Raw genomic sequence first — 140335 nt, 5'->3', positions numbered from 1 at the left:
ATGAATATATGAGAAATCTATAGCTGGGGACAAGGTGGATACCTTATAGTGTTCTCAGGTGGTACTAGACACCTGTACAAAAGCAGTTGAACTGAGACCTCTATGATGGTAACAAAGCACATTCACGTTACCAAGTTCTTTTCTAGTTGTGTCAGCTAATGGCTTGCATCCCAATGGTCATTATTATATAAAGTATTTTGCATAAAGGTTTGCTGAATGTTGTCAGGATTAGAATTTCAAAATAAACATTGCTTTTTAGCTGAATAATTAATTGTTTGTTTTAATTTGTCTTTTCTCCTCTTCTTTATTCCTAGTGGTATCGTTAACATTTTTTCTGTGCCTATACAAAACCTGGAAGGTAGTGGGAGAGGTGCTAGCGTTCCTCTCTCAGTGTGCAGTCACATGAATTCCCAGTGTGCTCATTGCTCAGAAATGGCAGGCATGGCAGAGGCTTACACACAAGACCAAGATGGAAATAAATGGAAAACTTAACATAGCTATAAATAGGCAGAGCTATTATTTAAGCTTCCACATATAGGAATTAGCTGCCTTAAGGAGGATCTTCAATACGAAAATTCTCTAAAGAGGATAACCGGAGAGGCCCCACATAATCTTATTTACATTGGCCAAGCGACAAAAGCCAGTAGTTTGCCGTTTAAAGGGTATTGGAAAGGACCCCCCAAAAGAACCATAACATCCTTTTCAAATCTGATGAACATGAGGAGTTAAATCAGTTGAGATTATCAAAGATAATATGGACAACCCCATCTCTATGGGGAGAGAATGTTTTTCACAGTAATACCTACTGAATCTTACAGTAAGACCTAGTGATGCAAGACTGAAGCTAGAAAAAATGCTATGGGAAATGAGGTACAAAGCTTCAATTGTGAAGCTGGTTAACAACTGGAAGACCTTAGTGAGGGCTCTGTTGGATTGTCCACCACCTGAAGTCTTTATATCAAGGCTGAATCCATTTTATTTCTTCTTGATATTCCCGGACCTCATACAGAAATCACAGGGAGAAATTCTGTGGTCTGTATTTTGCAGAAGGTGTCAAAATGGACCCTTTTGACCTTAAAACCTATGAAAAAAATCAGCCATGCTCTGTAGTAAGAAGGCATTCCATGACATGTCAGAATGTATGAATGAAGAAACTTGATTAACTTAGCCCAAGAAAGAACATATCACTTTACTTTCTTACAAAAGGAAATATCAGACGTGCTTGCCTACTAATATGTAAAGGAAATAACAGACTGTCAGTCTGTTGCTGGATGGCAGAAGATCAGGCGCTGTGTTTATACAGCACCTAGCACAAAAGGAGGCTAACCTCTAAAAAGGTAGATACCGTGGTAGAAAACTAATGGTTTAAATAAAGGAAAACATGCTCCTTGGGATTACTGCTGAAGTACAGCTACAGAGGAGGTTCCTGAGGCCTTTCGTCTTCAGGTCGGCACAAAAGGGAAGGATGGGTCGAGGTTCTCAAAGCTATGGGAGCACTTCACAAGAACACTAACTGCTAACTTTCAACATCAAATTCTATATATTTGATATGTATTTGACTGATACTTTCAGTCTTTGACATTTTGAAGACCATGGGCAAGTTTAGCCACTGGTTTCTGCAGAAGTAGGATTTGACTCTTCAGATATGTGTAGAAATGGAACCCTGAGCTTGATGCTGTTTTCTTAGCCACTCACTTAAGACCAGTGACTTCAGGTTCAGTAGAAAGGTTTCCTGGATAAAACAGGTAAGAATCTGGTCCCATGCTTTCAGTTCAATTTTGTGATGATCATAGCAGAAATAAAAGATGTACCTTTTTCTGGGAGATGACAAAGATTAAGAAAACAACCCCCTTCAAAACAAACAATGTAATTACAATGGCAGAAAAAGGCATGTGAATAAAGCAAACCGGATCCTCCAAGTGAAAATGCGATGACACTGTAACACTACTGTTCCTTCACCAGGCTCACCCAGACTGACGTTCAAATTAATCAGGCAGGGTTGCGCTTAGAGGGATTAGTTCACTGAAGGCATCTGACCCCAGGTCAGAAACTGAATGATAAACTGCATGGCTCCAGGCACTTGCCTCAGGGCTGAGCATCAACCTGCATGGATACACCCTGCTGAAATGCACCCAGATGATCTGGTTCATCAGGTCAAAATGATCCCAGCTTCCCACCCCACCCTGTGTCCCACCTGGCTCGTACATAAGCGAGGCTCACTATTCCTCCAGGCTCCCTGCGGCTGCTAGTTGGTCCTCTGACAGGCTCCGCTTCACACAAGGCAGCAAAGTAAACACAAATCTGGCATTTTCAGAAAATCTCACAAGTCAACATGAAAATCCACACTGACGTCAGCAGATGCAGGCTTAGGTTGGTGCTTCGCGCTTTACTTGTTCACCCATCCTTGTAGGTGGCAAAGCAGGACAGCCCGACATGGACACATCCATCAGGTGCTGACACCGGTGCGGAGACAGCAACACAGAGCTCAGCATCAGCCCTCGGGTTTGGCAGGCCTCAGTTTGCCTCCAAACCAAACATGAAGCCGAGGAACAAACCCGCCAGGGATCTGTGGAGCTTGGTGCTGGGGGAAGGCGACCTCCTTCAAGGCTCTGAAAGCCTGGACACGCTGCCTCTGGTGAGAGAAGACTCCTCCCAGGAGATTCCTGAGGGAGAAACACCTCAGGAGAAGTTCAGGACCTGACCACTTACAAAAACAAGGTTCATCTGTCTTACTTCTTATCACGGAAGTCCATTTTTACCAATAATTGAAACCCATTATGACATATTTCCTAACTAAAACCAACCAGAGAGCAGAGCCTTTTTCCTGCCTAGCATCCCCTTCCATTTTCCCTGCAGCGGGCCAATCCACCTCCTTTAAATAGAAATAATGAGAGGACAGTTGGATCCAGTGGTGAGTTTCCTCACTGTGCACAGCAGAAGTATTATCTCTTCACTAAAGCTACCTTGGGCTGTTCAGGATGGAAATCGTAGTTGGGATAAAGATATGCTCCGGCTCCACCTTGCACTTGCCTCGGGGCAGGCCAGGCTCTCCTGTCCCTCCTCCCCTTGCCTTCCTCATCCCTCAGAGAAGTCTCTCTGGCTGCCTTGTCTGCTCCCACACCTGATCCAAATCCTCGCCCTCCTCCCCTGACGTTATGCCAGATCCCACATCCAGTGCCAATGTCCTCCTGTCCCCTTATGCAACCATGCGGGAGGAGCTGTGGTCTGGCTGCAGGCATGCCAGGCTGGAAGTCTCTCTGCGAAGCGAACTCAGCTTGAGCTGAATGCTGCAGCAATATCTCATGTGAAATCTCATCTCCACATGTCATGGTCATGTGTGGCCATCTCTGTGAAGGTAGCTCTGGTTTTTTTGAGAAACACCTGCCCAGGTGTTGTACAAAGGAGCTGGCTGCTCTTACCTGCACTGAGACACACAGCTCAGGGAAGCCAGTGTGGTGGCTCCCCCAGCAAGACTTTCTCATGCAGGTTCAGACAGTGACCAGGTGTGAAACCAGGACCTGAGAGGAGCACTTAATGGAGAAAAAACTTACCCCATTCAGGCTTCACACAAAGAAGAGCAGTCACATAAGTAACTGGCACAGACTGACTCTGCTGATGGTCCCTGGAAATGCCAACACACCCAGTTTGTCAGCGGAAAATGCCCAAAGCACTTTTGCCTGAAATTGTCTTATGAGTAAAAAGCAAAAAGAAGCACAGTGGGGCCATGTATTAGCAAATGGATGGGATATAAGGAAGTTAGCTTAACTATGACACTGGAACACGAGAAGGCACCCTTTTACACAATATTACAAAGAAATTTCAACAAGGTATACAATCTATGCCAACCAGCATCACCCCAGAAGCTGTCATTACAGCTGGTACTGGCTACCTGGCAAGGAGCGCTGTGAGACATTCATTTTTGCTAATAATTAAAAGCTCACTCCTGCCAGCTGCTGAGCATTCCCATTTTCTGTCCCTTTCAGCTGAAGACAAGGAAAGTCATATCTGCATGAGAAGAAGCTTTGGCAGGATGAGAGGCTTTGAAGGCCAAAATGTTCCTCATAAATCATGTTAAACATTTACACGTTAAAAAAATAATCCAGAACTAAAAGACTTTGAAAAAACAACAGCTCTGTCTACTAATATGTAAATTTCCTCATTTTCTTGCTTCTCTCCTGATCTGGGTTTTAAAAATATGGTGGATTGTGGAAAGCCATTCTAGCCCTGCATAATGAAAATTCAGTCTGTGGAACGGATGAATCGTGGCTGAGCTGTTAAATACAGGATGTCCAACCTCTACTGCTGCAACAAATGAACTTTTTGGCATAAATTGGACAAAACAAAAAATGTTGCCCATGAGTAGAAGGAGGTATCTTGATTAAACGCCTGGAGGAGAAAGCTTATTTCTGTGTCATGCATGTTCTTGTCAAGAGCATTCTGGAATATCTGAGACAATCAGTGGATTCCTAATTTTGAAATTATCATGTCAAACTCAGAATACAGAAATAGTAATAGGATGGTAAGATTGTGTTAGGGCCATCTACTATACAGAGCACCCCATGGCATTCAAATCAACATATACTTTTTATAAACTCTGAGAACACATTTGATCTGTGGACAGTTGGGACATTTGAAGGTTTGTCAATAGCCCAGGATTTTTTTGTTCTGCAATTGAGAAACCAGTTTTTTCACAGTCATTCAAAGCAGAGAGTACTGTGAGATAAACAGGCTTTTGAACATTCCTGCTACTTCTTCCATGTACAGATGGAGGAATACCATTGACAGGGATATGGTGAACATCAGCCAAACCCCTGCAAGACCTAGATTTCGCAGATGATATCTGAATCATTGACCAGACATGATGGCGAGTGACTGCAAGCACTGACAACAGGAGGAAACTGAAACAAGCAAATTTACAAAGCAGGAAGCCGATTAAGGCAGTGAAGATAAAGAGGATACCGAATAATGTAGCAAAACACACAGACTGCAAAAGTAGGGTCATTCAGGCTGGAAAATTTGTGAGTTGGTCCAATGACATAAAAAGAGATAATGGTACTGGGACTGGAGGAGAATCTGCAGCTTTTACTGTTTCAAAGTGGTATGGAAATAAACCTCAGCTGTGAACACAAATGTAAAGAGAATTTTACTGAACACGTCAAAGGCATTGGGGACCACAAAGGAACTGATGAGAATACTCCTAAACATTGCTATCCCTCCACCTTTTAGTCATTAATGAATGATTGGATGGATAACAAATGAGAGCACAGTATAGTATGAGAGATACATTAAAGCTACTATTAAAGAAAGTGTAAATGGATTAGTCACTGTCTCAGGGAATCCAGTATCAGAGCTAGCAGGCAAGCCCTGGAGTGGAGTCCACAGGGAACAGAGAAAAATGGAAGACCATAAAGGTTTGTGCTAAAGAAGATATATCTAGCTCGGGTAGACATCAAACTATACTCTAAGAAAAAGATGAGTTAAGATCATCTCAGAGGCCCTAGGTGTCTCTTAGATAAGTAATATTAACAGGAGACTTGCTCCAGCATGTCTTTACATAGATAAGTCTCTGTGAATTACACTGGAAAATGGAGCTCTGTTGAACAGAAGGTTTACAGGTGTTCTCACAAGGGTGATGCTTAACTGTGCATTTACAATACACTGGCTACTTAACAGTTTTCTGGTTGTAATATACAGCGACTGTAATAGATGACGTTAGAAAAAGGGCATTTATTTTTTTCTCTGTACTGCTACTCTGCTGATGGCTGCTGATGTCCAAAGCAATCACTGGGATGAAGACAGATTTCAGCTTTTTCTTACCCTGGCACAGCAATGACCTTGCCCTCCTCTCCCCCCTTCTCTCCTCTCACTGCAGATCATTCCTGTTTCTCACTCTGTTCCGCAACACCCAAAACATTTCTTTTTCTCAGCCACTTATTTTCCCTTCACCTTAGCCACCAGCTTCCCTACTGCCTTTACATAAATTTTATAGTGACAAAGAAGCAAGGGACCACAAGGCTGACGAAGTTATATGGAGGAGAGGAACAGACCCAAGAGGGGAACACACACAAGGAGCTGTATCTTCACACATGCTTTTTGAAAAGGATGTGGAAAATAAGTCACTGTCCTTTATGGAGGGACCAAGCTTCCCTCCTAGCAACCTACAGCAGAAATTGTTCTCAGAGGAGAAGCCACAGAAATATTTGTATTCCACATTGGCAGTTAGCTAGTAATGTTGTGGCGAGCTAACCAAAACATCAAAAGAAACTATATAGAGCACAGACATAGCTTTCATGTCAAGAACCTTGCAGAGTGATTGCACCATGCCTAGTGCTTATCAGTCCAGGAATAAATTATCCGTCTAACCAAAACACAATCTTTTATCATGCAGACTATTGGAACCAGACTGATTTGGAATTATTGACATTTAGAAACTCATTTTCAAAGACAGGCATCAGCCAACAAATGGGGAATGTCTAAGCAAAGAGGTTATTGTAATGTACAAAATAAATAATGCACACACTGAATTATTAATTAATTAATGGTGTCATAAACAAATTTTTACTAACTACCCTTTCAAAAAGTGTGAACTCATCTGAATAAAAGTAACAGTCAACTCAAGCTAAACTGAAGTGAAAATTTTTCTGGATATGAAAGGAGAGAAGTAAAAAATCTTAAAAGAACATTTTTGCTAAACTTTCCACCTCTGGGTTCACCTGGGACTGGAACTATCAAAACACCAATGAAAAAGATAGTATCTCCAGAGTAATGATGTATCAAAACACTTCACAAAGTTCTTAACATAGATGGATAAACCCACAAATTCCTCAAAGTCATCTCCAAATACAGCTCCTAGTTACCCTAATATTAATTCATCTGTAATTGCCAGCGACTTCATTCATGACTTACCGACAGTTTCTGCCTCAAGAAACTTTGCCAGTAAATTAGTTGCAAAAGTAGCAGTGACACAAATGTTTGTTCATGCAGACTTTTTGCCTTTAAACACACCACCATTACAACATATTTCCATAAGATATACAGTTATCTTACCGCAGAGCTGCATACAGATAGTTAGGCTACCTCCTTCTGTCCTAAGCTCAAGATCCCAACAATTCCCAACCCAGTCTCAAAGAGAAATATCCTTCCATTCCATTTTTGGAATCACAGTCTTTGGCTGCAAATGCTTCAGAGAACTCTTGCTTTATTATATAGACCAACACAGCAGACAGGCATAATGTTAAAAGGCCTGAAGTGAAGTAAACCCAACCATTTCTTGACCGTGCTAAAAGCAAGCTCGACACATGAAGACTTACCTGCTCTCCACATTTCCTTGGCTGCTTCCTAAATATTTTCTGAGGAATAGTGTCTGGTGGAAAATAGTTTCCTCATCCCACGAAACTACAAAATTTCGAAGTCTTTCCTATCCTGAGTTGGAAGTAGCCCAAGAATTTTTGAAGGACTTCACAAAAACCAGGATACCCCACTAGCCAAAAGCCTGGTCTGAAGGGTTCAGCACGGATTGCCCTCTCCCTGGGCTAGCAAGCCAGCCATTTGTTCCACCTGCCCCAAGGTGAGGGGAACCACTACTAAAAAAAGAAACAATTTTTTTTGTAAAATGAACAATTTTCTATAGCAAGTGTAGGAGCTTTCACAGAAACCACTGAAAAACACATTCCTTATCACAGAGAAAACACTTGGGAAGGAAAATGGCAAGCGTTGTTCCTTTGGCCTGGAGCTGGCAGGGGTGTATCCAGACTTGGGCTCTTTTCTCATCCCAGTGGAGAGCTCTAATCACCCCACTGCTGGCTGCTGGCAGGAAAGGAATTAACGGGATGTTATGACCAAATAGCCTATTTTGTCCTTATAAGCCCTCCTCTTTCTCTCTCTTTCTTCAAAGAAAAATGAAGAAAAAGAAAGGGAAAAGGAAAAAAAAAAAAGGAAAGGGGAAAATATTTGTTCAATATGTACACGTGCTAGTGAAAAACCTGAGCCTGATCAGTGCAGGCAATATCTGATGAAAAGCATTTGGTTGCAAAATTCATGACCAGCTCTGGTTAAAAACTGCTATTCAGAGGTAGCTTTAACCACCACAGCTTTTGCTGGGCTTCTCTGTGTTTGCTTTTCCATATTCCCTGCTAAATTTACACAAGAGTTCAAGGTTTTCTGCTCCTGTGCGTGCACCCTTTGCCAGCCTTGTTTCTATGACATATTCAGGAAGCTACCTGGTGACCTTTACAGTCCGATTGCAGTACCTGCCACAGCCTGGGGTGAGCCACAGCCTCCCTCCCTTCAAAGGCTGCCTCTCTCCTCCTGACCCTTGTCCTGGCTGTAGGAGAGAAGACGGGAACGCACTGCCGTTGTGAATGGGGTGCGGGCTGTTGCCAAGTGACTGCCTATCTCATGAAGCAATGCAGAACTGCTGGGGCTGCCTGACCCTCTGGGACAATTTCTGACGCTTGGCCCATGGCACGCAGCTCCAGGGCGGATGTGATTTCTTGGCTTTGCCCCAGCACACCCTTCCTGCCAATTTTTCCACATTTGCATTCTGCTGGTGCTCCCAATAGAAAAGGCGCTGCTCCCATAAACACCAGCCACACCTGCCAGTGGGTCACAGCGGCCCGATTCACAGCACAAACCTCCCGAAACTTCAGCCCCACTGCACCTTCTGCAACTGGCTTGGGGTGTCCTGCATGGTGCTCTCTCCCAGGGGGATAAGAATTGAGCTGTTTCTACTTCAGCCCCCTGTTCCCATTACCCTTCTCCCTGTGGCCCCTTGCAAAAGCCTGCATTTCTAGAAAAAAACCCTCTGAAAAAGCAATTTTAAAGGCTATGTTGGTCACTGCCCTAAACATAAAGGGGACAGCAGAGGAAGGAAAAACTAATTTACAGATTCTTGGTAACAAAAAACTTTGTAGAGCCTACAACTAAAATATTAGCGAAAGATCATCAGCAAATAACATTTATCTGGATGAACAGGAAGCTCTGCAGAGAAAAAAAAAAAAAGGGAAAATTAGAGTGTAGTGAGATCAGACAACTAGAGTGAGGTGAAATCCACAGCAGGATCAGGTGGTTGGCAATGGCTAAATTAAGAAGACATAGCTGAATAAACACAGTATTTTAGGCTTGATTTTCATTAGTAGGTACAAACAGGCATGCATAGAAAGTAATCCAAACTCATTGTGCACCAGCTGCTATGAGGGAGTGCAGCAAAGACAGCTCAGGCTCTGGTACAAACTGTACACAGCCCTAAGACACGGTCTATCCCCGAGCCACTTCTGGCTGCGCTTTTTCACATGCTAAAGGCAATGCAATTGCATATGCTCTTGCTTTTCTTTCTCTTTTTATTTTTGTTGGGGTTTTTTTTCTGTTTGTTCTTTCTTTTATTTACCTTCTCAGTCTGTAATTAAAAAAAATGGATGGCATTGCTTAGTACAATGTAATTAGACTAAAAGAGGGAAACTGAATTTACTAGGAGGAAATCCTGCTTTTGCTCTAATGCTTCCTGCCTGTTCTGGATATTAGGTTTAAAAAGATCAGAGAGAGAGTACCTGTTCCATCATCAGCACATTTTTTTCCTTAAAATCCCTGCACATCAAATTTATGCATTTATTTTCCTAATCAGCACTGGTATTTACTCATAGCCTTACAGACTGCTACCTAACGGCATCAAAAAGCAAATTGCAGCACATCATGTACACGTTTTAGCCATTTCAGATCTTCCGCAGGAGGTTTGCCCCAACTGCCTATACTAATTTCTAAGCTGTCGTGCTTCATTAGCCCATCTTTTACTTGTACAAGCTTTCTTCCCTCAGTCCTCCTCACATTTCACAGCACACAGATGCTATAGGTGAGGTATTCAGCTCGTCTTCAGCTCTTTTACCTATTGCATAGGGGTCACCTGGATGAAGAGGCTCAAAACAGGTGAAGCAAGGATGCACTGGGGTTAGGAACAGAGGGAGCAGTTTTTCAGCATCTTTCATAGAAATGGGTTGCACTGGGGTGCAGCTTGCAGCTGGCCAGCTGCGCTGCTCCAGTGACCCATGGAGTCTTGTGATGTATCCATCTCGCACACCAATGATAGGAGCTTAAACAGATACTCCTATGCTGGTTTATGTATGGATAGCAATGCAGAGCAGGACCACCGAGCTCTGCTCCAGCTGCGAAGTCCTCCAGAAACAGGCGGTTAGCCTGGGGGAAGCCAAGCCACGAGGTTACGTTAGGCCATGTTTCCTTTTCCATTCCCATGAACAGCCCGAGAAGTTTTGTTCATGTCATCCTCTCCCTGGAGTCTGCCTGGTCCCTTATACAGACACAGCACAGGATCTTGCCACACTTGTTCTCAGCAGATCAAGCTCAGGTCTGGTGGTCTGCCTTTTCCAGAGGTGTTTCCTGCCTCACCCCAACAGGCGCTTTGCTCTGCACAGAAAGCTATGGACAGGGCAAATCCTGTCACCCGTGCAGCCTGTGTGTGCTGTGCTGCAAGGTGGTTTCTCTCCAGGATACACAAGCAGTGACACAGGAGAATAATTGAGGAAACCATATTGCTTAAATCAATTTAAGTCATGTCTCAGCGGTGCCCAGCAGCTCTCACATGTTGATGCTTTCCCCAAGGCACCCCTCTGGCATTAACAGCTTTACTCTCCTCCCAGTCTGCCGCTGCTGCTCACACCAAAGGTGAAGCTACAGAATTTTGCTGGGCACTGCTCGTTAAAGCTGAGGTCCCACCGCCCCTTGTCCTTGCCTTGTCTTTCTCACACATCTCAGCAGGGCACAGTGACCCCTGCACTGGGCGAAGGGTGTTTGCTGTCCAGGAGCACCTTGCCCTGCCTCTCACTACTTGTTGGTGCTGCATATATTTCTCTTGTTGCATGGGAAAAAGCATTAGCATCAGGGTCCTTGGTTGCCTTTTTTTTTTTTTTGGTAGAAATACATTAATTTGAACAAAGGAAGTTAATCACCTTTCACTGAAACTAAGCAATGACTGCAGTGCAGATCTAGCAGCAATATAGATATGGGGTCATTTAGTTTTAGGTCTCACTCTTGGAAGAACAGCTAAATATTCCATCTTTCTAAAGGTTAAAATACATGTTTAATCGTGCTCCATTTAAAGCGTATATTTTAGACATCTAATATATAGCCAAAAGCGAAAAGTACTTTTTAAAGACTTTGGTTGCATGCAGATTGCTGCTTATTCATATGTCCTAGCACCACCCACCCTAAACCCAACCTGGTAATAATTTTTAATTTTTTCTGCTACTACAGTTCAGCTTCTCACTCCTGGCCCAGTGCCATTGTGCTCTGCACTTTGACTAGGAGCTTATACCCAGGAAAGGCAGGGCTATTTAGGGGCTAGAGTGGCTGAGCGGGGCTAAGGGCTCTCCAATGTCTGTCTCGCTTGTGCCTCTGCTTTTGCAGAGCGGGATGAGCCCAGACAGGAACATTTAAACTCGCTGTGTTTCCACTACTGTGGGATACATATGGAAAATGGGGTTAGCCTCTCTAAAGCGCTTGAAAATCTGCAGATGAAAAGCTCTATAGAAGAGCAGAGAAATGGAATAATGCTTTCTAACTAGTTTTTTTCCAACAGTAAGACATAAAATTGCTGGGATGTTAATTTGGGGTGGTAAATGAAAATTGTAACATTTTCTCTAGATAAGATTTTTTTAATAGCCAAATTACAACACCCAATATTAAATCAGATTTTATATTGAAAAATTATGAGAGTAATAAGAGTTCAATGTGACACAAACATCTGATACATTTCAACTTAAACAAAACCATCTGCATTTTCAGACCTTTTTCTCTGTGTGTATCTACAAACTCACCAGTGACCCAGCAGCAGCGCCATGTGTCAGCGATATGAATGAGGTTCAGCCCCCAAAAACCTGGCTCAGAAGAAAATTGTGGGGTCAAATATTGTCCTCACCTCTGGGAGTCTGACATCCAACGTGGTCTGATGTCTCAGAACAAGGTACAACAGCACGTTTGAATTAGGAAAAAGCAAGAAAAAAGAGATTTCCCAGGTCTCTTGCATGTTTTCTTTGTGAAAAGCACATTTAGCTGCTCTGCTAACAGTCAGGTTGGTGATCATTTGCACTGTGTTACATTGAGTGGATCCTGTGAGCTACTGGGCTGTCACTGACTATGGACAGAGATTTGTTTTGTGTGTAGAAGATGGGTGGCTCAGAGACTTGCCTGAAGGTTTGCTCTGCAAAGAGTGTCAAAAAGGCTGCTCTCTTTCTGTATTCAGATGATCTGCAAGGTGAAGAAACTACTTTAGAATTAACATCACCTTTGTTTTTTTTTAACTAAGGTCCTTCTGGCTGGTGTGCTTGCTAGTCAATTGGAGACAGAAATCAGCGCAGCCATGAGAAGGTGTCTTTGATGGGCAGGTCAGTAAAAGTGTTCAGGGTAACCAGTGTGGTATACAAGGGATAAAAGCAAGTGTGTCTAACTTTCATTCAGCTCCAATTTTGTAGCTGCCTATCTGGACAGTTGAACAACCTGAGCCTGAAAGTCATCAGATGTGTTAGCTCTGATTAAAGCCATCACCTCTCATTGTAACTTTTGCCTCCCTAGGTAAGGCAGGGTTGCAGAGATGGGCAATGCCCATAGAAGGGTCTGCAAAGACTTCCCAGAGTGTGAGATTTGTCTCATGTCTCCTGAGAGTGGGGTAAAGTCTCTGTTTCTCTGATTTAAAGCAAAAATGACAGTTATCCATGTTTCTATCAGGCTGCTCTGTGCAAGGATTACAGGATAGGGAATACTAACACAAACTTGAAGCAGAAGCATTACATTTTCCTCTTTCAATCCAAATTATGCCTTTCCATAACTTTATCTGTAGCCACAGCCACCTCTGTAGCCAAGGCCGGAATAATCCTTTAACAATGATTAATAGAGTCCATGTAGCAGAACTATCAAAATCAGGAACTGTTACTTTAAATCAAACCTCTGTTGAATTTTTCCTGGAGGTGTCGTTCTTACTCTCTTGCTTCAAGTGAAAGGTGAAAAGTCTTTTTTTAAACTTTCCTTTATTACTAAAAATAAAACTAGCACAGATGAACTTTAAAGTGTATGTAATTGAGTCTCATGTGATCAGAGGATCCAGTGTTGACAGGGTCTCTCTTTCCTGATGTAAGTTAAGTGGTGATGGTCTCAGCCAGTGCTAGTGGAGAGCACGCTATTGTATGCAAATAGCATAATTCTGCTTTTAATTTGTAACATTGGTGGATCACCTCTAAGAAACAAACTCAGCTAATTTTAGGTTAGTATTTGTAATATAGCAGTTTAGATCTGTCAGCACACTGAGGTAAAATTTAATGTAAAAAAGTCACAGAATTTCATGACAAATCCCAGTATAGAAGCTGGAAGCCTTAGGTCAGGATCTAAGGTGGAAACCATATTTAAGACTTATTAAAACATTTTCCAGAGCTGCGCTGGCCTGAGATATGGCATAGGAGCAAGCCTGCAGCTGTTTGCTTGTAACACATACAGAAATTGTATTTCTTGTGAGGCGTGTTGGTGTTTTCTCATTTCGTAGTGGTTGTGTTTTGCTGACTGCAAATAAAGTAAATTATTTTTCTGTGATAAAGGCCACCCTTTGGTCCCAGCTGCAGCCCACATTCACTGTGAAGTGTAAGGTACTTGCTCCTTGATCTTGCTCCTACACTTTACCGCAGTGGCCTAACATTGCTAGGAGCTACATGGCTGTGCTACATGGCATGCTGTCTTGTATCACCCATCACACAGTGCCACCGGCACTGCAGAGAGCCGGTGGAGACCTGCAGGTACGGGTGTGACTGGCTCCAGGGCCTGCCCCGAGCCTCTGCTGCACGTACAGCCTGGTTCATACTTCATCTAAATATGCCAGCCTGGCTGAAACAAGCCCCAGGAGGCAGGTGACGAGGAGTGCAGCTGCTCTTTTACCCCAAGGATTGCACTGATAGAGCTAGGTGAGGCTCTAGAACCGCTGCAGAAAAGGTCTTTTGCCTTTCTGTCTGCATTGCCATGAAAGGAGGAGAAAAGTATTTTTCAACTTCCCAGCAAAACTGTAGCTAGAAACAAAGGAAGGATTTTGAGTCACTCAGCAACAATGATAGGTATCAGATAAGGACATAAAGCAAAAATCGTTCTGCTTGTTGTCTGCATTCTCTGACAGTTAATTCATTGTTTTTAGACATTTTCAAAGTTGTTTCATGAACTAAGACTTCCATGCTCCTACTAACTACAGTACATACAGAGTTTCCATCAAAACCTTTTCAAAACAAAAAAATGTTTTTATAATAAACGGAAACTTTTTTCTTCCCTAAATCATCCAAGGATCATTCCTTGGACAAATCTCATGGCTTCCACTTCCTCTTGGAGCTGTTGGCAGAGAAGCGCCTCTCAACACAAATCGTCTGAAACAACATTACCATCTAGTGGAGAACTTGATTCACCACTGATGTGAATTAATGCAGAAATACACACTTTGTGACTCTCTTGCACAAATGCAGAATTAGGAAGTGAATTTAAATATTTATTTTGAAAATCAAAGCTTGAAGTTAGCTAACTGCTGTAACTGAAGAGTAAAAGAGTCTTTGAGTCATACTGTAGGTCAGTAATACTAAAACTGTGGTAAGTGCAGGAAACCAAAACAAGACTCTCTAGATAAGTTTTAGTTCCCTAAGATTTTCGGAAGGAAACATTGTTTGATATTCACTCTGGCAAAGCAGCTAAATCTCTATCTGGGAAAGAGAAAACAAAATGCAATTACTCTCTACATACAAATTACGTACAAATTAGAGCCTGAATTTAACCAGTACAAATAAACCCGTACTCTCATCTTTCAGGTTGGTGTAAATGGAAATCTTGAGGCAGACTCAGCCACATGACTTCTTCCGGAAACATTAGGTCCCACCAGCTGTCTTTCACATGTTCATCCTCTCACGTGCAGGCGGTTTGATGTCTGTGGCACTGAACACTGTGCAGCACTTTTATGTGTGCAGGACAGATGCCGACCATCAGTCGGCCAGCAGTGGCAGGACAGGACTGCTGGTGACAGGGCTGTCGCTTCCTCCGCCTCCACCCTGCCCTTTCTACTGTTTCTCTCTGATGCTCGATTTGTTTATCAGGTTTCTCTAATGTGCGCTACCAGTTGCTTCCCCTGACAGCCCTTGGCACAACAGCCAGCATTTCAGTGGGGCCTCCCTAGTGAAGCACAGAGCATGCAGGATGCACAGCAACCCTCCTAAAGCTGTCTGGTCTCATCTAAATTGCCCTTGCCCTTCCATGCTTTTTTCCCAATTGCCACATTTACTTCAGCGTTGTAGCTGAAACCAGTTTGTGGTTCTGTACTTGGCTAGCTCATCAATCCCTGTGGCCAAACCCCCTCTGATTTAGGTAAAAGTGAACTGTTATGAAAACACACAACCCTCTGGGGGACAATGACTATACAGAACTCAAAAGTCGAAGTAGAAAGTTTGATAGAAAAATCAAGGTCAGTGAAGGCTTTTAAATCCACCCAAGATTAGGGCCACATTTGCATCTGTAGTAGGTGTCTGCCTAGAACAACATGCACGTGTGTGAAAAGCTATACCAATAACGTGATTCAGCGTCTCTACTCTCCTGGTTTTCCTGTACACCTGATATCATTCAGAAAAACTACATCTGGTGGAAGTTGATGTCTGGAGGAGATGGAAACATTCTACACAGCACAGCACTCAGCAGCTTGCATAATACCGAACACCAGCATTACAGCACCTCCTTCGCTTAGGGTCACAATCGCTGCTTTGCTTTGGAGATTATAGGCTTAGGTCTTAAACTCCAAGGGTAATAAACACGTAAAAAAACCCAGTCCAGCAACAACAAAGGAACCCCTCCCACAGAGGCAGTTTGTTATCTGAAGTAGGGATAATAAGGGTACCATCCTGTTCCTGTTGGAATCAATGATTAAATACCTCCCTGGGGATAATTTGGGTCTTTTAATATCAGGCACTAAAAGAAAAGTAAAATGAAGCAACAACAACAAAAAAGTAGTTTAAATCGCTGCCAAAAGTTTTCTGGGTTTTCTTTTTAAAATCAAATTTCTTCTCTTCCTGGTAAGATGAAGCAGGGTGATACTTCATGATGTTGGTGTTTCTTCCCTTACATAGACAGAACATGCTAGATCTGAGAGACAGAAAGTCCTTAAAACTTGCAATTAAGAAGATAGTTACCATCTGCCCAGTGTAAGTCTATATTGTAATCAGTTCGATTTTTGTAATGGGTCTGGGTATGACAGCTGTTTAGTTTTTAAACCTCCTTCAGTAACAGCAATGTCTATATAGCCAGGTTAATTGCCTGGAGCTTTAAAATTCTTCCGCAAAAGACGGTTGGAGAGAGCAGGAAAAAGCTCGCTCCCTCTCAGTACAGTCAGAAAATAGTTAGGACAAATGGCCTAACAAATTAGAGCAAGAGAATGATCCTGGGCTTATTTTGTGGCACATGCAGCACATCTTTGCACAATTCCATCTGACCTCCAGTGCAACTCGTAACTGCTTTTTTGCCTCCAAGTGTGGTAGCTAGCAAGGACCTTAGTATATGCTGAAGGTTCAGGGGCTTGGTAAATTAACACAACTAGCAGCTCTTGAGCTGCTTGCATTCAAAAGTTGCTCCTACCTTTAAAATGTTCAGTTAATGAGCCAGTCCCAGCCCAGTGCCTTGCCCACACATGTAGCAGTGGGGGCAGGAAACAGGGGAAGCTGGGTGATCATGATGTATGTACTTCCAGACTGGAAATTTCAGTGAATCTTGCAAACTTCCATAGGAGGATGAGAAATGCAGATACAGAAGTTTTTTCCCCACAGATGATCTTTTAGAACAGGGGTCCTCAAACTTTTTAAACAGGGGACCGGTGCGCAGATGAAGTGGCAGGCAGCCATCTGCGGCTGCTTGGTTTCACCCCCAACCCGCAGCACGTGTGTGTGTGTGTGTGTGTCTGTAAATACCGGGAGCTGGATTGAGGACCCTGGGGGGCCATATCTGGCCCACGGGCCGTAGTTTGAGGACCCCTGTTTTAGAAGATATGAGCTTAGGAAGGCTTCTGAGTTGTCTTGATTGTTGCAGTGGTATGCAGTCCTATGGAAATCAAATGTTCTAATGCAGTGAAAAGTTACACAATTAGGAATGATGAATCTGTGCCACACCTACAGAATAAATGTCTGGATGATGGAAAATGGCCATGACTGAAAAAGCCTTAGGAGCCACAGTCATTGCTACCAAATATAACATGAGTTCCCAGGGTGTGCTGGGACAAGATCTAACGTCACCTACAAACACCGAAATGGAGGACTAACCCGGGGCATGCAGAAGACAACCAATGGAGCATCACATTCAATTTCTGTGCCCGTCTTCCAACAACTATGAAAATGGAAAGTGGTACAGAAACCCACGACATAAATGGTCAAGGTCTGGAAAAATTCTTTACAGTGCTTGCATGCTCATTGTACCTTAGTCAAGAAGCCTTGAAGTTGACCTGATAACACTCAAAGTATGTCTCCATGGATTGGCGTAGGCTAATACAAGTGAGCTCCTTCTGTATTGCAAGATTGCTGAGCATCGGTTAACTGCAAACTGGGAATCACGTAACTGTAGCCATCAGGACTGCACTGAGCCCAAACTAATAAACTGGGCTAGGAAACAGAGCAATAAGGCGTGGGTTCTGGGTGAAATGAACTACTCCATTTGGTAGGTTCAGTATATCTGAGATCACTGACAGCTGTTTTTTAGATCTACCTCTAGAGAAGTGTGGAGGAGTAGCCAAGGATCAGGAACTGAAGGGAAGAACTGGATTTGAAACCAGACATCGGGAATGGGACACGGCCTAACATATATCCTTCAGTCGCTGATTGAGAAAAAAAGATCCTGGCATGCAAAAAAGCCTTCAGACTGTCTATGCCCTTGGTTTCCTTAGTACAGGTGAGAGGGCTGGCAATACCAGCAACTGCTGGGCAGAAACCATACTCAGTAACAAAGGCAATGCAGAAGAAAATATAAAATCTTTTAAGAACTCTTTGTTCCAGTGGTTAATCTGCCTGATCACAAAAAGATGCCTGTTGGCTGTAATTTTCAGCCTTTCGTTCTTGTCTGACCTTCTCTCCTAGATCAAGCTGTCATGGAAACTGGAAGAATCCTCATCTCCTGATGCCTGCTGGATCAATTCTGATTGTTTTTCAGAAGATATGCTCCACCAAAATGCACAGGATTGGAGTCAGTACAGAACAGGCCCCACAAACTGAAGCAAGTACCTTAGTCCCCAGTCATGGAAGTTTCCTCTTGACTGGTCATCATGACATAGTGGTTAAGTGACAGACAACACAGCTTGCACATGTTTTACCTTGTGTCTGTGTTACGTGCATGTCCCAACCTCATGTTGCAAGACAGAGTAGCTGGTGGGAGGGGAATACAGAAAGGGCTTTCAAGGGAAAGTATACTTTAACTTTTTCTCTGAGATCACACTACAGTGACTAAAAATTCCTGAAATTTGTAGGCCACAGCAGTAAGACACCGCATGTTGTTTGCTGGGATCTCTTTGGAGGTCATACAAAGGGTTTGGGTAAACCCCCACTGTCAGCTCTTTGCTTCTGAAACTCTCATTTCCTCCTTCTCTCACATACACTCATGTTCCTTTAATCACAGAACTTCCTACTTCTTTTTTAAGCAGAAGCTGACAATGGAAGTTTTATCCTTTGTTGAGGCATGAAGTTTTTAAAAAGGAGAAACAAGAATTTACTGTACTTGGGACGCATACTCAGCAAATAATAATCAGTGCAGTTTCATTCAAATGTCCAAATATATATTCCTTAATTTGTCCACAAGTTTAAGCAATTGTTACCTTAATCTGAACCTATTTAGTAATGTCTTGTAAACATCTGCTCCAGTTAAAATAGTACTCTTTTCTGGAACTGAGATGCTTGAAACAAATTATGAGAGAAACAAAGTGTTGCTTTTTAAAATTAAATAAATGCTAGTAATTTTGGATGCTTAAAGATCTTTGGAGGGTAGAACATGCTGTTTATTCATGCTTGATTTAGGCTAACACAGGCTTATTTTTCCTACCCCATACAGAGTTTGGCAGCTACCAGAGTATGGATAATGGCTTCCTATGGCACCTTTCACACTAGCCAGCCTACCTAAACTAGCACATAGTGACATTAAAGTCAGCAGTAATATATGACTCTGTCACACAATCCCATTAAATCCTGCAGGAGCTGAGTGAGCCATCTGCAGTTTCTGCAGATATAATTTCTGTATAGGTAGGGCAAAACACATACACACCTTCTGTCTCACCATTCTTTTTATTGTATTCCTTGCAAAGACAGAGCATTAAAGCAATCTTTCTACCCTACTGATGTAGTTTAGCAGCTTAGTGTCAAGCAACGAAGTTAAGGTCACAAATTCGACAGTCTAACAATAAAATCCAAATTTTGTGAATAAATACCTTTTTCTTGTTGTTAAAGGTAAGGTAGGCGGCAGGTATCACCAAGAAAACTTTCAAGTAGGGGCCTTATGACAACAGACCAGCATCATGGACTGTCTTCAATTCAGCTCCAGCGAGGTTACATACTGTGAAAGTGCCCATGGGTGGAAGTTGCTACTTAATTGTTATTTGACTGTTGTTTCTAGGTACTATTGAAACTGAAGCTTGTTCTCAGCACCATGAAGATATACGACACTGTATTCCAGAGACATGCCAGAGGCTGTTGGAGGATATTTCTGTATTAAAAAGTCTTCCTTTATTTTGCAGTCTAGCAGGAAGCCACCTTTCCTGACCAGATGACTAGGTTATGTGACCCGGTCTTATCTGACTTTCTCCACTGTTTGGAAAGAACAGCACATTTTCTTCATCAGAGAAACATTGCTTGCACTGAGGCCTGCCTCTATGAACTCGACCAGGAACTGCAAAAAACCATGAAAGTTTTCTGAGGCTTATCCAGATTATTTCACTATGACTAGATTTGTACTGCCTCTCAGTTCAATGGATATTTGCACTCATACCTCTTTATGGTATGCTAGACGTCCGACTGCAGGTCTTGAAAATATCATGGCTTTATCATGGCTGGCCCTATGTATTCTCTTCTTGACAGTACATCTCTTTCCATTTTTAATAAGCATCTTAGTTTTTCCTTCTCTCAAAATGATCCTAATGTTTATTAACAACTTTCTTGACAAGTTTACTGTACAGAATGCTCTCTAAGGGCTCCATAATTATTCCTTACTTGCATACTGTTAATTATATTGCTACTTTGCCAATTGCAAGGTTCACTGCTCCTTTGTATCTGCCTGTTACCTCGGTCTCTAAGCACTGAAAGCATCATTTGAGATTCCTTACCAAAACATACTAGACATAATTGAGGTAGCAGGCCATTAAATACATTAAATTAAATACAACCACATTTCAGGTTTTGTTTAGTTTGCTTTGGGATCAGATTTTTTGTGATATGCTCTAGGAGAAAACTGCAAGTGATGAGTTGGGGAGACATACATGTACCATTAATCCCATCAAGAATCTGGCTTTATGAGCTCAAGGTCCCAATCAGTGGCCAACTCTTCAAGCTACTCAGCTCATCTTAACTAATATGAGGAAGAAACGCACTCTTTGAGTCAACTGTTGCCTTGGCAACTCCAAATCTTTGACACTGCAAGAGTACCTGCCCTGTCTACGGAGCCAACAACATTCTAAATATCAGATGCTGGAAACAAGGAAAAAGACTATAGGAGTGTTCCAAGTATTCATCCATTCTATAACAGCTTACATGAAAAAAAATATCTGAGAAAACAGAACTTTGAAACTTCTTAAACACTAGTTAAACAGTCAAAAAAAATTTTCAAGAGGAGTAGGGCAAATCAAGTTGTAGCAAGACTTTTCTTCCTGAGGACCATCTTAATTAGACTGACTTGTGAGTAACTAGCGAGAATTAGAAACTCGCTGCCCTGTTAGTAACAGAAGAACAGACAGATACAAAAGATAATTATCATATTCTGCTTTTAGCTGGAAAATGAAAAATGTATTTATATCTCCTTTGTAGACAAGCAGTCTAGTGTGAAATGTTAACAAAAGGAAAGGTATTACAGAAGAGTGCTACGCAGTGACAGAAAGAAATAGGCATCTAGTTGAATCTGGGACCAATATGACCATTGTCAGAACATCTTTGTTGGCCATTTTACACCTAATCAAAAGCAAAATCCTGCTTCCATCTCTTTCTGTAGCAGCAATTTCTACTTGTGAAATATAACACTTTAGAAATATCAAGAAAATTTCATAAAATCTCTTTGGGGTTCTGAAATGTCACACGAGAAAAGCCAGGGATGGGGTGCTACTGCAAGCTTCTCCAGAACCCCTGCTTTAATCATCTCTGTTCTCTCTGTAAGAGGAGTTTCATCATCTTTTAGGATCTATAGCCCCAAAGCTTTTCTAACACCATGGAAATATATGATACAATTGGACAGAAGAAAAAAATAAATTTATACAAAGGAGTAAGTAGAGTCTATATAATAAAGTACTTACTGAGTTGCTTTGGGTTATGCTGAAAAGGCCTACTTTGTGGCACTGCATTCTAGCAGCCTCAGGTTTGTTTAGATGGAAGGAACACTTTCTGGCAACTGCATGAGCAAATGAGTACCCAGTGATCCACCCTAATTTAGGTTATGTAAAACTTAGTGGGTGTAAGCCACACATGTGCCTTCCAAAGGCAATGCCTGCATTGCACTCCTGACGGTTACCTTGGCTGCCAGCATTCTTCTCCCTCCCACACAGGTGCTGTAGTAAAAGCTCTGTTAAAGAAAAATTACTTCACATCACAAGGGTGTGACACTATAAATACTGTGCAATGATCTAAGGTGCCTCAAGCAATCATGGCATTCATCCAGCTGTAGTCAAAATGTATTCTTTTTGGTGTCAACACTGTATGCAAACATGGTGCACCACTTGAAGGAGAAAAGAACTTGAGCACGGTATTGTGAAATAGACGGGAGACTAGTAAGGGCCCTTTCACACTGCGTGACCGACCATTGTGTTGGAGGTCCCCAGCAAGCTCTAAGACAAGTGGCTCGCTTGCTTAGTGAAGAGCAGTGGCATGCAGAGACACCTGAACAAGCTCTGACCAGCCCAGCACTGGAATCAGAAGCAACACAGACATGTAACTGTAGTTGTGCTATGGGGCTGTGCTGGGGAGCAGCAACGGTAGGCACTGCTCAGGAGCTGAGCGTGACAGGCAGGCAGGCAAGGGGGGGGCAACGTACTGACAAGGGGGCTGTCTCACAATGCCCCAAAAAGACAAGCAAGGCAGGTCAGCAGCCCAGGTCACCAGACAAGGCTGTGGTGGTGAGGCAGGAAGCCAAGTCTGTAGGCTGGGATCAGCAAGGGTACGCGGCGAGATGCAAGTGTGGCTGCAACATAGCTGAGGCAGGGACCAAGCACGAGACCTTCAGCTTAAATGCAGTGCCTAAGAGATGGTGGCAGGGTGGGGAGCAGCTGGCTTCTTCCGTTTTTTTGTTGAATGGCTGCAAGCTAGCAGGTATTGAGGCCAGAAGCTGTTGGAGGCCGGAAGTGCCTCAAAGCTAGAGGTCTGCATTATCTAACTTGCATTATCTAATTAAGCAGCCAGACCTTCAGGAGAGAGGGCAACGCACTGAGTACTTTATCCCAGCTGACTTGGCTAAGAAGAGGTGCTGTACTCTGCCGTGTTGACACACCAGGCTGCTTTATTACGGTGGAATTAACAGCAACTATTGTGGTAGAGTTGAATTCAGCTCCTTGCTCCACTGAATGGTGGAGCAAGATCCCAAAGGAGAAAAAGCACTAGCTACGTTGTCCTCTCTGCTCTGTGTAGATTACTGTCCTTCATACATGGTCCTACTAGCTGCAGTTTCATGACTTTGTCTTAAGTAATAGTAATGCTTATCCAAGATGACTATGTTTGAAAAAAAAATAATCCCAAGAATATTGGTTGACTTGTGATGCTATACTACAATCCTTGCTACTCAGGACTGCTGGCAGTGCACTTACTCCAGTGTATCAGGTAAGAGCTGGAGGTTGTTAGGTACCTGCAGAGGAGGTACCTGGTAAGGAGACAGTATGTTTTAGTAGGACTGAGAGAGTTACTGTTGGGAGGGAAGTATAGCTGTCAGCAAAGGACATGGTTCCAGCAACTGCACTTCCCATTTTACATTGTTTCGGCAGAACATCACAGGACTATGTTACAGACCTTCTGGAACAATCTTTCAGACAACCAGCAAGACAGTTCGACCACAACTTAGAAGATCTGGATTTCAGTGTCAGCAACCTGTGAGAAACTGACAGATTTGGTGCAAGTCATTGAACTCCTTTGTGACTCAATTCTCACACTGAACAAAGGAAGACCTACGACAGTGCCTTTATGAAAGTGCTCTGACCTTCCCACATGACAGGCACTGTATCACCATTCTCAGATTCTGTATTAAGCAATGATCTCTGGAAATAAACAATAGGGCAAAATATAGAAGTACTTCAAACAGCCAGAAGCACAGGGAGTCACAAGCACCTACCACAAACTACCACTTGCACTAGTTGGGAAAAAACCAGAACCAGGTGACCGCAGCACACCGCAGCAGGTCCTCCAGCTATGCCACGCTGTTCACTGCTACGGTTTTAGAGGGACTTCTTTTTTCTTCTTGCATATGCCAACATTAGTTCTTCCCACATTTTAGGCTAAACTCTCTGGACTACTGCATCGGTGTCATTCACTAGCATGCTCACACTGCACGCTTCGCTACCTTTGTCACACACCTTTGGAAGCCTAGGTTGCACATACAAGTGAACTCCTTCCTTCCTTCCTTCTTAACTGTTTTTTCTTTCCTTCAAAAGCTAAGCATCACTCTTGGGGATTTTCATCTGTAGAGGTGAGATGGAGAAAACATTGATTATTTCAACTTGGATTTTCCAGGAGCGGTTCATTTGGGATTCCAGCTGAGGGCCAGTGTATGGATTTGCAGGGGTTTTTTTAGAACATTCTCTGAATCAGAAATTACCACTCATGGGGAATACAATTGCTGGTACTCAGACAACAGAAGATCTCATTTTACACATCCTTAAGGATGTTCAGCTACAGTGTAGTTGGAGAAGGATGCAAGTATCTGGAACTAGCTTTGGGCTTTATTACTTCTTTCTTATACTTCTGAAGGAAAAAGCCCCAAGCTATTCCAAAGCTGGGAACTGGGTAAGCGATATTACCTTCCTACACAGTCTTCCACTTGAACTGGAGAGGTCTGGTGACAAAAATCAGCACAGGATGGGAAAAGACACACTGAAGCAACACACCACATTATCCGCTTCAGTGTAAGCAGCAGAAAGACTTAAATCAACTATTTCATTCATGTTCAAAGCCCAGACCAGTGGATGGTATGATGCCATGCCCCACTTTGCCAGGCATTTACATATTTAACAAAAAGGTATTAATTTGCATATGTATAAATGGAAAATTCATTTGTACCCACAGAAAATTCAACTCTCCGGTACAATGAAAGTTAACGTCTGTAGAGTCACAAAAGCAAAACGTTGCTTGCCACCTATTTACCACATTTGTGCATTCTGAGAAGAGTGACTTCAGTTCTAATCTAAGTCACTCCTGGAATTACACAAATTCTCAATAAAAGGCTTTGAACTAGAAGTAGTCCTCCACTCACACTGGCAGAGAAGCAGAATGTCACAAAAAAGAGTGCATTTCTGGAGTCATGTGGAACATACTTCACTTTAGTCAACATAGGCAGATGCAGGTCCCAATATCACAAGTGGATCCTCAGCATGTTTAGAAGAGTCTGAGGACTAAAAGTTTTCATTAATAACCACTGTAGATGGTACTGTACTTTCAGGGAAAGTCTCATCTTACATGGTTCTGAACTGTCACCCCCACCAACTATGTTTTTGTTTTTAAATGTCAAAAAACGTACAAACATAGATGTAGGCATAATTATTATTATTTTTATTGCTGTTGTTAAAAAGCCAGGGCATGAATTATGGGACTATGCTGTAAAAATGCAACATTACTGAGTGCCTTAACAGTATGAGGTCCATTATGACAACACGAAGCATGAACTTCAATATGGACTTGCAAATAAAAAAACAAGCCTAAGAGATAAATATATTAATAATAATTCATTTATCTGGAATTTCAATACTAAGTGAAGACAGAGTAGATTTGCAAGAACCAGATATATTTAAGACATGACAGAGTCAAACAAAGCTTCTAGATTGAAAAGTAAATTATCTTTTTCTTTTTGACCTACACAGAGGTATTTGTTCTGCACAGTAGATGAATGTTACAGCTCTCCTATTAAACTACAACCACAATGTGTCAGGGGGATTACATGAGAAAAGGAAAAAGCAAAACAAAACCTTTTTTACGTTGCCAGTCAGAGGAAAAGATGTGTGCTTTGAAATTTTAAAAACATCAATTTAAGAAAAAAAAAAAAAATCACAACTCCTGGGTGAATCTCTACTATCACAAAACACTGATGCCTATTAACTCTGTGCTTGGGGACTGAACAAAACCGTGGCATTGTTCCTAATTCTGAAGCAAACCCAAACAACTGGCTATCCATGGAGATTATTGCACTTGTAGAAGTGGTGCTTTAACTGGCCTGAAAACTACTTTCACTGTATTAAGGAAAGTGTGAATTTTATTTTTTTTTTTCACATGTGTAATCTCACTGGAAAGATGCAGTGTAAAAAGAATTGTGTCCTAATTCAAACTGCCATACCCTTTCTGAAACAGTTTAAACATACCTGGAACAACATGAAGCTCTTGAAATGCCTCTATTACTTCAGAAAAAGTCTTAAGGAATAACACTTCCCAGAGAATGGGTGAGTGCAGAGTATCAAATAAAGGGAAAAAATATGACAGTTGCCATTAATTTCCCAGCAAAAGGATGTCTTACATCACACAGCAGATCAGAAATAAATAAGATGAAACGTGAAGTGTCTGAATACAAATCCTTGGATGATGTTGCAAGAATCACCAAATCTTCATGTGGTGAATGCAAAGGCTTCACCAAATCAATGTCAGTGTATTTTGTTAAGCATAATGCAGTTACTATATACAGTATGTTTATCAGATAATGTCATCTAACAATAGACTAAATGGTTGTTAAACAAAAAAAGTACTATAACAATGTACTTACAAAAAGAGATGGCAACCCCCCAGTTATGCATAGTTACATATGATGAAGTCCAGCTCTCTGAAGTCCAATAGATTGACATCTTCAAGCATCAGGAAGCAGTTTTCTGAAGCGTAAACATAATTAACAGAACCCAGTCAAGCCGTAGGGGAGTTCCACTGTCAAAGATATCTTGAGCCCTATCACACAACTCTCTGTAGGTGTTACCACCACAGAGCTGCAACAGGGCTGTCATCCATTTAAAGGTTTTATGCTGCCGTATGTCTTCAAAGGACCTTCTAAAGGGCATGCTATTTTACATGAGGGTGATCTACACACAAAAAAGATAAGTGACAAACACAAAGCACTTAGGTTTAGAAGCACTTATGGAAGAATCCATGACATCTTTACAGTGTATTGTGTATGACTGCACGCACTACTAAGTTTCCCCTGCTTATTATTATGTGGCATCTTACTGTTCAAAGTACTTCTACATACTAAGAAGAAAGAGCCTTCTCCCCAAGAAACCAGCTTCTCTGATATGGGAAGCCACCATGCCCATATCATGCTTTGCTACATACAGTAAGGCATGTACAATGAAGGTGACAATGTCAAATCCCCATGGATTATGACAAAAAGACCCAGTTCTTCCCTTTGTTTATTGCTCAGGTTCTCTGCTCCATTACAGCTGTGAATGTAAGTCAGCATCCATGTGTTCTTGTCTAGTAAGTACAGGCTTTCCATCTCTATCAACACCGATCTTTTTCTGCATCTCTTCCACTGCTTTCAGCAAAGCTGCTCGCTCCTGCTCAAGACTGAGAATGGACTGCTTCAATTTGCCTTCATTGGTCAATAAAAGCTCTACTGTGGCTTCAAGGTTTTGAATCTTTCCATTAGCCACCTTCCAAAGTAAAAAGAGGACGGGGAGGAAGGAAGGAAGGGAAAAAAAGGAAATTCATTAATAACTTACAACCAACTTTAAATTATTGCTTAAGATACATCAATACATATAAAATACTTGCAAAATGATGAAAAATTGCAAAGGTAAATGCAAGTATGAATGTTACTAGATCTGTGTATTTTAGACTAGAACTATGGTTTTGCCAGTAACCAGAAACTTCCCTCTTAACCTGATTGCTTTGATTAAACTCAGAATATAATGCAAAGCAATGAAATTAGAAAGTTATTAAGCCTACAAACTATGTACCAAAGAACTGTAGGTTAAGGTAAACTTCTGTACGGGTCAGCTGGGAGACATTTTTGGCCAGCCATTTGTTAAATTCCACTTTTGCTTTGCAAAGCAAAGACAACCCAGCCTGTTAGCTGTATCCTCATTTCATCTTGACATTGAGTCCAACAAATGCCAGATTTGAAGGCAAAGGGAGAGGAGGGGGTTTTGTGCAATATGCAACTGGACAATACATCTCAAAAAATTCCCAAAATTCTCCTTTGAAAGGCTGCACATATGGGCATTCTACTTTGTGGCCAAGTATTAGAACCTTCAAACTCATCACATGAGATCTGTAGCTGAGGTACTGTGACAAAAGCAGAGATCTGTTTGGAAATTTCAGCAACGGATAACATTTGAAGATAACAGCACTGGATGGTCTTGGCTTTCAGGGAAGTATTTGCTTTTCTGATGAGCTCACTGCCCTTCATGTAATTATGGCGGCTTAAAAAGTTCAGTCTTTTGGGTCAAAATATTGACAAACTACGCCCACATTGTTTGGTGATGCATTTTCCATCCATCAGCAATGGGTCACCTTTCAACATAGGAAATGAAGGCTGATGAAGCCCACCTCCAAGACAAAGGCATTGCTCCAACACCACAGACAGTTAAGTTCCTCACTATGATGTTAGGTGCTGACTTGCCAGCACTCAGGTGGAGAGGAACTTTGCAAAAAACTGCATAGGGCTGCAGAATATTTAGGGGCAGGAGTGGGTGAAAAATCCCTTGATGCAGGTATCTATACCACATCACATCTTGAGTCTCATCCCACAAATCCCTCTCCTCCATGCTATATTCAACAATTTCCTTGCCTATGTGCCTGAAGCTTTATCAAATATCTTGCAGAGGAGTAGCTCTTCTGATTTCTCTAAGGCTCATCTTAGAACGCGAAACGGGTTCAGATCTTCACAGGATCAGAATTTGCAGCTTAAGCAAATTTTTGTTAGGAGAGGCAATCTAAGTCTGCATGGTTAGCCAGCTTGAGTCATGATACAGGACCAATGGCTGAGAAACCTGAACTCCTTCTCTCACCTACTATGCTACAAAGTGTATGTCTTTAACAATAATTAAGAGGCTTGAAATGTCTGCTTCTTACCCTTGAATTCCCTTTCTCTACCAAACTAAATGCACGGTCAAAAATTTTATAACAAATGTCCTCCTGTTATAAAGCAGTCAGAAAGGTGAGAAGAGTTAAGCACAGAATACCCCCTACAGAGATCAGTTGTAGTGCCTCTGAAAAAGCTGCAGACTGAACAGGCACTGACCATACATTAGAAATTACTATTTCACATGTTGTCTAAGCAATCTGGGTAACAGTTTTAAAAAAAACACAAACACCACCTTGTAAGAAAGAGCGTGTCTACATTTCAAAGTCACTGGACCAAATGCCAGTCTCGCCTGTGCCTTGGTGTAGGACAGTCTCTTCTGAAAACGTGGATAAATTGGAATGTTAATTAAATATGAAATATAAATTGTACCTGCAGTTCTTCCAGGAGATCAAAGTTTTGTTTGCGCAAGCTACTGTTTGCTTTTTCTAATTTATCCAGTCTCTGATTGTCATTTAAAGATGAATCTATAAGCTCATCCTGAAGCACATGGTATTCAACTTCATAAGCTTGCAACTGCTTGGCAATATCCATTTCAAACACCTGTTGCATATGAAGACATTATTAGGTGCCACGCATATTAAAAACATAGCTCATTCAATGCTTTAAAATCTATGGATCTAGACTTAGACATCTAATCACTGTATACAAATAAAGGACTTAATTTTTGGCACTCACATTTCCTGCTCTGGAAATAGCAAGACTGAGGCAGCAAAGTGCAATACATTGGCACTGGTTGTGCTTAAAAACTTCGCTACCGATTTGCTGCCTGACTTCAGCAAAATCACTTACACTAAAGTTTTCAAGAAGCGTACACTTCGTAGGATATTCCTCTTTTTAGATTTCAAATTTAATGCATCTCAGTTTGGCATAAACCCTCCTAGACATACTTGGAATTAGATGTCACTTTAGAAAAGTGTGGTCTAAGCCCATGTGCCCAAGGCTAAGTAGAATGAAAGCTTTAAATGAAAACCAGTAAACATTGCTAGGTTTATTTATGAATCTATGGTACTCCTAGAGACTGAAAGAAAATGAAATAATCCATCTTTACGCTAATACACTTAATGGAAACATTATGCAATGTCAAAGCAGATTTCTATTATTTTTAACTATGAATCAACAAAATGAGTGCTCAGTCTTGTACATGAATATTAAGAAAACCTTTTATTTAAAAAACAAATAAATAAATTGAGGTGCACAGAGTGACCCAAAGGAGAAAAACCTGCTATTGTGTTTTCCTTTTTCTAAATTTTGGCAAACATGTGCCTTCAAATTGTTCAGGAAGTATGACTCTAACATCCCTGAGCTAGTTATCTACTCTGAAAGCAGTGAAGAAGGTAGTAAATTAAAAGGACAAGTGTGCCAATCACAGAACACAGTAGAAACAGAAGTTGATTTAAAAACTAATCTGGAAAATAGCCCAAGAATAGAAGTTCAAGGGTTATAAACCCTTGTACTTTATTCCTTTCAGAAATGAGTCAAATATCAAATCCTATCTTAATACCCATTGAAATAACAGGAATTATTTCCTATTTTATCTGCTTTGTCTACAAAATTTTAACTGTTGGTTATAGTTACAGAAAACATCAGTTTATGAAATGTTTCTGACCACTGTTAAATATGCTATAAGAAATTCTCTCATAGTTGTATAGCAGCAGCAACACATCTACTGAGCATCTAAGTACAGAAGGTTACAATACAATTTTAATTTGAGTTTGGTTACACACAGGGAACTTTCATTTTCTATAGATTGGAGCATCTCTGGAGAACACACACTGCTGGAATTTCAATAAAACAATGGGTGTAATTCAGCAGGGCAGAATGCTAGCTCCTCTCATGACCTCTGCCACTTCTAGCCTCTGTATTCTTGAGAAGGGAGGGAAATCCCTACCGTCATACCCAGAGTATCAAATGTGAAAGGGGGGAAACATGAGGCAAATCAAAAGCTTGACTTGAAAACCATCTAACTGAAGGCACGTTAGGGCATGTAAGCCAAAGGCCACATTGCAGAAGGTGTGAGGAGGATGGAGATTAGCCCAGGAGCTGTGTGCGGACTGCAGGGCTGGTCAAACAGCTGCTCTCTTCAAAGGCAGCCCTGATCAAAGCAGGGGAACTGCTCCCTCCTCAACTCAATTTTACCCGCCCACTTTAAATTCAGAGCAGTCAGAGCTGCCTAAACAGTGTACCCTCTCCCTCCTCGTCAAAGCCAATGCTTTTCTGCAGGTTGCCTAAACACTGCCAGTCTCTGCAGAGCTGTGCATTCCAGGTTTTCAGCCTGGCAGATAACACATGATCCCCCCGGCCACCTAGACATCACTTGCTTTCCTTCCCCTCACACAGGCTTTCTAGTGCTCCCCTCTCTCCTTCAGTAGCAAGCATGATTTTCTGATCCTAATTGGAGTGCACGTCCCCTGGAAGCTTTGCTACCAGGGATCGGATGGGAGCCCCTCACAAGCACTCTGCAGTGTACTGCACTGCTGGTCTGCTTTCTTTACCAAGCCCAGGCTTTGCAGATCTGCACAGTACAGCCCCTGTGTTTTGGACCACTAAAGGCCTTCAGAAAAACAGGCTAAACCCCATCTTCTATTTGCCTGCTGCAAATCAGATGTCAAGTGTAACAGCTAGGGTTTCTAAATAGGCAAGCCTTAACTGCAATAATATGTGATATTTTTCAAATTCCATAGTTATTCCCTGGAGTCTTCTGCTAGCTTAGCAATGCTGCATAATTTTTCTTGTCTGCCGTTTAAAAAAAGTACATCAAGGACACGCAGTTTTTGCTCTCTAGAGTCACTGCTCACTGCAAGAGACTGCACTGCCCCATGCACTCCTGGCAGAAATACAAAGGCACTGTTGTAACACACTGAACCAGCACCATGAAAGCCAGTACAGACAAAGTCAACATAGGGAAGCTTCTAATTTCATTAAATAAGGTCAACATTTGTGAGGCTCTTATAAGTCAATTTTTGCTTCTGAAATGAGACTTGGAGAGCAAGATTCTTTGGAGACAAGAAAACTCAGAAGGCTTATTTTGTGGAATGCACTGCATATGGGCTGTAATATTGCTGCCGGTAACAAAGTGTTACACACATCGAAAAAACCAAAAGTAAACTCATTTTCATTAAAGGCTTCATAACCAACACGTAGATGTACGAATGCAGGGGTACCACACAAGTCATATGCTTCCCAGAGTTTTCAACATCTTCAGAACTACAATAACAGAATTCTCAGCCTGAAGTAACAAAATACATTGTTATGGTTTTTTTCTGTCAAGAACTTGTTAATAAGAGCATTCCTTTGCATACTACTTATACATTCAGGTTATTTCATACCTGACTAATGGTCTTTTCCATCTGTACCAAACCCAAGTTGGGAAGAGTGCTTTTAATAAAGTCAACAATAGTTTCTAGGTTCTCATGCTGCAGAATCAAGGGCTTATGGCTTCCCAAAAGGCTTAAAGCCACTTTAAATATAGCCTCTGAACCTTGAAGAAAGAGCATATCTGTGAAAACAAAGAAAAAAAGAGTACATCAAGTAAGCACATCTTTTAACAAGAATATTAAAATAGTAAAATGTCCAAGGACAACAACTCATAGACGCAATCTGGAGGCTAGATATACTGTGCCAGACACCTGCTTTTGTTACTGTGGCTATGACTTCACAAATTTTGTAGGATCACAATTAGCAGTGTGAACAGCACACTTGACTAACACAATCAATGATTCATTTGTTTAGTGATTTTTCACCAAAAAAATCCAATTCAAATATAAGGTACACAGTAAACCAGGTAGTCAAGTTTGTCAGTGTTGTCACTTTTTGGGCATGTAATAGTAGTGTGGGCTTTTTTCTTTTGAGATGTTAACAGGAATCTGAATTTGATTAGAATTCTTATCCCAATGCCATTTAAAAACCCTAACACAAACTACACATAAGACACAACCAAAGACCTGAAGTTCTTTTCTTATCTGGTGGAGAAAGCTACAAAGTCTCAGTTAATACAACACTGAGTATAAGGCTAGATGGGCACTTTCCAGCAGCCTCAAGTTTCACGTGCATGTGTTTATTTTTAGTATACATCTCAACCACTTATGTTAATATTCTACTAACTACATTAATAACCACCCTGAAATCTTAGTAATACAGCTTAAGTGTTAACATTACAGGTGGCCCTGCAATGCCAGCACCTGGCATACATTCAAGCACAGTGAAACCACAGTATATAGTGACCTTTCAATGCAACGTCCTTTCTTTTCTTTTCCTTTACAAATTGCCTATGCCTTTACAGAGGACAGAAATAGAAGACTGAAACGAAATCATCAGACAAGAAACCCATCTTCACAAATCCATCTGTCCACAGTACAAACAGCAATGCCCTGCATTTGACTTTCCTGATACTGTAACTCAGAATCTGCTCCTGGTTTTACTGAGGGACTCGCTACAGGCAAAAGCATCTAACATACAAAACAACACTGACAAAAGTGGAAAAGGAAGAGAAGATACTGTGGTTTTATTCCACACTTCCTAAAGATGTTTTTATTTTTAAAGTGCTTCTTGTCTTGTTCTTTCCCTCCTTTGTATTCAAAGCTGTGAATGAAGGCACAATCACTTACAAAGTAGCACAATGACATCAAATAAGTAGTATGTGTTAATGATTACAAAAAAAAGAAAGGAGAATAAAGAGAAAGAGAGAAAAAAAAAAACCCACCACACAGCAAGGGAAGCAACTACTACCACAGGTATCTGTGATGTAGCAAAGAACATACAAAAACACTGGCTAACTGCCTTTTTTAGTAAAAGCAACCTCTCCTTCCAAATTTGTATCAGAAAGAAATTCCCCCTTGTGCTCTTTTGCTTGTAATGTTGAAGCTGCAACTCATTTCACTTCTCACTCTTTCTCTCTGAGAAAGAAAAGCATAAGTAATAACTAACCATAAATCTTGCACTTCGCTGCCATTTGTCCTAAAAGTGGTGTAAAATTTTTAAACTTTGATTCAATGTGAAGTCCAAAGGCAGGAATGATTGAAAAGTGGTAACAGCAGGCGTCTGCCTCAATTCTCTATTGAAACTGAAAACTGTGGGAAAATGTTTTATAGGGAAAGCTCTATATTAGGACAGGGGATGCTGAAGAACAGTTAGGAAACACAAAGTGGAAAAAACACAGCTGAAAATAATGCAGATTTATGATTCTGCACCTGCCCCATAAAGACACGTAGATTAACTCAAGGTGACCTGTAAGTTGTTAATGAATGCCTTTATGAGCTGAGCGGGTAATACATAGATGAAATCCCTCTCTCATTTAAAAGAGCAAGTACTTAACAAAGACCTGTTTGTTACTCACTCCCCACACTTCCCGTTAAGTTGGCTGCCAGCCAACAACAGTACAGTGAAGTTACCCAAATTAATGTTAGCCTGATTGGCAGCCTACAGGATTAAAAACCCCCAACTTTTATCTACAATCTTGAAACAAAATAAACATTATTCTACCAAGTCTCCTCCATTAATAGGTAAACAGGGGTATTAAAGAACACATCTTTGTTAACACTGTACTTTCATTAGGTCCTGCTCAGGAGAAGCGTTGAAAGTTTGGGCAGATAATTAAACAGTGAAAAGGACTTTTGCTATTTGACTCATAAAACAGCCTTTGGCTCCACCTTTTTCTAAGCCTACTTCTTTTACATATTGCTTATAAGATACTTGCTAAACGTACACTCTATGGAAATCTAAAGAAGTGGTCTGTAACAATTATTAAATAGCAGTGGGGCTTCACGTTTCAGACGTTCAGGGATACCACGTTAGACAATGGCAGTGCAATCTTACAGTCTTAGTAACCTATAGATGAGTTACTCCAACATTAAAAGGCAATAATCTTTCATCCCAAAAGTTCTAGTAAGTGAGCGATGAAAACTTACACTATGCTCTGCAAAAGTGCATGAACACACAGGTCAGAACTGATCAGATCCTAACTTGCCATGCTGCTAATGACACCTGCTATCAAAGTGACAGCTCTAGCCTTTTTTAGCTTTATAGTTGTGTTTCAGAGTCTTTTGCATGGGTGAAGATGAGGTTTTGCTTTCTAATGTAAAAGAATGTCCAATGTTCTCGACTTAATGTCAACCAATGTTCCAGTAAATACTTACTAAATATTTGAAACATTAAAAACTGCAAATGTTGGTCATACTGGACTTCCTCCATAAAAACCATTAGAGATTTTAAAGAAGTGACAGTTTCAGTCATACATGATTTTCTGTTCTTGACCCAAAATCATACCTGTGAAAATCATGTATCTGTGCCTTCTATTCTAATGTAAAATCTTTGCTTGCTAAAGCCCTACAATCCTCCAATGACAGATAACATGCTAATCTGTGTATTAGGGCAGAAATCCAAACATACTGGATACACAAGGCACTTTTATACCCTCACTGCAGTCAATTGTCCAATTCAAAGACCCTTTTTATCAAGTACAATACTATGAATGATTCAGAATAATCCAAAGATGATTATAAACTCAGTGTATGAAACTCATATACAGCACAACTTAATTCCTACAGTTTATTACTGACAGCTAGATACTTACCATGTATGTTAGCCTACTTTGAACTGTTCCAGAAAAAAAATTAAAAATGCTGTTTTCCCTGGACTTAAAATGCTAATCACAGGACATGTAGTGCTACTTAGCTATACACCATCCTGTTCACCATGATTTCTTCTAGCACTAATTTTAGCATGTCCTTAAGCAGAAACAGGCCTGGATTCTTGTTGGCTCTTGGAATCTATATTCATTATTTCTTATTGTTTCACTACATCTCTTAAGTGAGACTGACTGAGAAAAATAGTTCCTCATTAGAAGAGAAGATTTAGGTGGAAAGCTCCAATCCACCCTGCTCATCATGGACAACTCAGTACCATATAATGAAATGCAAAACCAGAGAAGTGAAAAGGAAATTAAGCATCTTCTGATATACTGAACAATTAACCTATGAAATATACATCCATAAGATAGCATCAAGGTAAATTCTTAATTGGAAATTAATGAAAAAAAGATAACTTCGCTTCTGTAGATTCCAAAAATAGGTAACAGAAATTACTTTAGAGCCTAAACTCCATATGCTTCCAAACATTTTCAGAAAGTCAGTTTATCAGTCAGGCTAAAATCATAAGGATAAGAAAAACTAGTTTAAAAGCCCAGTGTTTCTGCAGGGTAAACCCACGGTTAAACTGCAAGGGCCATCTCTGGGTGTATGCGTTACAAATAAAACTCTCAAAAAAATTTTCCACTGACTCTGTTGGAGACGATTATGGAGTAAATGGACATATTTCTCAGATTATGCCTTTGTTACATCTCTTTTCAGCTTGAAACTAACTAATTGTTGGTGTTGAATGACATTGTCATAGCACCATGCCTTCATGGCATCAAATTTTACATCCTCTCTACAAGTGGTTACAGGGTAGGAAAAGGTAACAATGAGGATGAAAAGACAGGACAGTTTGGGACTGCCATATGCTTTCCTCTTTCTTTCCATTTTACTGTAAATACTACATGCTCCATAAGACGACATCTGTTGTTGTTCTGTTCATCAATAGGAAGTAAAATATTTCTCCTGGGTGCCTGAAGCAGACTGGATAATAATGCTGTTCCTAATACCAGCATGCCAAACATAAACCCTCAAAAATAACAGATACAAGTTTTATGAAGAATTACCGAAGACTCTGGCTACAAATCCAAGGGGAAACTGGGAGGCAAACATGGTAAGAAACCAGGGAGCAGCATAGAGGCTGGGGCCAATTTCATGTTCCTCTAGGTGGTTATAGAGATCCCGATGGTAGTCATGAAGAAGTCGAGACAGTTGATACATCTGGATCTGCATGGAATAACAACAAAGAGACTAAAGATCACAGTAGCAAAGCTCATCTTCACACTTCACACTTACAGAAACAGTGAAAGATATTTGTCAGTTGATGTTTGGACGGAATTGTGTGAAGAAAAGAAATAATCAAAAGCCACCTAAAAGACCCAGGATGGGTCACCTGTGGGCTTATGACAGGCTCATTTGCAGGGTTATTTGAACCTCATACAACATGTAACAGAATTGTTCCTATTTATGGTTTTCACAGTTTTCCCAGTAGACTTTTAATTTGAAACTAGTGCATTAAAGGTGATGTGTTCTTTTCCCAGATTATCCTTCCCCATTTTGAGAAATGAATTTAAGTTCAAGTCTAGATTTTGACAATGCTATCTATATTGCATTATTATGATTTAACATTAGCATCCTTTAATTATAAAAGCTGAAATCATACCTGTAAAATTGTCATGTCAGGACGATATTGTTTTCTCAGGCCTATGTCAAACATGAGAAACTTCAGCATTTTAAAAGCGTCTTCTTCACTCATATGAAGTAGTAAAACTCCTGCTACAAAACTAAGGCCCTGGCAATATCCTACTTCCTGGTCGAGAAGCGAATAAGCCTTCAAAATATTGTAGAGTGACAGCTGCCCAGCTCCCAGCTGTGCTGAGAAGTATGGATGTGTTGGAAACGTGCGCCCTGTGAAAATAGCTGAAGTCAGCGACTTAAACTAAAAAATAAACAAAACCCAAACCCCCTCACTTTGCCATGTTATCAAGCTAAACAGTCTTTCAGAAAGGTAGATTCTTTTGAAAGGTAGATTCTGATTCAACCACAGGAAGACCGTAAGAACATTAACAATAGAAAACAACTGACTTTTAGACTCTACTAGTGTTTTGTTATAGTAGTTGCAAAATGAACTTAGAAATTGTCAGGGGGATGGAGACGGTTGTTTGGAACAGCTGAGTAACTGGTTCTTAAGACTAGCCTTTGATCAGTTTGTTAAAGGGCTTATAGGGACTGGTTGCCTGTAATGGTAGGTTGACAAGTCACCCAGTCCCCTTCTCATGAGTAAGAAGTTTTAGCTTTTAGACAACTATTAGGACGCAGGCAGACTCAGAACATCTAAGCTCTATGGGTTGGGCCCCCTTCCCTTTCTCTTTTCTTCTTGTATTTTTTCCCCCAGTAAATGTGTCTCTTGTCACCTCCCTCTTTGCCTTGGTCCTTCCCAGTCTTATGGGTCCTTCCTCCTTTCCTGCAACAAGAAGCTCAGATTCTTCCATGAGCTGATGCCACTAGCCTGGCAGAAAAATCTCCTTTTACATGGGGTTAGCTGTTCTGCCCTGTTACTCAGCTGTGTCAGCTCCAGGAGGCAGCCCATGAGCACCAGCACAAGTGAGAAGTGCTTGGAGAGTGGGAGTCGGTTACCAGAGCAAAACTTCCTCTTGGCAGCAATGGGCTTTGGATCTATTCGTCAAGCATCTTTAAATCCCAGCCTAAGGTAAACTATGCTAATTGTAAAGCCATAGAAACACAACTGAGCCATTTCCAGTTCTTCAGTTCTGGAATGAGATCATGACTTCCACCCCAGACTGGCTTATCTGCAAACTTTCACATGGAGCTGGGACCCATATGTCCTTAAACCAAACCAGTCCAGCTAGGTGACTTACACAATTAGTTTGACCTACAATATTTAGCCAGTGAGTAAAAAGCCAATTTGTATTTTTTTTCTGCAGCTCTTACAATATCGAGAATTGTGTAGCTATGTCTGTGTTATGATACATGCTATATATATATTACATGAGAGCCAACAGACTGCACTTTGTGAGCTCTTGAGCATCTGGATACTTCCTCAGAGAACACCAGGGGACTCCTGGGACCCTGAGGGTACTGCCGCTGGCAGGTAAGGATGATGTAGTTCTGGCAGCTTCCAACCAATGCTTGACAGCTGCCCTTGATGGCAGGGTGCCTATATAGCCTTTGTTCTAGCTGATCTCTGATTAGGGAGGGCCATTAGTGACCTAGATGATGGGGCAGGGTACACCCTCGGCAAGTTTGCATATGATACAAAACTGGGAGGAATGGCAGGTACACCAGAGGGTCATGCTGCCATTCAGAGGGACCTTGACAGGCTGGAGAAATGGGCTAACAGGAACTTCATGAGGGAAGTGCAAAAATCCCGCATCTGGGGAGGAACAACTCCATGCACCAGTATCTGATGGGGGTGTCGCCCAGCAGCTGGAAAGTAGTTTTGCAGGACCTGGGGGTCCTGGTGGTCACCAATGTGCAAAGTGCTCTTGCAGCAAAGGCGGCTAATGGTATCCTGGGCTGCATTAGGAGGAGCACTGCCAGCAGGCTAAGGGAGGTGATCCTATGCCTCTGCTCAGCACTGGTGAGGCCACATCTGGAGTACTGCATCCAGTTCTGGGCTTCCCAGTACAAGGGAGACAAGGACATAATGGAGAGAATCCAGCAAAGGGACAACTAAGATGACAAAGGGACTGAAGCATCTCTCCTCTGAAGAAAGGCTGAGAGATGTGGGACTGTTCAGCTTGGAGAAGAAAAGGCTCAGGGGGATCTTATCAATGTCCACAAATATCCAGTGGAAAGGAATGAAGAAGAGGGAGCCACACTCTTCTCACTAGTACCCACCAACAGGATAGGATGATGGGCACAAATTGAAATACAGAAAATTCCACCTAACATAAGAAAAAAAATCTTTTTATTGTAAGGGTGGCCAGACACTGGCACAGGCTGCCCGCAAAGGTTGTGGAGTCTCCATCTACAGAAATATTCAAAACCTGAGCGAACATGGTCCTGGGCAGCCTGCTTTAGATGACCTTGCCTTAAACAGGTTGGGTTGGACTAGATGATCTCAAAAGCTCCCTTCCAACTTCAGCCACTCTGTGATTCTGGGAACAGAGACATTACAGGCCTCACTTTTACAAATTTTTTTCCCCAAAAAAATTTTCCAAAAGGGATTATTTTCATTTCTAGGAAGAAAACCCTCCCCCTATCAGATTTCCCCTGTGAAATACCGCAAAGAAGAAGAAACATGAATACTACTTTTGTTCTAGTATCAAGTGGAGCTTGTTTTCTGGTTGCCCACTTGTTAAATACTACCCCACCCTTTAGCTCCTGGAATGCTGCTGTGCTGCCAGATAATATCAGAGCTCCTGCTTCAAGAAGACAAACCCTGGGGCAGAGTCCTGCTATCTGGTAGGTGCTCTAGCCTGTCACCCCCAGATACTGGCATTCAGTTCCTGAGCAGGTCTCCCCTGGCCAGGCTGTCACAGAGTTGAACGTTACAGAAGAAATACTTCTAGCTTCCTAGGAGAGGGAGCTTGTGCTCCTTTGCAAAGGAATCCTCTTGCCTGAATAACAAGTTATTACAGTATGGTCTAAGGACAGACCTGTACTGCCTCACTTACACAAGGCTCCTTTCATGGAAGTCATGAAAAAAAGTTACAAGCTGAGCAAGAATAAAAAAGCAAAGAAGTTCTAAAAAACAGTAAATGGAGAAGACACAGAACTGCTAAACTCACAAGCTGATTTGTTTCTGAGTGCCCTGAATTTTGGCTTTTACTATGTAGGCACAAACAACACCTGACCCTGCCGAAAAGAGACTCTGAATGAACTGTGGTACCTCAACAGCACCAGAATGAGAAAGCAAGTACTTACTACTTCATTTTTGAGATGTAATAAAACAAAACATAACTTTCTACTGTGTCCAGCAAACACTCCGTGATGAGTACAGTGGTTTCCTACACTGACAGCATCTTGAAGTCAGTTTACCCTACCTTATTGAGAAAGGAAATCAATTTACTGAACATGACTTTGGTGTTCAGGACCTGAAATTCCCAGTGACTGCAGTCGTTGTCCAAGTGGGGCCACAGAAGGAAATACACAAAACAGCCTTCAGGGAATTGTGATTTTGTTCTTGCCCCATAATGAAATAGCACTGTGACATGTAAACTGGGCCAGGAAAGTGGCTGCTGTACCTCACCCTCTGCATCCAGATGCACACTGCTGTCCTCATTCTCAGGAAGCACTATTCACAGCTGAAGATGCATTGATTCAACTAAGTGTGAGCAATACTACCACAGCTTTGGCTCACACCGTGTTAGCAAGACCTCTTTAGCTTAACCCGGGAAAGCTTTTTTAAATATTATAACCACATGTTGCAAGAACATTAGTTTTTCTCTCAAGGGAGAAGTGCACGCTTTCAGAAGGATTCGTAAAGATTTAAGAGACAACACTTCTGATAGCCTGAAGGAACACAGGTCAGAACATGCAAATTCCTTCTAGCTGCCTATCCAGTTACGCGGTCTTGATACTGTGCAGCACTACTCTATTCCAGTGGGAATCAATAGGAAACTAGGAAGTCTTCAGAATCCTAGTTTCATCTTACTGATATAATAGGGTCCAATCCTTCCCTCAGCTAATGGGCTAACAAATGGCTCTCCGGCTAAAACAACACATTGCCTGAAAACCACCATGACGTTAGCAATTTGCCAACACATGCAGTCATTTCATGCATGTGCACTTCAAGCGGAGCACACAGCTAAGATGGGAAAGCATAGATGTGCAGAACCAGGCAGAAAACATGAACAGCTTGCTGAGCTAGCAAGCACCAGTCTGCTGTGTGAGCCAACCAAACTCAGACTGACTGTGCTCCCTACTGTCCAGGAGCTGTCCCACCCCTTTCCCCTCTGCTGAATGTGTTCAGTTCACTAATCCAGTACAGATTATTCACCCCTTACTGAGGCACTTCAGTGTGACAGAATCCCAGTGTTCACTGCTGGGGTATCAACACCAAGTATGCTGACTTGAGTAACAAGTACCTGTTAGCAAATGATCTCTGGTTGCACATAAATGTCTCTCTCAAAAACAAAAGACTGCTTCTGGTGCTGCATGATCCAGGGGAATTCCTAGGATTGGTGTGACAGTGTCTGGAAGGAAACAATTTACCTACATTGCAACTGGCTATTCCTAGCTGGAATTAAGGCTCCTTGGAGAGTTGCTTTCCCAGCACCAAGCTGAAACCTGGCAAGCCTGTCAAGTAGGGGAAAGTGAAGCCATTGGCCATCACCCTCCTCACCTCAGCTCACACTAGTTCCTGCAGAAACATGCCTGTTCTGCCAGATTCTTGTTTTCTATGCACTGCCTTGACTCACTTTATCAAGTGTTACAAAAAGAAGAAAAAATTCTCATTTACCATATAAAGCTTACATCATCATCCTAACTTGGCAAATCTCGCAGTGCAGTACCCGCTGAAGAGAGCCTGCACATTGAGTTATTAAGACATAGGTGTGCCCTGGAGAGCTCTGGGTATAGATGATCCCTCTGCAGGCAATTCTTCCATGTGGAAGAGAGCTGGTACAGCCTTTTTCCTTTGCAATGAAAAATACTCAAATAGTGTTTGAGTAGTTGGAAAGAGCAGAAGTATGATGGGACAACCATACTACTTCTTTACTGAAAAGACGTAATTGAAAATAATACAAAAGGTATTAACTACTGAGATCAAACCAAGTACAGATTTTCACATAGATTTTTATCATTCTATCACATGACTGGTTACTTGCAGTGCGTAACTTCCCCTCATAATTTTTTTATGGCAAATTAATTAAATCAAACTTAGTGATTACAGACTTCTTAAATTGCCTCACACAACTCCTCAGACCCAAACCACAAGCCCCACAACACAAGCCTGTCGCAAGTTATATAATACTCTAGAAGACTTTATTTTTTTTGGCCTTCATTAGCAAAGAGCATAATGAACACAGAGTTCAGTGTGGGATTATTCTATACACAAGAGCTGGGATCCTCTTGGAAAAGCATCAGCTCCTGGTTTCTCAGACAATAAATGAAATTAAAATATCCAAGGGAGCATAAAACAGTATCTTCAAAAATATCCACAACTCTATAAGCATGAGGATAATCTGTAGATTATCCGTTAAACCTTCCAATTCATCCATATACCAGTGAGGTGTTACAAACTTGCACCAGATGGTTTACATCCAAAAATAAATACTTTTGCCAGGGCAAAGGTTAGACATGTGGATATCTGACTCAAAAATCAAATGGCATAATTTTTTGAGGTATATGAACACTGCTCTTTTACAATATCTGGAGGGATCTCTTCTGCTCCTACCCTAAAACAACCATTTCATTCCACTTAGATTTCCCTTCTCATGTTTCCTTCTAATACTAGCAAAAAAATTTTGAGCTTTGAACAATAAATGTGAAGGAAAATGGAGAACTCTAATCAAGAAGACCAAAAGCCTGCCTGAAGTCCATCTACAAGTCACTTCAAACTTAAGAGCCTTGGTTCCTAACCTCTCTCTACTAAACTCAATGGACTATAGTGTATGTCTCTCCACAGATCAATTCACTGTCCCTAAATCAGGAGCCAGCTCAGGCAACGTGAATAACCTGCCTTAAAAACAGTTGGGATTTTTTGTTATTAGAAGAAGATTATTTTGTTATTGTTCTCATCCAAGTAAAAAATACCAACTGCTAGCAATTATCCATTAAAAAAGAAAAATAGCAAAAAGCAAAACTGCATTATTTCAAGTAAAAGTGCTTAACAGAGGCAGCAAACACTGGACATCAGGAATGAATAGCACACAATTCAACAGTCTGCACTTAAATATTGACTTCCTTTCTTGATAATTTGTATTCCATGGGCCTGTGGAGTCCACTGTCAATATCTGAAATACAGATGCATTACAGTCACATCTAGCTAACTTATCACCACATGTTGCAAAGGCCCTCTGTGCTTGAAATGCAGATTTTGCATTTTCCTAATGATTTCAAGTAACAGATTTACATTTACACCAGATTAAAAGCAGTTCTTACCAACAACCTATTACTAAATGGTGAGGCTTTTTGTATGTTATTTTCTTTTATTTAATTCTCTTCCAGAGATCATGAAACCCTTACTTTAATTTCAGACCACTACTTTACTTACCTAGGTCAATAAGTATTGCATGTTGTTGAGAAGTTAGTTGTTTTAGGAGTTCCTTATAAGGTATGTCCTTTGATTGTTGTTTACTTGGAAACTGATGTTTAAGATGGTATTGCTCTGCTAGAAATTTCCAGATCTCCCCACGGTGGTGACGTGGTACTCCTGAGAGAAGAAGGTCATTAAAAAAGTAATTTGTACTCATACTGAGGGTTCAGCTATAGCTGAGCTAACAGGATTGAGGAACTGAAGATCCTTATCTGCTAGATATGCAAACAGATCCCTATCTGCTATCTCCAGTAGACCACAGAAGCAGATCAAACTACAGTGCTTATACTTCCTCAACCAATAAAATATATCAGCATCCTAACAGGAGAGATTTAAGGTAGAAACTTAGAGGGGGAGCTGCCTAAGTCTAAAAGGTTACCGCTTCCATCCAGTTTGAGAAGTACTATAGAAGAGGCAGCAAAAACTGCCATACTAGTCTCTGAAAAGTTACATATTCATCTCCCATTTTTCAATGTAAAGTACACAATAAAGCACCGTGATAGAACTAATTAACATCTTTCACTAATATGGCACTGACACTGTTGTTAGGAGCAAGTTTTAAGAAAGCAGGATGCACACATACAAAAAGTATAAACAAGCACAAATGAGATGTGATCTAAAGACTACAAAGGAAGGCAGATTAATCAGAAAGCAAGTATTGTATTTCTAGTTTTGCTATTGGTTTGCTGAATGACTGGTACCTGTAAAAAAATTTTAAAGCTTCAATTTCTTTCCCTATAAAAAGGGATGATGCTACTTAACTATTTCACATAGGTGACAATAGCCTTCATTTCTACCTATATGCAAAGCTCTGAAAGTTACAGAAAAGTTACTGTTACACGCATACTTTATTCAGCACAAGACCAACACTATTAAATCATCTACACAAGAAATCAATACACTGTTCTTTGGGAAAGTATTCTGTCTAATCCATAATATACTGGAACTAGATATTACAGTTTGAAGTAACTTATGGCTTAAAGTTTTTTGGACTCCTTTTTTCTTTTTGTATATATGTAACCTACGGATAGCAACAATAAGACAAATCAAAATTGACTCAAGCATACAACTTACACAGAAAGCTAACAAAACATAGTAATTTCACTGCCTTCTCTCATATAAGCACAAAAGCATATGAATTTATCTCTGCAATACTTATTTTTAAAACACTATCATAACCCAGAGACAACTGCTTGAAAATGAAATGCTAGTAAAAATGTATAATATTTGAATCCACATCACAAGTGTACTTAGAGAGCATTTCTGCAAATTACTTTAGGGAACTTAAACCCAATTATTGAAAATCCTCCAACATGAAACAGTGAGGGAAAGTGCTGTTTCAGATACCAAATGAGTCAGGTTTTCCTCCTCAGATACACATCTAAAATCCCATTAACTTCAGTGAGGTTGAATGTGTCACATAGGGTAGAACTGGCTTAACAGTGCACATTTACAGCTGCAAATTTACGAAGTAATTAAAATTTCCCTTTAAGGAAGTAGTCCGCTATTAAGTTTATCTCTGTATGCTGCATCGTACATGTAAAATAAAGTATTTCATTTACTATTTTCTAAATTAAAGATGCACTATATTTAAACATCTTCTACAGTGAACATTACAGGTCAACACTACATATTTGTTATCCTAATTTAAGCCTCATGCTTATTGAAACCTTCATTTCTTACCTGTTTGCCTTGCTTACTCAAGTTATTTTTAATGGTTTTGGTCTAAACTACAACTTGCTAAGCTCAATTTAAATGCATTTTTCATTTCTGTATATGCATGAAATCTGACATCACTTCACTTTTAGAATGTTGACACAACTGGGCTGTAGAGAACCAAGCATAATAGCCGCATCAAGCCTAGGGATAATTTCCCTATCAACTGGCTACATGTATGCGCTTCTTACCAGAAATCCACTAAGCAGGGCTTTATTTATTTATTTACTTATTTTGCATCACTCCAAGTTTTTATTTTGAACTCTTAACACAGGCCAGCACCCCTAGACTATGAAGAGAAACCAAGTTTTTCTCATGCTCAAATATTGACCGGGCAGAGACATTTACCTACATGAATGGAAGGAAACCCGTTTGAGCTTTCCTTACTCTGCAGAGGTTTGTGCTTAGGGCATTTGATATTGTTAGAAAACTAGACTTACCTAGTCATCTTAAATGGATAATTTGGTTTAACTTGCTTGATTAATTGCATAGAGGCAGGTGCAATATTGTAAATATTAAACTTGTTCTAGTGAATTCTTGACACTTCCTTTACATACTGGAAATGTTTGTATAGAACTATAAAAAGCTCCTTGTAGTAGCCATCTTCACCATCGGCTACATACAGCACCTGGCATAAGGTCTTCAGGTCCAACCATGGCACAAATAACATTAATAAACCTGGTTTCTTAGAATATTTAAAAAACTTCTTTAGGCTGTATTTTGATGCAGTGGAGAGAGGAGCTGGCTGCTCAGCCCTGCAGTTATGAGGAAGACTGTACGTGGTGTCTGCAGGTGCGATGCATCGTTTAACTCAGAAAAAAGGCAGTTGTACAGAGATATCCATGTATATTCTTTGTATACACACATACTGCCCAGGCTGGAAGATAGAATTTCCAGATAATTGTGTAGACAGTTACTTCAGTTATTTACAGAGTCATTTCTTTGGCATTATCCAGGCTTCTTCTTTAATTATATCTTTTAATTTATAAAATCAGATTGCAACAATTATAATACATTGAGGTACTGTACAACTTTCCTGCAAGGACAAATGTTATTAAAAAATGAATACCAAGTACTGGAACTCCTGTAATACAACTGCACCTACCACTGAAAGGGACTATTACTTGCATACGCATAACCATGAAGATACTGAACACTGTTGCTTGTTTAGTCATCAACCTGAGTAACAGCTCTAGTGAGAATCTGGTTATAAGGAGGAGTTAAGAGGTCACCCTATCCGTTTTCTAACACAACTTACATGCATTTCAACAACTCAAAATATCAAACTGTGCTTACCTTGCCCAACAGCAGAGTGTATTTTTTCCACATCAAATTTAATCTTTGACCTTCCAGGTGTACTCAACATTTTTTCCCAAATCAAAGTTACATCTTTTAAGCATGGTGTGATTTCTTCATAGTCAAGTTTCAGACGTCTGTTCTGCAAATTGTTCTCTGAAGCTAGGAAGTAATATCATGAATGCACAGGTTAATACAGTTTGCTGTTTGTAAAATGGATTATTTTAACTTAGAACTTCATTATGCAATCCACCTAAAATTAAATTCTATTAATTCTGAAACATTCTGTGTCTAAATTTTTGTGATTGTGGGGTGGTTTTCTGTTGCCTTTTTTTTAAAAAAAGTGATGACTAATGAAATAAACACAAGATTTTCCTAACAGGATTCTTCAATTTCCCAGCTCTTAAAAAAAATAGTGCAAAAAACCTACACCAAAACAATATCGTAATCTATTTCTTATACATGCAGCTCCATAATAGTAATGACAAAGTTAAAAAATTACTTTAAAGGTGAGCATTCATATGTCCATTTTTCTAGACTACATATACTTCCCTTTGAAAGTTCAAGTATAGAAAATTTCAGGACCCTGAACACAAATAGGACTATAAACACTATATATATTATATATATGAGGGTCTCTTAAAGTCTCCACTGAAGAAATCAGAACAAGGGTCAATGAATAAGTCAGTCTTAAATAAGACACTTTAGATCATCAGAGCTCCTGGAGCAGAGATGTATTGTCGTATTGGTGACTTTCTCAGACTACAATTTATAAGAATAGTGTACTGTATCTTTGTATGTTATCTACAAGGGATTTGTAAAAAAATTATCAATAGCTGGGAAGGTATCAAAGAACCATGGCAAAAAGGAAAATGAATTCTGTAACTGAGTGTTAATTCACAAGTTTGGAAGTGGCATGAGAATTTCAAAGGGACTCCTGGCAAAGCTTTTAAGTGTTGTTTCTAAGGGGCCTTTTTAGTACTAGAATGTACCTGGAAGAAAGGGTTTATTAATGGCATTCATGTAAACTAAAAAATAAAGCACCTTTTGTGATAGTGGATGAATTTGTGCAGGTCGTAAGACTGAAAAAACAGAAGAGGTCTTTCAGCTGAGGTGGAGAAAAAAGATGCAGTGCAGATGAGATAGAAAGATGTCAGTCATCCATTCCTAAAAGGCAGGAAATGCTGAAAAAAAGTGCTGTAAGGAAACTGAGATGAAGCTAAAAAGAGAGCACTAAGGAATGACACAGACTATGGTAAGTCTGTGGAGCATTTAACAAAATGGGTATTTCAATTTATTAGCTGGGTTGTAATGTGGCTGAGGACTCAATGCACCTAGTTTCAGAACAAGAGTCCTGGGATATGGTCAGCGGCTCTCTACTTGCAAAGATAAGCAGAGCACAGGTTCAAAAGACATAAATGACTGAAAAGGTTCTATTGTATTAAACAGAACTTTAAAAATGATTCTCAATAACACCCACTGAGAAAATTACAAATAACACAATTTGGAACCATGTTTATGAAATAGTGTATCAGGAAGTGACCATGATTTTTAATTAAGTTGCCACGATGTATTCACAGAACTTCACTGTTGTAGCTGTTGTAAGCTGCTTTACTGTAATGCTAACAAGATACTCTCATTTTGAGGACATTCTGCCATACATCATAAGACTACTGCTACTTTTGATGATTTCACAGTATGAACTCACAAAATCACACTCCTGTGTGTTACAGTCTTGAGGCAATCTATGTTAAAAGGATGTAATCTTCCACTACTTTAATCCTCCATTGTTTGTGTGTTCAACTTGTTTATATAAATTTACTAACGAGTTAAAAAGCACCTGAGTTTACATGGCCCATAATGACACTAAGATAACCAACACACTAAGCTCATCTTGTTCTGAGATCTGTATCTGCAATTAAGGTTTTTTAGATTATCAGATTCTGAGAGTCACAAAGGGTTATCTAGTCCTGTGCTGCCACTGGCTAAAACAAGATTTTAGATTTTAAAAATGGAAAAAAGAAAACACTGTTTATATTTGGGAAGTGCCCACCTGACCTCCTTATCCTGTAGTTGCTTTCACATGTGAACAATTTCATTCAGTGAGGTTATTTATGTGATTATGCTGTTACCTAAGTGTTTGCAAGGTCCAGACCTCATAGTATTTCATTTTGACATTTTTCTGTTTTTGACTTTTCACTTCAAAGTAGTGTATTTCATTTTAAAGCACGACTTTGGCTGCTGGGTAATGACACATGCTTTACCCATCCTGATACAGACAGCTGCACTTCAAGTTTGCTCTTTAAAGTGCTTTTTTATTCCTCGTTTCTGGTTGCTTTTGATTTTTCCCTGTAGATTATATTCAGTGTTTAAGTATAGACCTACGTAAATACAAACACTGATGGTTTTATTATAGCTGTGTGCCCACACTGAAAGCGGATCCGTGTAGCTAAGCCAGGGGTCCTCAAACTTTTTAAGCAGGGGGCCGGTGCGCGGATGAAGGGGCAGGCAGTCATCTGCGGCTGCTTGGTTTCCCCCCCCAGCCCCCAGCGGGGGGGTCTGTAAATACCGGGGGCCGGACTGAGGACCCTGGGGGCCGTATCCAGCCCGCGGGCCGTAGTTTGAGGACCCCTGATCTAAGCTCTTTGTCAACTTCTTCACATTTTCTTCAGGTCAAATACAACATATTTACATATTGGAATATCAAAAAAAACCTTAAAAACCAGGTGCCATTGTATGAGGATAACTTAAAAATGACATTGAAGGTTCAACTTGTATGAAAACAAATTCAGAGAAATCTTTCAGTATTCCATCCTCTGCAAACAAGTGTCTTCTGGTGCTTGGCAACTTTTCAGTCTTTTCAGACTTTTCTGCTTTATTCCGTTGTCCTATGCCATGTGCAAAAATGTGACACTAGGAGTGACATGCAAGGACTAAGAAGAGAATATGGCTTTATCAACAAACTTATTTAGATATTGACACTACCCGATTCTCAATATCACACTTAAGCATTATCAGTAAAGATGCAACATACTGTACATTTAATTTTAATATTTTGTTCAGTATTAAACAGTAGTACTCTAAGAATTATTACTACATGTAAAATACTTATTTTCACTTCCCAGTGACAAAAGCATCAGAAAATGTAGCATTACATTACAAGCTGTGCTCACTGCAGCACAGCCGTCCGTTTTTTCAAGTATTGTCTCACCGTCTGAGCTCTGCATGCAGCAGCTACCTAGGACAACTTCCTTACTGCACAGTGCATGCTGCCCAGCCTGGGTATTCAGTCATGCCAACGCTCGTCTCATTCACTCACTAACTAGCTTTAGACATGCTCATCTTAGTGAATTTGTGACGGTTTTGCAATTGTTTTTTGTGGGGAGACAAAACTGGAGCACCTGATTAAACTTGTTATAACTTTTATTGATATTAATGTCCTGCAGTTGCCAAAAACTTGGTTTCAGGCTGCAGATGCAGGTAACTTGAATACAAGAGAATTTTAAAAAAAAAATAATGAATCAGGAATGTAAATATACAAAACAGAGAAAATTTATTTCTAAATGCTATGTCCCATAAAAATTCCAAGTTACAGAACAATTTGACAGAAGCTCATTTTTGACAGCACTGCTCTAAGCTGAAGGGATTGTATAAATTATTGCTCTTGGCACCTCTTTCTCCATATGGTCTTGGCCCCTTAGCCAAGGGCATTGTATATTTGGTATCCATCACCATATTTCATGTTACTGGATTAGCGAGTACATTTGCTGGGAATGTGCCTGTCACCTGTGGAGTTCTTGGGAAATTCAGGTATCAGGTGTTCTTCGGATATCAGGGTTGAAATAGGAGAACTATCCTACTAGGAGTAAATAGCCTAAAGGTGGGTTAAGTGTTCTGGGAGGCCATATCTGATGTCTGAGGGAGGCGTTTTCTCCTTCCAGTTAGGAGTCTTAGCCCAAGTTTAAAGAAGGATTTTGTGTTTGGTAAACTGACCTTTTCACACAGCTGGGACCTTTCTCTACACAGTTCTTCCTGGAAGACAATCCTTCCTCAAGTTTACACAAAGGCAAAGAATTGCCATTTTCATGCCAGGTACCTCACCCCTTGAGGGTCCAAGTGCCTACTCCCTTCCCGAACATCCAAAATCAGCCAGGTAAGCATTTCCATCCTCATCATTCATATCTTCAAAGGAGCAGCTCTCAAGGGCAATCACTTGTGATTCTGTATGCAGCTGCTACAATAAGATGTGTATTCTTAATTGGCTGCATTTTATGTGTATAAACTGCCACCACAACAGATTTGTTGCAGCTACATATTCATACACAGAAAATTTTGGTTAAGAAGAACTGCAAATTCCTTCATTCTTATTAGCTTTCTGACTGATCTAAGTCATACTACTCTGTACCAACCTTGCTTGCACAGTGTGTGTACCACTGCAGAGACCCATAGTTTTAAGTCCACAACCAGCTCAAGAACTTCAATTCAACTTCAAGATTGGCTAAACAGAACACTGCAATGACCAACACTTAGACAATGACCTGTGCATGCAAATGTAGGAAAGAATTCAGTTCACAAGAGTGACTGTGCCGAGCTCCTTGTCAGAACTTCTAAACACCAGACTAAAAAACTGCAGCCATGGTAAAACTAAGAGTACTAATTAAGTCCAAGTACACAAATAATAAGATGAAGTGATAAAAAAACAAGTGTAAATTGTCACCTACACTAATGAGAGCTGAGGGAGATGCTGTTAAACAGATGCCTGCATGTTCCTACAATGTTTCATTAAGGCTTGGTCCAATCCACTGCCAAGACCACAAAGAAAACCAAAAAGTGAATTTACATTGCAGTAGGGTGTAATCAAGAACTTCACTAACCTTGTAACTTCTGGTTTTCTTTCTCCATTCTGAGAAGCAGTATCTGCTGAATAATGGCTTTCTTCCACAACTCGCGAAGCTCACGGGGTGTCCGCTTCCTTTCCTCTTTCACTGGCCCAAAGGGGCCATCTTCACACACTGGTTCCAATGGGGATCTGGGTGGAAGTTCTCCCAGTTCGGAGTAATCTTTAAAAGAGAGAAGTTGTTGTGAACTACTTAGATTTCATGAATAGGTGAATGAAGGGACACATTTTAAAAGATTGCGTATATATATATACATACATACATATCTATACACACACACACACACACATATATATAAGAGGTAGCAATACCAAGCAAGGTTTCCCAATGACAGTTTCAAGCTGCTTCTGAGAAGAATCACATGGGCTCTTCCAGCTTTGGCAGAGATAGAGTTCATTTTCTTCCTAGCAGCTGGTACAGTGCTGTGTTTTGGATTTAGTGTGAGAATAATGTTGGTAACACAGTGATGGTTTAGTTGTTGCTGAGCAGTGCTTACCCTAAGTTAAGGACTTTTCAGTTTCCCATGCTCTGCCAACAAGGAGATGTACAAGAAGCCAGGAGGGAGCAGAGCCAGGGCATATTCCATACCATAGAACATCATGCTTGGTATATCAACTGGGGGCACTTGGCCAAGGCTCACCAATCACTGCTTGAGGACTGGCTAGGCATCAGTCAGTGGGTGGTGAAGCAACTGTATTGTGCATCACTTGTCTTTCTTGGGTTTTATTCTGCTCTTTTTCCTTTCAATCATCACTATCATCATCATTATTATTGAAGTATTTTACTTTATTTCAATAATTAAACTGCTCTTATCTCAACCCACTGGTTTTACCTCTTTCTGATTCTCCTCCCCATCCCACTGGGGCAGGGAGCAGGGGGAGTGAGCAAGCAGCAGCATGGTACTTAGTTGCCAGGTGGGGTTAAACCATGATGTAGGTCAAAGTCTGGAACATATTTTTTCTATAACCTGATAAAAACATTGTACCATACACCAAGACCATGCCTTGCTAATTACAGCTTTCCAACAACAGAAGTAAAAGGAAAAGAGGAAAAGGTAAGTTCAAGAAATTGCAAAAATACAACCTACAGCTGAAACCTGGCATGATTCAAATGGCAGATAAAATCACATATAGCGCCCACGTAATTGAAAGTATAATCTCTAAACTGTGTTTAACAAAGAAAATACACACCCTTAGCTGCACAAACACACCACCACCTAAGGCCATACAATAGGATGGTTACCAATTCTTAAAGTAAACATGCAGAAATGAAGACAGGCACCTAAGACATGTTTGCTCTCACTTCTGATTTTTAACCATATCATAACCTTCTGCACCTTTTCTTTTGGCTTCAGCTGGTCCATCACAAAAACGTTTCTTTTTGTCAAACATGCAAGGTAATTGTAGGAGGACTGAAAACACTATAAAAGAAAGTGAACACTAAAATCTCAGGCAAATTGAAAAATCTTTTCTTTTTAGGGAAAGGTTAAACACCACCATTTTTAATGAAGTTCTCAACACAATAAGCTTAAGTTCTTTTACTCTGTTTTCTTAATACCTACTGTAGCATTACTTGATTTGTTTTATAAAGGTTCTCTGAAGGCTCAGTAGTCTTTGATATAACCTGTATCTAGAAGAAAAATTACTCAAGTCACCACCTTTAAAATGAACAGTCAAAACCACTCATCCCTTCCTACCAAATTCCAACTGGAAAGGCATTGCAACAGCCCTTCCTCAGCTAAATAGAATGGCTGTGAAATGTCTCCCTGAGGACAAGCTCACCAGTTATACATACAAGAAAATGCTTTAAAAATCAGTGCAACAAAAACCATTCCCTGGACTCTCCAGCTAAGGACAAGTACATCTGTGCATGCTATTTCAAATAGCTCCTGGAGAAGGGGCACTCCAGAAACAATTATTCTGATGATAGCTCAGCAGTCCATTTCTTTATCATCATATGGCATAGTGATAAAGATTTCAAAGTAAATACACGGACATTATCTCATCTCTACAAACTAACAAAATAGGAAAATTTTCACCCCTTCAAATTCTGCTCTGAATACTACCATATATTGACTCACATGGCTCGTATGCAGCTATTCCTTCCTTGTTTGTTCAAAGGCACTCAAACAACTGAGCTCAGATGACTAAGAATGGAAATGTTCACAGCTGTTGGCTCTTAAGGAGTCAAAGACAAACAGGGTGGATCCAAATACCACTTGTTTCCTCACACAACATTTATTTGCTTCTTAACAGAGTTAAATTCAAGGACTAAAACATACATATAAAAATAAATGCAACATATTGTACTAGCAGAACAAATTAAACCTTTACAAACTTGCACTCTGGATGTAAGTGCAAATACCCATGCTTCAGGTATTGACAGCATTTCGGAGAACAACAAAATTAATGGGAATCAGAATTAGGCAAAGGACAAATACTCGACACTTTAAAGGTAATCACCATTTGTTGCAAAGAGAAGTATGAAACATCGACAGATGCATTCAGAAATACAGCTGGTTATGAAAAATATCAATACAATGAAGAAATTATATTACATCCGTTAAAAGAAACTGGGAAACAATTTAATTATTTTCTTTACAGGCAAATGGGAAGACTTCTGTGGGCTAAGATCTGCAATTATAAGAGAGGTTTAGGTAAATGTCATCAGGTAGAGAAGAAACACTTAATTCTCAACTTGTGTTGACAATGAAAGGAAAATTATTTTGATTCAATTGTAATTTTTGATGCATATACTACACTATCAACAATGTTCTGTACATTTTCATGTAGAATGACTACATATAGTAGCTTTCAACTCAATTTTTCTTAGTGCATATTAAATATTATAAGGGAAATGCTCTTAAGGACAATGCTGGTAGAACTAGTTTAATTTGCTTGAATAAAATAATAAACTTCAAAAAAAAAAGATCATCTTCAAGGAAAGTTGTTCATTAAGGCTACATTACATGCACAAAATAACAGTAGCACAAGAAAGGGGAATTAATGAAAATGGTCACCAAACATCAATGCAAAAATGTAAAAGTGATCCAGACAGGAACACCCCTATCTACTGTACACTCTCTGTAGTCTATTCACTTCTTACATTCTCATAGCATTCAATATAGAATGCATGCATGTACATCTTCGGGGAAAAAAAATCCCTTCTCAGCCTACACATCCTCCCAGTGGTCGACAGATCTCTTTTAGAGTCAGGTATGTATTCTGGTTGTATGTATATACACACGTACGTGTTAGAAAATATCAGACTATCTACAGAGAAATTTATGGTTGCCTACTTGCAAAAAACCCTAAACCCCTGGCAAAGCACATGCAAGGAAATGGATTAAACACATTGCATTCCTAAAGCAAGAATGAACATATCCAATGCCTAGAATCTTCCTGTCTTTAATGTACACATTCTACTTTCTCAGTGAAAATTCTGTGGATTGGTCTTCAAGCACCAACTTAACAAAACATCAAGTAATTTATCAGAGATGTTACTCACTTATTGTCCTCCAGTGATCAAACCATGGCGACACCTGAGCCACTGCAAACCATTAACTCCTCAAGACTATGGTCTTGCTTCCACTTAGGCTGAAAATTTCTTGTCTGTTACTCACCAAACTAATAAAACCAGTATTCACTAAATGAAGTTTATCTCACAATGCTTAAGGCTATGAAAGAGAAAGGTTACAAAATTCTGGTGGCTGAACAATTATGACTATCAACCCTACCTCTAATTCCTCTGTGGAAGAGTCCTAGGCTTGATTTTGCCTTCCAAATGGCAGCTCCTTTTCTATATTTTCTTTCTTTCTTCTTATCACTTGTGGAAATTTAACAGGAAGTCTAAAGTCTACTCTAATAAAGTGCAACACATTCACAACCTGCCTTCCCTCCCATCTCCATGCTGGCATGTGGCAGAATGTACAGAAACCAAAATCAAAATGAACCTGCTTAACTGCTCAGGTGGCCTGCCTAAAGTTTGCGGAGTTGCATCAGCTGTTTGGCTGGTAAAGGAGGGGGTAGGTGGAATGTGCAGGTAATCCCTCAAAGCAAAGTAAAAAACCAGACCACCACTAACCCATGTGCATGAATGTACAACAAGGTGATCAACAGACATGCCATCTGGCTTCCAGATCCAAAACAGACAAGAGTAGAAATACTGTTAACAAGAAACAAAGTATTTCATTATTATGCACAAATGACCTGGAGGATAGCAGAGAAAGCAAAGATAAATAGTAGAGCAATTCACCTGAACATAAGTGGTAGCTCACATTCCACCCAATCAAACTGCCATGTACTAAAATCCAAGTAATGCACAGCATTCAAAACTTCTGTGAGATTAGTAAGTGCACTTAAGCAGGATTTGAACACTTCAGCACACACTGAAAGACTGTTTCCCTGTTCAAGTGCCAACCTGATCAGCTTTTGTTGACTTCTATTCCACATTTGACCTGTACTCCTTCCAAATATGTTGCTCCCTTCCCTGCAGCTTCCATATAAAAATTCTACCTCCACACATGGTACTTTTACAAGCCCACCACATTTCTCCTCTTTAAGGCTCAGGACTGAGGAAATTGACTCAATAACTACTATTACATTTTACTAACACATAGGTTATTTCCCATTGGAAGTTCATACTTGGACTACTCTTCAGAATTACTCTTCTGCACAGTGCACTTCTACAAGTCTCTGAGTCCAAACCAAGTATTCCTTGAGAAACAGTGTACTTCAGGGGCAAAGCCACCAGCTTTCCTGTGCTTGTGAGAACTTCTGCAAGGTAATGAACTGCAGATGAAACTGCTAATGAAGAAGATGGAAATGTTGCACAAATGTACTACAGAGCATCCAGAAGTGTCCAAAAAACAGCAATGAAGCTGGTGAAGGGTCTGGTACACAAGTCTTATGAGGAGCTGCTGAGGGAACTGGGGTTGTTCAGTCTGGAGAAAAGGAAACTCAGGGGGATCTTCTTGCTCTCTACAACTGCCTAAAAGGAGGTTATAGGCAGGTGGGGTAAGGACTCTTCTCGCAGATAACAAGAGATAGGACAACAGGAAATGATCTCAAGTTACACCAGGTGATGTTTAGATTGGATATTAGGAAAAATGTCTTCACTGAAAGGTGGCCAAGCATTGGAACGGGCTGCCCAGGGAGGTGGTGGAATCACCATCCCTGGAGGTTTTAAAAAAAACACATAGGTGTGGTGCTTAAGGACATGGTTTAGTGGCGGACTTGGCAGTCCTAGGTTAATGGTTGGACTTGATCTTAAAGGTCTTTTCCAAACTATATGATTCTATGATTCTGTGATCCACACGTACCTCAAAAGCACTGCTCTGATGCTCCCACCACTCATACCACCCACGAAAGGAACAATGGACCAAGATGGAATATGTACAGCAGATCCATTCATTTATACTCATCTCTTTGGCTTAACATGGCAGTGCTTCAATCCTAAGATACAGAGTATGTCTACACCCTAAAAGGATCAACAAATGCATTACACAAAGCTCTCACATGCAAAACAAAGTACAAAAGATTATGAAGAAAGTATCACTGTATGTTACTACCAGTGACCACACTAAGGAAAGTTTTTAAATGAAATGCTGGTGGATAAAAGCAGCAGTAATTAAACCAGACAACATTTGACTGGTAGTGATACAAGCAGAAAATTTCATTAGCTCCAGAAGAAGCTACAATAAATACAGAGTGTTTGCTGGACCTGTGGGACAACTTTAAAGTATTTCAAGAGTGAGTTATTATAATGTTGCCTTAAACCTTATGTTTTAGGAAATTTCATTTGTAACTGACTAGAAAAAAATTTAATTGATCAATAGTTCCTTAGTCAATCAACCTCAGTACTGAACAAAGCTTTCCAAAAACAAGAAGAAAAAGGAAACCCACTAAGAGAAACCACACACACAAAGTAAAAAACAACAGAAGTGACAAACCCACCTAAAAGTGTAAATTTAAAAAACATTCTTTCAGAAGCACTTAGTGTAACCAACCTGAAATACCAAATACAAAATAAAAAGATTCATCTTTGACTAGAAACTGCAACACTTTATATAGAAAAGAAGGGCTTTTTTTATTTTTATAGGAAGCTAATAGGGAGGAGGCTCAAATATAATGCATTACCACCACTCTCACTAAGTTGTTTACGCAAGACTCTCTAAATGCAGTGTTTACCAGCCACATCTGCTCTCCAGGGTTAAGAAGTCAGGCAGAATATGGTGACAATGTGGATGGAAGATTTCCATTAAGCATTTTATTTTCTGCATTACACTGTTTTTCCTTGTTTGATTTAAATATTATAAAACTCAGCTTAGCAAACAAACACGAGATCCTCACAGTCGTGTATGGTTAAATTGCCCAAAAGAAAGGACTTTCACAACATCCTTAGTTCTGTTCAGATCTTCCATTCAGGTAGTGCAACACCTTCTTTCATACATGACACAAAATTAAAGAGGAACTGCAAACTTCTATAACAAAGGCTATAATATTCCTATTATTCTACACAGATGTCTAGAATATTTGACTTCATAACCAAATGTGGTAACATGACCAGGAGCCTTTTGTTACCAGAAACCTTTGGATACCGAATCACAAGAAGCAACAAGTCCCTCTAGTCTGACTTACAACTTCAGGCAATGGCTGAATGAGGAATTCTTGAAAAATTGTGTAATTGGATACAGTTGATTATCAGAGTTCGATTTTTCTTTTAAAGCCAAGAGCTTCTTTAAAACTTACCACCTCAAAATTCACCCCATTTACTAATATTATCAAGCCCTGAGATACAAATGCCCTCATATTTCAATGAGCACAGAAGCCATCACACATTATATATAAGTACTTACTGCTTATAGTCAAGCTCTCATGCTGCAAATCAAGAATATGAGCATATATTTGCTCTGAGAGGGACAGAACTGAGTAATCAAGTCTAACCAACTGGCTTTATTACAGCATTCATAAAACTAGTCATTAGTTAATTAATAATCACTTTGTTGCTAAAAAAGAACCATTAAAACAGTATTGGAGGGCACTTTACAAGTAAAGAACACCCCATAAGCACTCTACAGAATGCTAAAGCAACAGTTTACAGTATTTGCAATACTACTACAAAATTATTTTTAAAATAGTTTTGCTTAAACAATGGAAGAGATATAACCTTCACCACAAAGCACATAAACAGGTAGGTGCTAACTACAATTGGTTTTAAGAACAGCAGTTCTTCAAATCCAAACTTTTCTTCAGCATTTAGGATGTAACAGTTTGCTACTTCTGTCTACCAGAGACTGACACCTGATTCATTTTAATGAACAAATCAAGGGTCTTTTCCTGTACAGAGATACTTGTGATTTCTAAGAGAATTATTTTCTGCAAGTCGGGTTGTAAAATACTACGTAGTTGTTCTGACTAAAGTTCCCTTTTTCCCATCTGAATCTTTTTTCTGAGCTAAGCAATACCAACCATCTCAGTCCTCCAAACTGCAATTTCTCTCACTGTTCAACATGTAACTTCACCCTACTGCCCACCTCAAAACAAATCACCCATTCTCCAACCTAAAACTGACGCAGCTTTTACAAAAATCTTGCTGTCTACTGTCAGCACACCTTCCACAGCAAGAAAGCTCATTGCAAGCACTATCACCTTCCCACCCTTTACTTCAGAAAACTATTCACATTCCCTTTAAATCTAGCACTTGACTTTACTCTGCTGGGATTTCCTGAAAATCTGCACAACAGTTCTCCCACTATGACCAATTCTGAACAGTTAATATGTGAAAACTGTAGTGAAAACAGTCCATTGCACAGAGGTTTGTAGATGCTGAATAGAAGTATGCAAATATCCCACTGCGCTGCGGTGCAAGGTGAAGTTTCATGATCACTCTGCACTGACCTAAGTGTGTCCTGCTTCTGAGCACGGTAAAAGCACCCACCCTCAGCTGTCAGACACATGTCCCTACCTGTCTCCCTGTGCCTGTTCTAGTGCTTGTGTAATACCGGGAGTGGGACTGGAAAACTGATCCACTGAAAACTAATTACCCATTTTGTGTGAGCCCATACTTTAGCTGCTATAAAGTGATCACCAAGTTGTTCCCTTCACCTTTTTACCAGTGAAGACAGAGAACTAGAAAGTCCTAAACCATCTGCATAGCCGCAGGATGCAGCCCTTGTTAGAGAGACTCTACAGAAGTATGAAGATTTTGCTGCAAGGAGGGTGGGCAGGTATAAAGGCAATAATCAAAGAATTGAAGAAACACTTTTATTACTTAGAATGTTTAAGACAGTGAGTGGGAGAGTCGGAGTGAATTTTGTATAGTCATATATAGAAAACAGGCCAAAAAAAACTTTAGAAAAAGACATTAAAGAAAACCTTCTTTCAAAAGAAACAGTATTGTAACAGATCAAACTGTGATCCATTTTGTAAGTGACATGTGCTCCTCTTTTTCCATCTCTCCACTTTGCAGGATACAACACTCATTCCACCCTTTACAAATAAATAAACCAGAAAAATATGAAAGGGCAAGACCCTGAGTGTGTCTCAAGGTGGCATTGAGAGAAATGCTGCCACCCAGTGCTCCACACCACCTACAGCCACACAACCATTCCATGGGAAGTGGCAAGCAGCAGGAAATAAGGTTGGACATTTGAACTGTAGCTTGCTACAACAGAACTAGCATAATTCAACCCTGCAACCCTCCAGCTACCAGCTGGAAAGCAATACAAATATCTACAGAACAGATAATTTCACCTATACAGAAAATCCTTTCTAGATCTCCAAACTGGAGATCAGCATCTTCAGGCTCACCAGAGATCACCTGTCTGTCCTGCCAGGCGGCAAATTGCATAATGCTTCTCTGATGTGCTTCATTGTAAAGTCAGGGGAAAAAACAAAGCAGGTGAAAATAGCAGGGAATGGGAAAAGGGGAAGCACCCACAAGGAGGAGGGTCTGCACATGGGACATCGCTCCCATAACAACCAAGAGTAATGGTCTTCTTGTAGCCTAGGCTTTCTGTTGTCTCAGAGCGCTCACCTTGCCTGAGCATGGCTGGACTGAGCCCAGTCATCAGGCAAGGCAGAAATGTCAACTGGCAAGAAAAAATGGCTTTCTAGTGTATCTATTTGCAATTTTTTTAGCTCTACTGATTTAGGACGGTTTTTCATTGTACTCCTGAACTAGTAAGAAATGAACAATCTCCTTCACATAAAATAAAATCCTCTTAAATAATGGTGTCTGCAAAACAAATGGCATGCTCTCTGCCTGGTAATACATGATGCAAGCATCAAAGCACAGCCATCCATCATTTCTCTCCAGTTGAGCTACAGAAAATTAAGTTTTAGCTCAAACTACTTACAAGCATCTCCTAAAGAAGTAAAGGATCCAGAAGTGCAAGACAGTGGGACACAAAGTGCTGTCAGCTTCATGTGGGAACTCAGGACACTAGACATCTCTCAAGTTCAGAACCTTGTGAGATTAAGCTCAGAATTTCTGTAAAAGCTATGTACCAGTTGTCTGGGTTGTCTTGTATTTATTTATTTATTTTAAACTTTTAGTAAATACACCTTCATATCCTGCCATGTTAACCACACGGAGTGGCAATGAACATAATGCAACTTGAGATTCAGCTCACCACTTGCCTGTACAAATGGAATCACAAATGTCAGGACCTAGATTTTTGTCTGTATAAAGCTTAAAGTTGTCTCTGTTTATTGTGACATCTTACACATGCATATTTACTGATTACAACTCTAGGAAGTTACAGCCACAGAGCAGTTTCATTTTGTTGACAGTGCCTGCCCACATGTGGTCAAAGCAATGCATAGTTCAGGCATACTGGTGGATCTTATTTTTAGTACAAATTTTAGCAATGCAGCCTATGCTAAGCCTGAAAAACTTCATCATATTTGATTCACAGAGATCTCAGTCTCTTGGTGGGCTGACATACAAACTTTTAAAAAATCCCTAGCTTTTTTTTTCACTGGTCTCCTGCAGAGTACCCTGGAGTGGTGTCTGGGCTATTGCATTTGAATGGAGAAATTGGTCAGTGGAGCCACAGTCTAAAAAGGGAAACTCATGAATGTTCCCTTGTTTCCCTCTCCTCATGCTTACTTTAGCAGAATACAACAAAACATGTTGTCTTTAAAATCTTCTTTGCCCTCTGTCCAATTTGACTGAAATTGATCTTTTGGTGATACATCGGTTACTTGCATAAATTCTGTTTCCAAAGGAATTAGTCTAAGAAGAGTGAGAAAGATTTAAAAAAAAAAACACAAAAAACTAAAGGGAACTTTTCAAATCAATAAACTCCAATGCATGTGCTGCTTCTCCTTGACAGAATGTGAAAGAAACAGGAACAAGATTAATGAATGACAGTTACATTTACTCTAGAACTACAGAGAATACTAAGTGTGGTGGTGAGTCCAACATAAGATCATCTGTACAGCAGCTCTCTTAAAGGCTTCAGAGACTGGATCGTGAGTAAGTATCCTTTACTGCCAGAAATGTTCCAGGAGATGCATGAAAACAGAAATGGAAAACCCCGATTCTTGTTATAAATGATAACCCCCTGCTAACTCTGAGTTTTCTCCCTCTGTTCATAAATTGAATATGTACATTGGAAAAAAAAACAGAAAAAGAAAACAAGAGTGAAGAAAAAGGCCAGATATTTTAAATTACTCCTCCTATTAATAGAACTTCCTGTTTTCCATTTTGGCCACACTTGTTTCTCCAACTATTCTGCTTATTCAGCTGCAGGTTGTTAAGATTGTATCTTACAGCTATTATGTCTCAGAGGAAATGCTTAGATAGGCACTTTAGGGTTTTTTTTCTCCTATTTAATATGGGAAGGTTTTGTGGTTTTCAAAAACAAGTAAACTACTTCCAGTCACAAAAGGACACATAAAACCTGAAAAAACAGTTGCTTCACAGAACAACTGAGATTGAACAGCTCCTTCATATGCCTTGAAGTACAGGAGAGCATTTCACGTGTATGTTTACACAACATGCTCATAGGGTCACTTTATTTTGAAGTACACTGAGGCATCTATGCCCGTACACACCTTACACCATCGCCAGTTAAAATACACGGCAAGCAATGCACTGACAGAAACACTTTTGTTATGTGCAGTGTCCAGTTAATCAAGGTGTCCCTTTAAGATGCAAGAAAAAAGTATCAGTGACATTAAGATGGTTACTTTTTACTACACTTATTATAATGTACTGTTGCCTCCTGTTCCCTCATACTTTTTCTTATATCTTTTAAAGTGGCCTTAGAAATCAGTCAGAAGGTAGAGCCTGCAGAGCTCAAGCTGTGAAATTCAAACTTCAGTAGCCAGAGATCATTGTCTAGAGAACAAGCTTCTCTCAGGCATTCTTGGCCTATATGCTGCACTATCTGGTTCATAAAGTGAGATGCATAAAATGATGCACCTGCATGCTCATGTGCAGTGATTTTTTTCTAAGCTGTGGTTCTTCAGCTCTACAGTGATTCAGGGAATAAATACGACAACAGTGGCTAAAGTATGGCTCAAGTAGTAAATGTCACAGACTGGAGGAGCAGCATACATGAGGTCAAATTCAGTCTGGTATGAAGTACATACTACAAAACTCAACTGAAGTCATAAAAGAAATTTAATTCCTTCTGCTAGGCCTGGATTTTTCTAGTCCATAGTTCTACACTTCAGCATGGAAATATGAAACAGAAGCACCACCTCTCCTTTAGAGCCATGCTCGATGATACATTTTTTCCCCAGAAGTCCTTAAAACAGTATACATTAAAATAATTTATTCACTCATTATTTAAATTGACACAACCAGAACTATGTTACAGATGAAGCTGAAAAATAAAAAATCAATAGCTGATGAGCTTGACATGACCAAAAAGTAGGTGGGAAACTGCAAAGATGGTACAAACATATTATCAGGCAAACATGCCCACTTGGTAGACAAAATGATCCATGCTTCAGATTGCATCCACTAACAACATTTATGGGAGCAAATAAAACACAGACTTTACCATCATATCGGCTGGGAGAATCACATGCTTTCTGAGGGGTGGCCACTCGCAGAAATATCTGTTGCCTCCATGAATGCCGTCGAGTCCTTACAGGGCTGTCCACACCAATGGCCTGCGGGCTGTGTTTGGATTCGTAGTCACTAAAATTGTGTAACACAGAATGGCTTGTGAGTAAGCTAGTAACAGTGACACAGTCTTCAGTGAACACAACAACGCGAACCATCAACTAAGCAGTGCAGTGTGCTGTGCATATGCTGGGCCAAGCTCACAGCGTTAGGTAAGTGAAGCTTGCTTTGTGGCAGCAGGCTTTTACAAGGCTTTTACAAGGCTTTTACAAGGCTCATCACTCACAAGGAACATCACTTATGTTCACCAAAAGGGGCTGGCAGCTCTGTGTAATCTGCTTTCTCTAGTTTTAACTGATTTCTTTGCAGCAGTGTATTAAACACGTTAAAGACATGTACACCATAATGTATCTTTACCATTCTGCTGCTTAAATGCCATCCATAAAACCTAGCACTTATTCATAGGAGACACAAAGAACTGCTGATGCCTTTTGTCAGCACACATCAAGGAGCTTTATAAACACCAATTTAACTTCCAGCCTTCTGTGAACTAGATATGTAACATATGCCTTTAAAACATAGACCTGGAACAAAACTTTTAACCTTTCTGTTAGCAAGCCACCATCTGAAATAAGCAACAAACTTGGGAACAGTATCCAGGAAACTTGGATGACCCTTTCAAGTAATCCACAAACTACATAGAGAGGTTTTTATTCAGAATATTAAATGAAATAGTGAACAGCAATGCTGTTTTCCTACTAAAAATCCCACTAACAACTTTCACCTGTTACATCTTTAAACTATTCATTGCTTTATTCCAGCCATTGGCTAAATGGTTGCATGAGTCTTTGTTGAAACTGAAAGGGATAAATGTATTTCAAATAGCTCTGGCAGCAACCAAGAGGAGCGTTTTACGGGCCATCCTCTCCTTTCAATTTGAGGACACTGACATTGCTTAGGATGAGCCATGTATATTCTTTTAACTGAAAACTACTAATACAGTCCTTTGGCAGGAGTAATCACAGAAGTACAGAGACGGAAATTGTATGACCATTACAGCATCAAAATGGCCAAGTTCTGCAATCATGGCAGAGGAGGAGCCTGGGATAGCTCCATTCTTTTGACAGCAATCACATGCAGAATACATGCAAGTGAACTTGCACAGATCAGGTTTTGCAAGTGTGAGAAGCATTTGAAATATTTCAGACAAAGAAACCTTTGAAAATACAGTTTTACCTCCAGGCTTTAAGAGAGAACCCTACCTTGTTGTGCTCCTAAAGTCAGAGGTGTTATTTTCATCTACAGGAGCCAGAAATTTTAAGAAATTTGGCACAGAAGAGGAAGAATGAAGCTTTTTCCTTAAGGCAGTACGGTAGGAGATGCTGAGAGTGCAGTTGGGAAAAGCACAGTTTAGAACAAAGAAGTATAAATCCACTGAATAAAAACAATACATACTGCTAAGTTTCAAACAAAAAGCAGCTAAATCCTGAAGGCCTGAATATCAAGGAAACCAAAGTCAAAACTGAAACTCCTAACAAAGTGCTACTTTGAAATACATATTTTGTTGGGCAAACTAAAATGTTCCAATGTAAATAAATGTATTTCCAGTGAACTTATTATTCTTTGCTATTTAATGCATGTTTCAAGTAAGTTCCTTTAATCTAGTAAGAACTGACGCCAACTTTATCATTGTACATTTACTTAAATATCAGTTTCAGTGACTGACTAAATTTGGGGGAAAAGGTTAGGAAAAGCTGACATTGATAATCATTGTGTTGGCAAATGAAAACTAAGACTTTGGCATAAAACATTTTGTAAAGCATTGACAGGGTTTTATTCAGACAAGTTTGGAACTTTTAAGTTAAAAGCTGAGCCTTCCAACTGATCATTAGGATTGCCGCTCTATTTATGCAACAGACAGGAGCACTAATGAAATTTCATCAACAGTTTTCTGGCCAACATAATTCTGCTCTTTCTTTTAAAATAACAAGCCCCCACATACTCAGAAGAAGGTTAATAGAAGGAAGTGAGAACAACTCAGATAACGGAAAGTTTCTCCATGGAATGAAAACATAGAAAATTACTTGGCTGATGATACTGGAAGACCTTTTATCAGAACAAGTACAGAAAAACACCTGACTAGGTGAATTTTCTCCTGAAAAACTAAGCTTGAGAAAGAACTGCTTCTGATAAACCATAATGATATACCTGGATGTCATTTAGCACTGTCTCCTGAAGTTGTAAATGGGATGGGGGGGTGTGTGTGTGTGTGTACTCTGAGACAATCACTAGTATGAAGTGAAGCTGTTCTTTAGTAGCTAGTACCGAGCACGAAGAAGATAAGGCTGCAGCGTGTCCTGCAAACAGGTTTCACTTACAATTGCATTGTAAATCCATCACATATACACAGTAATTTCACTTACAGAACACAATCAAATTGGGCAGTTTGACTATTGATTTAAACTTATTAACCCATTTGATATCCCTATCAATTTTTGTTTTCAGTCTTGTTGCTTAGAGGTGCAGTATGGTATACCCTTAAACAACAGGGAAAGGGAAGGAGATGTTGCTACAGTGCATGCAGTATCATTACCAAATCTATTGGAATAATGTGCTGTTGAGAATGTGCTTCAGGATTCAAGTAAGTCTTATTAAAATGATGAGTAAAGAGGACGTTGTAGACTCACATTTCCTCCTCTGAGCTATACTGCACTTCTGAGGTGAAGCTAAATTAAGAGATGCTAGTTAGTACTCGGCAAATGCAACTGAAGGAACTGGTGAAACAAAGTTCTCAGCCAAGTATTTTCTCAGTATCAGAGGGAAACAGGAAACCTTACCCAGGAGAACAAAGCCAAACAATAAACAGCAAGAGCAATAAAAATTGCTTGCCAATGGCCAGTGACTGTTGACAGTGCTTCCAAGGACATTTGGTCTCATTAGCCTTTTGAGCTAAAATAAGCAGTTATAGCTCAAGAGGTTAAGAAGGTGTTTCATGGTTAAGATTTCTAGGGAGCTACTTGTTTCAGGTTCTCAGGGAAATGATGGGTTAATGTCCTTTTCTCAACGTTCTCTATAGGTATTTTGTTCTGAGAAAGGAGCTACAGAAAAGTATCATTTGATATTGTTCAAAATAACCAAGACAAATACATGGGCTGTTGAGTTGGGTGTTGTTTGTTCTTGGGTTTTGGTTTTGGGGGTGGGGTGGTGGGGTTATATTTTGTTTGTTTGTGGTTTTTTTTGTATCAGCTCTCCACAGTTCTGCTATTTCTTGTCCCATTTAGTTCACTTAGTCAATTTGCCTTTTTTCATTAGACACAAAAAATTAATGTTTCTGTGTTACCATGACCAAAGCAGAACAGAACAGAATTATTCAGGAGGGACAGAATGAGCTGGATCACAGGTTCTTGGCAACTTATCCCTCACACAATTTAAGAAGTGCTGCTGTCTGCTGCATAACGACAAGTTGCTTTGGATAACTGGCTCTAGAGAAAGTCATGTGTCTATGTCTGAAAGAATTTTATTTATTAAAACAAAAAACTACATAAGTAGCAGCTCTACATTCAGTGGTGGAGTTAAAAAGTTCCCTCTCCCACAAAAATCTACCACCTTTGGTCTATATTAATTTATTTTAATTATTTACAATATGGAGCTTGACATTTATGACATAGCAAAACAAACCTACCCCAAACTACGTACAGGTGCTAGCTCACCTCTTTTGTGCAAAATGCCCACTTTGTTCTCCACTTGAATTATGCCTTAGATATTTTAAAAAGTTGGGTGAAGAGGCCGAGGGATTAAGACGAGCTAGAGCAGGAGAACGCGCAAGTTGACCTGAAGAACTTTTAGATTCGTCGACAGATTCATTCAAACTGTATAGTAGGATTCCAGCCAGAGCGATGGAGTTGAGGTAGCACAAAGAACAAAACACAGTAAGAGAGGAAAGGGCAGGGGAAGTGAAATCCCTTCTCTAATCTTTGAGAGGGACCTGACATATACAAATGAGCCATTTCCTATGTTTGTCACAGTTAATGCAGTAATTGTAAGAGGCTGAACATCTTAACCCAATCAGCAAAGTCCCAGATACACACTCACAGGCTTCAGCAAGGCATTTCAGGGTATGACTAAATTTAAACTCTCAAAAACCTGTCACTGACACACCCGTTTCTTCTCCCTCATACGTGCCTCTCCTTGGTGTCTATGATAAAGTCAGGCATATGATCAAGAGTTCTAATGGATGAGAAGTGAAACGCTACATGAAGAACTGAATTTATTTACACTACGAAACAATTTATGAATTGAGGTAAGCTGTTCAAAAACACTCATAAAATGTACAAGACTTGTTAGAAGTCTGTAATTCTATTGAGTTTTGAGAACTTTAAGTATACTTGGCCTCCCTTTTTTCCATTTCCCCTGGTTCCGTACATTTGCTATGAAAGGCAAGCAACGATGATTTATTTTTTTTAAAGTTATGTGAGGGAGCAGGTACACTCAGGTCTTACTAAAAATTGTATGATCAAACTCAAATACAAATAACCAAGGAAAATGAAAAATACACTTAATTTTAGCTGCATTCCTACAGTAAGATAACTGATTGAACAAGCAGCTACAGGCATCAGGGCAACTCTCACGAAGATAACAGACCAACACAAGTCCTACACTGCACTACAAAATCTTTCCAGCATTTTAGAATTAAAAAGGTTCAAAGAAGGGACAAAAAGGCAACTCAGGTTATGTTTCCTTTCAAATACTGTAATTCTTTCTTTCGCTGTCATTACCTGTTTCAGGCATGTTTTTTTACTACCTTGCCTCCTGCAGGGAAAAATGAGCTGGAACACAGAGACTATCTACTAACTTGTGTAAATGAGCAGTTTTGGCACTAAAACAGAAGCCTACAGACAGAAATGTTTCCATAGTAATTGGAAAAAGCCAGGTAGAGGGAGGGAAGAAAACTACCGCAAAGTTAAGAGGACTTTAGAGATGTAGAGGCAGGTTTTTGAAGGAGTACAGCTTGACAAATATTAACATGAAGGCAAGCAGTAGCTTGTTTTTGCAAGTAAAATCTACACGGGTTCATTTAAAAACTAGCAAGGAGCCTCAACTCTATCAACAATTAGGCAATTCATGTCAGTTTTGTGCGTTATTTTAAAGTCACACATGAATTCACCAACTAGCAAGGCTTTCAGCATCACAAATGCTACTAGATTTTTCTCTATAAATAGACAACAAGTAGTAGTATTTATTTGTACTGCTTACAGATTAAAATAACAAAAAATAATTAATATTGCTTGCAAAAATATAATCAAACCCGAGGAGCAATCCTATGTTGTGCTTACACTTAGTTTTGTGACAAATGGTGGAACTACAGATCTCATGTTTTCTCTCCCCTGTGGAGAACATGGGGCTAAAAGTGTTTTTAAACAGAATACCTACAAACCTACAAAGAGTGACACATTGCTGCCATACATTTCTTATCCATTAAGAGGACATACCTGGTATGCAATTATCACCCCCAAATATGCCCTCAACAAATGAAATCATAGCCTGCTTTTAATGTCTTACTTTCTTTTGTGAGGAGTCTCTGTGCTCACTGAGTGATACCTCATGAGTTTCCTCTGGGGAACAGAAGGTGATGTTTCAACAGGTACCAGAGATTCCTGGCTTTCCGTTGGCAAATGACTCAGTGTGTTTGCTCGCCTCCGAAAGCTTTGCTGAGGTAATGTAACGGACTGCTCAACAGGAGAATCATCTGCATCGCTGGAGACATCACCCACTGATCCACTGGTCTTGACAGTGTTTCCTGTAGGAAGTGCAGGAAGTCTGTCTTTCTCCTTTTCACACAACGGTGGCTCCTAGCAGTGCAAAAAAGGTTATCAACACGTGGGCTTAGAATCAATCTTTGAGGTTGCAGTCCCATGTCATTCACATCCCACAGAAACCTGCTTCAAACTTGCACATTTTTATCATGATAGATCAAAGAAAGAATCTTTGATGTTTTATGTCTTTGCTATTAATCACTTAGAACAACAAATCACCTCCATTTTACAGAGAAAAAGTAATTTTGGGAGTAGTTGTATTTTACAGGAAGTTGAATACACCTCAGAGGAAATGGAGTCAGAACAGAACAGAAGGGTCAGGTTTGGGTAACAGTGACAGCAACAAAATGGTTGGTATTTTGGAGTACTATATATTTAGCACCCCATTTAACAATATATAACTATATATATATAATAGTCCTTATCTATATCTCATCCTCTCATCTATCTGAAGATTCACACAAAGGACTTGAATTCTCTGACTAGATGCCTCTTTCAGTCCAAAACCATGTGTTTTTCTTCACTGTCCACCTTGTGTTTCCTGCAGAGTTGGCCATTCTTTCCAAAAGATAAGCAGACTTTTGATTACCTGAAGTCAGGAGTCTTTAGGTGACTAGGCACTAGAGGAGAATCAATAGCTGTATCCAAGTCTGCAGAGTGCTAGGCTACCTCTAGGGAAGAAGAGTGTTCATATTTTATTCAGACTAAAAGCTTTCTAACCATGAATAGGGGGATATCGTGTTTTACCTTTATGTTTTTTATGAATGCAATCCTGCATTCATGGTATGTACTTTCAGGGCTGAAACCAACCCCATCAGGATCAGCAGCATAGTAATTACTGCATTTGTTTTCTGCACACTGTTGCAAGATTCAGATTACATTATATAATATTTTATTTCACATCTATAGACTCACACGATAAGATACATAGATACAAAATATATGTTTATATAAGTACAAGGAATTTCTAATTTAAATGGAGACCCAATTGCACTGCTATCTTTTATAGCACAGGGAACAAAATGAAAAGCCTGAAAGCAACTTGAAACTTCTGGAGAAGAGAAACACAGATTTACTGTGAGCCCCATATTGTGTCAAAAAAATATGGAGATCTCCAGTAAAATTCTACAGATAACATCATCTTACACATCACCATTGTATTGACATATGACTGCTTTTTCTTAGCCTGAATCTCTTTTACCAGAGTAAACTGGGAAATGACTTTGTTCAAGTTGTCCCTCAGAGGACTCATACACTTTCTAATATGTTATATATATGAAAAATTATTTGGGTAACCAACATGTAAATTCTGAGAAAATATTGCTTCAAGTTGGGGGAAAAAAACCCAACAAACCTCCAAAAAAACCCTCAAATGGTAGTGGCTGATCCAAGAGGCTGGCTGCAATGAATGCAGCCCTGTCATCCCCAGAGGGACTCAGCACAGGAATAAAGACACACCTTATGGATCAGCAAGTGGCAGCAGGACTCTTACAGGTAGGAAGAAAAGACATACCTATGCTCCATACTCTATGATACTATTTCTGTCATACTGTTCGGGCATTCTGGGGTTTATTTCTTTTCACACACAATCCATTAGCTTGCCTACTCCCCCAAAATAATTAAAAAAACCCAAGATGTTAGAATGGAACAGTTACATGAATAGCTAGTAACTGCATTTCACATCTGACTAGTTGTTTCAGGGAATATTACGTGAAGTTTCTAAATATGTACATTCACCCCAGGCTTTACTTACTTTACTTGTGCTGCTTAAGGTACTGGACATGGAGCTGTCCAGATCCACAGCACCAGAACTGTCCAGTGGACCTCTGGCTTTACTGCCCTGTAGAGATAAAGCACACCAGCAGTCAAGATTATGACATACAGGGCATACCAGAAAGAGATTTGTGTAGCACAGTCAGAATCTGTAATTTTCAAAGACAGTATCAAATTTAATTTCCTGAAATGCTTAAGAATAACCTTTGCCTCTGTGAGAAACAGAGGTTTCATTCAGAACAGTCACTGACATTTTAAAGGACCTTATGGAATTAAGGAATTCTCATGGGCAACGATGTGCTTTCCAGGACATGTACACGATCATATATTGCACACATGTACTGTAACTACTGTTGAAGTACCTTCTGTATTCCAAACAGGAAATTTTCACACTACGCACTTCTTACCAAGACACTAAGAAATTAAAAAGCTGTCTATTACAAAGGACTTAAATCCATGTAAATTTAATACACAGCAAAACATAAGTTCTGGTATTACCCATTTCAATGCCTACAAATCAGAAAGCAGAAATATTTTTGTATGACCTGTTCAACAATATTTTTGTATAATTCGTTCAACTAATGTTTGTAATGGAACCAAGAGAAATATCAAGAAACCTACTGATGGATTCTTATGTGCTAATATAACTGTGGAACTGGTATCTTTCTAACCTTAAGGGGTATCATTTCTTTATGTTCTGAAGTTAAGGCTTATGTTTTCTTCGAACTGTTATTCCAGGTAAAATAAAAAATACCACCATTATTCACAATAGTGACTATTTTTTCCTTGAGGCTCAGACAAAATGTTTTGCCTCAGATCTGACCAAAACCAAGAACTTCCATCAAAACAACCATGACAGTGAAAATGCAACCAATATACACCTGTGCTTACGTGAACATAGTTTATGCCAGTCAGGACAAACTGTCAAAAATTACTATACCTAGTGTAACAACACTAATGTTATGTTTCACATCGCAAACACATCCACTGCAGGATTTTATGAGAGCCAACTCTAGAAACACTGGCTGGGAAGTAATGAAGAGAGATACTATATTAAAAATCATCTCTATATGCATAATCATAACAGGGAGAACATGCTTTTGCTATCATTCATTTCATGAACAGGTTAGATATGATGTCTAAAATAAGCTTTGAAAGCCTAGTTTTGTCTCTACAAGCTGAATGTCTATGAGCCAATAAACTGTCCTACATCTTGCTTCAATTTACATGTTTGCTGATGAGAAATGAGAATGCCCAATTTTTGTTACCTAATATTTGTTGTTTAGCATTCTGTCACAACTCTCTTTCTTTTCTTTTCTTTTTTTTTTTAAAAAGGCAGAAGGTCTGATTTTTTTTTAGTAATTTGTCAAGCAGAGGCTTTTCCAAATCTCCTATTATTTTCCTCAGACTTTCTCCACGGAGTGCAAAACAAAGAATATTTGAATGAGAAGACACCCCATAGGTTTAAAAGTAGTGCTTAAACTTGACATCTGATTTGTTTTCTTAACTGTTGCTGTATACATTCAGCAGATATTTTCAGCAATATGTTTATGATAAACATTTTTCTGTGTTGTCTTGGGGATCACTATCACATAGGAGCTCAAGTTTTTCCCACTAATAGGTATTGCCAGACACTGTTTACAAAAAATTTTAGCTGATGTGATATTTCATAAATGCCTTCATAACCTTTGTGCCTTCTTAAGGTCTTTATACCCCTCACCTTCAAATAATCTCTAGCGTTTAAAAGTTCAAATGCCCTGTTATTCATCCATTCTGTGCCACTAATAAATATTATCTCATTAGGAATGCTTAGTCAGTTCCCCAATCATTTCATTCTACATAAAGAGCAGTGAACAATTATAATTACTCTTTTAATTTTCTAAATCCGAAAGAGAAATAAAACAATGGTTGCTTTTTTTAAGTTCTCATGCTCAACTTCATATTAATTTTTTGAAATGCTTATACACACTATTTCTTGTCTAGCAATTAGTTCCCTTCTTCCAGGACTTTGTATTCTCTCTACCAAAGCCCTGCTTTGTTTTGTCTTCTTCTAACCTGTACAATCAAATATTTTTGTCACTGTGCCTTTAACAACAACTTGGCTACAACCTGGAAGGATAACAAATATGACTTTCATATCATTCAAATAAATAAAACAACGACATTATGTTCAGAGGCAATAAACACAAAGATACTTACACGTGATAAAATACTTTCAAATGATTCTGTCAGAGATCTTTTTGCTCTGTTCTTTAACATATCTAATCTGAATCTTGGAGCACTGCTGGGCACCTCATTTACTGCATTCTCGGCAAGGGGTTGTGAAGTCTGCAAGTGTTAAAAAAAATAAATGCAAAATACTCAGCAGCATGGAGCAGAATTTCAGTGAACAGTCCAAAGACTTCTGTAACCTGAAACAATACTTTCTCCCGGTGTCCTTAGCTTTTCATGCCTTTTTCTCTACTGATACTTAGCAATGCTTCAGAAGAATTGCCATCTTGATAGGGATTTACAAATTCTAAATTGTTTGTACAAATTCTAAATGTTTAAATGTAACAGAGTAGAGATTTCTGCTGGATTTACTTTTCTTCAGCCAAGAAATTACTCAAAGTTGATGAAGCTCATAATTAACAAGAACTATCAAGTGTCCCCACATTAAAATGAGGCTTTCTAAGGGCCAGAAAGATGTATAACAATCTAACTCTTCTATATATTTCACCAGTAGAAACACTTCCATCTTAGAGGTAACAGTCTATTTAGAGTTTTGCTTTTTAAATAAGTATTTCAGTCCATTTTTAGTACTTGTGAAGACTAATATAGTGAATACAAAAATGACACCACAACGCAAATATTACCACCCAAACTTGACACCTGCAGTAGAAGCCAGAGCACAGTTTTCAGAGTTATTTTGTGGGGTACATCCTGCGGCTGCCAGGCACTGTAGCTCTCTCTACATGGCCCTAATTTCAGAGATCTGAATAACTGATCTACGTAACTATTAGTACATGGACAGCTGAATAGTACATCATCACCATCGCTATAGAGTCCTGTCTAGCTATTATTTTAAAGCATTCTACTGACAAAGTTACAGGCTTCTGTATTTTCTTTTCACCTTCACTCATCTCATCCACAAAGGGCAAATCAGATGCTGCCCGCTATTACATTCTTACAAAAAGACACTTAGTTTGAAGGTCATTTTTGTTAAATAAGATCCATGTACTAGTATCACATTTAATTTATTTTTCCTCACCTGATTTAGGTATTTTTAAAAAATTATTAAAAGCATGAAAGTGAATGTCTATGTAGAATAGAAGGGAGCAGGGACATCATGACGTCACCGGTTAATGACTGCTTAGACAAACAACACTGCCAGAGCCCATGTTCAAAGGTATCTGCTATTACACAGCTTGGGAGACAAATTATCAGAGCAAACATAATGATGGACTGGACTGAGGGCAAGTCAACTCTGTTCTTAGAGCACTGGCATCTTTGCAAGTGTCAGATTAACCAATTCTGCTCAAATTTGCTCAGGCACTGAGCAAACAGACTGCAGCAGGCCTTAGAATTTTCAAGCCATTTCTGACTGACAACTATGTGACAATCAGCTGGCATTAGATCAAATAAAAATATTTCAGGTACGATAAAGGACCTCAAGCAATGTTTCTTCCCATCATGCCATAACTACAACACTTTTTTTTCTTACAAATGTATTTCTGGTGAGATGCTCAAGACAAGAAATCAGAGAACAAAATATACAAAGTTTTCTTCATGCTTTATCAGGGAAGTCAATAATTAGCCAGTGGGCGTAAAAGGAGAAGAGATTAACAAAGTGAAGAAATAGTATATGAAGGCTTGCTGCTATTTCTCCAATTTCTTCAGGAGTCTAATTATTCTCCATATATTAATTTGCTAGTTTATATCACAAATAGCCAACAGCAGCCATGGAATTACTGGCCAGAAGTGGTGAGACAGCCAAGACTTTTAAAACGGTTAAAAATCTGGATCTGAAAGATCTATAGAATAGGTGCTGATCCTCTTTTAAATGCAGACCTTCTCGAGGTGTCTCAAGTTAGCCACAAACCAAGGCATCCAAAATCATTCATCTCTTTCGAAAAATTGTAACTGTGCTGTAAAAATTGCCAGTTAAACAGCACTGATACAACCTGATACAGAATGAAAGATAGCGCAACTCTTTGGAAATGGGTGACAGTCTCTGCAGCAATCCTCCTCAGCTACTCCTCCTTGAGGCCACTTCAATGGTGGTTTGCACACAAGAAATAACTTCCAGCTGTTGAGTAAATGTGATAGTCTTTAACAAGGATCAAATCCACTGCATTATGAGGACACTGACTCACACAGACAGCAGGATGGCAAATGTCACAGACCAGCTGAGAGCAATTACAAGTTCGTTATATAGTCTCTCACATACATGGAATTTTCATTGCAGTGAGAAGAAAGAAACAACCAAATTGGTGGTCTACCTTGTTTGCAGCTCTCTCCTAGGCCTGACATCAGACTGTACCGTGTACCTCAAAATCTGAGATATGCCCGTTTTGGTGCATGACAATTGCCTATGTATCATAAGCAAAACCAGTGTCTGCCACCACCTACAGTTTGAAGTTCCCAAAAGCCAGTGATGGAAATGTGCCTTTGGAAAGATAAAAAAATGGAATGGAAGATTTTCTCCTAGCTCCTCCTTACATGAGCTAAAATTGAATGATTACTTACCTGTTTTTCTCCAACATGAACATGGTCCTTCTGTTTTTCTTCATACATGTTTCTCAAAACAGAGATAACCAACTCATTCTCTTTTTGATCATTTCTTGGTTTTAATTTCTTTAATTGGAAACAGCACAAGCACAATTATTACATATTTGTATAACAGCAAATATTTACTCTTTTCTTTTTGTCACTGTCTATACATTGTTAATGTAAGAACAAGTTTAACATGGTTAATGCTACTACTCCAGTCCACCAGAGGACACCGGTGTCCCAGGCAAAGCCTCAACCAGCCACAGAAACAGGTGACCTCACTTCATACATGACAAAATTTACATGAAAGATAAAGGACAACTGTAGAGGTATCAAATTGCCACAAGCAAATACAGACTTTAAAAAATATTTTTGTAAAGAAAACCAAAACACTGTAGTTCTGAGTTTTGTAGCACACATGAAGTACTGTCTGGCAGTTATGATTGCACAACCCTTCTAAAAATCATTCTCATTGGACGTTTCATTTTTGGGAAATGACATAGGTATTTTAAAAACTAGTGCACAAGGTGAACCTATTTGTAAGAGAAAATGTTTTTAAAACAATTTATTATAGAATTTGATCCCAGAAATCTAACTTTTGAAAAGCATATGCTGTTTTAAGTCTATTGATGTAATGCAGAGGATACACTATGAATTAGCTAATGCCAAGGTAGCATGTCATTAATGCATGTCTTAATATTCTTATTAAGACAGTTATCTAAAAATGCAAATCATGGTTATAACATACGGAGCTGTAAGAATTTATTCAGGCAGTCCAACTGAAAAAATTAGCCGAAAAAGACAGGCAGGAGAGACATACTTTACCCTTGGTTTTACCAAGTTAATTGTTTGCAGACTCTCACCAGAAGCAATTAACAGTTTCCTGTGACTACTAGAAGCTTTAGATCATTAAAATGTGTGCAGAATACTAAAAGGCAACAGTGCCAGCCAGCTGTTGTATACTAAGAAATCACCTAGCTCATGGAATCAGTTCCACAGAGTACCTTCCAAATTTGGTACTGGATGATAAACTGCCACATGGAAACACACAAAGAGACTGAAATCACTCAAGAGAGGAAGGAAACATTACTTTTTAAGAAGTCTGAAATTTCCTAATCTTCAGTAGTATGCCAAGCCCAATGGCATTTCCTGCAATGTTCATAGTTTGTCTTAAATCCAGCTATGCTTTCCTCTGTGCTAAAATAACTTTCTATCTTCTGAATGAAATCCAAACTTTTTTTACTTAGTTTGACAACTATGAAGATTAGAATACATTTTAGGCAGGAAATTTCCTATCTGGGAATGTTACAATGATTTGTTTTGGTCAAAGTAACAGCTAAATGTTCTCACTGTACAAGTCACTACCTTCACCCACAAAAAAAATAAAAAAATGTGCATTGTACCCAGTGAGACGTCAACATTTTCCTAGAAAACAAGTAGTATTAGGGGAAAAAAATGAGTAAAATGAGCCATTTTCATCAAAACACACATTTTTAACAGGTCTAGAAAAATATACGGAAATTAAAGCACAAGGTGGTTAACAGTCTGTTAAGTAAAGATATTAATAACTCATTAAAAAATGAAAATAACTTTGGTGTTTCACAGTGATGTTAGCAAAAAAAAATAATCAACTGCTTTAAAATCTTGTAGGAAACAAAGAGCTTACCTTAACCTCTTCAAAAACAGAGGCCTGCTCCTGGTTATTTAGTGTTGTAAGATGCTTTTGTAGTTCTAGTTTAGTCTTAGAAGGGTGCAACCCTACCAAGAGGAACAAAAAAGAACAAATCACAGGGTCAAATTTGTCAGAATTAATCAGTCTCATAACTATGTGCACAATTTAATCCAAAGCTCTTCAGTTATTTGAGCTGATGCACTGCACTGATTTCATAACAGGGCATTAGAAAGAACTCTAGGTTAATTTAAAGCTACTACTGAACTCATGTCTTTAAAATGAGGGACACGAACTCTGCAACAAGGAGATTTACTCAGCACAGACCAGGATTATACTCTCATCTGAAGATTCCATTATCACACAAGACAAAACAAACCCACAATCTACTGCATTTTAGCATACTACTTTGTTGGGTGTTTTATGCAGTACTGCTTGGATTTTGCTTGTGGTATAAATATAATTTCCATTGATTTCCTTCAATTTGTATGCCATGGCCTCTTCTGAAAAAGCGTAAATTTATTCCACGTTAGTGAAGTTCTTGCTTTGTCTCCTAATGAAAAATACTGATAGTCTAAAGCAGACTACCCTCTCATTCAGATTATTTTTTTCTGTTCTCATCCTGGATTAAATGCCTTTCCTCTATTTTCTGTGAAAAACCAGCAAACAGTAGTTTGTACTTCATTTTCTGATCATGGCATTTCTCCTCCAGAACCACATGATATGATTAACCAGATGGCATGATTAAAGGCATTAAAAATCATTTGCCTTTAAGAAATTTCTCAAAAATCATAGCTAGCTGAAGACCAAAATAGAGTGAAAAGTAGTTCTGGAAGTTCTCCAGTTTCATCAAATTAATACTAGATAGGTTTTAGTCCAACAAGCTACTGTCATGTGATCTGACAAGCTGCTGTTGCCCTTTATTCACCCCAGACATCGCTTAAATGAACAAAACCTAACTGCAAAATTTGCTGAAATGCAAAGATTTTTTTTGTCTTGGAACTCATTTTCTGGGCAACAACTACAATTCTAACCGCTGTATTTTCATGAAGGAGCATAGATCAACATGCACAACCATGTAGTTCATGTTTAGTGGTGGTGTAATGCATTACCTAAGTGGATTCAATAGGACAGCAGGTCATAGCTATTGCAGCATATATTCTTGAGAAGTTCCATAACTACAGTGCTCTGTGTTTAGTGGTTAATAGAGTCAAGCTAGCTGCAATTTAGTAATACTTAAGACTCTTAATTAACTTTCAAAAATTCAACTAAAGTAGAAGAAAGAAGCTTAACTTTTACTACCTGACAGATGACATTGCAGTCCTCTACATAAAAAGACTTCCAACCGTCCATCCCAAATCCCAAGCTCTTTTTAAGCATTCATTCCCTTAGAGTTTCACATTTAAGACTGTCCCCCAATAAAATCATTAGAAAATATATTTGACTAGAAAGTTCTTTAAACCTCACCTTCTATCTTTTCACAGAGTTTATGCAAGCTTTGCATAGGGCATCCTTCACAGAGCTGGGGCTGTGCCTTGGAAGTTTGTTGCACAGCAGCTACAGTGAAAGCCTGTTTCAGTGTCATCATGATTTCATCAACCTGAAAAGAATAAAGTGAAAAAGAACAGAATTTCACTCCTCCACTGAGCTTCTGTTTTCCTTAACACAAGCACAACAGTCTTAAAATGATACTGCTGGTTGTTTGGGAATGTGCTTACCATTAAAAAGAAAAGCTGTTCCTGTGTCATTTCTGCCTAAGCAAGACAAAAGTCATCATCTTATCTCTTCCAGGCCACCCATTTTTATTACTGTGGTCTAATAACAGATACTACCTCTATCTAGAAACCTTTTCTTGTCTGTGATAAAAAAGCTTACTGCAGTTGTGTGTGACTCACTGGCCTGACCCAGAGCACAGTAGTGTAGTCCTGATTTTCTGAATAGGTACATTATAAAACACCCCTCCTTCCAAAAAAGGAGGCATATGGTCTAACTTAGTTTGTGCAATGAAAGGAAGTTTTATTGTATTTTAAGGGGGGGTTTAACTTCCGCCTTCAAAACAAATTTTAAGTTCCTTTGCAGACTGCTATTTTAGTCAAATTTTTTAAAGAATAATATTTCTGAATGGAGCAGGTTTTTAAGACATCGGGCAAAATATAGAGCATGGAGCAACAGAAGACTTTTAGGGCCTAATATTCCATTAGGCTCTTCTTTTCTTTCACTTACCAGTGCTTCATCTGTACACTGAAACACGTAGCAAACGAAGTGGAAGCCTCCGTTTTCTGAAGACTCTCTGCAGATGAACCCAAAGTGATCCACATGTCTAATTCCCTACCACAAAAATAACAGTAAAGAACCAGTCATATTTATTTTTAATGTTTTGTACCTGTATTTTTTCTAGTTAAAAAAGCATGAAAAGCCCAACAGCATTACAGATAGGTCACATATATCTTGTTCCAGCTACATTAAAGTCATCTGGCCATTAGAAATCTATTCTGTTACAGAATCTATGACTTCATCAATCTTTTAAATTTCACTTAAGTTAGAGGTTGTTTATTGGTTTTGGGGTTATTTTTTAATGACTGAATTACAATAGATCCATTGGAAAACACAGGGATGAATACATGCTATTCAAGATGTATTTTACTCCGTATTGGAAACAGCAGGGAAAAAAAGCTTGCTCTCTTTTTCTTCCCTTTTGCTAAAGCAGTCAACAATTGCTTTACATTTGTAAAAGCAAATCAAAGCAATAGTGCAAAATGGATAAACAATTTTTTTTCCATCTACAGAAAAGCTTGGCTAGTTAAAAAATGAAAATAGTTAAATATATTACTTAAAGATAACTCATGGAAGCATTTATTTCTCCAAAAACGCACGCAAATTGAGGCACAATCTACTTGCAACAGTAGATAGACAGCACATCCTGGGAAAATGCTAAGAAGGTTTTTTAATTGCTGGGAGTTTTTTTCTTTCATGAAAAGACTTTCAGATGAATAGAGCTGGGTGATCCCAGCGCACATCTCCTCAGTGCACCATTCTTGATTAAAAAAGCCAAACAAACTTACGATGATGAATTATATGCACAGTGGTAGAGCCTGTTTATAGAAATTCTGTTATATTCAGCACCTTTTTACTACCTTCTAGCTGTCATGGCACAACAATTATAGTAGGGTAAAGAGCAGCAATAAACTGCTGTATTAAAAATCAAAATGATAAGTCACAATAAATCAGAAATTTCAGTGAAATTTAGACAGTCTGAAGATGCCTAGCAGGACTTTTTTGTTGGTTCTTTTCCTTTTTAATACAGCAAGAATCACTGAATATTCTATTTGCCTTTTTATCATGAAGAAAACAGTTTTAAAAGCATTAAAAAACATAAAAAGAACACTTCTATAAAACAGAATGGCCAGGTGTCCCAAAAATGAACACATTATAGCATCAGATATGCTTAAGCAATCTGAACAATATTGTCTTATCATTCAAAATACTAACAAGAAACCTTCAGACCATGCCATCTGAATGAGGGAAAATAATTTAACATATATGGAGATACCTGGTTTGTTGGAGTGTGACAATTACACAGATAACAAAGTCTTTATTAGACAAACATCAGGCACTAATATGCCATGAGAACAAAAAGGTCAGAAGGACATTCAAATGATGTAAAACCTGCAGCTTCTCCAACTCTAGCTCCATTGGATGTCCAGGCTAAGCATTTTAGGAGGCAGCTATGTGATAAAGCAAGAACAGGTTGATGCAACCTGCAGACTTTCTCCCTCCTTCACCCACATTAGAGATGTATACAGAACGCGCTGAGCCCCCTCTCTAACCTCCCAGCCCATGTTTCTTCTTCTGAAAGATTATTTCTTCTCCTGACAACCCAACTGCTACGATGGAAGGAGCCCAGCTGGGATCATGGCCCTGCCCATGAAACTGCGAGGTACCAGGAGCTGGCAAATGCTCTTAGCTGTTTCAGATAAGCTAATTCAGATACTGCCCCAGGACCACATACTTCTTTCTGCCATTATAATAGCTCACTGATAGATTGGGCATTCTGGAAATTAAGTACTGATTCTGATTCTGATCTCCCCTCAAGAAAAGATTATTCAAGTTCTCTTATGATCATGATGAGTCCATAAGAACATTCCATCAAGTCTTCTGTAATGTACATACTTAGGGGAAAAGCCCTCTCTACTCCAATACCAGTATTTGTCCAACTGACATAACATCTACCCAGTAGCAGCACATTCTTCAGACAGGAGGGAGGAAATAAATCAGAACCTCATTCCTACTGTTCTGAGGAGCACAACCATCTGCTGATGTTCAGGGCAAGTCACAAAGTCTACCTAACTAGTTCCTGCCTCAGGAGATGGCCTAAGGGAACATGGGGATAAAGATTTTTCTGTGATCAAGGAGTTCTCTTCAAAGCTCTTGATCTGACAGCATGCAAACTGCTTAAGTTTACTCCGAAACAAGCACTACACTGGTTTAATTCAAGGCGAATTTTTAGTTCAACTAGTGGGAACATCCATTCCTCAATAAATATAATTTTATTTATATAATTATAGTTCAGGTTAATTTCTCAGAGGTTTAACCTAAATTGATCTATAACAGGTTTTAAAGGAATTAAGTGTTCTCTAAGGACTCCATCTTAGTTTAATAAATTACATTCAGTTTCCCCATTCACTTAAACTGAATCAAATCTGGTACACAAACTAAATACAAGTAATGCCCCGCAAGACAGAGAACGGCTAATGAAAGACAAATCCCTGTATCATGACACTGGTTAGTTAACAAAAGCAACTGGTCTATGAAATGTCTTTATGAACAGTTGCTCAGCCTGTAGGTTGACAGCTGAGCAACTCTCCAAGGACGGTCCCCTGCTCCTGTACACAGGACCTGCCAGCAGTTAGTGCAGCTGCCCATATAGGAGTCCTGTAATTGCCCGAGCTGTCCCACGTCCTTGATGTGACCATGACTATTCTGCCCTCACACTGCTAAGCAGCTGCAGTAGCTGAGTGTGAATCATATGCCTGTGTAACCTATGCAATGCCATTACCACATCTTCATGTGTGTAAGTTGCATCTCTTTCGAAACATCACCACTCAAAATAAATCTTTAGATACCCTCACATAATCCATGCAATATCTAAGTCAGAGCCACGAGAACAACAGGCAGGACAGGGAAGCAAACTCTGTGGCATAAGGAACAGGGATTAATAGTGAATGAAGGGGCTCTGAAACATGCTTACCCTCAGTGCATCAAGACACTACCTCTGCATGGCAGAGGGTTGTCTTCTTTACATACATGCAACATATAATCTTGAAAAAAATGTATTTCTGAAGCATTTTTCAGATAACTCTTACATATTGGTTTTCTCCTTTCATTATCACTTCTTGAAAAATATGGTTCAAGGAATCCCAGGTTTGCACAACTGTGAATCACGCCCGCTGAAATCTCAAACCAGAACGGACCAGGGTGTTCCTTCTAGCTCCTAATATTCATCCACTGCACACAGAAGTGAGTTTTTACCTCAGAAATTAAAATGCAAAGCATGAGAAAAGACTGACGGTTTCACAGAATTACTGATTAACAAGCAACTTGTCAATAGCAATTACTGAAATTGCTGGGGTGAGAATCCATTTGAAATCCTAGGAGAGAGAAGTACTTGAGCATTCACAAGTGAAGACTATTTAAACAAACAAACAAAAAAAAGAATACACTGCAACCTTACCTGAGAACAAAAGGATATTTCTTTAAAGCTTTTTTCAATTGCTACTTTTTTTGTGTCAGGACTGATAAGGTAAACTTCAGACTGGCCAATCTAAAAAGAACAAAATAAATAACAAGATGATAACAAGTAACATTACACTTCATTTTGTCATGCTATAAAAATGCTTCCTGGACACAAATCTCAACATTTTTTCTACCTGTATATTTAGACCAATTAGTGTATTACTAAGACAAAAAGAGAGAATACTGAAGCCACATTGATCTGGCATTCAGATCTCTGCACATCACTGAACCAAGATTTAGTTTCACATTTGAGACAAGAGACTGAGAATAGTGTTTAATTAGATGAGAGTAATATTACACCACAAGTAACTTTGCACTGAGGAAATAGACTACCTTTTCTTATTTTCTGCAGTCTTGGCATATACTACATTCCTAAAAGCTACTTAATGAAATTGTCCTAAAATTTAAATCCAAGTGTATGCCTCTACCTGTATTCCACCTAAGTATTTTTTTAGAGTTTTATTTATTTAAGATACACATAGCATTTAATTTAAAGGCTTTAACTCAGATGAGCTTACTGCAGTGTATTTTCTAACCTGATATAATCTGTAGGCCATTTCTACAGCAGCAAACCAAAAGCTGATGCTAACTTTTGATAGGCAAAGGGCATTTCTACAATGAAACTATTGTTTTCAATTTTTCAGCCTCTGACAACATCTTTGAAACATTTTAACAGATAAAATTTAAATTCCTCATAGTTTCTAGCACATCAGAGAGTCTGCTAAGGACAAATATCTTCTTATCAGATTTTAGGGAAGATGGATGGAATATGGATCCATTCATGAGCAAACATTAGACAAACCTGCTGAAGCTTCAACCACCAACAAATGCCATAAGATGCACATAAAAATGTCAGCAGCACAAATATACCAGTAATTTAAGGAAGGGGCAAATCCTGCGTGTGAATGATCAAGTGAGAGGTGTCACCTCTGTGTATCTGAAAATGGTCCTGTGCATTCACTTTCCACCTTTTCTTTCACTTCAACCAGTCACAATGATTCTCCACAACCCCCTGCTCATTTCCTTGTACTGTCCCCAGGGCTGACTTTGCACATGTTCATGTGGTTATTCCTTCCAACACCTACTAAGCAGCCTGCTCTGGTTCACTGCTGCCTTCCCCTCCCTGCAGCAAGAGGCTCCTTCTTAGCTCAGCCCCACACACTCCTTTCACACTTGGTCCCTAGGGCAGCAGGGATCATTTGAAGCCAACTGAACAAGGGAAAAAAACAATACCAAAACAACCACTCCCACCCCCTACCCCAAATACAATCAGGAGAAAAGCCTAAATATAAAAAACCCCAAAATCCTAAGAAACTGGCTAGGAAAGCAGTTCTTCAGAAAGAGATACCAAAATCAAGACTGTCTGAGCCAGTTGAGGAGAGTCAGCAGCTAACTCATCTGAATATTTTTCACACCTCACACAGCAAGCAACCTCTGCTGCCATCCTGGGGCAAAGTCAAGTAAGAACTTGAACTGAGAAAATACAAACAAATTTTTTCCTCTGGATATGAAGTTACTTTTAAGCATTTCATATGTAGCTACACACAAATTGATAGGCAAAGTTGAAGACCTGTGCGTGCTGCATACATACTATTACTCAGAACCTGCTGAACATGGGGGATGGCTAACCAACAAACTCAGCTCTGCTACAAGCTGCTAGCACAAACCACAGTTACTTCACTTCCTTATATTCAGCTGAATTTTCACTTGCTGAATGGCAAAAGAATACAACTGTGCATACTAACCAATATTTTCCCAGGCAAAAAACAACCCAAGACAGAAAGCCAAACAAACAGAACCCCACAATTTGGAAATGAGCCTGTCAGCAGGTGACTGACGTTATATTCAGGCTGAAGCTGCATGTGTTTTTGAAAATTGTTGCATCTATTTGATATAAATTAAAAATGCACTCACTGGAGTCAGAGGATGTGGACTTGAGCAGTCCCTCTGTAACCTCCCTGTCTCTAAAATACATGCCATGAATTAATAATGGAGTCAGAATTTGTTTAAAAATTAGTCATTTCTATAAAGGGCATCTATATTTTCTGTGTGAAATACATGCTCAGGGAAGAGGGTAAATTGTTTTTATTGGGGCACAAGATTTATCTCCACCTTCTTCCACTTCCCCCTCTTGATGTCAGCCTGTTTCTAAAAAAACTTTTGTTTAAAATCTGGTATAGCTAACTACACCTCTTTCTGTGTGTTACTTTTTACACTTTGGCAATCCTTAAAGCAGCACTTCTCCTCCTCCCCCCCCCCCCGCCCCCTCAAAAAAAAAAACAAACCACCTGCTGTAACTGCACCTACTCTACTCTGTTACTGTCCTTAAAAACTCCCAGCCCAAACAGCAGCTGACGGATCCAAGATTCCAAGATGACCTTATGATAGCCAGCCATCGCAGTATCAGCTCCAGGTTTGCATTATGTTCATAAGATACAAGATACATAACGTATCTTATATAACTCGTCTATCATGAGGATTAAAAAAGGAGCAAATAACACATTCCTTACTTGCTTCTCAGGTCTTGAAAAATACTTTTCCTGCTCACCTATCAAGGCAAGCGCATTGCTAACCACACAAAAGCAGAACGGCATTGGAGACAGGCGTGGAGTAGCCTAGGAAGTTACTACACTACTCCATCATTACACAGGCATGTTGACAGCAGCAACACCTTTATGAATTACACTGCTTAACATGGGACATTAAGACTACTAGCCCCCAGTCATGGTTTGGTCCATCTGCTCTAGTTACAGGTAACTCATTCACCTGGAAATGTATTTCTGCTGTTAGTAGCTAGAGTAATTGTATGCACCATTTTGCAATTGTATAACTACCTACAAACTTGCTGCAGCTTTCTAAAAGCTGTCTTCAGAATCTGAAAGTTTCAGGTAGTGCTGTTTTAAACTATTTTAAAAAAACTTATTTTGACTATATAAAACAATTTACACTGACTGGTAATGCTTTTGAGAGAAACAAGCAAGTTTAAATTAAGCTCTGGTAATTGCAATTAAGTTATTAAAGAAGTAACTGTCGTCTGTCAGAACATCTGCTTTGGTGTTTGCCACTCCAAACTCCAAGATGTGAAAATGTCACCATGAGCTGCAAATCTTGCTTTACCGTAAACAACATTGTCCGGTTTTCTGCAATGTCTGTTGGCTGCACAACACTGTGTCCATAGATAAGTTGACTTTTTAGGTTCAGTGAAATTGCATCTTCTTCAAAAGACCTGACAAAGCTGTTACTTCTATGGCTTCCCTCTTGCAAATCCTTCTTAAAAGCAAAGGAACGAAGCCCAGGCTGAGAAAAGGATTTCCTAATTGGCCTTTTCTCCTCCTCTTCACTGACCAAGGGCTGGAAGACAGACCGAAATTTGTTGCTGAAAGAGAAGCCTCCAAAGTTATTGGCAGTTTCATGTTGTTGGGATGACGAGTTGAAATCTGATTTTTTTGTACAACTTGCACGATTAAATTTCTCAATGCATTCATCTATAAGTGCTGGAGGTGCATTTTTATGTGCTACTGTCACTCGTCCACAGAACAGCACCTCAAACTTTTTGGCAAAAGGGTCTTCAACATCTGAGAGATTATTCTGAAACTCTTCTTGACGAGCAATTTTCCCCGCTTGTCGAATAGAGCTTATAATCTCAGGCACCTACAGGAGGGGGAAAAAAATTATGCAACATTAGCATTGATGCTTTATGACAAACAAGTTGCAATACTTGAGGCGCTCCCTGCTGTTACTTTTCTGGAATGGCTAATTTGGTTTTGTTTTCCAAAAGACCAGTTGAAGTGATCTTGTATTTGTCAACAGACATATTTTAAAACTTAAACACTGACTAGATGAATTGTTCATTTTTCTCCCGGTCAGGAGGTCACCACGAGATTCATCTCTTGTAATGCTCTGTGTTTTCAGTAAAAGTTTTGCACCTGAAGGAACCAGTATAACATGACAAATTCAAACTCACAATGAAAGGTAAAAATACTTCAGAGAGCATGAGAGAAGCCATAGACTAATTGGGAAAGTTATTTACCTCTGTTATTTTTCACTCCATTCGCTCACTCAACATTCATGTCATGCAGATTAAGAGGCCTCTTGCAAATTTGCTTTCACCTTCATAATAGCATATTACTTTATGGCAGTTTAGGGTTCTTTTAACTGTAAATAACTCTGTTTTTTTAAAAAAACACATTCATTATTGTAGATACTCATTTTTACTCTATCATCCTAGATGACACTCAAATAATATTGCTTCCACATACAGCATCACTTGCAGGGCATCTGTATGAGAGAAGAGTCTGCTGCAGCCCACAGATGTTGCAACTATAAACAAAACCCGAACTGCCATCTGATATACTTTAACAGTGAACAGTCACAGTTTCTGATACGGTTAAAGCGTAGGAAGATGCATATGCTATCTGCTAAGCTGCTGCAAGGTGGATGCTTGATTACATCCCACTGCTTTGACTGGCCTGGGGGATTAAGTTTCTTCTGCAGCCTGTGCTGCTGCCGTTAACAAATGCAGGGTCACCATCTATGATTACAACAGATAATTCTGCCAACTTTTTAATTTCCCCAAATTACTTTGGGAAAAATCCCTGCTAAGTGCGCCAGTTTCCTGGCAAAACAGATTTGTTCTGGTAAGCATCAATTGGAGCTTGCTTGCTTACAAATACTTGGTTGCAGATAGCACAGAAAGAAGTCTGGGAGCAGCAGACTAAAACAGCAGCCCAGAAGAACCATCTTCCCTATGAGAAAAGGCATTCCTAAACCTAAAGAATGCTTCGGAGACATGACCTCTGTCTTTTTCAGACATGTCCCATGGTTATGTAATGCTTAAACATAATGTAGTAATGTACATAAACCAATGCAGGAAACAGCAAAGGACTTAGAGGAGAAAAAAAAGCTTGAACAGTGAAAAATGAACGGTTATACTCTGGGCGCTCATAAAGACCTCAGTAGAATTCTTTTTATAGACCAGGAAACACAGATACATAGATACGGATATATGGGTTGATAGACAGATTATACATACACATGCATATAGCTAGTGAATTTAAGACAATACGTAACAGATTACAAAATAAGTAAGACATTTCAGGAAGCATTACTTCACCCTTGAGCGCAAGGCATGAGTCATCAGCTGCTCACTCAGCAGACAATGGGGGAGAGGAAAGAAAAGCAGGGTCATGACTTCAGAAGTCTGTCCTCAGCTATGTCATGAACCAGTGGGAAAGCCTTGGGGTAAGGCAGCTTCACATCTAACTTTTTACTCGTATACAAGAATGTAAGGGTATAACAAAACTATTACCTTAAACGATATGCATTTCCTCCACAGTGAGCTCAAAGATCACCTCAGTTTTATTTACCTAATACTCCTTCAAAGAACCAATTTTTAGTCGCATAACCCATCAGAATGACAGTGAAAATTAAAACTTTGTTCTAGCCATATTTCAAGCTGCAACTGCTTTAGCATTTTCTAATAAACATGTTTTACTCTTGTGGGAGTGTCTGGACTCACCAGCCACAGACAGTTTTACTTCTGATTTGCCCAGAATACACACAGAAATGTCCAGTCCTACCTCTGCTTTTGCTGAGGCTACAGGGGTGACAGCAAAGGAAGGAGGTATTTTCTGGAAAATGCTCACTTCGTTAAAGCCAGGAACATCAGCTCTCACCCAGATGAACAGCATGGCTGTCTCAAGCAGGGTTAAGCTCCCCCAGCACCACCCATGCTGAAGACTATAAGGAGAATTTCCAGCAGTGCAGGTGCTGCAAAGGTTACAGCTGAGCTAAAGCTCAGACAAGGCATTAGGGATCCATCATATGTGTGCAGTTACTGCGTTTGATTTTGTCAGTGTTTATCATCACCAAACACTTGGACATTGACACAATTGCTATTCAGCAGTGGCTGGACTTTATAACAGACAGTAGTTAAGAGGAAGACTCTACATCACACGAAATGACATTGTAGTAGCTAATAAATGTCATGTTTGAGGAGACCTAGCAGGCCTGTTGAACCAAGGGGAGTATTTAATTATTTATTTTCACACATGCTAAGGCTTGAATTATGTCCTTTGTAAGTAACAGCTGGCTTCTGTGCTACACTTACTGAAAAACACTGACTCCCCTGTTCCTGCTTAGCAACCTAAAAAAATTAACAGCCTGTTAATATAATTTTATTACTTCTGATTAGGCAACTGATAAGACTATTGCTCTAGCCGAAGCAGCAACACCACCTCACTTTCCTGTGACCTTTGTGTATGTTAAATATGAATCTTTTTTCATTAGTAAAGACAAGACGTCATGATGAATCAGAAAAAACAAAATACATATTACCCTGGAACTGTTCTTGGCCTGGTCAAGATCTGTGCTCTTTTCATCTACCTGTACCATTCCAGGCCTTTTATGCATGTATCTAGAAATGAAGAATCCACATGCTCCTGTTGTGACCTCTGGCCCTGGCTCCCTCAGCAAACACACCTGGATGCTGAGTGCATGCAGATCAAGTAAACTTACTCATTACAAACAAAAGGAAAAAAAACCCTGTAACTGTGAAATATAAATAAATATATTAGTTTTTTCAAATCACTAAAAAAACCCAATGTAGGCTTTATCCTGGCAAACGTTTATTAACCAAAGCTGGAACTTTTCCAGATTAAGCAGCATGCCACTGGGCAAACAGTAACCACATCTCTTGCAAACCTCCAGGAATTAATTAAGATATAAACTGAATCAGGTTTTATGGCTCTTTAATTTGTATCAACAACCAACAAGGATCAAGTTGCTCCTGAATTACATTAATGTCTCTTGGAGTTTTTTAAAGGTTGTAGGGCTCTTTCTGAACATAAGAAAATGTCTTTTTTATTGTAAGGGTGGCCATGTGCTGGCATGGGTTGCCAAGAGAGGTTGCAGTCTCCATCCTTGTATGCAAACTCTGACTGGACATGGCCGTGAGTAACCTGCTGTAGGTGACCCTGCTTTAAGCAGGGGCTGGAATAGATGACCTCCAGAGGTCCCATCATATTTCTGCTTGGTGACTTAGATACCAACATCTCCTATACAGACCTATAGGTAATTATGCCTACTAATCTGAATTTGCTAAGACAGTGAAGGAGGACTGTTGCACACATGTATGATTTCTTCCTACTGCACAAATTCTCTTTTCTAACATACTTCTATTCTTAAGTGTTTTCTGACTTCTCAGTATGAAATATGTAATTAGTGGATAAAGATTATTTCTGTAATCAGAAAAACAACTGCTGCTGAGCTAAAATTATTTCCCTAAACCCACAAAACTAAGCACAGAACAACAGCATAAGCAATGATGAAACTTTACCAAACACAGAACATTACCTTCTCATCACTTACTCAGGGCCAAACAGAACTGGCAAACAGAAGACATAACTTAAATCTATTAGGAAGTTTTTGCATTTACAGTTTCTGAATTAGATACTCCACATCTGAAATAGATTTAGAAAAAGATGTATCTATAACTATTAAAGCTAACACTGGACTGTTGTGATTTTTCTTTAAATATATAACATGTTATTTCTGCTATGATAAGAATGCTTATTTTGCAGAGACAAAGCAGGGAATTGAAACGCTAAGTATTCTTCTGCCTTGACTCTTGGGTACTCAAGCAAAACACAAACCAGCACCTAGAACCTCCTAATGCACATTAGTGTGTTACTACACAACAGCTACAGCTTCTACGCTGTGCACCAAATCATGAGAGAAGGCAGTAATTTTTAAGCACACACAGGTTTGCTGCATCTGAAGAAGAAACAATTTTCCTCTTCACAGAAACTGTAGTTGAATTTATTCCCCAGGCAACCAGAATTTACCCTGTAAGTTTACATACTAGCATGCAGTAAGATGTCTTTAGCCTGATAGTGGATTTGAGAAAGAGTGAGAAACTATTGTAATGAAAAAAGCCCAGTAACAGCTGAATGCAACAGCTGCCTTTTGGTAAACAAGACCAGACTAAAAAAAGATTCCCTGTTTCTTTAATACACAGTAGGTATGAAAGCAAAGCGTCCCACAGAAAAAGAACTGTTAGCACATCAACTCACCAGGACCAGGGGGGAAAAAACCCCACAAAAGTTGAATGATTTATGATTTTAGATGCTATGCATTGTTTATACCCACCGGTATAAACCTACCAGTTTATACCCACCAGTCCCTTCATAAGGCCTTAGGTCTGTGAAGGCCTCAAGCACAGGCTTAACTATTTCAAGGGAGCAGGTGGTTTTGTTTAATATAAGACAGACCTGTGTTGTCAGGAACTGGTCTAGAACAATAGACTCCAGAAATTCCTGGAGACTGAAAACCTTCAGGGTCAGGTCTTGAGAGACCTCAGAAGGTCTCATGCCACCCCAGCTGGAATACAGCCTTAAAATTCTTTCACAAAGCTCTTGAAACAAGTTGATATTTTGATTGAGTTTTGCCTGACTACTCAAATATGAGCGGACATCGGAATTATTAAGTGCTTTTACTTGCCTTTTTTTCTCACCATAGCAGCCTCAATAAAATAGCCTCAAGAAGTCTAACATACCGTTTGCTATTAATACCCTTCCTTTATTTCACTAAAGAGTGCTGATACAGGAAAAATAGGGTCCACAGCTGTGTATCCTGGGAGAAGCCATCTAGTTGTACCAGGGCAGATGGCAATATTTTTGTCACCCATAAGATATTACAATCATGGAATACTTTGTAAAAGCAGTAGAACAGAAGAAAGGAAAACTATTTTTGATATATACAGAATGTAGATAAAAAGATGATACAGCAAAGTATTTCTTTGCATTTTTAAAAGACCATAAAATTTTTAATTTTGGTGGTTTGATATGTACTAAAAAGCAGTTGGTCTGCTTTCAGCACACTTCTAGCAAAACAGCTGTGCAGTAATAAAACAGATCAACACTTCCTGTCCTTATCACCTTATACCCATGCTAGTGGTCAACTGACTTTTTTTGAACAGTGTTCTCAATGGATTTAAAGTTTGGCATTTTAATTTCTAGATTTCACTAAGGATTATTTTTTTTAATCAAGATGCTGCATAATTTCTCTTTTCAGAATCACAGAATAGTTTAATTTGGATGTGGCCTTGACAGTGCAGTCCCCCACATAAAGCAAGGCAAACTTTCAAGTTACATCCAAATTCAAACTTAGATGAGATGCTGGGAGTCACAATGAGCCAAGCTGCAAGTAAGCCCAATGATGGGGACCCCACAACCTCCTCCTCTCCATTGGAAACCTACAGCTGACAGAGAAAGAACAAGACACAATCAACTGAGATTTCTGTTGTGAGGATTGTGGCCCACTAGTTTAACTAAAGAATGAACTAAAAAATTCTAGCACAAAACCAGTCTTTAGTATCTCACTGAAGTAAAAAGTTGTTTTAAAAGTGAAGAATCTCCTTATTCCTTGGCATTAGTAGAATTCAAGGTAGAAAAAAGGAACAAACTTTTCAAGTCAATTTCCATTTCAGTGAGACTTTTTATATTCAGATCTCTAGTGTCTTCATAGGGTTATTCCTTCTAATATCTTGTTTGGAGACTGCTCTACAGCTTCCTACACTGCGAACTTTCTCCAGTTATTAACTTCAATTCTCATTTACCACATTTTCACCCCTTGACTCCCAATCAACAGTTCTATGGAGTACTTTCATTATTAGCTTTCTTCCTTTGTTATTTGTTGACTTTTAGTCTGCCCACAAAGCCACTTTGAAACCAAGATTTAATTCACAGAAGTAGAAAGGTTATGGTTCCTCCAGTCCTTGGATGATGACCATCTTTTGCAAGTTCCTGTCAGTTTTTCCATACATAAGAATGCATGACGGGTAAAGCCAAAATGAGATTCTTACCAAGAGCTCCCTAAATACTTAAGATCGGTGGGTGCATGGACAGACAGTTCACCTTTGCTCCATGACTTCACATCTCAATGCGTATGATCTAAAACTTTACTGCTGTATCCTCACTGCTCATAAAACAACTATGACCTGTGACACTCTCAGCAGCTTCACCATCAGTGCATGTCAGTCTAGCTCATTTTTCTCTACAGTACCTAAAATGCACTAGGTGTCTCATCTAACCAGGGAACTTGTGGATGTCTTTTGAGAAAGAAGAACAAGTCAGAGCACACCCAGAGGGCTGGGAGGGGTAGCCAGGCTAGCAGCCAGTGGGGCTAACCGCACTGCAGGTGTGCTGCTCAGGGAGGACTGTGAAACCAGACCTGCAAAGGCAAGACAAGAGATTTTTTTTCAACCTTGATAAGGGAAAGCTCAACGGCTGAATAGCATCACCGTGGGCCTATGAAAGGAAAAGCGATCTTATGCGTGTCTACTTGTGGGCATGGTTTGCTTAGTTAGGTTTCAACGGGCATTATACAGAGGATAGGATAAGTGAGGGTGATGGGGCTAAGACAAACTGTCCCGGGATGTACATAAGAAGCTGATGAACAAGACTGCACTAAATTCAAAGGATATTCTGTATAGGGCAGAACAGAGTCACCTGTTTAAATCCAGTTCTTTTTGACTTGGAGCGTGGTGGATGAGTGACACTATTGTCCTCCAAGATGACTCTGACACAGTAAACACCGAGAGTGGAGCTCCGTGTAGCCAACACATACTCTTACAGTTTACACATTATCATAAAAAGCCATAAAGGTGACTAGACTTCTCACATCCATCAAGTGCTGCCTCTACAAGGTTACTAAGTAGTGCAGATTGATGCCACGAATACTGTATGCCACTTTCACAGTATCACATTCCTTTTAATATTACAGACAAATCTCAGCTCAAGTACGTTCCTCATGACTCCTCAGCTGGAAGGAAAAGGTTACACTTTTTGCAAAGTCATGTGAGTTGGAGAGCACTCCATGCAATTTAAAGAGGCACAAAAAGATTTTATTTCCTTTCTGAAAAGAAAAATAAAAATATTTGCAGAATCTGTTTATAGATTATCGTAAACAAGTTCAGAAATAGAACATAATTGTACTTGGTGTTCTAATGAAGTTGGCCCGCTCTATTTTGCGGTGGTGCTTCCTCCCTGAGAGAGATGCATGATGTTGCTGATACACTTTAAAGGTTTTCTTTTACATGCTTTCAAGACATATCTTACTTGAAGCCCAAAATACAAAAAACCTGGCTACTTTCCATAAATAATCCACCATATCCCAGACTGCAGCTTACTTTTGAACTCCTCTCCATGAAAATGCATGATCAAAAACTAAACTGCAGCTGATGGAAGGCCTCCATGGGCTTTTAGTGGACCTCCAAATGCAACAGCACCTAACTGGCTCTGAAGGGAGTATTCCTGTAAAATCGACTTTTGGGAAGTCTACAACTATACTCTGCCCTTTATTTGGAGGGTTTATCACATGGTGTTCACTATTTCATTCTTCCCTAGCCCCCTTCTGTCCTTACGATACAAGCTATTTCTTTTCATCTTGTACTGCTTCATCAGCTCCTTCATTCAGTAACATAAACTTTTAAGCAGTGAATGTGAAATAAAGCTAGTCAACAGATATTTCAAATAGTGCATTAACATCTCCATAGCATTATCTTCTCCATCTTTTGTTTCAAAGTTTTCTTTTCACACAATTTCCCAAATTAGAACAGCACTTGAAGACGTAACACCAGTTGCTGGTCACACCTGCAGGATTCCTGGCTCACATTTTACAAGTCACTATTGAACATGGAGGCAATACCTATGCAAAGTAATCGCTAGAAACATCTATGCTCATTCCTTATCAACAGAGATTAAATCCCTTTTTTTTTTTTTTTTTGAGTGGAATTGCAAGCAGCTCCCTTCACAGGGTTGAGGCTGGCCTGCGGCTGAGTTAGAGACAATGGGGCAGGAAACAGAAGGAAGACTATTTTTACATAGTTATAAATGGAAAAAAGACAGCAATGGTGTTTGAAAGCTTTCAGGACAAGGGTGGTTTTTGTTGTTTTTGAGGGGGGATTTGTTTGTGGTTTTGGTTTTCTCTAAATTGAAAGGCAATAACAGGATTTAAAACAGGAAATGAGTTACTAAGAACATTTTGGGGAAGAGTTATTTATCAGATTGTATTCCATTTCTGCAATAGGAGACAGGCTCTCGCCTAGTCTCCTTTGCTTTCAGGTTTCTGTCACAGTTATGAAAATTGGTACAACGGGCAAAATAGTGGCTAGCAAAACAGACAGAAGTGAATATAATATATTTTCCAATTACATAAAACCTGACATTGTTCAGTCCTTTTTAGCAATATCCAACTCCCAAAAAGAAGGGAAAAAACCTCCATTTGCAATGTGTGTCCTCATTACAACTGAAGTTATTTCTGATATAACCTTCTTAGACAGCTGTTACAAATGTGTGTCAAAATCCTCCTCTCCTCAAAATTTATTTTGACATTTTCATGGCAAGGGGTGCGGAAGGTGGAAATCATCCTATGAATCCTTTTGACTGACATGATGAATAAGTTGGGTCTACTTGCAATAGAGTAAAAGACCATCTCTTACTCTGCAATACAGCAAGACTTCCTGAGGAAAGAGTGCTCCACAGTCCTCCTTAGAACTGCTGGGGAATGAGGCAGGTAGGGGTGCAGGGGGACAGAAGACATTTTTCATAGGAAGAATTTTACTCAAAACGTTAAACTTACAAAGGCCCCAAGGGAACTGGAGTGCAGAAGCTGATTAGCTTTTTCCAGCATTCTGCCTGACTAGTATAAAGTACCAGTGAACTGATTTGCTCATGGATGAGCTTGTATTTGCTGCTTTGTCATGTAATACTAGACTTCAGCTGCCTCAGGTCAACCCATCTTGACTTCCACTTAAGAAAAACAGTTACTTAGTTCACCAGTTTCAGTCCTTTTTTGGATGTAAAACAAATGGTTGCTAATGTCTAGGGGCTTTCGGCTTCTCATCAGAAAGTCTAATGAGATTATTCAAACTTGTCAATTACCTAGATACTTCTATGAAATCCACTCCTGTAGTTGATACTAGTTTGTATTTATAGTTTTTTTCTAAAATACATTGTAACCCACCCAAAATAACAATGTATTTATTTCTGAAAATTAATTCCCTTTGAACACAAGATGTTTGCTGGCCTTTGATTCCTACAGGAATGGTCATCTTCGGAATATCTATGCATTTTATGATACTGACATAGGTTAATTTAAAGTTTATTGATATTGATAACTATCAGGCATTCCTAATGTACAGCACATTCAATATAATGGAAGAGGAGGAAGAACAATACACCTAAAGAGCCCTCAACCTCTAGCAAGACTCTTATTACATAAGAAACATGTATAGAAATTGTTAATACCCTACAGAATTAGACTGTATTTTGTCACAGAAAGCTTACTGACCGCCTATGATTCACCATGGACTATTTACACTAAAACACTTATTACATAATTTGAATTAAACTATTCAGCTTTTTGTGAAGAAAAGGTTATGTTCTAACTCTCTTGGAAATTGTTACTAAACTGTTATCAAGGACAGTGCAAAACACATTGCCTTTCCTAGGATAATTTGCATTTGCTGGAACCTATCAGTGTGATGCTGTTGGACAGAAAAGGGAAGAGCAAGCTGTTTACTCAAGACCCCCCTCCATTAAGGTACAGCCAGATCACACTAGGGGAGTTGCCAATTTCTTTTCCAAAGAGTCAAGGATCATTGTCCTGAGAAGTCAGTACTTCCAATCCTGCTGATGATAGATGAATTAGATCCTGCTTCCCTCCTGTTAAAAGATAAAGCTGTCTTAAAATTTTACAGTAAGTAAAAAGTTCAACTTTTCTGTATTCTGTTTTTCTTCTCACATCCAGATTTGACAAAACTATTGCAAGAAAAAAGAAATAGCTTGGGAAAAGATGCTTTTGTGGAGTGGTTATTCCATAAATCTTTACATCAGGTGCCTCTGAAAGTCACTGTAAGAGACTCAGTATGTCTGCACTAAGTACACAAGCACGCTAGAGAAGTGAAGAGAGAAAGTTAAACAGATGGGACACTAGATACCTGAAATCATTATTTAACCGTGTATTCAGAGGAAGGCAATCAGTGTGTGCCATTCACTTACAGACTGCCTGCAAGACAGTGTTTCACTGCAAATGCCATCATGTATGGTAAGGACAGATCAGTTGCAGAGCAGGGTTATAGACTATTCTATGTCTGGCAGTCCTGCAATACCATCCTACGCAGCACTACTTCACTTGTTTGCGCTTTTGGTCATCTTAATCAGATCCCATTTCTTCATTTAAATGTTGGCATCTTCACTGGCTGTTCTCTCGTCACTCTAACTGTTTCAGGGCAGCCCAGTGTGCTCCTTGTGTGGACAGTCAATAGTGAATTTGCATGTCCCAACACAAAATCCAAGATGTCACTGTCCTTTTTAGATAAAGCTGCACATTCAGTCCTAAATGGAGAAGAGTTGTCAAAACATAGGTAAGAGGTGCCATCAAGACAAACAGAGCTATGGGATCACTCCTGATAGCCAACCCAGAGCCAAGCCAAGGTGCCACCCTAGAAATACCTAAGAACAAAAAGCCAGAAGACAAGTTTTAGCAGTGCTTCCAGATTATGCAAGTGCCATGATGGTCCTCCCTACTGACAAAAATTCTCATGTTTATGCCCTGTACCAAATTCACGAAAGACCTACGTTGGCAGATCTCTAGATCTGCAGCCTGTGCCAACAACTTTATTTTGGTGATCTCAGTTCAGCCCTATTACCTGGCCTATGCAGGTGCTGCTAATTGATCTCAGAAGCAATGCTCATCTAGGAAAACCCTATAACTAAACAGTAACAGCTGAAATTCATCCTTCTGTTCTTTCTCTATTAGCCATACTACACTATTACCAACATTTCTTTAAAGCTGCAGTCAGATCATTTACTTGCATAATCTGGTTTATTTAAATATATGCCATAACAGCAACCACTATCCAAGTCCCACATAATGCCTGAAAGGAGTTTGAAAATACTAATGATGCAATTGATGAACAACAGAAGAAGAAATTCATTTGCTTTCCTATGCCAGAAAGCAATGCAGGATTAAAAAAAAAATAAAATAAATTCATTATAATCACAGCATGGAAAAGACAGAGTACCAGACTAATTGAAAATGGAAGATATTTTCAAGATTCTCAAGATATTTGCTAAAATAGTAATGATGTTCTTCCATCAGTACGGTCAGAGCAAGCTAGCTGTACTGATGGGAAACAAAAAATTGGAAATCACCAGAGCTAGTCTCACTGCCCTCCCAAACAAAGTGTCTGCATGATTGTACACTATGTGGAGAACTGTAACCAATCAAAAAAGATACCAGTAAGAGCATATAAAAAGACTTTCAATAATACACATTAGCCCATGATCAAGAGCATTTCCTAAGCCCCTACCGTTTATTTGCATTACCACCTAACAGATACAAAATTTGATCCACATTGTACTTTATTCACACACAAAAATTCAGAATCTGTTCTCTTTTCAGAGTGATGAAATTGCTATTTTAAGCCTATCCAGTCTCTTCCAACAGTAAATTTTCCATTATTCTTTTTTGTTCTTCCACTGTCCCCAAGGCTAGGTTTCTTTAGAAAATGGTAAATTAGATGGACAACTACCAAACACTGAATTGCAGTGAAGCTGGACAGTTCATACTGTCACACCCCTTTCAGAGTGATTGAATTCTGACCTTCACAATATTTCCAAAATATTCTATATTTAAACACTTAGTCACTGAGGAAACCCAAAAGGGAGTGGTGAGTATTCAACATTTCTAAAACACAGATGTCACAGACTTAGAGGATCTCCATGAGAAGCTGGAGGGGGATACAAGGATGATGCACTATGGGACATACTAACAGACTAGCTGAAGAAAAGTATTAATAAAAGAAGGAAAAAAGATTTCAAGGAAAGACTCCTTTTAATGCCAACTTCTTTCCCAAAAAAATTATGTCAGCACTAGGGACTGCTGGTATTTTGGCCACACCTCATATACAAGTGGACCGGGCCACTTTGCGTTGTTTTTTAAACATACGTTAAAGCATTATCAAATCTTTGGAAATACAAGAGAAAAAATGCTGTATGAATTATAAAAAGCTATAAAAAAATAATTCTGTATATGATTCTGCACTTTATAAAAAAAACCACTGCATCAGCTCCATGAACTGTGTTCATATGTGAAAGATCATTTTTCTTAAGCCCACAAAAGTCAGCCTCTGATGACTGTATGTCAAATGGAAATGGCAATCGCTTCCACAGAATGATAAAACCTACAGGTTATATTCCAGCAGGACTCACCCAAAATCTGAAATTCCAGCACATATCTTTGGTTTGAGTTCCTGTAACTACCATCAGAGTTTTAAAGACAGCCCTCTTGTACATAGCCATCTGAAATTCCAAAGCACTTCTACAAATCTCCTTATCCATAGCTTGCATCTGAGTTGATTGGAAGCTATAAAAAGGTCCAAAGAAACAAAACCAGCACAAAACATTTAGTGTTAACCGTCCAAATTTCCATGACAACGGCTTCAGTGAGCTCACCTCACTGGTACTATAGCAGCAGACCAATGGTCCAGTAAACACAGAAAGAAAACTGTTAAGATCTAATAAAAGTAAAATATTTGGTTACAGATCTCCTTGAAATAAACACACAAAACCCAAAAAATGCTTGACTGAAAAAGAAAGGGGTTGTTTAGCTCAGCTCAGCTTTGCCATTTTCAGTACCTGGGGGGGGGTGAATGTGTAACTCCGTGCAAGTAGTCTCTTCTCCCCAAACCTGCAATTTCACAGGACATCTGCATCTGAAAATCCTGTTTGGTTACTGCATATCAAATGTTCCCTCTGGAAAAAATTTAAGTTTTTGATTACAGTGATGATGCTGTAAAGGCACAAAGAGAAGCATTCTCATGTCCAAAGCCAGCAACTTTTGAGTTGGGAAGAAGCTGCCAGGTATTTCAGCCAAGATTAATTTTTGTTTTGTTTTTCAAATGTGACCATCAACACGTGTGCTTACACGCACACTGCCCTGAGAACAGAAGGCAATACATGATTTTGCCCTCTCTTCAGCTAGTGACAGTCAGATGTCTAGGTTACAGAAACTCTGGACAACTTCTTCAGGCCTGAAATTCTTGCAAAACAGTAGCCAAAAGGTCAAGATCCCAATAAAACAAAAATTCTCTGATGGGTCCCCCATCCCTTGCATCAGGGGCATCTACTGGAAAGCTGTATGCTGTTTGTCCAGTTTCTCTAAGTGGATTCTCAAGTATTATACAGGTGTGACTACTTCAGTATTTTAATTTGGACCAGGAGCATGTCTGAGAGTAGATTCTCCCAATCCACTTCTTGTGCAACGGACCACATTGTGGAGCTGTCTTAAGGTGCCTGAACTGACATCCATTTAAATAAAACTAAGCCTTCATTTTGTGGTGCATTTCACTGCAAAAAGGCATTCAGTTCACAGCACCAAATTAGGGCTAGTTCAAAGTAAAACCCACTTTCCTGAATGAGGTATACAACCCGACCTCAGCACCAGCCACTGCCCTTGAACTACCTGTTGCTGTATGCTGCTTACTAATGGAGATGCAACCTACACGCGATTTCATCCAGACTAATAACTGCAGCTTTCACATACCTCACCAGCTGATCTGGGAATATTGGCCTGGCTTTTTGGGAGCTTGCAGAGACAAGAGAAAAGTGGTAGCAGAAACCCAGCTGTTAATGCTCTAGTCCACCTTGACAGGGTAAAGGTGTCTGAACCCTCCCCCTTGCTTTTCAGTAAGCAAACCGTGTTTTTCAGCAAGATTTTACTTTAAATCTCTCTTATTAGAATTTTTTATCTATGCATTAATTCATATCAGGATTTGCTATTGTAATTTGGTTTAAAAGTAAGAATAACTGAAAACAATTCAGATAGAACTAAGTACAAATAATATCAGTGATAAGACCAATACACTGTGGTTAACATCATTCTTTGCCTCAGCTTCTGCTCTCAAAGTTACAGCTCCTTTTCCCAGCTCTACTGCCTCACATCCCCATACAAATTAGTAAGCAAGCTCCTATTTGGGCACATCTCTTGACATATTTTGTATATCTTTACTGATATGTAAAAAACTAACAGAACTGAGGCTGAGATATTTTTTTCCTCAGTCATTGCCATCCATGAGTACTTCAGCTTGAAGAGCTGAGCTGTAAAGGCTTCTAATAATAATAATAATGATAATAAAAAAAAGTATAGCCAAACTGCAATTCCATTAACAGTGTTTCTATTGAGGATTTACTTGCCAAGTCACTAGTCAACCTCTGTACACCACACACAACCACAGCTCCTTCAACTTTAAGAAGTCTTTTAAACTATTTTGTTTTAAAATCTTAGGTATTTATTAGCTGGCACAGCAAAAATGTTCCAACATCCCCTTAAAGCAGAGGTTTCTCAGAAATGTTGCAGCTTCTATATTCAGGATGATGGGAAATTACAAGCGAATTGCCTTGCAGCTCTGTGAGCTGATCTCTGAGGAAAGAGGTGCTTTGCCCAACTTTTCCCTTAAAGATACTTCTACCTGGGGAACCCAGAGCCAAACTGCTGCTTTTGTGTTCTCAGAAACAACTCTAGTGCACATAAAAGACTGCTTCATTATAGCAGTCTTCAAAAAAAGCAGGCTATGATGTGAAACAGTATTTTAAATCATCAAATGTAAAGCAAATAAAGTCAAACTGCGGTGCTGCGTGTGTGTGTGTGTCTCTATATATATATGTATGGCAAAACCCCAAACAAACCCTTAGCTGCACCACCACCCATCTCGGATGGGACCTAGAGTTTTCTCTGATCCTTCAGGATTTACTAATATTTTTTATATTGGTTTGATCCAAAATATGTTAACCACACGAAAACAGTGGTTTTTCAGCAAAGGAAAGCAGTTTTTGACTGGAGCCTGAAAGTTCTGTTTTGAATTGCAGAGGGCAGGACCTGTACAAAACAGCAAGCTCAGCTACCTCACTGGGCTTGGCTCGTTAAATCTGAAGGTCAATATGAACCTGAAAGTAGATACTCATAAGAAATTAATTCAGACAAGCATAAATGATTCAAGAGAAAAACCTTGGTAAGCTGCAACCTACATGGCCAGGAATTTTACTATGGAAAGCCCTACTCCTTATTAGGGCACCCATAATGTACCTTACAAATGCAGAGAACACTGCCCTACTACATCTGCACAGCCACATAAAAGCCGTGTAAGCCGGATCGTATTCTGGCCCTCTCCCATCGCATCAGAGACGTCTAAGCAAAGTGGGTGCAATTCAGGCCTGGCATGCAGAAAAAGAAATGGAAGGATGAAGAATAAAAATGAACAGCTCCAAAGGGAACGTAACTGCTGAGTAACAGAGGGGTTTCACCACACGACTGACTTCATTTCAAATGCTGAGTGCATATTCCTGGGTCATTGCCCAGACCCCCGTGGGGGAAAGTGGGGAGTGACTGGCATACAGAAAACAGTGCTCTTCAACTGCTTGGCGTTTTGTGACAATCTACATTTATGTAAAAGCTATCAACTGGTAACAACACTTTCCCCCCAGCACAAACTGACCAGGAGAAACACACTAAGGAGCAACATAGTGTTCTCTGACAGGGGCACTGCGCGAACTCATGCACCAAAACCCAGCTCCAGCAAAAATCTAAACTTTCTCTTTGCTGTGTTGCTGGCATCCAGCCTGGGAGACAAACGAGGGTCTGTCCCTCCAGCCCTGCCCACAGCATCAATGGCTTCAAGGAGATTCTTCCACAAGCAAAACTGCAGCACTTGAGTTCTCCCTCCCCAGTGATTCCCAATTCTTCCCTGACGCTAGTTCTCTATTACCTTTCTGATTCTTGATACAGTATCCAAGAATTCAAATTCATTTATGAAAAGGGTTATCGGGGTAAATGCACCAGCACAAACATGGGTTGTACCCCATAGGACACCATCACCCTTTATTCATCTTCCTAAATAATATATCATCTTAGTAGTAAGTCTAAGTAGGACTCAAAAGTAAGACAGGCTTAATAAACTTCTAAGTTTATTGGGCTTTAGACAGTGTTAAAACGCCTGGTTATGAGGGCTCCTTAAGAGATCAAAACTCAATTTGTTTGGCTAAAACGCAAGTCATTCACTGAGGGATTAAAGATAATCAAGGGTGCTCAACTCTGCTGGAAACTAGGGAATAAAGAAAAGAGGCATATCAGTATAGCTGGAACAAAACATCCTCGTGAAGGATTATGATATACCCTGAAACAGACCAGCAAAAAAGCAAAGATCACCCTTTCAGAACACTGTTAAAAAGGAAAAAAGGAAGGGGGAGTTTTCTTGGGCTTCCCGATTTTCAGTCTCTCATTCCTTTTCATTTTCTTCCAGAAGGCAAGTTAATTTCCCTTGTAGCTTCTGGCCTAAACTCAGACATGGATTGTTACTCTCATGAATTCTCCTACAGAGGTCTACTAGGCACTATATTATTTAGAAAATAGAAATAACAGCAAAATAGAGCAAGATAAATTATAATAGTATATTAAGCTATATTAGGATTCCTAGGAAAAAAAGTGGCATTTCCAATATTTTTATAATTACTACTTCAGTATCATTTTACAGCACAAGCCAAGTAACCAAGCCTTGCTGCACTGAATAACGTATGTAGAAACTTTCTTTTTTGTGCCTTGAGAGCTTCCCAAACTGAAAAAAAGCTCACAGGCAATTCTGACTCAGCAGTCATAGAGTCACAGAATGGGCTGAGTTGGAAGGGACCTTAAGGATCATCTAGTTCCAGCTCTCCTGCCAGGGGCAGGGACACCTTCCAGTAGGCCAGGGTGCTCAAATTCCCACCCAGCCTGGCCTTGAACACTTCCAGGGATGGGGCATCTGGGCAAGCTGTTCCAGTGTCTCACCACACTCATAGTGAAGAATTTCTTTCTAGTATCTAATTTAAATCTACCATCTTAAAGCCATCACCCCTTGTCCCATCACTACAGTCCTCAGGGGGTGGGGGTGAAAAACACCCAACCCACTTCTTCCTCTGCTATTGGGAATTTCAGGTGTCTATTGTGAATACACCCTAAAATATGATCTTCAGAGCAGAATAAATCCAAACAGTTTCTCAGTTCAAGGTCCAAAATTAGCCAAGCTAGCTGGCAACAGCTACATTGTAAACCCACCCTTTTCTGCCACTGCTGGTGGTCCATTCTTGGAGGTTCCTCGGGCTGCAGTGAGAAACTTTTCTGCTCTCAGTTCCCCTCAAGAAGGAAGTGGGAGCATCTCCTTCCTACCTGCTGTCCTGCAGGTTGGAGGCAGTTGACCAAGGTTGATTGATCCATACCAGCAAAATCATTATAGAAGAAACCTTGATTTAAATAGTGTAACCTTGCTTTGCATTTTATCTTAGTTGTTTTCTTTACTGGCTCCTTGTTGGTTTTAATCCTTTCGACAAAATAAGCTGAAGCTAAACATAACTTTTGTATTATATATTGTAGTCATTTTTTGTAACTAGAAAGACACACTATGTATAAATTCCTTAACTAGCTGAGAATCTGAGGACACATTTACTCAAATCTTCTATTTATACAATTTATTACACTAAGAAACTAAGAACTGTTTCTCACTTTCTATTTCTTTAGCAATCAGTCCTTTAGTACTGGTTCCTATCAAGCAGCTTCTGAACAGAAACTTACATTATAAAATGAAGTCAACTGTAGACAACTAACACTAAACTTGTATTTGGGATTTGATTTAATTAAACCAAAGCTGTATTGATATTTGATGGAAACAGAAAACTACTATTAACTATCACTGTACTATTGTTTCCTACTAATCAATTAATGGTGTGCAAGTACACCATAAATCAGTAAGAATCTGCTATTCTATTTTTTATTTGCAGACTGAAACCTTTGATGTTTTTTGACCTCAAAATGATCTTTAGTAACAGTTATTGCAGTGAACTAAACTGAATATAGATTGAAGTATATATCTCTAAGAAAGTGACTGTATTGTCTACCCACAACAGTGCAAAGTTAGTTTACGCTTTCAACAAACCATGTTCTAAAGTGCTTAGTCAAAGGTTTCCCTGAAGTCAGTTGTCTGACTGCATAAAACTGTGCAGGAAAAACAGGTATAACTGTTCTTTTTTATTTAAATAGTTTTAAGACACTAAAACAAGTCAGTACTTAAGAATTCATTATGCAACGAGTCATAACTCAAGTGGTTTACACAGCATCCATATGGCCAATGTGGGCAACACCAGCCCACGTAGGACTCAAGCAGGCCTTTATCCTCCAGCCCAGAATGGGCCCCACAACCTGGCCTGGCAGCACTGCAAAACTCATCCCCAAGGAGCCTGCGCGTAGGTAGAAGACAAGCTGGGTAAAACAGCACGTAAAAACCTGTAATGAAGACATATTAAAAGGTAATGTTTATACAAACATTAGGGACCAATTTTATAGCATATGGGAGTAAACTACTTCACTTGTATCTGCAGGCCTGGGGACTTGCATGCTGACACTAAGCACTCACTACTGGATGGGGAGTGGGAGGGTTACACATTTTTAAGTAATAGACGCAGGGGGATAGCTTTGTTTTGAGGGAGGTAGTCTCCTCCCCACCATATCCTGCAGTCATTCCCCATTCTGGAATGGGCCACCATCTTAGAAAAACTGGAAAGGCTCGCATTTGTGTTGAAAGCCTACAGCAGTAGTTCCTATGTTTTTACTGATCAGATTTTGGCAGGCAGGGAAACTTTCCCTGTTAACAAGCCTCATTTTATATTTCAAAATACACTGCTTTGCTTTCCCTCCCAAATTAGTGCTGATCATTAATGGCCATTAAAATAATAAAACTAAACACTTGCAAGGAACCAGCATTGCAATAATTAGTTCTGAAAGCCCAGAAGGCACTCCTGAAAGCTGCTATAAGTGTGTTTCTGCAAGAGCTTCTGTTATGCTCTCTAAAAACGCAGCCAACCTTGTGTGCTACGAGTTCTACCTTGTACCTCCTCCAAGACTAACTCCTCTCTGACTAGCTGCTTTGTCCAGTTGACAAGTGAATAACGAGAGGGAGAAACAGGCGACCCCTTGGTGGCATCCCTGAAGTATTTACTCAATAGCATCACTCATTTTTGACAGCAGCCACCTGTATAAGAGACTGACCTGTTTGTAAGAGCTGGCATGGAAATCAGCTGGTATCATTCCCTTGGATAATACAGCAAATCAGGCCTTATGTCACCCACAAGACAGAGCCACAGTGATGCCAGAAGAGGGAACTACCTTAACAAGTGCTCTACCTGGTAGGTCTTTAGACAGACAAAATAAGCCAAGTGGAAAGAAAAAAGGATACATTTTTATTTTTCCAGGGCATGGCTAAAATTAAGCAAGCTCCTTTTGAAACAGGATAAAGCAAATCCTATCTGAGATTCTGAATGAACGCAACAGAGTCACACATCAAGCACTTCCCTTTTACTATCTTCCCACAGTAGGTATTTCACCCATTACCGATTCAGGGAGAGAGAGGCATAACAGTGATTAAGCAGCTGACCATTTACACCTGGCAAAACCGAACGGAGAACCAGGCTTTATGTGGTTTACCTAGCAGGCTAGGCTGCCTGTTACACTTCAAGATAAAGTTTTTTTCCCAGCTAATTCCTCCAGTTCTTGCCTGTCAAACAGCTGTTTCATCTACTCGTCTGTCATTTTCTACACTTTCTACTTTGCCTCACAACAGAAAATCATGCACAGCTCATTTTAAATTCAGAATGACTGTTACTTTGGGGAATATTTTTTTTTAAACATCAGCTCAAAACTATATTCTAGATTTCTTTAACCATCTCTATTGCTTTGCATCCATATGTGGTTTCACAGTTACAGTGGAAAATCCTACTGAAGTCCTAGACACAGATGTAGCAGCCAGCACAGGACACACGCATTGTCGTACTTAGACAGGTCTCCCATTAAAAGCTAAGTTACTGTTCTTCATAAATTCAGAGTATGACAAAACCCAGGAAAAAAGTCCAAAACAAACAGTGGGAGTGCTGTTACACACTCCCCAGAGCACACAAGAAGCGTCAGACTCCAGCAGGCAGTAAGCCCACACCTTCTGTGCAGTTTTAATTACCGCTCTCCCCTTCCACCGATCCGGAGCAAGGCAGAGCAGCCGGCCAGAACTGCAGCTTCGTGTTTAACCCCTCAGGCCAAGCCAGGAGTTTATCCGTTTGCCTTCACTGTTCACTTTGAGCGCGTCTCCTTTTCCCCGGCTGAACAATACAGCGGGGCTCTGCTCCCTTCCCCGCGGCGGCTGACTTGCCTTAAAATTACACGCGAACGTCTGCAAACTCTTAGGCTGGACTTTCCTCCCCGAGCGCGGCGGACGGCGGACGCGGTGCCGCCTACCTTAGCCACCCAGCTGAACAATGGTGACATCCTACGAGCTCCGGCTCCGGCGCGGCGGCCGGCGGCGATCTCCGGCTGCGGCCGCTCCTCTCCGCCTCTCCCCACTGCCGCCCGGCTGCCGCCCGCCGCTCCCGCCGCCTCATGCGCCGGGAGGGGAGCCAGCCCGCTCGGCCCCCGAAACCTTCCCCGCTGCCGCGCCCGAGCGCCAGCCGGCGGGACCGTGAGCTCGCCGCGCCGGGCAGGCTCCCCGCGGCGGCGCCGGCTGCTGCTGCGGCGCTGCCGGGCGGGAAGGGAAAGGAAGGGCCGGGGCCGGGGCCGCGTCCCGCCTCCGCCTCCACCGCGCTCCGCCTCCGCGCCCCGCGCCGGGCTGCGGCCGCCGTCCCGGGAGGCACGAAGGGAGCGGGCTGGCCCTGCGGCAGCACGGCCGGCGGGCAACGCGGGCCGCCGCCTGTGCCGCACCGCGCGGTGCTTCCGCGCAGTTCAGCGCGAAAGGCAGGAGTCGCAACTATTAAAAAAAAATGAAAAAATCCCACGTGGTCCACGTCACTTTCTGGGAATACGCTGGCATCCAAATCTCGCTTAACGCTGACGGATCGAGCCAAACATCACCTGTTTGAAACCACCGCGAAATGTTACACCTCCAGTCGGGCTCCCCGTGGACGTCACCCAACGGCATCTGACATGACACACCAGTAGCTCCACTTGCAGAAATACGCGCTCGAAGGCGAGAATCAGCAGCGGTATGGCAGCGGTCAGCAGTACGCATGCTGCTGGCAGGCCAAGGGACACTACCTGCCACCCAGCCAGCGAAGGTGCTAACTCCTGCTGGCACTCTGGCTGGACTGCCTGTGAACACCTCGCTTGCAAACACCCCGCCTGCGAACACCTCGCCTCCCCAGTGGCTGTAGGGCTGCCTGAAAACAACTCACTCTCGCTGGCCTCAGTTTGGAGGAAGGGCACAGAACTGGGGGGAGGAAGCTTGGATTTCACAGGAAATAATTCATTGGGTCTAAAACAAAAAGCCCTTTATTTTCCATCACCTCACAGAAACAAAATGAAGAACTCTATTTGCAAAATCGTAAAAGAAAAACATAAGGCTCTGTTCAGCACTTCTTCCTAATAACATTCAACTCTTCAAAGTTAGATGTGAAAGTGCCAAATTCAGCTCTTCACTCTGCCCAAAGACACTCTCACTGAGACAGTCACCTCACTGGGACAGTATCCTGCATGTGCTTGCACTTGCATGTTGAATATTCCAGGGCCAATGGAATAATCTCCAGGTTTAGAGCTGACACTGTTCCACTCGTCCACAGTTATTAAACGACCACAGGAGCAAAAGAGTCACACACACACACGCTGGGGAGAAGCAGAGCCAATGTCACAGCTCACAGTGGCAGAAAAGGAGCAGTTTTGGACCCTGCCCCAGACTGCATGATCCTGCAGCCCTGGGTCGGTTCATACAAAGCAAATGAGGCAGAGAGTTGTTTCACCCAATGCTGGGTGCATAATGGGCCATGGTGGGCTGAGGGGGCAACACAAACCCAGCTCTTTTTAGGTCATACCTGTCGCATCCGCAATACCTAAGCATGACACTTGCACCCACTTCCTCCTGAGGAACAGAGAATCATAAACCAACAAACTAGCATGCTGATGCAGAACAGTAACACCTACCCAGAAAAGGGGGCATGAAACAAAGGGCTGCACCAGTGAAGTATGATACCTCTGCCAACTCATCACTGAGAACGGAGGTACCTGACTGTGGCGGATGCATGAGGTGGTGCGTGGCAGTGCATACCCAGCTCTGGCCTGGCCTGGGTCAGCTCAGCTGGTGGTGGTGCAACTAGGGAAACTGCTGCCACTGGATGTTAGCACACACTAGCTAAATACTTGTTTACTCACCTGCAAAATTGCATCTTGACCAGTTTCGTTGGCTTGCTCAAAGACACACAGCTAATCAGAGAAAGAAATTGATGTGAGAATTTGAAATCCTTTTCCTGAGCAACATTTTTGAGGGAGCCACTAACCATGTATGAGCTAATAAACCAGCATGCAACTTACTTATGGTGACCTCCTCATGGCTGGAGAGCCGAAAGTCTGCCTCGGTCTGCTTTTTAATCAACTTAAAACCTACACAACTGTTTCTGGAATTAAACCCATATCAAATACATTTCACATTTTCATAAAAGGAGAACGGAGTTCAATTTTCTAATAGCTTTTCACAGGTTAAAGTAGAGGTGATTCACAGGGATGGCCAACAGCTCCTTCTGTCATTACAACAGTGGCCATGGACAGTTTGATTGCACAGGTGTTCTTAGACATAAGCTCCATAAATGACTAAATATGACCAACGCTCACTCTGGTGGTGTCTCCAAAGGTGTATTGGCATAATAGAGAGAGAAATTGTCACTGCTGCTACTGTTCATGATGTATAACATGAATAACAACATCTGTTCTCAGGGATTTAAACTAGGCACCTTAAAAGAACACTAGAAGTATTATCATCTGAAGTACAGAACTGAGTCTGCTTTTATTTCATAGATCAACTGAGGGCAAGAGCAAGGCAGAGTGTTCCTCATTTATGCACTGCTTACAGTTGTATAGTACCTCCACTATTTGGTGGTAGCATTAGAATTGCATTTCTCTAACACTGAGTGTGAACAACATTATTTCTAAATAATTATTTCTTGCCCTTTCTCTGAGGAGATCCTGCCTGCTTGGGAGTTTTTCCAGCTCCCTCTTTCTGACTGACACCCTCTCACAGTTTTAAATAATACACACATCTCTGCTGAATCCACATTAAATGCTCATGTCAGTCAGATGTGCCTTCTCACCCTGACTGCAACTGGCTCAAAGAGCCATCCCCAGCATGTCATTTCACACTACTTAGCTTCTACACCTGTTGCATGCAATTGTTACAGTGATGTCTGTATGACATTAGACGAACTCTGAAATCTTCTACATGCTTCTACAGACTGGGAAGAAGAGTGGTCTTGTGGTGAAGACACTGAATTAGGAAACAAGAGTAAGAGTGAATGAATTCCAGCTTCTGCTGTCAACATGACTTTCAGGCATGCTACATCACTGTTATCCCTGCTTTAGTTCATCTGTTAAATGGAGAGGATAACAACAAGCCTTGAAGAAAGGAGGAGTGGGCACTCTTTGGCATTTGGGAAACAGCTGGAAGCTAGGCTTAAGTGTTCAGTTATGAAAACGTTTGGTAATGCATGGAATTCTTCAGTGTAAATGAAAAGGTCCCTGTGTTGCTCACCTTCCAAAAAAGATAGATTTAGTAATGTAGTAGGAACAATAACTGCATTCATTTCTCAGGATGTTCAACTTTCTAAAACCAGAACTTCTCTATTTTTCTATTTTGTTTGGCTTGTGCAAGTAACTGTCTCTCCAAAAATACTATATATCCATTTTAGGTAAATGGAAAAAATAAGGGCCAGGGAATAACATCTGTATTGCATAAACAGTAAGCAGCATTTGACACCATCTTATCTAAGCATATGATCTTTAAAAAAACAAACCAAAATACTCATTCCCGTGAACTGTTCCATGTTATCATGGAAAATATTAGCAAGATATTTGTGGCTGTTTGTAAAACAGTAGCAATGAAAATACTTCAAAGCCACAACTTAAAGCTTACATCGTCGGAAAGATGATCTTTCAGTTTTACAGGTGTCCTTCACAAATTTAGACAAATAGCCTCATCATTTCTCCTCCAACAAAGCTCTTTCCATTAAAAGAAACCATCTGGAGATAAGGAAAGTGATGAGAGAGACAAGAAAATATTAAGAAGAAAGGAGGCTGCAGTCAGCCTTTTAACTCTAAAGAGGAACATTTTCCGACTCATTCTCCTCTGATTTCAGCTTTCTTCAGGTTTAGTGGCTCTAAATATTTTTGAAAGTCTTCACAGTATGCCACCACAGAATGAAGTCTCGCAAGAAGTTGCATTAAGGGTATAGCTGCAACTGTATTACCCGAGAACTGGCCTCTCCTGTTGCTTTTGTGTTCACTCTGGTGGTAGTTTTACAGCAGATCCCATTGCCTTTTGAAGCTTTTTCCTCTGAATTGTACTTAAACATGTTTCAGCAGCTATTCTTCTCAGGAATGATCTCCTCTGCCCACATTCACTGCTACAAGTTTCATTTATCTGTTTTTCCCCTGTAAACAAGAAGTCTTCGTAAATTCAACTGAAAAAATGCAAGTGAAGAATATGCCTGCCAGTAAGTACCACTATTCATTATTTGGCCTTTGTTTAAAAACATCCACATTTTTTATTCCTTTATTACTAAGTTTTCACCACTCATTAGGATTTCCTTGAGTTGTCTCATTCCTTCCCATTTCAAGTCATAGGCTAGATGGTTTCTACTTTATCAGATTAAGAAGATTGAAACTACTGTGACAGTACTCTGTCACGTGAATTCAAAAGGTAATAATGTTTTAATACAACTATATCTAAGAACCAAAAGACACCAAAACATAGGTGCCTATTTAAGCAAAACCCAGACTTCTATAGCACCTTCATATGATGCAAGATACAAGTGATTCACCTGGATCCACTGAAGGAAAACAGTTAAGAATCCTCTGTATTTCATCTTATCTAAAGACTCAATTGAGCCTGACTAACTGGCTTCTGAAAAGATACTGTGGTGAAGAGTGAGCTTTGTTACTTCTTTTGGCTAAACTATAAGCAAACTTCTTTTTTCTCAATACAAAATAAAATAAAAGATTAAGCACAAAACCATACCACCTCAGCAAGCAAGATCTGCATCAGCCCCCTGAGGAGAGACAACAGCAAGACCTGACTGGCAGTGGCTGTCCCCTTGATGAAAAGTGCATAGGAGCCACTGCCCTGAGCTGCACATCCATGCTAAAGATGAAATCCAGCTTATGCCAAAGGAAATGGGATTACTTCCTTTGTGGTTTCCAGATACTCAGTGGAAACAGAGATGACAACGTTTTGGGTCATCTTATTTGTACTGTTAGTGAATTAAGAGTGTAGACTGAAGTGTTTTGGCTATCTGCTAACCAGTAGCAAATACAAAAAATGCAAGACACTGCATGCCAGTGCCCAGAGAGAACATGCAATTCACTCCCCATGTAGCAGATAGAAGAGAACAATTCCTCACCAGAACACTGGGTACTGACTCAACAGTGGTGCCCTTTCCAACCTCTCCTGTAGGCTTTAGCTTATAGATGATTGCTTTTTCAGCCACAAAATTTATAACTGCTAAAATGCTTTGATACAAGTGACATTGGCATTTCCTGCTCAGGAATTAAATGCATGAGGACAGGTGTAACAGAGAAAAATAGCTTTACCTTCAACACCTGAAGTGGGCTACAGGAGAGAAGCTGATGCTGTACATCTAAAAGTGTGCTCTATCTGACCAACAAACATGATACATACTAAAGGTATGCACAAAATCCAGGTACAGAGGGAAAGCAACACAAAGAAAAAGAAAGAGAGGTAACCAAGGCTATACATAATTAGTGTAACAATAAACACAATCTAGCTTTAGGCCCCTGGTGCCCATTCATAAACATTACGGCTATCTGATGAAAAAGATTAATCTAGACTGAAATCATCCTGCCACTTCAAACACTTCCAAAAACATTGATGAGTAAACTTTGGATTGGCAAACTTTATGCTGGATTAAGTATGTTTCATCTTCCAACAGACAGAAAAAAAACCAAACCAAACCCCAAAACTTAAAGCTGTCAGGAACTTTGCCATGGGTTCTGACTAATTCCATTCAAGCATGATCATAATGTCTGCATTTGGCCAAGATCAAATGTGCACTGCTGAGTGATCAACAGACTAGATTTTTCTATAAATTAGTAGAAAATCACAACCTGAATCTGCAGATCAATCCAGGCAGACTTTTGAAGAGATCACTTTTTTCTGAATAGTTGGATCCAAAAAATTCACAAGGACAATGTGGCAAATGAACAACAGGGGAAACTCAGTGCATAGTGGGGAATTGCCACACAGAGACATCAGAGGTTCCACATATTTATTCTATTTTGTGACAGAGGGTTTTCTGGCTATGTGACATTGGAGCAGGAAGAATGGAGCACAGGCAGAGCAAACTGGCAAACTGCAGAAGCAGATTACTGAGCTCAAAACAAACGGGGATGATCCCAGTGTGCAGTGACAGACAGAGGTGGAACTCGAGGTTATCAAATAAGTCTTGCTTGCGGCTGAAACGGTTGGATACCTCCCATTCTTCTCCCTGCAGGGCATATTTTTCGGTCTTCTTAGTGTCACCAAGCTGAGGGACAACTAGCTGCGCTCTCCAGGCTGCTGAGGCAGCACTGGGGGACAGAGCAGCAGCCACCACACAGGGATGTCACACACCTGTACAGACACCATGACACAACTGGATAAAAATATTAACGATGTAAGACTGTTTATTTTTAAAATCCCCCCAACAATAGGACATGAAGGATGGGAGAATTAAATGGGGATTAATGTCCCCTGGCACCAGATATATGGCCATGAAACAATTGTACCCCTTTTGTCCAGCCTCCCACTGCTTCCTTGTGGCAAGCACTGAAAGGTCTCAGGAGAAAAAAACCCTCTCAAAGATTAAGAAGTATTTTCTGAAATGCAATTAAAGGTTATACTTAAAGTGTTCCTTGATCTTGAAACTTAAACAGTTAACCCAAGTTACTCAGATAGGAAGAAAGACACTTCATTTTAAAGTATGTCTCATTTCCTTTGTGGAGAAGCACTACCTCACAACAGGAAAGAAAAGTTTAAATACTAAGTATTTCTACATCCAATAATGGGTAAGTTACATAGTAACAAAAGTCTAGAAAATGCTGAGGAGAACTAGACTGCAAATAGAACATGACAACTTTCACTTGACTAGTTAAAAACAAAACAATTACAAGATTTATCAATTCCCCATGTGCAATGGGAGATAGATATACTATGAATGTCTGTTTCTACTACATGGGACTGCATGTTAGTTAAGATGTCCATATTAACTTTATCCTACTACAACACTCTAGTAAAGAATAATATAAAAAAGCATTTTTGATAAAAAATTAAAAAAAGCCTAGCTCTTTGTTTACATGATTAACTATCAACACAAAAATAGTCCCACCACCCTAAGCATATATATTTTGTGTACTTCAGTTGCAACAGTAGGAGACTAGGAAAGTATATCGAGTTCCACAGTATGGAGAGTCATGAAAAGTACCCAGTCTTCTCAGTTCTTCACAATTTACTTAACAGATCTATTTCTAACAGCACTAATTTCTCATAACTGAATGCAGCTGCAAACCCCATAGACAGTATATGTAGATTCAACTGGATTTTTACTGTAGTTCAAATACTCCAAAGCAACATTAATTTCAGTAAACTGGAAAAAATCAACAGTTAGAATAAAACTTTTAAGTGTTAACCATTCTGCCCCCAACCCATAATACTCTTAGTTCTGCTGGAAAGAGCTTAACAATAAAAAATACCAGTTCAGGTTTATCTCTCAGCAGGTGTAGGGTCAAAAACTTACCTACAGTCAATGAAGCTATTTAGATATGATGAGCACCTATGTGTAAAAACTACTCATTTGAGAAGGATCCACCAAAATCACAGACCAAGCTGTTACTATATCCTTACGCATCTTAAAGGTAGACAACAAAAAGAGGAAACAAATACCATATTGTCCTGTTCTTTTCCAGAATCAAGTTGAAGAAATTTTAATTTCTGTAATGTTGCCCTCATATTATAACCTCCCTGCTGCAGTGCTCTTGGACAAAACCCCAGGGGGAGAACTGCAGCAGTCTGCTGAGAACCACAGCAGTCCCTCACAGCCGATTAAGAAGTGCACTCAGCAATCTGCTTGGCCCTCGCTCCACACCGCTTTTTGTCACCAACCTTCCATTTGATTACAAGTTGCAGCACAGTCCTTCCCAAGATGTTTCCTGTGTAACGTGGAATTGAGAATATCACTGGAACTTACTAATGTAATAATATGCATGTACAGTCATTTCATACGGTGCATACAAATCTGTCTTTTTATTAAATGATCTACGATTTTTATTTTGCTGTGTTGTGCTGTTGATGGTATTCCTTCTCAGCTATCTTGCAAGTGGAAAGTTTTATCAGCAATGTTCCCTTGCACTTACTTTTAACTTACTGTTTCTTATTTCTCCCCTTCCTACCCTCTTCTCAGGGCTTATTGACACATCAAGTGTATCTTTGGCAATGACGTGGACTCTTTCGCTCTTCTGCTTTTATATTTTTCTGGCTAAGTCATACTGTCTTTCAATTACAGCAAAAGCTGCAAAATGGTAATAAACCACCTTTTAAATAAGATTCAAATACTGTCTCTAACAATCTGAAAAAACACTTTCCCCATGATTCAGCTTTCCATTCAGAAGTTTGCAGCTCCTGGTTTCATTACAAACGACATTCCACATTTAGTTATTTTAAGCCCATTCCATTGTGACTCCTAAAAATTGTGAAATACGGCACACAATACAGAGATTTTAAAAATATAGCAACAGGTTTTGTCCTTATGGCTCTTCTGTGGTTTTGATAAAGCTGTATCGCTTCAAAGAGCTCAGGATATATTACTGTAAGACACCAGTGCACATTTCAGCCACATGTGCTGACTGAGCTTCCGCTCATCTGCCAGAACAATGGAAGCCTTCATGTGCCGAGTCAGCTATCCCACAACCACAATCCACCAAGACCAAATGCATTCCCTTACTACAGGTTTCTTTAACCATGTCTTATCACTGAAAAAGCTAGATAGCTGCATCATTTCATGTAAGACTCCTGGAGTAGGTAAAATCTAGGAAATGAGTACATATTTTAAGGAATAAACCCCCAAAATATTATTTGATTTCTGATACACTACTGAAATAAATAAAGTTATAATAAAATAATCATGGGCCAACTCTGCCATTTCCTCCCTCCCGGGCATTCCCTGTACCAATAAGAAATTCTGGCATTCCAGGAGAAACCTGCACACAGCTGGATGGATGGGCTGGACAGCTGAACTCTTCACTCAAACTATCTGGTGAGTACAGATACCACTGCAACTTCTGAGTCTGAGCTCACATATTTGAATGTGTTTACCGGCACAAAGACCCAAATGAGCAAGTAAACCTCAGAAGTTAGCTGAGCAGGGTGTTTTACCCCAGGCTGTAATGAATTCTCAAGTCTCCTGTTGGTTTCAATCACAATCTATGAGGAAAATATAAAGTAGATTTAATTCATTTTCCCAGTTTGTTTCTAACATGCAAAAAGCTATAATATACACAAAGCCAAACATGAATCAAGCATTACATTCTCTCACTGTAGATCCATAATGTCATCCCCATACACATGCTCTGGTTTTGCTCACAACCCAGTTGGGACTACATACTGCCTAGTAGTCTAATTCAGATGACGTTTCAAGCTGGCATCAAGATTTCCAGAACTGACTGACATGCACATGCATATATGTGTAAGTCACATCACTGAGGGTTATCCAGGTAAGGAAAATTTGTCACATACATAGCTTTTTTATGGCTTGTTAGAAGTACACAGTCTCAACTTATGTGAAGGGATTTATCCTGAGACCTTGACAGTTTGTATTCTGTAACTTTAATAAGAAATGTACCTCTAAATCAGAAAGCTATGTTTTGTTTGTTTGAGGTTCCTGGGAACCCACTGAAAACCTCCTCCCAGTAAAAAGGAAGCCTGCATGCAAGCAATGCACACACTCTGAGGTTTGTTGTCCCCTGGATGTATCTAGTTCATTGCAGAGTCAATAACATACGTAAAGAATATTCTGAAGTCCTGCAAGTTTCTAGAAGAGAAACTTTGGTCCTTATCCAGGTACAAGCATATTATATCAAGCTCAGAATGTAACTGAGAGATAATATCTTCACATCTATCAGGTACTCTGCTGAGGGGAACTGAGGTGTCCCAGAACATCAGCTGATGCCAAACACTAACCCCAGTTAAGCACATCTTGTTTTGTGAATTTTAATCCTAAGAATAAACTCCAGGAACACTAGTATTCGAGTTCTAGAGACAGCATCTTTATTGTTGGTTCCTGTGCTAGCTCACTGCATAATAAAATATCAAGTCATTACAATACTTCTACAGGCATTCATTGCCAAAAAAACCCCAACAAAATCCCAAACAAAACTTCAAAAGGACAATTTTTTTTTTTTTGGGGGGGGGGGGAGGGGGGGAAGTGCAAAGGGAGTAATGGTATTGAAATTCTTAACAAAAGCCCACCAGGGTCTTTTAATTGATTTCAACAAGTCTTATATTAAGCCTTCAGTATCTCTAAGATAAGGTGAGGAATTCCTTTGCTGGTGAAAAGCAAGAGCAGGAGAGGTGAAAACTGTCACAGCTACAGCTGTATCTTACATTTGCTCTGGACAGCCACTAAGTGGCACTTAAACACCTCGTCTTAAACCATGGTGAATCTGCAAACTGTTGGGAAAGGAGGACGGCAGGGGGGGAAGGAGTTATGAGCTCTGGGGACTAATCCCTTTTGAGAACAATGAAGTTCACTTCCTGCAATTAGAGAAACTTCCTACGGGCCTGACTATGAAAATGTTACTGGCAGAAATGCCTTACGGTGCTCTGCGAAAGCAGAAACACAGCACAGAGCTCCGCAGATGCGACTGTTTCCTCTCATAAATCCCAGTTCTGCTTCGGGAATCGGAGTGCCTCGTTCCAGTAGATCATTACCCGCTATTGTGCCATTTTGAAATATGCACTTAAACCAGGAAAATGAAAGCGCCTCATCACTCCTGGACTGCAGGCCAAACTAAAGGGGCCCTAACGTCTTAACACAACTGCTAGAAATGCCACTGAGTCCAGCCTCGGTTAGAGATCTCTGCAGGGACCAACGCTATTTGTACTTGGAGATGCACATTAGAATGTGATTTTAGTAGTCAGCAGAGAATCAAAAAGTGATGAACGGGGCTTTGCTTTTCTTAAGGCTTTAGTACATTATTGCTTCCTAGACATGTGTCATTCTCTCATTTGCATTTTTAATCAAAGAAAGAAACCCGATTTTCCTAATAGTGGTGTTGAATCAACTATGTTAATTATCCTGAATATGTTAATGAATTACAGTTATCAGGGTTTTTTTTAATCTGCTTTTAAAAGTGCTTCTGTTCCACTAAAAATCTTCCTCAATGAATTAATTACAGAAATTTGAAACCATTTGCCCTATATATGAACAACATAACTGTCATTGGAAAAAGTCTAAAGATAAAACCAAGCAGAATTATATATACTAGGTATTTTAGGTGCTAACCAAGCAAGCAGCTGCAAGCACATTCAATGTCATTATTGCAAGCATGTCTGTTAAATTCAGGCTAGTTCCACTGAAGACAAGTGCATACAGGCTTTCAGCATCAAAGACTCAGAAGGTTTACAGACGATTTGCTTTTTAGACTCTCAAAGAAACAGCTCCATTTCAGTTAGCCATAGGTTTAGATATAAACCTACACCGCCAGACATTAGCTGCAAGCTCTATTTTTCACCTTTGTGCCAAATGTGGCCTCCAGAAATCTCAAGAGTTAAGAATTTTATCCTTCATTCTCTCTTCCTGTGAAAGTTCTTTACCTTATGATTGAAGTACAGCACTGAAGCAACAAAGCAACTCAACAAACCACAGTACATCATGATCACTAAGAATACAATTTTTAAGCACATTTGCATGTGTGAAGCTGGTTTTGTGAGGTTCTTTTAAAGGCTGAAATAAGAATTTTGCAAATGAAAAGCATTCAATCAGTTATGTAGGATCAAACTTAACCCAATGCAAGAAGAATCACCAGCAGCGAAGCTCTTTTATGACCAGCAATAGATCTCAATTACTGTCACTCTGGGAAAAGTGGGGGGAGGGTGGGAAAGAAAGGAGGAGTCCACATCAACCAGCAGTTCCATACAAAGGACAAACCAAGTACAAACTGGCATTATCCACTCAATCCTTGTATCAGATCCTCGATGATCAACCTTCAGGGCAGACACACATATCCATTTAAGCCTGTATTTGTCCAGTCACACAAATCATTCTTTAGGAAAATATTTCCCACAGCCCTTCCCGGATCTTGATGTCCACAGAGAGGGTAAAAAAACAGAAATATAGAACAACTGTGTCTACACTGGGCAAGGGAAAGCACTGATTTTATGACAGTGATTTGTTACTATTATTCACTTTGACATATGACAGGATGGGAGATTGTGCTGCTAAAATAAATACAGCAGTTATATATGTGTCCTCTGCTTTGGTTTTCTGCTCCACTACAGCTAAAGAGCTCACATCTGATGACCTTGAGGGCACAGCATAAACGTCAGCCCCATGCAGGCAAAACTAAATGAAAAGATGATTGCATGGAAAAATGAGGAGCTATTGCAGGAAGGTGATTTACTCAGTATCATAATTTATGAATTGGTATTTTCATATTTTAGTGTGGATGGCTTGAACTTGTCCATTAGGGCCATTTTAAAGTCTGAAAAAAAAAGAAAATGCAGTCGCCTGAACATGAATGTCCATGTTTAAGTAGCTCTAAGTTTTTCAGAGAAACCTGTGACGCAGAAAAGATAGAAAGGTTTTGATTTTACCAGTCTTGAGGAAAGATCACTGATGTAGGACCCAGTCCTACAATCTGATTTGTGCCAGAACCACTCTTGAGTCTGTCTGGAGAGTTTGTGCTAACCTGAATGACAGATACAGCCTTTGTTTATTCACATATTTGACAAAAGCTATCTTCCCACGTGTTTAAAAACAGATTGTACACACTCTGATTGTTCTTTTTCACCAACTACATTACACTGTCCATAATACATTATTGTATTACATGCCACAAAAACTTAACACTGTATTAATAACAGTAGGTTTTTATAGAAACTGTTCTTTTTCAAAGCAGGGTTTTTTCTCTTCTAAAAGAAACCTAGCTTTAAATTGCATACAGCTATCATTGTACCATGCACCCATAAAATAATTTAAAAATATCACAACTGCACGTACTTTATTTTCCTTAATATCATTAAATGAAAAATAAACACCACCTACTGAATCTAGATTAGACTTTCTGACTTGTGTTTGGTGGTCAATAAGGAAGCATTTTTCAAAACATCCTCTAGTCTTAAATTAACTTCACCAAGCCATAGCAGTGGGTGACTGCAGGAATAACTTCATCATTAATTATTCCTCTTTGTAGTATCATATATTCAGCTTAATAGTCAATGTTGCTATATAGCAAACAGGACTTCTGAACTCTTGATTTGTATATGCAACCTGGGTTTCTAGACTCACTCTCTTTCTCACTCAGAACATTTCCACAGGCACAACTTTTTTTTTTTCTTTTATTCTTTTTGCCTAGAATTTTCAGCTGGCTGTGAGTTGGTTTGAAGCTGTAGGTCTGACTAGGCTGCAAGGCAATGAGGAGACCCATTCACTTCCTTTGTGCAGATTGCATCCAACACCTTTGCAGTAAGGTGAGCTGAACAACTTTGCTGTTACCATTTTGTTATTGTTACCGCTTGTGAAGCTGGGGAATTTAGTATGTTCAGCACTGGGGTAATGCATGGGTAAACACTGCTTCTCAACTGAAGAGCTGAATCCATACAGTTTCCAAATTTTCACATTCATCTTTCACACCGAGTTTCAAGCTTTTCAATCAAATCTAAATACTACAGCATCACCAAACTTTTGCAAAGTTTAGGAAGTTGGTCACAGAGGTTGATTCATTTCTTGGTGAGGGTATTGCTTAGCAAAGCAGAAAGAAATTAACCCAGCTGAGAAAACGAAATAAATAAAGCACAGGATGAGTACCAGAAAGTTCGTGTCAGAGTGAGGGTGAACCCACAAAAATGAAGAAATTGTCACATGACAGTATTTCACAACACAGGCAACCCCTCAAAGGCAGGTCCACTAGTAATTTTAAGACAGTGAGGTATAAATCATGGAAATGTACTACTAAAGGCTTTCCATTCCCATCACCATAACAGCAGCAGACACAAGATTGTAAGAAGATTATTTACCAGCACACAGATTGTTCCCATGTTGTTGATGTCTTCTTACAGCAAGGATACTCCACCTTTGTACTCACTGGGAAGGTACACAGTGACTTCTTCTCACACAGTGCTAGCAGGACAGACTTCAAAGTCTCTGACACTTTGCCTAGGTGGTTCTGTGTGCAGAGGCCAAGCAAGCCAGCAAGTCCCCCTGTGCAACTCCATCCTCATAGCCCTACTTTCAGAATCTATGTCACTATACAAAGAAAGAACATCAGGTTTCCTGCTGCACAGCCCAATCTCTTTAGAGTACCTCTAGTGCTACACTCTACTTCCATCATCTGCTTTTGAAAGTAACAGGAAAAATTTGTCCCAAATTATTTTATGTTTTCACTTTAGTTTCCAAATTTATGTCAACTTGGAATTTGACAAAACACCTAAGGTGAACTAGTTGGTCTGGAGCAGAATGCAATTCAAGTTACCTTAGCCCTTAAAGCAACTCAACACAGAGCTGGACAAACATCAATGCCAGCACAAGGGAAAACACTAACAATGTACATCAAGGAATAAATCAGAAGAGAAAAGAATAACAGAACCACCTCTTTTGACAAAGGACAGCTGTTAGATCTCCTCACTGTATCATCAGATATTACACTTGAACTAAAACCCCATGGCAGTTTAAGACCGACTGAATTGGGGATCTGAGGTCCAGCCTTCTCTCTGCTCTATATAGTGCAGCCTTGCTTCTCCATGATTCACAAAAGTACTCATGAAACTGTTCTGTTATCAGGTTAGGATACTAACTTAATTGAAATTGTATCACTTTTCCTTTTGGAATATTTGAAATTGCTCTGAACTGCCTCACTGAGTGATACGCCACAGTGTAATTCAAGACCAGGGGAAAAGGTGGGTATGTGTAAGCCAGCAAGCAAGCGAGCGCAAAGCCACCAAAATCTGGACTGAGACTAGGTTAAGACATTAAGAACAAGTTTCTTATTGGAGATATGCAAGGAATCTCTTCTTTCCATGAGGAGGAAGATTTTGAAGGAAACTCTACTGTAACTCTCAAGGATGCTGGGCCATTATAGCTCAAATTACCCATACTGGACTTCATAGTCCACAAGCATCTTGTGTCAAAAAAAAAAAAAAAAAAAAGACCTTGTAAAACCAAAGGAATTGTCAATAGTCAGATGAGAAACCATCACAAATCTGCTAATTATGTTTTAGCCTCAGTTCCACTCAGTTCCACCATTTTATATTTCTGCTACAATCCCCAACAGAAAAAGTGAAAGAACAATAAATAACCTTGGCAAAAATTCTGGCTCTAAAATAAAGTGCACAAGACAGCACAAGTAAAGCACAGCTACTTTCAATTTAAGTCAAAAAATATGCTAACAATGTCATCTGATACTGTGACTTCAACAGTATAGTATTCTGTAAGAGGTTTTATTAGTCATTCAGTAGCAGAAATTTCTGTATGATTTAGGAGAATGAAGAGATCACAAGAAAATATAATTTTTCATGTTGCTGCTGCTTTTTTAAGAGTGGGAATAGGCATCTCTTTACAAACCATGTGATTAATTTCATCTTCTTTGGTAAGACATTATCTCCAACTTAAGTCAGTAAACAGAACTGCTATTGCACAATGACTTCCTCTATGCGGCAATCACACATGAGGTTGAGTGAAATAACACATTATTTCTTATAAAATTAGGGTGAGCACAGGAGCACTTAGCTGAACAGGGACGTTACAGTCACTTTAGGGTCTGACAAGAGCCCCATAAAGGCTTGGGATAGTGCTGCTAGGGACAGGGACATTGGCTACTAAAGCTCCCTGAAGTAAGAGTTCACATACATGAATCCTTTGAACAGGTCCCAGGACAGAGCTGGTGTAGTCACAGTTATGCTATAGGCTCAGGATAAGCATAAAGCCTGATTAATTGTGAGTCCAAAGCACAGCTGGCTGTTTGCATTACATAGGACACTTAAGATTTACATAGTCAGGTATATAAAGTAGGTCAAAGTTTAGCTGTGTAAGTGCACAAATACATATTTGATTTTGCATTTGTTCTGTTGGATTTTTTTTTCCTTCTGTTTCTTACATTAATTTCCCCAGTTAGCATTTGGGAGACAGGAGAGACTTTCTAAGCCAAGAAGCAGTGCTAGCAATTTTCAATTACATAGATTCCATCAAAAAAACCCAACCGTGCATAAGAATAAGAGGCAGAAAACAGCCAAATTAAGCTTTCAGTTGCACTGAAATAAGACCAGTTACCTCATTTTGTTTCAGTGTTTATGCTTTTTGCAAAAGAACTGTGTTTAAATCTCCCTAGACTCATCAAGCAGTAAAATACAGTAGGAAAAGATCACCTCCATCTGTACAATTATCTTGCCTGAATTCTTTTAAGAAAGGGATATGGTGCTATTAAAACCGAGATAGGCTGTATCTTAGAGTCTAATGCAAAAACAAGTGGTGTAAGAATCCTCAGTCATGAAGCTAAGCCTCATGACAACTGCTTTCGAGTTCACTGGGCCTCTGCCATTCCTTTTATAGATGAATAATGTGAAGCTCCCTCACAACATCAGCTCTGTGCAGTCTCAGAGAGCTAAGTGTTGATTATCTGAAACCAGCTTCTCCAGCACATAATCAGGTCACAAGCAACAGAGAGTACTGCATTCCAGGTAATACAGCATGATCTACTTAAGTGCATAAGCTATTATAACCCATAAAAGTAGGTGAAGGTTGTTTAAAAACTTAGTAACTGTTTAAGCAATTGGTGGACCAAAAATCTCAAGACCTCTGACAAAAGGAAAGATCACTGCTGTAACCAAGCAGCTCAGTAACAGGGCAAGCGCTACATTTTAAAAAGTGCCTTAGCCCAAGGAGATGGGACTTACCTGTGTCTGCTATGGGGCGGATCTGGCATAAGTAAAGTCAATGAACAGGCTCAGGTCTCAAGCAGCTGACCTAGTCTGCTGCAACACTACAGGCACGGCAACTCTCATGGTAACATTCCTGCAGCTGTCAGAAGCCCAGCTCCTGGGCCAAAAGCTGTCCTTGATTTATGATGCTACAGAATGAAGATTCAGAAGAAGCAACCAGACTCGTGCAGCTCTGATCCTGCTTAAATCATGAGCAACACTTCTCTATAAAATAGAAAAGAACAGTTCCATCCAGTGTTTTGCTATTAGAGCATTAACAGCTCTGATAAACACAAGCATATATTACAGGCTGTTATGACAATTTGTGTCCAGACTCTTGGGAAGAATGAAGAAGGAAAAAAACCCACGACCAACACCACCCCAACTCAATTTAACCCTTACAAAATCAGAACTGAAATTTTTACATTTCTTCATACTCTAGCTCTGCATCAATCATTGATAATGTCACAGAAGTATTTCTCCTTATAAGACATCAGGCTCAAGTTTCCAGGCTGTCCCTCAAATCCCCTAAACCATCAGTTCCTATCACAGAAAGAAAAAAGGAGAAACTTTCAAACACTCTTGAGCACCTGCTTCACTAAAAAAAAGGTGACAGTGCTGCTGACTTCTGCTCTGCATATAGGAATTTATTTCACCCTGTGACCAGGAAGAACAGGTGGATGAGGCAGTTTACAAGAAATAGCTTCACATTTGCAGACTCTGGTCCTGATGGGGGACTTCAGCTACTCAGGTATCTGCTGGAGGAAGAACACAGCAGGGCATAATCAATCTAGCATCAATGACAACTTGCTGACCCAAGTGACAGAGGAGGTGATGAGGAGAGGTGCTCTGCTGGACCTGATGTTTACCAGCATGGAAGTTTGTTGGAGATGAACCACTGGGGAGGGTCCAGCAGAGGGCTACATAGATGATGGAACATCTCCCTTGTGATGAAAGGCTGAGAGATCTGGGACTGTTTAGCCTGGAGAAGAAAAGACTGAGGAGGGGATCTTATCAATGCATACAAATATCTTAAGGGGGAATGTGTCAAGAGGCTGGGGCCAGGCTCTTTTCAGTGGTGCCCAGCGACAGGACAAGGGGCAACGGGCACAAACTGCAGCACAGGAAGTTCCATCTGAATATGAGGAAAAACTTCTATGCTTTGAGGGTGAGAGAACGCTGGAACAGGCTGCCCAGAGGTTGTGGAGTCTCCTTCACTGGAGACATTCAAAACCCACCTGGACGCAACTCTGAGACCTGATCTAGATGAACCTGCTTTAGCAGGGGCATTGGACTAGATAGCCTCCAGAGGTCCCTTCCAACTCTGACTGTTGTGCAATATGCAGGTCAAAGGCAGTCTTGGCTGCAGTGACCATGAGATGGTGGAGTGCAGAATACTGAAAAGCAGGGCAAAACACACGATCACAACCCTGGGCTTCAGAAAAGCAGATTTTGGCCTCTTCACGGGTCTACTTGAAAAAGCACCATGGAATAAAGGCCCTGGAGGGAAGAGCATCCAAGAAAGCTTGTTGCTATTCAAAGACCACCTCCTTCAAGCTCAAGAGCAGTCCACCCAAATGAACAAGAAAAATATGCCTGCATGGATGAATGAAGAGCTCCTAACAAAATTCAAACATAAAAAGGGAGAATACAGAGGATGGAAGCAGGGACAGGTAACTTGAGAGGAACATATACACACTGAGCATTGCAGAGACATGATTAGGAAATCCAAAGACCACTTGAAGTCAAATCTGGCAAGGGATGTCAAAGGCAACAAGAAGGGCTTCTAAACTACATAGGTGACAACAGGAAAACTAGGGAAAATAGGGGCCTACTGCTGAATGGAGCATAGGATGTGGAAAAGGCTAAGGTACTGAATGCCCTCTTTTGACTCAGACTTCTGTGAAACCAGTAACTTTTGAACTGTTATTCTTTATTTACAATAAATATAAAAGTATAAGAAAGGACAGGACAACCTTAACTTGCCTTATTTCTAAACTAGCCCAGGGCATTATCAGATAAACTAGTGACCAGTATTCCATTTGCCAGCCAAAACATCCATCAAATAAGATTAAACATATTTAAGTAAAAAAAAAATAATCATTTGGTACACTAAAGAAAGATCAACATAATGGCATGTGGAATTACTGTTCCAAACTGAAAATAAGAACAGAAATTACTCTTCCTCTGTAATGTTTTGGCTATTTTGTATCTGCTGGAGAGAGGTATCACATGACAGTGCACGATTAGCTTCTCATTATCTCTCTCTTTTGTTCCTCAGTGAACGACAAGCTAAAGCAAGGGGTCTTACAGAAGGAAAGGGGTGCTGTGCTTGTGGAAAACGAGCTCATGAAGGAAACAGCACACCTCACCCACAATTCCAAACACTTTCTAACTACCACATCTCAAGTGTATTACAAAAATTACAGTAAGTTTTCAACAACAACGATGTCAATAGCATCACATTTCTGTAGAACATAAGCAAGCATCAGATCAGACACTGCTGGGAAGATACGCACGCTGATAGCATGTATGTTTTCATTGAAGCCATTGCATTTGTACTCTACCCAAGCACTCTGGCCAAGCTGTTCAACAAGGCTGTGGTCTTATGATGAAGGTCCTAACCTGCAAGCACAGATTAACTGGACAGTTAATTTTTCCTCAGCTTCTACCTTCATTACTCAACACAGTATGCATAATTCCCATCTATGACCTATCAGTAGTCTTCATAAGCCCCCTGCAGGAAATATAATTAAATCTAGCTCCATTCCTGAGCACCTACAAGGGATACGCATTAATGCTTCAGTCCCACCCTCAGGCAGAAATTAACCAACCATAAGGCCCCATCAGAACCTCCATAGAATGAGGGTGAAGGGATAAGCAAGTCCACTATCTGTAATTAGTGGAAACTTATTGAGGTTAAACACGAAGAAGGATGGAAGGCTACAGATCCCACAGCCAACAGCTCTGCTTAGAAAGGGAAATCTAATCCATAAGAGAAGCTCTCCCTAGGCTGTGTAAACCCACCCTTTTAGTACTAAGTGGAGTGGAATGATCTCTATATGCATGTGCTTGTTTTCAAGTAACATGCCAAGGAGCAGTTTGCCACGAAAGCTTCTCTCATCCTTCTCTACTTACTGCTATACCAGTAGGGGAAGTGAGCTGTGTACCGCCATGACGACCCAATGGAAATAAATACACAAGAACCTACAGAGTGAAGACAAAGACCCATGATAGGGCACTGCCTTTTCTTTCACTTCTAAAGAGAAGCAGAACAAATAGTTCCTTGCAAACAATCCTGATATTATTTAGTATTAATTACCTGTTTACTGATTTCTTCTCTAAAGTGGATATTCTGGTAATGGAGCAACAATGAATTTAAAAGCCCTGTATTCATATGCAGGAAAAACATTCATGTGTTCCCACACCCCCATCACTTCTAGATTTTAGCGTTAAAAAATGCTTTTGTATTAAACAGTAAAATAATCTCTCACTAATCAAGTATGTCGTTGCTCAATTTGTAAATATAAAGGAGCACAACTACAGCTAATGGACTGCAGTCTATCTGCAAAGCTGAGCTAAAAGCCTGACCTGACCATTTCTGGTTTTCTGCACTTTCTACCACTTCCACTGCTATTCCTCTGTCTGCATGAAGTTCAAGTTTCTTGTCCTCCTCTTCAAAGGCCTTTACTGACTGTTTAGTCTTCTGCTCACCTGCTTTCATCTTAACATACTAACCTTCCTACTCTACTTCCCCCACAAACATCCTTCTGCCCTCTTTTTTTTATTTATTTATCCTAAAGTGGGGACTTATTTGCATACCTACAAAGTACCTTCTACTTCATATCCTCAGTCAGACCTGACCTAACCTGAGAACTCTTTGTCAAATCTCTACTACAGATTTATCCTTATCCATGCAGATACAAAGTACTGTGGCTCTTGCAATTGACAATATTATTGTAATTAGTAACCAGTTGTTTTGTTGTTTGTTTTGTTTTGTTTTTTAAATAGATGAAGTGCAATTACCACAGAAGTCAGGATGTCCAAGATGGCTGGGTGAAGAGTTATTATGAACACATAGACTGTGACTAAACCTATCTGGACTACTGTGTCCCTCTTACAGAGCTGAAGCAAATAGATAAAAAAGAGCCTTCAGGAGCAAGACTGCCAGCACAGGAGTCTGAGTCACACAGGCTGCAAAGGTCCAATTTCTAAAATGTTTTTCTTCTGAAGCTGAACATACGATGAAGCAACATAGTGCTAAAATTCTTCATCTCAACTCACTTGCTTTTAACAGACAGCTCCCTCAACTTGTAACAAAAGTATACAGTACACTCCTATGCTTTCAAGTTGGGTATCTGCAAAACAGGTAGCATTAGTTCACTCTTGATAAATACACAAGCAGCAATTAGCTAAAAGGAGTTATGTGACAATATTCAGAGCAGAGTAACAACACCCTATAAAGCATAAGGGACTTACTTAAAAGGTAGATTAATCGGAAATTTCACTGAATTTAAGTAAAATGAGCAGGGCTTCACTTCAGAAGGTAAGATTTGTTGAAACATAGTTCCACAAATGGAATGTCTACCTCCAAATTAAGAACCTAGCCTGCAAAAAAGTCAAGAGAAATCATCTTTGCAATCAGGGCAAATTAAGAGACCAGGTAGAGGGTAGTTTTTGAAATGACAGATAGCTGTGTAAATCTGGGGCTAAGCAGTTAAAATAGGTATCAAAAAATTCTGGGTGATGTCTCCAAAAACATGTAGACAGCTACAAATTTAACTCAAGACTTACTTCCTTCTTTTTCATTTCAAAGATGTCTAGGAATTTGATCAAACACAAAGGAAGTGCTTCAATCCTCTGTTGCAAAAGAAAATGACTGGAGGTGATCAGTGCTGTGTACTCACTATATTCCCATAAAAATAACAGGCAAAAATAAACACATAAGCAAACTGCAAAATGCATTTACTAACTTCTATCCAATGCCAAGTTCTGAAACATCTGCTCATTATTCCTGCTGCCTCACATACATTTGACATTTTAACTTGACAGCATTTCTCACTTGAATGCTTATGATTTACAACATATTTGCCTTCTAATTTACCGGAACTGCCTTCTTATCTGGGGGGATTTAACTAAAGCTGTTTCCATATGTTTTGAGCTCTAAGCTTGGGACCATGGATTTGGAACTACACAATGTTTTGCTATTGGGCAGGTTGGCATAAATCCCATGTGCTGTGTATATTCACATAATACTTCCAAGGTGGTTAAGCAGGACATCTCCCATGAGTCAGGCAAGCAGCATGTAGCAGGATGCTGTTTTCCAGCATTGTAACTGGAGTCTACACTCAAGAGGTGAAAGATATGTCACTGTTTTGTCCCCAGTAGATCACAATAGCTTTGTGCCAAATCCTACTCACCTTACTCATTCACAAGTTATTGCCTCACATTATTCTCAAACAAAAGAAGAGCGCAACTATTTTTAATCCACCTTTTCAGCAAGGACACAACCTGCTCCTAGGAACTGCAGACTGCGCCATATCTCACCCACAGTGTGAGACGTGCACACCCAACTCCTGCCTCACACCATGCAGCAGCAAGCCTGCATATCACAGTTCCAGCACTGCGCTGTTGCTTTCTTCCACTCTCCAACACTACCTGCCAGGCTCTGTGGATTACAGAGCTAGGAAGAGGTCTCCACAGTGTCCTGTGGTTGGAGGTATGCTCCAAACCCCCTCCTCCTCCTGCAAGAGGAGGTATCTCTGTTTCCCAGTCACATAGGTCTCAACTCAGAAAAACAGAAATTTGAGAGGTCTGACCGCAGGATTAGATAAAGTTCACAGTGACTTAAAGGTGAAATCCTAGCACTAGTGACATCAACAGAAAAACTCTCACTGACTTGAGGGCCAGGATTTCAGCCCACATCCCAAATTAAAGTGTTCTGTAAACCAATGAAACTCAGGCTCTGATCCTGTAGATCACTTCACATACTGAGAAATTCAAGTAAAGTGATGCTTATTGGCAAGTTTTAGTGATCTTACACTGTAGTGAAAGGTTTCAAACAGCACAAAAGCAACTCCAGTATTGCTTGCTTCCATCTTTTTTTTCTTTTTACTTACTTTTGTCTGATCATCAGCTTTAAATACATAGCAGATACTTTGCTGATTTGCTGCTCCGTCCTTTATCAGACAAGCAAAGTAGCTTGGGTCATGGCTGTTGTGAATCAGTTTGTGGACATGCTGTGGTTTGTATTCAAACAAACTTGAATAAATCAAAGGATCCCACTGCTGGATTTTCCCTGTGTCTGGTTCACATCGCAGACTTGCTGGTGAAACATAAAGTCTGATTTGGCTGACGGTGGGTTCTTCTTTGGAAGACTTTGTACTGAGCATCCGGATCTCTGCCACAATCCAAGGCAGCATTGACATGGTGGTTAGGGAATGCACTGGCAGAGAACCAACGAGCTGCAGACTGAAACTTGCAGAGAAATCACTAGATGTTTGATACTTTTTAACTTCGAATGTTATTGGCTCCATTTTACAGTCCTTTAGGAAACCTGGACTAATTCACCAATATTTCAGCTCCATGGATTGACGGTTCCGTTGATTAAGGAACTGAAGAGCTCTGAAAGGAGAAGAAATAATTATATAGGTGCTGGAACTGTATCAAAAATGAACTATCAGTAACACAAATACATAATAGCTTACCATCAGAAGAGACATAATGATCATCTACCATGACCCATCTAGTACATTTCCCCTACATCAGGCCTTATGATTTCAGGTCCAACGAACATAATAGTACTAAATATGTTGCTTGGAAAAAAGTCAGTCCTGATTTAAAAGTCGCTTTACAACCCTTGCTAAATCACCCAGTAAGTAACTAAATTCAAAAACGCACATTCTTTCTGACCTGTGTCTGTTTCATGGGCAGGCACATGTGGATCACACTGGCCTATTCCAATCCTAGATTCACAGAAAGAACTCAGCTGAGCTATTCTGACCTTCATGATAATTGAAGTCAGTGCTTGCTGAGGCACCTTCACATTTGAAAACAAAAGAGATCATCTTTCTTGTTCATAGGTAGATGATTAAGAATTTGGCTACTAACATGGAGTTTCTTCCTTGCATGTAGTTTGCCAAGTGATCACGGGCTATTACAAACCAGACTCTTTCATTAAATAACACCCCAGAAGTTGTCATCTGAAAGAGCTAGCAGCAGTCAACTGTTCACTGATAAACTTGTCAGATAGCAGAGATAAGCAACAATCCTTACAGCATCCCACTAAAACACAGGTGAAGACTCACAATTCACGATTGCGTTTTAAGGCCTATCAGTCAGCCAGGAATATTTAATGTTTGCCACATTGATACTGTATAATTGCCATTTCTTAAAATATCAAAAGGAACTAAGTTACTATAACCATGTTTTACCTAGCATCTACTACCACTACTGTTATTACATTTTAGTATTTATAGTAATAAAATCCAGTAATTTCATTTCTCTATCAATTTTGGTTTGCAAATACAGTCTATGAAAACACACAGATTGGCATTTGTTATACTGCCATGTCTTAACTCCTCATTAATTGAACCTGGTTTCAGCTGTTACATTATTTTGTGTGAGACTGATGAGAAGCTGACAGGCCTATAATTGCCTATGGTTAAATGCCATGACACTTGTTTAGCCTCAGCCTCCTGAGAGTTTCCCATGAAAAGACATATTAAAAACAACATGAGCAGTCCCAAGAACTTCTTACGAAACATTTTAAATTATATTTGAGCAAGTATTCAATAAATGACATAGGTTTACTGTTGCCACAGTATTTCTTGCTTTTGTTCATTTACAAACATGATCAAAAATAACAGTATTTTTCTCATGAGTTTTCATTAAACTTTGTCCTTTCTTTCTCCTTGTAAAAATACTTTTAAACTGAGTTTCTAACAGTGCTTCACCTTGTTGAAAAATCAGGGAAATTCTAGGATTTAAAAAAACTTCAAGATGGAAATTCATTAACTGAACAAGTGTTTAAAATGCAACCAATTTGCAAATGTCTGAGTGGGAAAAAATGTTTCTGCAGTAACCGGCAAACTGTAAAAACAAAAGAACTGCAGAAACCACATTTGGGTACATTTACTTTTTTGAAACTTTTCCATCTTTTGACAAATGAACTCTGTAGCAATGCTACCAGTTCTAAGGATGCCAAATTTAGCCAAAGAATCCAATAGTGCAGGTTTTAAAGACACTATTTGACATCATAAGTAGCATTCTAGATGTGCAGAACAATTTTTTTAAAAGCCTTTTTGTAAACATCTGTGTGTGTTGTCTGTGTGGGAGGTATGGGAAAAAGGGCCACGAAAATCCAGAATCTGTATGCCACATTTCAATTATACTGCAGCTCTTTTTCCATTTTTTTGTGTTTTGTTTTGCTTCACAAACAAGAAATCAACCATCTTTAAGATGAATACAAATGCATTGGATCATATAGGATAGTGGCTTCGGGAAGCATTTTTACACCTTATCAACACAGACTGCTAAACACAATTACCATTATAGTTTTGCATCTGTCAGTGTCAAAAGAGAATCAAAATGGTCCCTTTGCTGAACTATTACAAATTTTTTCTTCTTAACTGCAAAAATGAAAAATAGCTCACCAACTGCAAGGAAGACTGGATTCATTCATAACTACAAAGGTGTGTAGTTCAAAATGCATAAAAATTGAGTTTTCAGCTTTTAGTATTCTCATCATTTAGTGGCATACTTAATAATATCAGGATAAGAAAGCCTAAGACAACTCTATTCTTAGTTGAAAACAGGAAAACTGAGCTACTGCATGGATGATGACCACGTTTTTTCTAACCATATTTCTCAATTGTTTCGTCAGAACTCTTCTTTAAAAAATAGAATTAAATGAAGTGCATGTAAAAATAAACAGTATCATCCCCATTTAATTCAGCTTTTCAAGGAAAGTAAGTTTCATTTGGACTACCACCACTACCATGCTCTTTTACCCCAGACCTTCAAGGCACTGCAGCCTCAGGTAGTAATAAATATCACAATTTAATACAGTACTTTGCATACCAACTCTAAGGACTGAACAGTATGTAAAAAAACCAGATTGATACTCTGTCATATTTAAACAAACAATGTACTGCTGGAATGTATTTAATATAAATGCAAAGCTTCTTGGCATTCATCTCATTTTAACAAAATAAACACCTCGCAAAGTCAACAGCATAAATATGCCAATGTCCACATTTGTTATTTCTAAAGAAAAACAGTTAATACTAAATCAAAACAGTTAACTAGAAGTCAGAAAGCTAGGGGTTTTTTCCTAACATTACGAGTGGCTAAAAGTGCAGTTTCTCAGAGCACAAGTTTAGTACCATCAGAAGATCTTCTTATCTAACCCATATCATTCTGTACGTTTCATCTCCCTTTTCCAGCCATCCTTTCTTTGTTTCCCCCCCATTTCATCCTTATCTTAGTTTACATGCAAATCCCACCAGAAATTATACCAATTGCATGCTTCCAGCATTAACATCCTGTAAGTTTACACCAAGGACTAGGTTTTACTTCATGACCATGAGGTATTATGTACATGCTTAATTTAGACCTAAAAATAGTACTGTTCATCTCAGCAGGCCTATTTCCAGCCATAAAATTAAGCATACATCGTGGCCAAAGATTATCTGTGCTCTGAATCCATTCATGTCTGCCCTGACTACACCACTCACAACACTGGCACCTTCACCCATCTCTGGTTGCCACCACTCAGTTCATCCCATCTAAAAAACTTGGCTGTGCAAGTGCCATACCCATTTACCATCCATATTAGTACAGTACGCTTAACAAGCTTCCTCTTCCTCCCAAGCGTCTGCCTCTAACTCAAAAACAGCTTCTTCAAAGTGAATGCTTATTTCCCCTTTAATCCAAGAGGGAACAGAAAAGGTATAAAAGTAAAGCTGCCCACTGTCTTCTTCCACCTAAACTTCCCTTGACAGCTTTAAGTGCCATTCAGCTCCGTTAATCTGGGCTGCGAGAAGACTGCCAGGATTTGCTTCGCACATAGGCTGAATGTCTCCAGTCATTCTCCCATTGCTCATGGGCATAACTGGGACAGATCCTCTTTCTCCTCTCCACTGGCATCTTCTGAAGGATCTCCTTTACCTTTGCACTCACAGCTGAGTTTTGCACAAACTTGAGTGACACTCCCCAGCTAACAGCTTTGTTATGTCTGGGAAATGTTAATATTCACCAAACTGTACTTAATGTTGCCACTGTTTAACTTGCTTTGTTTTAGCTGTACTTGCTCCATCAGCGTAAGAACAGCCAGGCAAGCTGCAGCACATACGATATTTACACAAACCACACAAATAAATGTAACACCACCTTCTATAACTAGGAGACACCAGACAGACTCACTAGTGTGAAAGACACATGGGATCATACATGTGCACTTTGTCCTCAACTGCTCTTTCACTGTGGTCAATCAAGCCTCTTCTCACAAGCGGGGAGCACTCTTAGAAAGCATGTAACACTATGCCGATTGTCCTAATCTAGCAAAATCTGATACTGCATTTTATAAAAGTATATACACATCAGGCTCTTGTGCTCCCAAATTAAGTTGTATTCTCATCTTTTTACGTGACCAGAAACTAAAAGGGATGCCTTCAGAGAGAATTCAGGGTGATGGCCAGACAGCATGAAGGGGACAGCTACAAAAGTTAGTACTTCTGCCACTCTGGACTCCAGGTCTTCCATGTATGAAGGTACATCTCTAAGCATCTGTGCATCATGCAAGACAGCATTCCTCAAACCTCACCTACTCTCATGAGAGCAAAGACTTTATCACCAGGACAAAGCACAGGCTCTGGGTGCCATTTGGTTAGATGGGGCCAGGTCAGCTTTGAGGTTAGGAACAAAAATCTTGTTGGGTACAAAGAACAAGTTGTGTTAAAAACCTAGGAGTGTGGGGCACTGGAAAACAGCTTTTGGCAGCTAGGGGAAAAGCAGGCAGATTTGGGATGGACTGAAAATAATACAGGAAAAAAAGGCAAAGAAGGGAGAAAGATTGTTCTAAGCCAGAAGAACGCAAATAAAAATAAAGCAGAAACTACAACAATACTGAAGAGTTATCCTTGTTCTGTTGTTTCTTCCGAACTGGACTAAATTCAATACAGACATGCTGCCAAAAGTTTCAGACTCTTGTTCAGAACACAGGTAACTACTGACCTAAGCAATCCTTCACTTTCCTTCAGCTCTTCACCTGGTTTGGTAGCAGTTGGAGTGCATGAATCCACAGCAGAACTGACAAGTTCAGAAGATGGGTCAAGCAAGGAAGCAGTCAGAACTTCCACACAGCAATGATTAAATGAGTCTGACTTGTGAGCTGTTGAACAGAAAAACCCCAGCCTCCTCAACCTTTGCAGTTCTTATGAGAGGCAACGGTGCAGTTACTCCACATCAGGCTGCCGATATGACAACAAGGTTTTTTTCTGTAAATCAGCTTTCCTTCTCCCCTCCAAGAAGCTAAGCAAAACTTCCAACTGTACAGCAAGGTCTTGTGAAAAACAACTGGTTCAGCTCTTCTGTGCGTGGCATTAGTGCTGAACCCTGCAAATGGAATCAGGGGCACTGGTACTGACTGCACTTCACCACCAATTATTTTAGCAGAAATATCATACTACTTAAGGATTAGGAGGAGCCCTGGCCTGCAGCCAAAGCTCTGGAACGCAAGCCGAAACTAAACACCACTTCTCCCTCTCTGTTTGACCCCTGACCAAGACTTACATTGTCTTCACTCATGCCAACAGATTTCTCTAGCCACCTAGCAGGATATATAGAAAAATACAAATGAGAATATGTGTTAGGTATGTCATGATATGTCACTGCTGAGTGACCTCTTGGTCCTTTTATGCTTCCATCAACATACATGAAATGACACTCTGCTCTGCTCTGGTGTCACAACACAGCATCCATTAGATCATTCTATAGGGCTGCTAGTTGCAAGCTTTATCTTTTTTTTTTTTTAATTTGAGGCTTCAAACAACACTTTTGGCCTGGCTTCTACTGTGAAATAAGATTGTTTGATATCATACCACAGGTTGCTCTCTGTTTTCAAATAGTTTTAATTTAACTTAAACTTGCACTTGGAATCATGATGCACCCTTCTGTTACAAGGATATTCTTTTTATCCCATAGCTACTTATTATCTGCTGTTTCCTTCTGGAGCAATGGCTTGCTGTGGGCAAGTCCAGAAGTCAATTTGACTCCAAAATTACTCTTATTTTCCATTCATTAAATGCTGACTTCTAAAAGATACTTTTCAATTCTGTCAGCAGCTTCAGACATGGCCCTGAATAATGTTCCACCATGTACTCTGAGCAAGTAGTTTGGTTTTGTGGTAATAATCACACCTAATTATTTACCAATACAGCCAGTATTTATGTCACTTCTCAAATAGGTTAAGAAAATTAAATCGGCTATTAATAAAAAAATGGTCCAGCAAAATGGTACTATATTCTTGATTACAAACATACAAGTTCATAATCAACTATCAAATGAAGAAAATTGCTCACTTGCTGCCCTTGACACTTGCTGCTATTTCCTTAATAGAGCCCACAGAAATTAATATGCTGATGACTGAGGTCTTCTATGTCAGCCCCATACAGACCTGAAAAAAAAAAATTGGGCTGTTCTACCACTGAGAAAATCTTTGTAAAAGAAAGCTTGCTAGGTAAATTACATTCTGAATGCCATTCCTTTTAATTCAATTGCATATCGGCAGCCAAAATACTTACATCCAACTTTTCAGTTAATCAAATTATAAAGTAAAAAAAGCATCAAGTCATCCACGTATCACTGAATGTGTTTCACATTCCTTCCAGCCTGTCATTTTTCTCACCTGCAAGCATTTCTACTTTTGCACATTACCTATGACTTTCAGCATTTCCATAAAACAGGTTGTGACAAATTTCCATTTCGGCACTTACAGGTGTTAAAAGTATAATCATATTCATCGGTAGCTCACAGGTATTTGCTATTCAGGAGATGTGTATTTTTATTAACTTCGACCCACGATGTTCCTTGATTTCTCTGGGCTTAAGAGCAGGCACAAATCCTATCACCTGCGCTGCTAAAGGCTCCGACAGCAGATCTGCCATATTATCCTCTCTCCCAAATACAACACAGCATACAAAGGTCTCGATCTTTTCGAACTGAACTATAAATAACCACATTTGTTTCATACCTCTCATGAGCGCTGTTTCGAGAGATCGCTCCCTTGTTAATTTAGTAGGCGAATTTAAAGGGCCATAACAACGCTGCGCCAGTGTGGGGCATTGTAAGGTCCAACCCAACCGCTGCCGCGGGGAGGCCGGTGTCACCCCCACAGGAAGAGCCGCTGCGTCGCTTCAAGAAGGAGCAGGTCCCGGGAGGAGTTACACCGCGCGGTTCTGCACCGATGGCTGGAAAGTGCAGGCGAGAGTGAAAAAAAGAGCTAAACGCAGACCGGGGCGCATCAGCGGTTAAAGTCAAGCGGGTCTTGTTACCCTGACGAGACACAGGCTCTCCCAAGACCCTGCCACAGCTGGCCGCTCCCGTCCCGCCGCCCCACAGAAATACTGTCCCCAGAGAAAGTGCTGCGACTTTCCCGGGAGCTCCCTCACCACCGACGGCGCGACCCTTCCGCGAGAGGTGGGAGGGCGGCACGGCGCCCTACCCGCGCCACAGGCACGGCGCGGCGCCCCGGCCCGGAGCCGCCCCCGCCTCACAGCCCGCTCCCCTCGGCCGGCCGCGCGCCGCCGCCACCCGGAGGCCGCATACGGCGCACGGAGCAGCCCCGCCGGCCCGCAGCCGCCCCCCGCGGCGGGTCGCTTCGTTTCTCTCCTCAACTCTTTCACTTCCTCACAGCTAAACCCCGTTCTTCCTCCTTCCTCCCCTCCCGAAAGGCAGCTCGGCCCCACCAGCGCTGCTCCCGCCGACCGGCCCGCAGCGGAGGCACAGCGGCCCCCGCCGCCGTCCCCCGCCAGGCCTGGAGCCGGAGCCGGGGCCGGGGGTGCCCGGCCGCCGCCGCTTACCGCCGCCTCGCCGCCGCAGGATGTGCTCGCCGCAAGGAAATGCCTTCGGCGGGCAGCGCCCGCGGGCTGTCAGGCGCCGCCTGCCCACCTCCCGCTGTGGGGAGCGGGGCAGTGAGCCGCTGACGGACGCCGGGCCGGAGGCGGGGAGGCCACACCAGCGCCTCAGGGCACCGGCCGGGCCGGGCAAAGGGGCTGCTCGCCGCCTCCTGTTTAGGGCCGGGCCGCCCCACCCCTACCTGCCGACGGGCGGAGGCGGGGGAGGGCCGGGCAGTGCACCACCAGCTACCGCTCGCCGCCCCCCTCCTGCTGCCCAGCCAGTGCGGGTAAAAATAGCAACAGGCGGCGGGTCCCCGGCCCGGCGGGGGCGGGAGTGACAGGCGCCCGCCAGGGGCGGCCAGCGGCTGGCAGCCGGCGACAGACGGGCGCCCACGTCGCGACAGCGGGCAGCTGAGGCCCCCTGCCCCGGCCGGTTTCGACCCCCTGGAGGAGCATGTCGGCGGCGCTCCCCTGCGCGCCTGTCACAGCCTCTCATCTCCCGCAGAATACAAGCCATTGCCGCCTGGGCTGGCGAGCGCGGGCTGGCGGCCAGGTTAGCTGAAGCGGCGAGCAGAGGCGGGAAGGCGGGAAGTTCGCTCGGGGAACTGGAACGTCCCGCACCTGGAATTGCAGCCGTCGCGTTCCCCCCCGGGCCTGGGCCCAGCCCCGGCTGTGGGCAGCCGGCTGTGGGCTCACCTTCCCCGAACCACCTTCGCACCTTGCCTCCCACTTCTTCCCTGCACGACAAGCCGCACACGTATATGTGTATGTATATGAAATGCCTGTAAGAGTTGGCGCTAGTTAGTCGTTCAGTTGCCAGAGAGTGAATGGAGACTTAATTATACTCCTCTGCTCTTTCCAGATGATCAGGGCACCCTGCATATCCATTCTGCAAACCACTTTTGCACTCAATTGATTTCAAGTCTTCTTGACAGTAAGACCACTGATTTACTTACTTTTAGCCCGAGCACATTTGTAGAATTGAAGCTTTCTCAAAGAAGTTTGGTCAGCTGCTGCACATGTGCTCCGCTGTGAGGGAAACAGTCAAGTAAGCTGTCAAATGCAAGCACAATGTTGCCCTAGATTATGAAAAGCAAGTCACAGTTTGGTATGTAAGCACAGCCCTTGCAAAGTGTATGGTGGTTGTATCTATGTGGCTTTTGCTTGCTAGGTGTACTTTCATAGGATTGTTGATACATGAATCGAAGTGTGAGCAGTTCCCTCAGAGCACTTGTTCCCAATCTGTACCTAGTTCATGGTTTTCTGTTTCTCCTTCAGATGTGGGAATAGGTATGAGCGCCTCTTGTTTTTTCAGTGACATCCTTTACATTCCTTGGGAATAGGAATGCCACCTCTCTGTAAACCATGCCTGACTTGTGTTTTTAAACCATCACAGCTAAGGACAATGCTCTCATTCCAGTTATGACCCACCAAACACAGTATCTGAGACAAGTGTGTTCTTTTGCTCATTTTAACCGATGCTGCCCTAAGCACTTGCATGCCTCTGGTAATCGTGTTCTGGAAGATGGTGAACTGCAGTCCCCACCCAGACAGCTCCTGCACTTCAGCTGAGGCTCATGCATTCCCAATTACCAACCAATGAGCTTAAGAAGATTTTCTTTACTGCTTCACTGTTGCCTCCAGAAGGTGATAATGAAACAGATAAGGATCCTACAGGACTAATTCTTGCTGCTTGGGGTAATCTTTGGATAACAGAAGTCAATACTAGAATGCTACGAATCCTTTCTTCCTCCTCCTCTTTGATAGCTGGGAAAGAAATGAGACTGTGCTTGAACTCATTCATG

The 140335-nt window shown here is 40.2% G+C and overlaps 1 protein-coding gene across 11 annotated transcripts; it reads right to left on the bottom strand.

The window, feature by feature from the left end:
* Nucleotides 1-24951: 24951 nt before the first annotated feature.
* TBC1D1 (TBC1 domain family member 1) lies at nt 24952-138819 on the bottom strand. 11 transcript variants are annotated; one of them, XM_037391031.1, is made up of 23 exons: nt 138495-138819; nt 137666-137882; nt 130533-131037; nt 86247-86780; nt 83068-83157; nt 79560-79664; nt 78804-78936; nt 77334-77425; nt 75644-75751; nt 73115-73243; nt 70896-70982; nt 68889-69178; nt 67040-67198; nt 64592-64711; nt 63265-63404; nt 51222-51407; nt 46348-46509; nt 43294-43452; nt 36775-37019; nt 36179-36338; nt 31812-31981; nt 28855-29025; nt 24952-27049 (listed from the first exon to the last, which is right to left on the bottom strand). In XM_037391031.1, exons 3-23 carry the CDS (start codon nt 130947-130949, stop codon nt 26831-26833), a joined length of 3876 nt encoding a protein of 1291 aa, XP_037246928.1. In that variant the 5' UTR covers nt 130950-131037; nt 137666-137882; nt 138495-138819; the 3' UTR covers nt 24952-26830. The 11 variants fall into 11 exon arrangements, with proteins under 11 accessions (XP_037246928.1, XP_037246936.1, XP_037246948.1 ...); XM_037391039.1 differs by having other exon boundaries at nt 137666-137870; XM_037391051.1 differs by lacking the exon at nt 138495-138819 and adding an exon at nt 136995-137089 and having other exon boundaries at nt 137666-138228.
* Between the last annotated feature and the right edge of the window lie 1516 nt (nt 138820-140335).

Source organism: Falco rusticolus, chromosome 1 (assembly GCF_015220075.1).
Source record: "Falco rusticolus isolate bFalRus1 chromosome 1, bFalRus1.pri, whole genome shotgun sequence".
Classification (NCBI taxonomy): Eukaryota; Metazoa; Chordata; class Aves; order Falconiformes; family Falconidae; genus Falco; species Falco rusticolus.
Note: the sequence above shows the minus strand (reverse complement) of the source record. Positions and strands in the feature narration are given on the sequence as shown.

What these genes read in the sequence shown, in the direction of transcription:
- TBC1D1 (XM_037391031.1), bottom strand. Translation starts at nt 130,949, where the DNA reads ATGGAGCCAATAACATTCGAAGTTAAAAAGTATCAAACATCTAGTGAT. An exon ending in CTGTTTTTGAAGAGGTTAAG is followed by an intron (nt 75,752 to 77,333) that starts GTAAGCTCTTTG and finishes TTCCAATTAAAG; the next exon opens with AAATTAAAACCAAGAAATGA. An exon ending in AGAAAACCAGAAGTTACAAG is followed by an intron (nt 46,510 to 51,221) that starts GTTAGTGAAGTT and finishes ATTACTTCCTAG; the next exon opens with CTTCAGAGAACAATTTGCAG.